Source organism: Cyprinodon tularosa, unplaced genomic scaffold, assembly GCF_016077235.1.
Source record: "Cyprinodon tularosa strain WSP-4 unplaced genomic scaffold, ASM1607723v1 ctg613, whole genome shotgun sequence".
Taxonomy (NCBI): Eukaryota; Metazoa; Chordata; class Actinopteri; order Cyprinodontiformes; family Cyprinodontidae; genus Cyprinodon; species Cyprinodon tularosa.
The window spans coordinates 2148-111643 of NW_024039356.1; the positions used below are offsets into that span (position 1 = coordinate 2148).

Sequence of the window (109496 nt, forward strand, 5' to 3'; positions counted from 1 at the left end):
ATGAAGAGAAGCCAGGATAGGAGAGATATGATCTCTCTTTTTCATTTTCATCAGATCTCTGGCTGCAGCATTTTGGATCAGCTGAAGGCTTTTAACTACAGATTGTGGACTTCCTGATAGTAAAGAGAGAAATTGTTCAGACAGTTTTGTCCACTAGACAACATGTTTCATGAGTGTAGGTTGTAGTTTTTGCGTCACATTTGCAGATGTGTGATTGGTTCTAACCTGATGAAGCTGACGCTGTTAACCCCATCTTTGGAATCGACTTGTAGCAGCTCTTTAACGGCATGTATATGTCCTATCATTCTGGATGGTCAGGCTAACAGCCTCATATAATTAGACATGAACTTTTAGATAAAGAAGAAACTAAGAAACAGCACTTCCACTAATATTAGCACTATTAGCATATTAATTTGCCAAGACAGCTGTTAAATTGAGGTCCATAGAATTTAGTCCCCAGTGGAGCTGCTGAGGAGCAGGACAGGGTTTGAATTCTCATTTTTCTAAGTATGGAGGCAGCATGACTGTCCACGGAACCCTGGATGCTGTCAGTCTATCTGCCTCCTGTGACAGACAGTGCTGCAGTTTGGGTTCTGCCCCCGCCTGTTTTTGTCAGTTACTCCCAAGGTGGACTCACAGCCAGAGCATTGCCGGCTGCTGCTGGTAGGCTAAATGTCAGCGAGTGAACATCCTGCTCCATATTCAGGAGATGTCCTGGAATATTTGCTGATTAGGCAAGTCCTCCACAATTCAGTTAAGAACCACCAGCTTTCAGCGCAGGGGGGATAAAGGATAATCCATGGGCAGGTGTAGATAAATGGATGCTTTCCAAACTGTCTTATAGCATGCACACAATTCAATTCAATTCATTTTATTTATATAGTGCCAATTCACAACACATATCATCTCTAGGCACTTTACAGTTTAACCAGATCAGCAAGTCAAATTGATTAAAAATTTTCTATCTAAGGAAAACCAGTTGATTGCATTGACTCAAATACAATCCCTCACACTAAGCATGCTTGTAGCGACAGTGGAGAGGAAAAACTCCCTTTGAACAGGAAGAAACCTCCAGCAGAACCAGGCTCAGTGTGAGCGGCCATCTGCTGAGGCCGACTGGGGTTCAAGGAGACAGAAGCAGAGATAGAAAAAGCAGCTGCAAAAAGTGGCTCAGGATAACCTGAGCCACTCTAACTATAAGCTTTATCAAAAAGGAAAGTTTTAAGCCTAGCCTTAAAAGTAGACAGGGTGTCTGCCTCACGGACTAAAACTGGTAGTTCACAATCTGACTTCCACTGACTTGATTGGATTGTAAGGATTGGACCATAAGAAAGGCTTCTTATTGGATTAGGAAATACTTAAAAATAACCCTTAAATAAAATAATCTGTAATTTTAGATGTTACAGTATCTCATGCCTGTTAGAATCAATTGCAACAGTAATCTATCACCGTTGTCAAGCAAAAAAAAATATTTTTTATATAGCTATATAGATAGATAGATAGATATATCAATCTGCTCAAAGGAAGGTCAGTTTTGTAGCTTCTATAACGAGCTAAACTGCTTTCAGATTTGTGAACATGATTGCACAAGGGTTTTCTAATCATCAATTAGCCTTCTGAGCCAATGAGCAAACACATTGTACCATTAGAACACTAGAGTGATAGTTGCTGGAAATGGGCCTCTATACACCTATGTAGATATTGCACCAAAAACCAGAAATTTGCAGCTAGAATAGTCATTTACCACATTAGCAATATATAGAGTGTATTTCTTTAAAGATAGATATATATATATATATATATATATATATATATATATATATATATATATATATATATATATATATATATATATATATATATATATATATATATATATATATATATATATATATATATATAGCAGGGAAGCAGGATAAAGCCTTAGCCTCGTTACATGCAGTTAGCCTAGACTTGGAGCTAAACCACACGAGTGAACCGTCTCCACCTGTCTTTGGACTGATGATTAATTTTGATGTTCAGCTGATCAGGTCCAAACTGTTTCACCTCCAGCTTCTCTTAGTTTGCTTCTCTCCTGCGACTCAACCTGTCAATCACCTGCATTACGACTGTGATGTCACTTCCGGTCACCTGAGGGCGTAGCTTTGGTGCGCCCAGAGCTCTCCTATCCTTCTGTAGTGCAGAGTAGCTACTGCACATGGACAAATTTTAACAAGAGACAATGGGCAAAAATTTTTAACACACTAGGGCAAAAATTCGTCACCAGTCTGACAAAAAATGAAATGAAGCTTTACTCGCCATTAATGTTTCAATATTTATCTTGCACATCTAAAATATATATTTCAATATATTTCGATATATATTAACAGTGATGGGAGTAACGCGTTTTGAAAGTGACAGCGTAACTAACGCTGTTATCTTTTAGTAACGAGTAATCCAACTAACTACTTTGACTGTAACTATAACGCAGTTACCATTGCAGACACCCTGTTAATGCACGTTATTCAGTTCGCTCGATTAACCTTTTTTTCATGATGGGACTCGTGCGCGCCTTGTCATCAGAGAGGGGAGGGTGAGATTGGCTGATGTATAGTGAGATTCCATCTGTCAGTTGGGTAGGTGGGTGTTTCTGCTGGTGGGTGTTAACGTACAGCACACACAGAGAGATGGAGAGTGAGGAGGACTCCAGCAGCAAAACAGCGTTTTCCAGATGGAAATACCGGTGTTACGTCGAGCTGCGTTTCCCCATCAGATACGGTTTCCTCTGCATCTCCGTACAGCGCAGGCGGCACGATTCACCGTGCAAGCGACAGGAAACGCGCATGCTCACTAAAGGCGCGTAACAGCCGCCCTGTGCTCGCGCCACAGGGGAACTATGGATCAGATAGCGTTCCCCCCTGATGTAATTTACATTGACTTCCAATAAATGCAAAACTCTCTGCAGGTTCTTGTCTTTGTCATCCACTCTATTCAGCCTCAACTGCCTGCTTCAAAATCAATGAGAGAAAAACTATTTTTCATGTTGAATAAGGGTGAAGGTTCTACCTGTCAATCTAAATAGTTCTATTCCTTTGCTAAATCATAGATATTCCTACATTAGCTGTGTGAGTGAGATAGGAAAATAAAACACATCTATTCTGAGTGAGTCTGATTTCCATTATAAGGCTCTCCTAGAAATCCGTTAGAAGGAATAAAATACCTGGAAGGAATCTGAGGGAAGCTCTCCTCCTGGCTTCCACATAGATAATAATAAATTAGATCCACCATATGCTGAACTGGCTTCAGAGACGCTCTGAGATTTCTATATTTATACATCATTTAGCCCAGTTAAAAATAGAAAAATATGTCTGGATGTCTCAGGATCGTCCACATCCTGAGATGTGGACGATGTCTGGAAGAAATTACATTTCACATTTCAGAGTGACTTTCTGTTCCCATGAAAACATTAATGTTTGCGTGAATGAAATGCATACTGTAGCTTAGCTTAGGGCTATAGCATCAATTTCTCTAACTCTTATGGTAATAATTGTTTTTTAAATATTTGTTTTTTCAAATTTTTTTTCTTTCTTTTTTCAGTTTGAGACTACCCTTTCCTGGGCTGCCACCTTATCATGGTGGAGTGGTTTTAGTGTCCCAGTGACCCTAGGAGCTATGCTGTCAGCAGGTTTATGATCCTAGTAGAGTCACCCAAGGCGGACAGGTCCCAGGGATCAGACAAAGACCAGCCCAGAGACCCTTATGATGAATGCAATAAGTAGACCTAGTGTTCCCTCGCCTGGACGTGGGTCCCCTGGGCCCCACTCTGGAGCCAGGACTGGAGGTGGGGCACGCTGGAGAGTGCCTCGTGGCCGGGCTTTTACATGGGTCCCCCTTCAAATAGGCTCACCACCTGTAGGAGGGGCCAAAGGGTTTGGGTGCATTGTGTGATGGGTGGCAGTCGAGGGCGCGGACCTTGGCCTTCTGATCCTTGGCTGAAGAAGCAGCTGGAAGGAGTATGAGTTAGTGCGCGAGGTTGAAAGCTTCCGGCTAGAGATAGTTGCCTTGATGCATTCAGATTCAGTTCAGATTATCCACCCTCTTTGGAGTTCTTAGGGGGGGTACTGGAGAAGGCCCCTCCAGGGGACTCCCTTGTTCTTCCGGGGGACTTCAACATCCATGTGGGCAATGACAGTGAGACCTGGGGGGTGTGGCTGGGAGGAATGGCCCACTTAACCTGAATTTGTATGGTGTTCTGTTGTTGGACTTCTGTTCCTGTCATGGATTGTCCATAACAAACACCATGTTCAAGCATAAGGGTGTCCATATGTGCTCTGGGCACCAGGACACCCTAGGCCGTAGTTCAATGATCGACTTTGTTGTTGTTTCATCTGACCTGTGGCCGCATGTCTTGGACACTCAGGTGAAGAGAGGGGTGGAGCTCTCGACTGACCACTACCTGGTGGTGAGTTGGCTCCGATGGTGGGGGAGGACGTCGGTCAGACCTGATAGGCCCAAACGTTTTGTGAGGGTTTGCTGGGAACGTCTGGCAGAGTCTGCGATAGATGGAGAATAAACTCCCACCTCCGGATATGAATTCATTTTTTTAAATGAATTTGGGCTCTAAGGCAATGATAGTTTTAATGAGGCACAAGCAGCGACAAAGGCAGGCAGGAAAACACAGACACTCCAATAATGATCATTGAACAGCAGCTTAGAAAATACTTACATCTGATCTTCTATTAATCGGGAAACAGGCCTGACTGTTGGCAGCTAATCAATAAGGATATACTAATAATGCACATTATAAATATAAGGATGGAGCCTATAAAGGAATGTTATTATTTATGAGACTAATTTTTAACACACTGACTGTTGAAAAACAAAGAAAAAAAAAGGTTTTCAACAGATGAGGCTGTTCTTTGCCTGCTTTTGTCTGAATCAGTTATGTTCTACACTCTGCTCCCATCACAGCAAAAAAAACAACCGAGGAGCATCAGGTGCGTCTTCATCTATTAGTATTAGTTAGTGTTAGTTAGGCTGTTTGTGGGATTATTACTTTAAAAGCTGCATATTTTTACTACATTTATGGTTTATTATGATTGCAGGTTTAATTACATCTACAGGTTTTACAAGGAGACTGAAAATTGTTGTCTTGATATTCCTCCATAATACAACAGGAGTGTGGCAAACTCACCTTCTCTGCTGACTGCGCCGTGCCGAAGAAGATGGGGATGAAAGCCAGCCAGATGATGCAGGTGGTGTACATGGTGAATCCAATGGGTTTGGCCTCGTTAAATGTCTCAGGCACACTGCGAGTCTTGATGGCATAAACAGTGCATGTGACCATTAAGAGGATGCTGTATCCCAGTGAGCAGATGAGTGACAGATCAGAGATGTCACACTTTAGGACGCCGCGTGCATTCCCAGGGTCCAACGTGCGCTGCTCTCCATAGTCCACAAAGGTGTGAGGCGGGTCAGCAGCAAACCATACAAGGACACCCAGGAGCTGAAGTGAGATGAGAGAGGAAGTTATGATGAGCTGGGAGGCTGGTGAGATAAAGCGAGGTGCCGTCACAGCTTTCTTTCCCTGCTCGAAGATGCGGTGGATGCGGTTGGTCTTGGTTAGCAGAGCGGCATTGCTGAAACACATGCCGAGGCCCAGGAAGATCCGGCGCAAAGAGCAGACTGCAAGATCAGGGGCGGCGATCATGGGAAAGGTAACGACGTAGCACAAGAATATACCCGTCAACAAAACGTAGCTCATCTCTCTGCCCGAGGCACGAACAATGGGGGTGTCGTTGTAACGGATGAATGTCACAATGACGAAAGTTGTTGCAATAATCCCCAAAACAGCGATGAACACAGGCACGAGGGCCCAGGGCGAGTGCCACTCCAGCTTGATTATAGGTATCGGCTGGCAGCCCGTCCGGTTCTGGTTCGGTCTCATTTCATAGGAGCAGAGTTCACAGGTGAACTCGGTGGCCTGGTAGTGGTACCCCTCGCACGCCTCACAGTGCCAGCAACACAGGACACCCTTCACTACCTTCTTCCTCTCACCCGTCCGACACGGGAAGCTGCACACAGAGGCGGGAATAAAGGAGTCATCGGTCAGCCACTGCAGGGCATCCATCTGATGGGAGACAGAGGAGAAGAAAGCAGCTTGATTAACATTCAACGGTGAAAGAATCAGCTTTCTAGACAGGAAAGAGTCCAGGTCACTGCAGGACGGGAAGTTTCTTTTACCCTGAGGACTGGGAGCATCTCTTGGCCTTCTCTGATTGTTTGGATTATTACCTTTATTCAGCTTCATTAATCGGACGATTTCAAACAGAGTCACAACAGACTAAACTAGAGGTAATGTTATTTGCTTTGGTTTGAATCTTATGGTTTTGTTTCGGATAACTGGAAGAAGTTGATTTATCTTATTTGATTTTTAATCTCGGTAAACATATAAACAGCTGAACAGCACATGTCTAAAACATGATGGTTTCTACCCCCTAAAGGTCAGGTTCATTAACTCTAATAAATTTTAGATAATACTTCTGAATTAACGAGAATAAATATATCTGTAAAATATTTAGTCATGTATTCAAAACTGTAGTAAAGGATCATATCTCACAGGAGCTTATACAAATTTAGTTATTAACTCAGTTGATGACTTTTTTTTTATTATTTTTACAACCAAAAATAAGGTCAGGTTCATCAAATAAATCATATTTCTTCATTTTTTCTCAAAATGATCTAAACTCTTAGTGTCTGAAGCGAAGATTCTCTGCCAGGGAGCCCAGACTTGACACAGCATAAAAGGAGTAAGAGCAAACTATCCTGAAACAACCTTATAAATATTAACAACCTAATTATTTTATTGCATCTCAGAAATTTGACATTTCGATTGAAGTATAGAAAAGATGCGGGATATCTGATGCTGTAAATACTTCTTATATAAAACAGCAAATGTTCATATTTTAAATCCCTTCACATTATTTCACAGAAACACACTGAAACAAAAGCCTCAATATTTTAGGCTGAAACGGAGATCAAAGGGAGTTTTGGAGGGAAATCTTTAGCTGATTGAACGTCTTACTTTATTCAGTGGTCTGATCCTCTCTGTGTTTGGAAAATCTGTGGAAAGGAAAGTCTTTGGAATTCAGCAGGTTGAATTAAATCCATTTGAATCATCTGGTTTCCAGGAGCCGCGGCTCTAAACATCACATCTTTCCTCCCAGTGGAAGAGAAGTTTATTGATGTTTCAGCATCAGGCCCTCCAGACTGGGATAATACTTCCATTTCTTAACCGCAGCTGAACACATGAACTAAAGCACAAAGAAAACCATGAAGAGCCAAGAGCTGCTGCAGGAAAAAGCAAAACCATGTTCTGCATTTTCATCACATTATTATAAGAACAGTACTCTTCTAGACATTAAATCCAAGTTTGCATAAAACTTCAACAGCTTAAATTATTAGCTCTCAGAGTAAATGGTTTAGGTTTCAGAGAAGCTGACATCAGGACTTTTGAATATTTTACAAGTAATAATGTGGAAAAGTTGACCGTTCAGTACCACGGACAGCACCTGACAGAATCACACAGGACGACTGCTTAACAAACGTGACGTTTCCTGACCTCCCCGGCCAGAGATGTTTCAGACAGATAAAAATCTGCTGATGTTGGTGGAGGTGAGAGACGCCAACTGTACAAAGGCCCATTCCTGGTTTTACACATATTATAGTTTGTTTTTTTCTTCTAAAAATAAATGAATCTCATTACTTGGTGGAGTTTTAAAGTAGCTGCTATAAAACTGAAGTAGGGTTCAATCACATTTGATCTTTTGAGAAATACATGACTAAATACAAAAGTTTAATTATAAGAGATTTGTATAATCTCATAGAAAGAAATATCAGTGTATTAATTCTGTGCTCATCTTGAAGTTGACCTTTTAGATAAAACAGTTTAACGTGGCTCTGAGAGCAACATTTTTAGGATTTCTTTCAAACCTCTTTCTTTTTTTAGACCCAGTTTGGACTTAATGTCTAAGACCTGCAGTTAGAGAGAGCCAGATTCAAAGACCAAAATGATTTGTTCTGCCATTATCATTTATATATAAATGATAATGGCAGAACAAATCTAATCTATAATATAATAAAAATAAGCATTTGAACATCCTGCTGTTTTGCAAATTCTCCCACTTACTATATATATAATAATAATAATAATAATAATACATTTTATTTAACAGCGCCTTTCTTGACACTCAAGGTCACTTTACAAATAATACAAAAAAAATAAATAAAAAGAGATGAAAATACAAAATACAGATACAGGAACATAAAAAACAAAAAAAACAAAAAAACAATCATGGATAGGGAAAAGAGCAGTATATCACAAATAAGCGAGCTGGAACAGATGGGTTTTGAGTCTGGCTTTGAATAAGGGGAGAGAGTCAATACTGCGGAGGTCGGGAGGAAGTGAGTTCCAGAGCTGGGGAGCAGAGCGGCTGAAGGCTCTGCTCCCCATGGTGACAAGTCGAGCTGGGGGTACAGTGAGGTGGATGGAGGAGGAGGATCTAAGGGAGCGGGAGGAGGTGGCAATGTGAAGGAGGTCTGACAGATATGGAGGAGCAAGGTTATGGATGGCTTTGAAAGTATAGAGAAGGATTTTAAATTGAATTCTGAATTGAACTGGGAGCCAATGGAGTTGGTGAAAAACAGGGGAAATATGATGGAAGGAGGGGGTTCTGGTGATGACACGAGCAGCAGAGTTCTGAAGAAGTTGAAGTTTATGGAGAGATTTATGAGGGAGGCCAAAAAGAAGAGAATTGCAATAATCAATACGGGAGGTGATGAGGCTGTGGATAAGGACAGAGGCAGTATGAGTGGTGAGGGAGGAACGGAGACGGTTAATGTTACGAAGGTGGAAGTATGCAGACCTGGTAATTTTATTTATGTGAGACTGAAAGGAGAGGGAGGAGTCGAGGATGACACCCAGACTCTTGACCTGAGGGGAGGGGGAGACTAAGGAGTTGTCAATGGGTAGTGAGAAACTTTTGATTTTAGATAGGGTGGATTTAGTGGCAACGAGGAGGAGTTCTGTTTTATCACTGTTTAGTTTAAGGAAGTTTGAGGTGAACCAGTCTTTAATTTCAAGTAGGCAGTTAGTAAGGGACAAGGGGGGGAGTGAGGAAGTGGGTTTACTGGATAAATAAAGCTGGGTGTCATCCGCATAACAGTGAAAGTGAATGTTGAATTTCCGGAAAATACTGCCAAGGGGAAGAAGGTAGGTGATGAAGAGGAGGGGGCCAAGAACTGAGCCTTGAGGAACACCAGAAGTGACAGGGGAAGGGTGCGAAGTGAAAGATTTGAGCTGAATAAACTGAGTGCGGTCGGAGAGATATGAGCGGAACCAGTCAAGAGGGATGTGAGAGATGCCAAGAGAGGATAATCTATTGAGGAGAATGGGATGAGAAATGGTATCAAAGGCTGCACTGAGATCGAGAAGGATGAGGATGGAGAGGAGTCCGGAGTCAGCAGCTATAAGGAGATCGTTTGTGATTTTTATTAGAGCAGTTTCAGTACTATGAGAGGGGCGAAAACCAGACTGGAAAGGCTCGTAAAGACTGTTGAGGGTAAGAAAGGTGTGGAGTTGAGCAGACACAGTTTTTTCAAGTATTTTAGAGATAAAGGGAAGATTAGAAATGGGACGAAGATTATTAAAGTTAGTGGGATCAGAACCAGGTTTTTTCAGAATCGGGGAGACAGATGCAGTTTTGAAAAGTGAAGGTACAATACCAGAAGAGAGTGAGGAATGAATAATGGAAGTAATGAAGGGGAGGAGGGAGGTAAGACAGGTTTTGACCAGAGCTGTTGGGAGGGGGTCAAGAGAACAGGTAGAGGACTTGGATTTTTGAATGAGGTCAGAAATTTCAGAAGAAGTGGGCAGTAGGAAGGAGGAAAATGACTGGCTACGGGGGAGGGGCGGAGGGGAAGTGGGAGGCAAGGTGGTCATATGTAATTGCTGGTGAATGGAGCAGATTTTTTCATTAAAGAAGGTTGACAAAGAATTACAGGTCTGAGTAGAATACATGTAAGAAGGCAGGGTATCAGGGGGGTCAAAGATCTTATGCATTATGGAAAAGAGAGACTTGGAATTTCCATCATTGGAGCAGATAAGGTGAGAATAGTAATTTGATTTAGTAATGGCTATTGAATTTGAATATTGAAGTAGATGAGTTTTATGCATTTCTTTGTGTATGGAGAGACCAGTTTTTTTGTGGAGGCGTTCCAGTTGCCGACCTTTGGCTTTCATGAGGCGGAGCTCAGGAGTAAACCAAGGGGCAGAGCGGGAAAAGGATACAGACCGGGTTTTGAGAGGGGCAAGGGAATTGAGAATATTGGAAAGTCCAGAGTTGTAGTGTGTGACAAGGTGGTCCGGAGAGGAAAGAGCAGGGATTGGGATATTGTCAATGTGGGAGGATAAAATGTCTGTGTTTATGTTCTTAATATTGCGGAAGGAAATCTGACGGACAGGCTTGATTATGGAGAGAGACAGGGAAACGTTGAAGGATAAAAGAAAGTGATCTGAAATATGGACATCATCAGCAGAACAGTTAGATGGGATTAAACCAGAGCAGCAAATCAAGTCCAGCGAATGTCCTTTTATATGGGTGGGAAAATCAACATACTGATGAAATCCAGAACTGTCCAGGTAGGAGGAAAAGTCTCTGGTGAGTGAAAGGTTTACAATGTCCATATGGATATTGAAATCACCGAGGAGAATGACATTAGGAGAGAGAGTAGTCAGGTGGGTAAGTAGTATGGATAATTAATTTAAAAAGTCACAATGTGGTTTGGGGGGACGGTAGACTATGGAAATAAATATTGGAGTAGGACCAGGCAGTTCAAATGCAAAGCATTCCATAGAGCGGAAAACAGGAATAGAAACAGGCAACAACTTCCACTTCTCGCGATGAAGTAACGCGAGACCTCCCCCGCGACCGGAAACACGAGGAAGAGAGTGGTAAACAAACCCAGGTGGAGAGGAGGCGTTGAGCTGGGAGAAGTCTTTAGGTTGTTGCCACGTCTCCATGAGGCAGAGGAAGTCCAACTTACGGTCATTGATGAGATCCTGGATGAGCTGACCCTTGTTTGTGAGAGAGCGGATATTCAGGAGTCAAAAGTTGACGGGAGAGTTGATATGACCGGAGGCGGGGCTTGCTGCCTTAGCCAGGCTAGCAAGCGAACTGAAGTCAGCGGTCCGACCGGGATATCGGCGAGAGCGGCGTGAAGTGGACCAGAATGATGGTATTGGATTGGAGTCATCGATGTGGAAATTCCGACGGGATCCGCGGTGGATGTATCTCCGGCGGGGAAGGAGCATGATCTCCGGGTGTAGCTGGAGAACTGGCGGTGGAGGCGCAGACAGAAGCCCAGGGAGCAGGAGGAGATCAGCAGCCGAATACTGGAACAGCCCCAGGTCGGTGTAGAATGGAGAGGACAGTCCAGAGGAGGATACACCAGATGTAGAACTTGGAGGTTTACATTGTTAACGGCAGCGGGTGGCTAACCAAATATATATATATATATATATATATATATATATATATATATATATATATATATATATATATATATATATATATATATATATATATATATATATATATATAAATCATTTGTATAATCCAGCAGTAAATCAGTATTTGAACATCTGTCTATCAGAAAGAATTCTGACCCTCAAAGACCTGTTAGTCTGCCTTCAAAATGTCCACCTCCATTTATTCTCCTAAATTAGATGCACCTGTTTGAGGTGGTTCGCTGCATAAAGACATACAATCAGTAAGAATCCAACTACTAACATGGCCAAGACCACAGAGCTGTCCAAAGACACTAGAGACTAAACTGTCCACCTCCACCAGGCTGGAAAGGGCTACGGGGAAATAACCAAGCAGTTTGGTGAAAAAAGGTCCACTGTTGGAGCAATCATAAGAAAATGGAAAAAGCTGAACATGACTGTCAATCTCTCTCAGACTGGGGCTCTATGCTAGATCTCCTCTGGTGGGGTCTCAATGATCCTAAGAAAGGTGAGAAATCAGTGGGAGGAGCTGGTCAATGACCTGAAAGTGCTGGGACCACCGTTTCCACGGTTACTGTTGGTAATACACTAAGATGTCATGGTTTGAAATCATGCATGGCAGAGAAGGTTCCCCTGCTTAAACAGCACATGTCAAAGCCCATCTTCAGTTCGCCAATGACCATCTGGATGATCAAGAAGAGTCATGGGAGAAAGTCATGTGGTCAGATGAGACCAAAATAGAACATTTTGGTCATAATTCTACTAACCGTGTTTGGAGGAAGAAGAATGATGAGAACCATCCCAAGAACACCATCCCTACTGTGAAGCATGGGGGTGGGAGCAGGGGCGTCTCTAGGTTTAAGAGACAAGGGTGGCTCAGCCCCTAGAAGATAATGCGCGCGCTGTGCGCGTGCCAAATTTTTTCAGTGCACCTGCTAAGGCGTTGTCTAAGACAAGGGTGTAACTTTGTGTTGAAAGTTGGTGGGGACGGCTCATAAGGAAAGGGAGCTACCTGCGCGACGCCTTTTTTTTTTGTTGGAAAGGATAAAGCCAAAAAAATGCGAATAACATTTATCAATTTAATGCTTACAGTTGAAAACATAACTGTTACAATATTCACTTATATATTTTGTGCAAAAAATATCACATAAATCTAAACAGACAGTACAAATCAAAGAAATCAAATAAATATATCAATTTTGGAGAACATTTATTGACAGTCAATTTTGGGTCACTTTTTAAAATTAATTTACTTTTAAACCAGGATTCGGACAAGATCTTATGGGGCCTTAAGCAGAATATGATTAAGCAACTCCGTCTTTCTGTCAAGAACATCCACCAGCAGGGTATCCAGGGGGGGATTTACCATTAGGCAATACTAGGCAGTTGCCCAGGGCCCCAAGTTCTGGGAGCCCCATAAAACTCTGTTTCCATGTATGGTTAATACAACTAATCCTTATTTGTGCGCATTAATTATGTTTTTGATAAAAATCCTTTGGCTAAAATGCCATCAGAACGCTGATAAATAGAGAGGAAAAAGGGACAAGAAGAGAGGGACAAAACCTAGAACAAATAATGGATGTCTATTCTATTAACATTTCTCTATCTGTAGAATGGGTCTGTTTTATGGGTTTTCTTCTCAGGGGGCCCCCTGCCTGTCTTTGCCTAGGGCCCCAAATTTCCTAAATCCGCCCCTGAGGGTATCAATACTGATTTGATAGAATCTGGGAGAGCGGACTATGTTCAACCATCCATTTTCTTTAACCTTATCCCTCAGTGGGATCAGGAGGTGCTGGTGCATATCTCTCGCAACGTTCTGGGTGAGAGGTGGGATCACCCTGGACAGGTCACCAGTCTGTCGCAGTATGTTCAACCAGCTTAAAAGTAATCGCTAATCAGATTTATTATTTGCACTTTTACTAAGTGAACTTTCTAACTCCCTTAAATCTGAAATTCCAATGCCAAAATTGTTTAAATCTTTTATCTTTGGACCCCCTGCAGAGTGACGTCACACCTGCAAGATCCTATCCTTACCTTCCTGCTAGATTGCAAAAAGCAGCTTGCTCATGAGTTGTCAACTTAACACGCTAAATCTTAAATGTACATATAAAAGAAAAAGGGGCGCAGTGCTTGCAACTGAATGGCAACACTATCAAAGTCAGGAAAAAGTTTTAAGTAAAGCCGGGATTAAAACAGTAGCTACAAGAAGCTTCAAATAAAAGGTGTTCTTTATGTTCAACCTAAACACCAACTCCGATAGACCATCAGTAGAGCAGGTGTTTAAATTAATCAATCACTGCTGCGAAAGCTTATAGCAGTGAAAGCTAATATACCACAGCCATCACTTAATAAACGCAACATAAACAACCCTCTAAAAACGGAAAACTGTAATGGACTGAAAGTCCTGTTTTTTATGTGGGAAATTATTTGCGTGTGTTTTAGTATAATTCTGATATATTGGCGCTGTTGTCTGTTTCTATGGCAACGATACTGAATGTAGTGTAGCTTAGAGCATAGGCGGATCTACTGGGGTGGCATAGGGTGGCAAATGCCACCCTAAATGACAGCCTTGCCACCCCAGCTGCCACCCCAGTTCGCGGTAGGGGTGGCGAGGCTTATAAATTATGGATAATTTGAGAATTACGACCGCTAATTTCTAATGTCGGACAGCAGTGAATGCAGCACGAGATGACGCGAGAGCGACTGAGACTGATTGTTTTGAAAACCGAATGGGGCAAAGCGAGGGAGCCTGGGGTCATGGGGAGAGGAGACACGGGATGAAACAGGTAAAAACTGATGAAATTATGAAATGAAATCATAATGAAAGCACAATGTTGCTAGCATAGCTGCAATGTTGATTTTGAGATGATAAAAATCAGGTTGCAGAACGTTATTTCTCTAACTATGATGTTAGTTAGGCCTGACATCTCAGGCTCATGAAGACATTTTGATGTCAACTATGACAGAAAAGAGACTATCAAGTTTGGTTGTACTCAAATCAAAACGCACAAAGGCATTGGATCTAAATAAATTTGTGAAGCGTTTTGCTGAGCAACGTGGAAATCACTGCATTCAGCTGTTATAGTCATGTTAACTTTATGTTATGCTCTCTGGTGAGCCTTTACAGAGATGTTACATTTTGTTTTGGAACCTCAGAAAATCAGATATTTCCTTTAATAAAACCAAAAGTGTTAAAAGTAAAAAATGTGATACTGGTGTAAATCCTGCTTAATATGAAGCAGTGTTGTTGTTTCTTTTTTGTATATATAGTATGAAATTATCCAGAAATGACCCGTATGAACCTACTCACAAGCAAAATGTATTTTTTATGTTGCTTCTTTTCAGATTTTTGGAGATTTTGATGTAACATACAGAACCCGCCTTTTTGTTGATTTGTTGATACAGCAGTATGGAGGACCAACTCTGCCATATTTAAAAATAAATACAGAAATAAATAAATGCTCAATAAATAAATAAGCATACAATTAATTGCCACCAAAAATACAAACAACAAATAAATGTAAGTAGAAATTAAATTATACAGCTAGTCATACAGGTATATAACTGTTTTGATTTCTTTGCCTTTTTAATATCTACCTTATTTATTTTTTTGTCATTTATTATCTTCAACTTCATTTTTTAATTATATTTTTATGTGCATGTTATAATATTTTTGTCTGTTTTATTCTTCCTTTGTATTTTTTTACCCTAGTTATTTCTTCGCCGCTATTTCTTTCTGCCTGCCCTTTTAACATTTCTGCCTGCCATTATAATATAATTTCTAATTACATTTATTTGTTGATTGTATTTTTGGTGGCAATTAATTGTATGCTTATTTATTTATTGAGCATTTATTTATTTCTGTATTTATTTTTAAATATGGCAGAGTTGGTCCTCCATATACAGCTCTATCTACAGCATATTTACATGCATGAAATGTCCCTTTCATGTTGCCGTAACTGCTCTATGTCAAGTTACTGAGGAACAAATGGGGTAAATGTGTGTTCAGAGTAAACAATACATAGATGTCTGGTACCTTGTTCGGGTGCCTTGACCCATTTATTTCTACTGTGTAGTTATGCTCACTTTAGTACAGCTCAGTCCATAGATCTCTGATGGGTAACTTTTTCTTTCTATCGTTTCTTCTTGTGCAAATGCTGCAAAGCTGCCTCTCTGACAGTAAATCTCACACATCTGCGACTCAGCACCTGTGTCTTACCTTAATACCTTTTCTGTGATAATGCCCCTCTAGAAGTAGTGTAATCATTCTTCTATCTCCTATTAAGTGAGATCACATTGTACGATGTATTATTAATATGAACTGTTTCACATGAAACACTAGTACTGTACATACTATTCTCACCAAACTGTGATAACTGTGATTAAATTCAGTGTAAACAAATGCCATATGTTGCCACCCCTAAAAAATTCCTGCCCCCCTCTTGCCACCCCATAAATATTTTTCTAGATCCGCCCCTGGCTTAGAGACCTGCATGGGTCGAGTTTTACCAACCCGCACCCGCCCGAACCCGTTAGGATGACTACCGAACCCGACCCGTCACCCGCGGATATCAAATGTTATGGGGTGAGGTTGGAGGGGGGTGATGGGGAGAAAGCGAGAGGCAACAGATTCTTTTTTCTGAGTTTTTTGTCGGGGTTTGTGGACGGTGAGCAGCGTGGAGAACTTTTTTTTATTTTCTTTCTGAGGAGCGGCATGAATGGGGTTTTAATCAGATATACACAGCACCGAAAGCAAAATACGTGTACAAAATATTGGTGGGGACATGTCCACACCAGTCCTTAAGGAAGTTACGCCTATGATTGTTCAGATTAACTTGTCTTCTTTATGGCTTTTATTCGGTGCTTTACTGCATTTGTTTTGGGAAAATATGAGGAAAAAATAAATACAGAAAATATTTTTTTTTTTTAAATCGCAAAATAATTATAGGGTGGCTAATGCCAAAGAAAGGGTGACTGAAGCCACCCTTAAATAGGTCTAACGACGCTTATGGGTGGGAGCATCATGCTTTAGGGGTGTTTTTCTGCACATGGGACAGGACGACTGCTCTGTTTTAAGGAAAGGATGACCAGGGCCATCTATTGGGAGATTCTGGGGAACAACTTCTTTCCATCTGTTAGAGCATTGAAGATGGGTGGAGGCTGGGTCTTCCAGCATCCCGATGACCTGAAGCACACAGCCAGGATAACCAAGGAACGGCTGTGGAAGAAGCAGATCAAGGTTCTGGCGTGGCCTAGCCAGTCTCCAGACATAAACCCAATAGACCAGAGGTGACGGATTAGCGGACCGCGGTCTGGATCCAGATCCAACCTGATTTTAAACATTTATAAATTAGCGCATGTTGTCCAACGAAAGTGTCTAATTTCACTTGCGCCGCTTCTCCTGTTAATATGGTAAAGCCATCTGGAGCGTCTGGGACCAGGCTACACATGTTCCAAATTAGCCAATGAGCTGAGTCTGGGTTGCTGCTGCTGCTACTTTTGGACACAGCAGGCAAACCTGTCGCAAGCCGGGCAATGGGAAAGAAGAAGAGAACGATGAGAAAAAGAGAGCAGAGAAAGTGTGGACTGCTGAAAGAACCGTGGTGAACTGGTGAAAGAAAAGTGAAATGGTGTGCTCAAAGATGACCCTGCATATTTAAAGTATGTTTGGCTCAACCTGCTGCTGTGAAGCAGGATTTTCCACCATGAACAGAATCAAAAATAAATATGGCTCAAAATGAGCTCCTTGATATGTGATTTAGAATGGCTTAGTCTCCATTCAAACCCAGGTTTAAAGCCTTGCAGGGCAGCCTAAAGCCCACTGCTCTCATTAAAACAGAAAAAATAAAGTAAAATAACAAACAGTCAGTTCAGGGGTTTTACAAAATATGTGAATCAGGAAAATGTCTATGAACCAAACTGAATGATTGTTGTTCTCTACTTCAAAAGACACTTAAGATTTTAAAATGGAAAAATTTTCTATTTATTTTTTTCTATTTTATTTTTTTATTTAAAAATTATGCATTCATGTTATAACATGGATGCATAAAAACCCCTAATTTTATTTCATTGTTAAATGATGTTTAAAGTAACAGAGTATAATTAAAAATGTCTCTGGTCGATGGTTTTCTTTATTCGGACCCCGTTGAGTTTTAATTGGTTACCCCTCCAATAGAGAAACTTCATGTTTCTCAGCAACAGCCCAGAAACCTGACTAATATAGAGAAGATCTGTGTGGAGGAATGGGCCAAAATCCCTCATACAGTGTGTGCAAACCTGCTGAAAAACTACAGGAAACCTTTGACCTCTGCAAACAAAGGCTACTGGACCAAATAATAACATTAATTTACTCAGGTGTTCAAATACTTATTTGCAGCTGTATCATACTAATAAATAGTTCTAAAATCATATGTTGTGATTTCTAGATTTATGTTTTTAGATTTTGTCTCTCACAGCTGACATGCTCCTAAAATGACAATTTCAGACCCTCTTGGATTTTTAATTGGGAGAACTTGCAAAATACCATGATGTTCAAATACTTATTTCCCTCACTGTATATATATATTAACATTTCAAAACTTGACATATTTTCATTTTTATAGTAATATAGAACATTTCAGTAGCAAGAAAATTAAAAAATGCTTTTAGTAAAACGAAAGTTACGATTGTAACTACGGTTGCTTAAAGCACAAATGATCAATCTTGCGCATGCACAGGTTGAGAATCTTATACCAACATAGTCAAGTGTGTCACCCCCGGTGACACCGGTGAGCTTATATAATCAGACAACGACAACGACTGCTCAATCCCTTAATCTTCTCGTGAAAACAAGATGATTCCGAGGGACCGAGCGCACTGGCATTCATCTGGGATTCATAGAACCATAGTTACAGTCGCAACTTTCGTTTTATTTCATTCTTACTGACCGCCAGAGGCGGTGCTTAAAGCACGGATTACGATTATCAACGAAGTCCTGAGGAAACACATACAGAATATAAGCAACCCGAAAACATGCCCACCTCACTGGGAAGATGGTGCGCACCGGGATAGGATCCCCTCCATTGGTTGAAAGGCGGCCAAGTTAACCCTGTAAAACCTAGGAAAGGTATTCGGGGAAGACCAAGAGGCTGCTGAAAAAATAGCCTCCAGAGTGACACCAGTCATATCAACTCATGACACACTAACGCCCACCTGCTTTGCCAAGGCCATGGTGAGGAGAAAAGCTGTCTTCTCTGACTGACACACACTCAAGGCTTGCCTCCGCGAGCGGTTCAAAAGGAGGACAATGCAGGGCAGCGAGGATGAGAGAGAGGGCCAACGTTGGGCACCTCTCAGAAACAAAGAAACATCCTTGTTGCGACCCACCATTTCCCCACTCACCACCGAATGCCAGCAAGAGATGGCAGCAACATAAATTTTCAGAGTGGATGGAGAGCGACCTTGAGAAAGCAGTGCTTGAAGGAAGGTTAAAATAACAGAAATATGACAGTCTACAGAGTCCTCATGTCTTTTCTGACACCAGCAGCTAAAAGCCTTCCACTTATAGGCGTACACCAGTCGCGTGGAAGGAGCCCTGGCATTAGTCATTGTGTGTCCAACGTTCCCATCATACTCAGAGAAGGAAATGCCGGGCCCTGTAGTGGCCAAACCCAGAGTTGGAGGCGACTGGGATTGGGATGCAGGGTCTGACCCGCCAGCTGTGACAGAAGATCCTCCCTGTGGGGAAGAGGCATTGGAGAGCTGCAACAGAGCCTGTGTACCAGTGGAAACCAAGTCCTCCCTGGCCATCGAAACCATGTCCCCTGGCCGATCTGTTGCTGTCACGGCGCCCCCCAACCCGTTGTGGATATGTCGATAGAGACAAACTCCCGACGGGATGGCAGCGAACCCAGCGGAACCCCCCTTGCCATGAATGCTGCATCTCACCACTGAGCCTGTGACGCAAAGCATTAAGGGGACACCCGCAGTTTTCTGCGACGGTGCGATGCAAAAGAACGGTGCAGCCTCAGGCTGTTGAGCCACATCTGCAGTGGTCGCAGAGACAGTAGTCCCAGGGGTAATACCGTAGCGGCAGCAGTCAGCTTTCCCGACAGATGGAGATAGAGAATAGGGGGACTGCACGACTGGGCAGAAAGGCAGGTAGCATCTGCAGAATGCCCTAGACCAGGGGTGTCAAACTCAATTTCACCAAGGGCCACTTCAGCATATTGGCCACCCTCAACGGGCCACATTGACGGTATATATCAGGAATTATTTATACCGTCCTCCAGACTGCAACAGACTGCAACTTACAGATTCGTCCCTGCTAAAACATACCCCAGACAAAAGGTTGACTTCCCTCAGTAGCAGCAACTCAGTTCTGTAGAGGCCTATGAATGAGTCAAAGATCCAGGTGTGTTAGTTAGAGAAAGAACGCATTTAAAGTTGCAGAGTGATAGGTCTGGAAAACTAGACTAGGTCAACCCTAGCATAAATGTATGGAAATACATTGTTAAAAATAAATTAAACAACGCCTCATATTGTTAAGTAACTGATTTTATGTATTCAAGTTTTAAATATTACATTTGAGTTTGCATGGATGTAAAATTACTGCTCAGTTGAAAAATTACAATACTTAAATCAGTGTTTAAAGATAAGCAGACAAAGAATAAAAACAAGTTATGCTGTTAACTCTCAACTTCATTCACAAAACGTTTCTGTTATTTATTACACAACGAACATGTATTTCACATAAGAACAAAACAATTAGGCGATGTTGCCTGTCCTTGAACACAAAGCTGATCCCTTTTCACTCTGTCACCAACTCACACACATCCTCATTCACCAGTTGTGTTCTGTAAATAAACACAAAACAAAACACAAGCAAAATCAATAAACTATATTCATATTCCAGTATACTGAACTTTGGTTTTACATTAATTCTATTTTAATTCAGTTTGTTTGTGCTTACCAATGTTTTCTGGCCTGATGTCTGGCACCGTTTTCCCCTTGTCAGTTAGTCGATGTCTGGTTTTAGTTCTTGTGCTGTGGCAATCCGCAAAACGGCGTGTAGGTTTTCGTCATTAATGCGTGATCTATGCTTGGTCTTGTTTAAATTCATTATTGAAAACATCTGTTCGCACAGATAGGTGCTTCCAAACATGGACAAAACACGAGCTGCATGGAGTCGAAGCTGTGGCATCAAATCAGGGGGAAGTAGAGGGTAAAAGTCCTCGATTGAAACATCACGGAACTTCGCTCTCAGGCCACTGTCGCTTTGAAGCTCAATTAACTCCATCTGAAGGCGGTGGGGCGCACTGCAGACATCGGCGGTGAAAGGATTGGCAAAGATGTCAAAACTAGAGTGTTGCGATTTAAAGTCATAAAAGCGCCGATCAAACTCGTTTGTTAACAGAGTTAGTTTGGTAGTTAACCGAGCACATGAAAAAGCACCGGGAGATGAGGCTGAGATGATCTGACATGCAGGAAAGTGGACAAGATTGTTTTGTTCCACCTGGTACTTCCATAGATCGAGTTTGCGCTGGAAAGCTGTGATCATGTCGGACATCTGTGTGATGACTTGTTTATGTCCTTGTAGTTTCTGATTTAGCTCAGCAAGATGCTCGGTGACGTCACATAACATAGCAAATTCACACAGCCATTTCGGATCGCACAGTTCAGACAAGGGTTTTCCTTTGTTTTTCATGAAAAGATCGATTTCTTCTCGAAGTTCAAAAAATCGTTTAAGGACTTAAGGTGGCTGACTCCTACTCAGCCACCTTACTTCTGTATGGTACGGCATATCTTCATGCTCTGAACCCACCTCCTGCAAGAACATCTGAAACTGGCGGTGATTCAGGCCGCGCGCCCGAATAAAGTTGACTGTTTTCGTGACAGTGTCATCACATTATCCAGCTCCAGAACCTTTCCACACAGCGCTTCCTGATGGATAAGGCAATGATACGTGATCAGCGGCGTCTGATTGTTGCTTTTTTGCATTTTTTCCTTCATTAGTCCAACCAAGCCTGTTTTTCCTCCACAGATCGCAGGTGCACCGTCTGTAGTTAGTCCCACCAACCTTTCCCACGGCAATTTATTTTTACCGACAGACTTCTCCACTGCATCAAAAATGTCCCGGCCGGTTGTGGTTCCATGCAGCGCCACTATATCCAGGAGCTCCTCGGTTACAGACAGGTCTGGCATCACCCCTCTAATAAAAATGGACAAATGCGCCGTATCCACGTTGTCTGTGCTTTCATCCACAGCTAATGAAAAAGCTAGACAGCAGCCCATTTCTTCAGCCAGCTGTGTCGCTATATTTCCGGCAATGTCCTTAACTCGTTCCGCGATGGTATTTCTTGACAAACTGACATTTTGGAAAGTCTGTACTTTTTCGGGACACACCTGCTCACACACCTTTAGCATACACTGCTTCAAAAATGCACCCTCCGAAAAAGATTTTGAAGCTCGGGCGATTTCTTCAGCTACAATAAAGCTTGCTTTCACCGCTGCATCATTTTTGGCTGTGGCTTTTGTAAACAATTTCTGCTGCATTTGCAATCTGCCTTTTAAATCTGCTGCAATTTTTTGTTTTTCTTGAAGGCTAAATTTCGCGTACTTAGCTCTGTGTTTTGTTTCAAAATGCCGACGTATATTGTATTCTTTCACAACGGACACTGCCCCAGAACACAAAAGACATACTGGTTTTTCACCTTGTAGTACAAAGAGGTATTCGTTTTCCCATCGTTCATGAAACAGTCTTCCTTGTAAATCGATTTTTTTCTTCTTAGACATTTTGATGTTAGCTTGTCGATGTTTCAGTTTTATTCGCTGGGAAAATTAATAATCAACTTGATGTGACTCTGCTGCACTCTAGTGGCGAGAAGCCCTAATGGTGGCTGGTAAATATTGGAAGGCATTATGGGAGATGTAGTTTGTGGTCAATTTGTGCTCAAAGCCTATTTTAAGTCAATCAATAGCCCTGTAAAACGGTGGTGGGGGGGAGAGGGCCACATAAAATCACGTAGCGGGCCACACGTGGCCCGCGGGCCTTGAGTTTGACACATGTGCCCTAGAAACACTCAGGCGATGGGTTAGCAGTAAATGTGATAAAGTCCATCATGATACCAAGAAACGTGACCTGCTGAGACAGAATCAGGTTGCTCTTCTGCAAGTTCACACGAAGACCCAATAGGTCTATGTCATTAGCAAGGTGCGTGTGTCTGCAGCAGCTTGAGTTTGTGTGATGAGCCAGTCGTACAAGTAAGGCAGGATCTTTAATCCCTTGGCCTGCAGAGGACACAAGGCTGCAGCCACACAACCCCTGAACACATGTGGGGACAGAGAAAGGCAGAATGGAAGAACTCGGAACTCAAAATGCTTGCCCTTAAATGCAAAGCAGAGAAACTGCCAATGCTGTGGTGCAATTGGGACATAAAAATATGCGTTCCTCAAGTTGACCAAGGTGAACCAGTCGCCAGGGGAGATTGCGTGAAGCACATCTCTGATGCTCAACATGTGGAATGAGATGGTCTTCAAGAAAAAATTCAGACCTCTCAGGTCCAAAATTGGACAGAGTCCCCCAGTCTTTTTCGGGACTAAAAAATACTTTGAGTAAAAGCCCACTGGATCCCGCAGGGGGTCGACGGGCAATATAGCACCCTTGGCCGGCAAGGTGTCAATCTCTTGACTCAGAGCGTGACCCTTTACCTGGTCATAAATCACTGTCATCCTGACTCGACCAGGAACAGGAGGGCGGCAGAACTGTAGCGCGTAACCCCCGTAAGTGTACACACTGCCCAAGGAGTTAGAGCGGCCCAGCAATTGAGCTGGTCCGGGATAAAGTGTCCCAACGCCAGCCAGTGATGTCATCTCCGAGCCCCCCTGCCCATAGGGGGGTGGGAGGGTTGCCAAGTGGCCATGGGCAGGTCTTGCAGCAGGCCCTGCAGCAAGCCGTGGCTACCCCAAGCAGGGCGTATTATGGGCAGGATAAGTGCACAATAGAGACGCAGAGGCACTCCAAGCAGGATGTTGCAACGCAAAGCCTGAGCCGACCGCTCCAAGGCTGCAAGCGCAGAGGAGCCAAACAATTCTCCAGAAACCGATGAAAGGCCCATCAGGGTCCTTATACACAATTCCGTCAAAGGAGAGTGAGCCAGCCAAACCTGACATGGTGCCTGAACAAGGGTAGAAAGGACAGTTCCAATTTCCCTCGACAGAAGAGCAAACCCATAGAGAAATGCGTCCATCATTCCCTGAGTAGGCGCATCGATCGTGACACCCTCCAAAGAAGCTGAGATACCCAGCAATAAATGTGACAGAGAATTACCAAGTCACCCCAAACGAGACCCAAAGTCATAGGCTCTACAGAGCAGTTCATCAGTGACACGGCCCTGAGGACAAGGACACCTGGCATTAGCTGTAAAAGCTTCATCTGGCACCACAATGAGGGAAGCTATGGCCGGCTCAACAGAAGGCATATGGCCCAAGCCAAATTTGGTCACATCTTCCATGGCTGCCAGTGCCCTGCAATCAGAGGTCGGCCGTGAAAAGGCCTTAGTGTCTGACCAACAGGCATGGACCTCCTTCACGTATTCAGCAGATGGGGGAACCATAAGGGATGACCTAGCAGTAGGACATCGAAAGAATGCACTGGAAGTAGCAGGTTGGTCCTTTGGAGCATCCAGCTGCAACTGGACAAGAGCAGTTCTCAGAGCGCCCACCATCAAACCATCCTCCTCCAACTGAGAGCCAGAAGAGACACGCGAGCTGGCTTCTGAGAGAAGTGAGCCGGGGTCAAAATTATCCCGAAAATCAGTGCCAGATGCTGCCAGAGATATAGCATCGTCATCAAAAGCAGAGAGTCCCGAACCAACTCTCTGCCCTTGGTCAGGGTCTCCAGTCAGGCTAGCGTTACCCCTAAGGGATTCGAGCAGCGCTTTCATCCTCTCCAGCTCAGAAACGAGATGGGCCACTTGCCCAGATAGGCCCTGTGAAACCCTGGAGCTCCTCTTGGTCCTCTTCCATGGAGGCCCCATAGCCTCAGAAGCAAAATTTTTCACAGGCTGGATAGTGCCTAGAACGCCAGCCAAACGAGCATTATATAGGGACAAGGTAGGACAGAACAATTAGGACAGAGTACATCAGTCAATGCCTCTTTCAGGTGATCCGGTCCCAAACAAGCGGGACACAAATCATGCCAGAGGGACCAAACAAGCTCTACAGCACAGCGCGTCCAACATCTCATGCTCACAGGGCTAGGTCAGGTCGAGCTGAAATCGCCACTGTTGAAATTTAAACCAAGCGAACAGGTCGAGCAGAAAATGCCACCAGGGGTTCCCCAGCAGCAAGGCTGCAAGGAGGACTAGCCAAGCACGGCAGTGAAAGTAAAAAGTAAGCCCGAAAATGGCTGCTAAGCAACGAAATACCGGCAAGCTGAACACAGATGCACAGTAGACTTAAAAACAAAGCCGGAAAACGGCTGCTATCAGAAAATATAGGCAAACCTAAAAGCGGCTGCACAGTTAACAAACAAGCCAGAAAAACAGCTGCTATCAGTAGTAGGCAAGCCCAAAACGCCTGTAAGTAAATAAATAAGGCAAGCCCACGGCTGCCAGTTAACAAGCTGGTTGGAATCGGCTAATGCTCAGGCACCAGCAACATGGAGTCGGTGAGAACGCGTTCCCATTCCCATCGATAAGAAGGAAAAACTTACCAGACGAATAAACCAAGAAGTATTATGAAGAGCTTGCGCAGCCTCTGGAGAGCGAGATGATCGTTGCAGCTCTGACCTAAGTCTCATGGCTACCAGCGACAAGCAAAAGCAATGTCTTAACACCTGTTCAATCTGCATGCGAGAAGATGAAAAGGGACAAAGCTGTACTTGTCACGTGATTAGATAGGCTCACTGGTGTCACAGGGGGGTCACACATGACTATGTTGGTAGGCCAGTTTCGGAATCATCTTTCAGGAATCCGATTTGTTTCCCGGGATAGTTTTCCTCATGTGTCTCTGCTGCAGGAAAAAAAGCAAACTCTGAGAAAAACTCTTCCTTTAAAGACGGGGCTTGAGGAGATGTATGATGCTGTAGGAAGGACCCCAATCTAGAAACTTAGAGGTGGGAGGATGATGAATATCCAACTATAGCTAGCCATAGTTTAAAACACAGTTCAGCTTTACTGTCTGAACAGTTTTATCGTGTCATATTTTATATGTTATGATCTTGAAGTCGTATTTAAGGTTTGTTTTTCTTGTCGGCATCATCTGTCAGATCCCCCCTTCATCTCTTCATTCCTGCCACTGAATCATGAAGCTCCATTTACCTGAAACCAGCCTCTTTTTTCTCCTGTCCCTCCCTCTTTTTAGTTCTCAATTTCCTCTCCTTTATCAATGAACACTTGTTTTAATCCAATATTTGAGAGAAGTAATGGATTAAGAGAATATATCATGATCACAGGGACCACGTGAAGGTATTCCTATGTAATTGTTCCCCACAACGTCATAAAATCATGACAAAAAACACACTTTCCTGTATGGCCATAGGTAATGATGACCATACATTGACTCCTACTGACTTTAATATATTTTAAGACATTTTAAACCCTCTCTTTTCAACCCATGCCCAGACCATGACCTGAACCGAACCGTTACCTCACGCTAACCTTCACCTAAATTTAATACACAGCTTACTGAACTGAACAGTCAGCAAAAAGGGAGTGAGGAACAGCTAAATATCCTCACTTTGATGTTGAAATCAGAAAACTTGTCCTCAGTCTGATGTCAAATCAAAGACACACATGTCACTTTCAGATCAAACTTCCTTACATTTAGATGCAGCTGATTGGTCCAGTGTCCAATCACTTTGTACTCCGCTGCAGACATGTTGTTGATCTGATACTGGAAGATGTCGTAGCGTCCAGGAGCATCACCGTTCTCGTTGAAAGTCACTGGAGTCCCTGCACTTCCTGTAAAAATACACACAGCTACTGTAATTTAATTCAGCTTAGTTTATTTGTAAACAATTTAGCGCTTTTCAGATGAAGCGACTGATTAATGAACTTCTTTTTCAAAGACAGTAACTTGTCTTATCAGAAATCTAAAGTCATCCAGGTTTATATGTCCTGCAGACCTACCCATAGTCTATAGAACCCGAAAGTGGCCCCAGGAAGAATCTGCACATTTATGGCAAAATATAGCTGAGTATCATCAGCATAACAGTGGAAATTAATCCCATGCTGTCTAACAATTCTGCAGATTGGGAGCATATATATAGTAAAGAGAATTGGTCCTTGCACTGATCCCTGTGCCATTGGTAACCCTGAGGCTTGAGGAAGATTCATCAATAACATGAACAGAAAATTTTTCAGAAAAATCTGATTTAAACCAATCTAGAGCTGTTCCTTTATTTCCTACGGTCTTTCTAAAAGAATATTATGATCAACTGGATCAAGTGCGGCACTGAGATCTAACAGGCCAAGCACAGATAGGGTTAGGGTTAGGAGGAGATCAAAGAGAATACCTCCTTAAATAACCTGGTTGGAACTGGATCTAACATCCAAGTTGGCTTAGATGAAGACAATAGTTTCACTAACTGTGAAAGTTCAACTGGATCAACGCAGTCTAAACCTGGTTCAGATTCTATGGCTACCTCAGATTCTGCCGTAATATCTGAAGACATGGATAATGGGAAGGATACCATAGGTTTTCTTTTTAACTACTATAAAATCAAGCCTGTTTTTCTGTGTGAGACAGCTGTCATGCCATAAGCCATGACATGTATTTTGTAGACTGGGTGCCAATATCCAGGCTGATTTTCCTTGCAATCCTAAGCTTCACACCCCCAAAGCAAAACACTCCCAGAGACACATTGTCATGTTCTTGCCACTGATGTCTGGTCTGATGACTGATTTTACACACCTGCTTAGCTCCACCCAGTTCTGATTCAGCTAAGTCCAGTCATAAGTCTGGATTTAACCAGTCTTCAACCAATCATCAGTGGCAGATTAATTTGGAGCCTTTGGTGTGACTTATGGTAGCATTCTTGTATTCTGATTACCTGATCCTGACCTGTTTTGCCTCTCATCCTCTGAGCCTGCCTGTTCCCATCCGATCTGTTTACCTGACCTGTCTTCTGACTCCTGCCTGATCTCTGCCTACCTGTATACTGAGCAGAACCATTTCCCGATCACTGACTTTGCCTGCCCTCGTGCAACCTGTTAGCTCCACTGTGTACCCTTAACTGTGACCTGACTCCATCTGGATTCTCCTTTGGCACCTCACCAGGTCTATGACCTCCTGACTACGACAACTCACCATGTCACCAACATTGGCTTTGACTTCGCCCTCTGAATAATCCTGCCTTTGCCCATCTGCCCAGTTCTGATCTGCTACCTGTCCTCCGACACAACAGTGTCTGAGACTCTTTCTGCAGCTATTGCTGTGCAGTGTTCGCAGCCCTTTGGCCGGAACATCCTGGTCTCAAACTGCACTGTAAGACCAGGCTAGTGATTCACTTGTTTGTGATCATCCACTTCCAGAAAGACTAACTGTTAGAAAAATGTATATGTTTTTCATTTTATTTTTAAGTTATAGAGATCTGGCCCGCCAGGAATGTTAAGTGTTGTTCTAAATGGGGAGAACAAATAATTCTCTCAGGGCCTGGTATTATCCAGCTATGCTGCCGTAGGTGACAGATAACTTCTGACCCCTCCTGGTAACTTCTGACCACTCATGTTATTCTTTTGAAGTCCGATAATAAAAGCAGCAGGAAGAGAGGTTCTGGCAGAGTTGACCACAGACTCCTTAGTAACTTGTGTGTTGTGTTGGTCTCATTTCTAGGACAATATGGGGTTATGTTTTTAATCCTATCACTAACCTGCTGTCTCCACCATCCAACCCGGTTCTGTTTTAAAAGAATATTTTGAGAAATCTGTTTTTCCGCTTTGAACACTGGAGCCTTAATTTCTGACCCTGACAGAATAATCGCAGCCGCACGTGGATCCATCGGCAGACAAACATCAACATTCTGGCATGGATAACTCTCAGCCTGAGTCAGGCATGCGGTAGATTCTAGCTTACGCAGTCAGGCTATTCCCGCTCCTACAGTACCGCCTATGTCTGCTACCACTCCTACATCACCTGCTGAAAGACCGGTTTTGTCGGGAGCCGCATCTTTGTGTGGGGTTAAGACCCCTTAACCCCACACTGCTCCCAGGGTGCCGCACAATTGAAGCCCACTGCTCCTCAAGCGCGTGGGTTAAATGCAGAGAGGGAATTTTGCTGCTCTGTACATGTGACAGTGGAATGACAATAAAAAAAGCTGGAAACAAAATCACTCTGAATCCACTGATTCTGCTTTTTGTTGTTTCAGAGGGGGTGAGTTTAAATGTTGGGGTCATAATGTTATTGCTTTTTAATCCTTGTTAGTTTGATCCTTATGAGATGGAAAGATGCTGCCTGACCCACAGAAACACTGTCCATTAAGGATGTGTAATCAAACCTGGACAGAAGCTTAGGAGCAGGTTGGATTAAAGTGGCTGGTCTTTCTTTTGTTTGTTTTTTTGCTTTTTGTTCATTTGTTTCCCATTTGGCAAGTTTGGGATGTTTGTATGTGTGATGCCCACTAAGGTGTTAACACATTTGTGATAGTTTTTTCTGTAACATATGTATATAATGAAAACCCGCTTCATTAAAGATATAAAACATTAAATGCTGCCCTCATGATGCTCATCTATGTTCAAACAGGATTTCACACCAAAGGACTCACGGAAACCATCCTCTGCTAACTCTCCTAAAAATAACTCCATGGACGAGGAGCACTCGGCTGAGTTGGCATCTAACCCAGCGGCTGCTGCCGCCACAAAGTGCCACATTCACTCTAGATTGGCTGCATTATAGAAACAGACTGATGAGATATCCCGCTGTCCATGCTCACAGAGCTGAAGCATAAATAAAGGCGGGAGAAGCTCCACTTTGAATGAAGTCACTCTGTTTAATACATGTGGAGTTTAATGCTGTTTAAACTTCCACACAGGAAAACCCAAACACAGCCCAACATGGATGTGTGCTGGTTTTAATGGGCAGAGCTCAGTCAGGCACACAGATTCCATTAGTGACATGCTGCTGATCCAGAGCCGATGGACGCATTGAGGGGCAGAGGCGGCTCCAGAGATTCCTCTCTGCAGGGGGACAAAACATCCAACTGAGGGTGCACTGAAGCATCCTTTCCTCCTGCACTGTTTTAATGCAAACAGATCCAAACCAGGTCAGAGGTTTGTTCAGTACCCAGACATCTGCTAAGGTCTACAATAAGGTGGATAATGAACAGGATGCTTTCTGCTTTGATATTACAAATATATCAAGTCTAATCCATTCCACGTATTTCCAGATACTGGAAAACATAATGTAGTACATTCATTGTGAATTCACCAGCAACATTTAAAGCTGAAGTCTGTAAGTTTTTAAAAATCACTTTTTTGTCATATTGGCTAAAACTGTCCCTATGCCCAGACAGCAGTACATGTGATATGTAACCTGTGAAAAAAACTGCTTCAATTGGTACCGCCTACTGCCTGTATTTCAATCTGGAAAGAATAATTCGGGACGAGTCAAAACAACCAATCACAGCCAGAGGAGCGTCTGATGGAGTGTCAATCACAGCTCACACACGCTGAATCCCCCCCCTTCTGGTCGCATGCGGTAGCCGCACAGATGCTGTGAGAGGGGTGGAGCTTGGAGGTGGGGAATGAGTGAAGCAGAGAGGGTGGGGGAGTGGCGTGAAACCTGTTTTTCTTCAAATTTTCAGTCGAAGTCTGCTCTCTCCTCAATGTTACAGACTGCAGCTTTAATGAATAAACATGGAATTTGCTTTAAGTAATTTGTTAAATTACATTAACAAAATGACATCAAGACAAATCACATATGAAATACGGCAAAAATAATATTGCCAAAAAAAGCAACTTCCAAAAAAGCTCAAAATTAAAGAAGCAGAGATCCATAAGCAGAAGCCCATATTTGACCATAATAATTATGGAAAGCTCACTAAAATGTTTGCACAGGATGATTATTTGCCCCACCTGATATTTTTATGTTTTTATGTTTAAAAGTTGCGAACTTGATAAAAATAGAAATACTTTGAATTTATGTGAATGCAAATCACATATAAAACAATGGTAGAAAATAATTGTACATTATTACATTTTAAGTAATTGTGACCTTTAGATAACAGTAGTGACGGTGGCTGGACAGAAACACCACAAGATATTTTAACAGTTTAATTATTGAAAATATTAGAAAATAAGTTAGATTTTCTTAAAAATTCATAGTGAGTGCATTCTAGAAAAGGTTCTACCTACATAATATGTTTTTGCGCATTTAAATGTTTTTTAACCTAAAAGGTCTTTTTTTTATGTTGGGCCACAGACCATGGTGATAATCAAGGACTTGGAGGACCAATGTCCATGTGTAATCTTTGTTCACTAGAAGGGGACGTTTTTCCCCACAGTGCTGCCCTTCTTTCCAAGCTTCTGCAACCTTCCATCACCTCACTCTAGAAGACACTCCACAGAGGTGTACCGTGGCCCCCCATGGTGCCTTGAGGACAAAAGCAACTCTTACTTCTTTCCACACCCCACCAGTGAGACAGCTGGTCAGAACGCTCTCCATGGTGCTTCTGTAGAAGGTGGGGAGGATGGGTGGGGGCAGGTGGGCTCTCCTCATCCTCTGCAAGAAGTACATGCACTTCTATGCCCTTTTGACCAGTGTTTCCTGTCCAGGTGAGGGTGTCGGTGTGTGCACCCCCAGGAATTTGGTGCTGTTGACCACCTCTACAGCTGAGCTGTTGATGACCAGTGGAGCGTGGTTACTGAAGTCCACCATGATCTCCTTGGTCTTCTCCACATTCAGGATCAGGCTGTTATCTTTGCACCAGTCCACCAGCTGCTACACGTCCTCTCTGTAGTCATCCAGACGTTCCAGGCTCAGGTGAAGAGCAGAGGAGATGGCATCCTCAATGGAGCGGTTCATGTGTCATCAGGTTGAACAGCAGGGGGCTCAGGACGCAGCCCTGAGGGGTGCCTGTGCTTAGACTGATGACATCAGAGGTGTTCTGTCCGACCCGGACTGACTGAAGTCTGTTGGTGAGGATGTCTAGCAGCCAATAGCAGAGGGGTGTATTGAATCCCAGCTGTTCCAGTTTGCCCATCAGATGCTCTGGGATGATGGTGTTGAAAGCTGAACTGAAGTCCAGGAACAGCATCCGCACGTGGGTGTTCTTCTCCTCCAGGTGGGCCAGGCTCAGGTGGAGAGCAGAGGAGATGGCGTCTTCAGTAGAGCGGTTCTGTCGGTAGGCGAACTGGAACGGGTCGAATGTTGGCGGAGGTGACCTGAGGATTCTTTGGGACTGGAATAATGGTGGCAGACTTGAAGCATGCTGGCACTATGGATTGATCCAGCAAGGTTTTGAAGATGTCTGTGAGGACACCAGCCAGCTGATCTGTACACTCTTTATACACTCGCCCAGGCCCTGGGGCTTTCCTTGGGTAGACTCTCCTCATAGGTGTATCCAGGCGGAGTGCCCCCTCTCCCTGGTGTGGAACAGCTTTCAGTGCTCCAGATATCCAGACTGACCAAGGCTGTTTTGATGGTTGACATTTCAGAACCAAACTGCTGCAAAACAGACTTTTTGCAAAATTTTTCTCTGAGTTCCAGAAGCTTTAGATGAAGACCTGATGTGTGGCGGTAACAAAGGAAACCTCCTGCTGTAAGGCTGCCATGCTAAGCTGCCAATGCTGGAGATATGGTCAGAGAAAGGCTCTGGCACAGCTAGGGACAGATTTTCCAGCTTAACAATATGTCTTCTGATGATTTGGATCATTTCATGGGTTTACTGCTGAGTAAAGACAAAGCTAACAGGATGGACTGCATGGTACGCAATGCTAACAGGTTGAAGAGTTATTCCAAAAAAAAACGAAAGCTAAAAAACAATCCACTGGACTTTGTTTCCAGGTTTGAAGACGTTTTGCTTCCTATCCAGTATAAAGCCTGGAACTCAACGCTATTTATGACATTTTGAATTGACAAATCCTACTGGATGGGAAGAGGAACGTCTTCAAACTTGGAAACAAAGTCCCGTGGATTGTTTTTTTTTTGGAATGACTCTGACCTGGATGACTGAGTATCTTCACCAGAATCTTCTCAGATATGACACAGTTGTTGAAATGAGTTGTAAACACCAAGATTAGAAAGTCTTTCAGTAAAGAGCAGTTTTGCTCAGATTAGGAGGAATTCTCAACTTTCTCCAAAGACAGACAAAACGTTGGAATGAAAACATAATGTTTTTCAACAGCTTCCAAACTTTTTTTTCAAAAACTCACCTCTTATCGGAAGAGTTCTACATACAAACCATCTACAAATGACCATAAGAGGGCAGTATTAATTAAAAGGATGAATGAAGTTGTTTTCAGGCTCTCTTCCTAAAGATAATTAGTAAAACCTAAAGGAAATTATCACTATAAACCCTGAGGAGGAGATGACAGCGCTGCTAAGGAAGTGTGTTAAAGGTCACCTGGTACATGCAGAGCCTAACCCCTGAGCCTGGAGCCACTTTAACTCAGGGAAGTTATAGTTACAGCCTGCAGGGGGCATCACTTGCCCTCCACTAGGAACCACATCTGTTTCTACATTTAGAGTTCCTAACAGTCCTTCAGGTCACCAACCTGCTGGGATGTTAGCATTTCAAAGGCCATCATCCTGGAAACTCCTCATCAGCTTTTTGGTTTCAATAACTGAATATGGATTAGAAGATGGATTAAATGTAGAGTATTAGGCCAGCCCATCAGTCCGTCAGTCAGTCAGTCCGTCAGCCAGTTTGTCAGTCAGTCAATCAGTTAGTCAGTCCGTCAGTCAGTCAATCAGTCCGTCAGTCAGTCCGTCAGCCAGTTTGTCAGTCAGTCAATCAGTTAGTCAGTCCGTCAGTCAGTCAATCAGTCAGTCAATCGGTCCGTCAGACAGTCCGTCAGTCAATCAGTCCATCAGTCAGTCCATCAGCCAGTCTGTCAGTCAATCAATCAGTTAGTCAGTGCGTCAGTCTGTCACACAGTCTGACAGTCAGTCAGTTCATTAGTCAGTCAGTCCGTTAGTCAGTCTGTCAGTCAGTCAGTTAATCAGTTGGTTAGTCAGTCAGTCACACAGTCCGTCATTGACACAGTCCGTCAGTCAGTCCGTCATTGACACAGTCCGTCAGTCAGTCCGTCAGTCAGTCAGTCCGTCATTGACACAGTCCGTCAGTCAGTCCGTCCGTCAGTCAGTCCGTCAGTCATTCCGTCAGTCAGTCCGTTAGTCAATCAGTGCGTCCGTCAGTCAGTCCGTCAGTCAGTCAGTGCGTCAGTCCATCAGTCCATCAGTCAGTCCATCAGTCCATCAGTCCATCAGCCAGTCTGTCAGTCAATCAATCAGTTAGTCAGTGCGTCAGTCTGTCACACAGTCTGACAGTCAGTCAGTTCATTAGTCAGTCAGTCCGTTAGTCAGTCTGTCAGTCAGTCAATCAGTTGGTTAGTCAGTCAGTCACACAGTCCGTCATTGACACAGTCCGTCAGTCAGTCCGTCATTGACACAGTCCGTCAGTCAGTCCGTCAGTCAGTCAGTCAGTCAGTCCGTCATTGACACAGTCCGTCAGTCAGTCCGTCCGTCAGTCAGTCCGTCAGTCATTCCGTCAGTCAGTCCGTTAGTCAATCAGTCCGTCCGTCAGTCAGTCCGTCAGTCAGTCAGTGCGTCAGTCCATCAGTCCATCAGTCAGTCCATCAGTCAGTGCGTCAGTCCATCAGTCAGTCAATCAATCAGTTAGTCACACCGTCCGTCCGTCAGTAACACCGTCCGTCCGTCAGTCACACCGCCCGTCCGTCCGTCCGTCAGCCGTCAGCCGTTTTTTTTTTTTTTTTTTTCAAAAACAACCAATAATAAAAAAGAACTTAAGAAGATCACAGGTGGTCAAAGGAAGCTGAGGAAGCTCTGCAGGACTTCTATGAGACAACAGACAGTGGTCCATTTTCATTTCAGTGCCATGACTGATTATAATAACTGCAGATAAAACCACCAGTGGGTTCCACCTGCAGTAACACCGAGACACCAGTGACCAGAAACAACTGCAGCTTTCAGGGAATTATTGAGGAGAACGCAGAAGTAACTAAGCTCTGGTCAGGCTTGGAGACCATGATGTTCACAGGAAGAAGCTAGATGGCACGCAATAGATTATTATTATTAACAGCGCTGCAATATACTGAAAATATTTAATGTTGACTGGACTGGTGTTGATGTTTTCAGTTAAACATAATTCTCAAATAAACAAATATATAAATAAATAGTTGAAAGCCATTAACCATAATAACAGAGCATCAGAAATCAATTTGTTCTGTAACCTTTAGTTTTTATTAACAGGACTGTTAGTGAAATACTCCCCTACAGCCAGCAGTGGGTCTTACCATTGAAGTTGACCCCGTGGATCTGGGCCAGCAGTTCCTTGCCATCGATGTTAGCCATGCGCGGACACAGCCCGGGGCGCCCGGCACACAGCTCATGGTGCATGTGGTGGAGAGCGTGTGCCATGGCGTAAACAGCATCCATCACAAACTGCACTTTTCCCTCCTGCTCATAAATAGAGTCACGGCCAACCTTCTCCAAGCCTGGAAGAGAAACATCACACATCTGATGAGATGAAGGAGGAGATCTAACCCTTTACCTGGAAACAACTGATGCCCAATCCCTTTAGCAAACAAAGAACAGATTAAACCTGAAAATGTCATGGTCCTGGTCTGATTGTTCCTGTTATCCATTTGTTGTCCTCTGCTGCCCTCTTGTGTCCTCCCTTCCTCTGTTTCTCTGTCCTGCCAAGCACCTGCTGCCAATTTCCTCGTCAGCTCTCTCTCTGTCTCTGTCCCCTTTAAAAGCCCTCCCTGTTCAGTTCCTGTTTGCTGGATCCTCGTCAAACATCCTGTCTAACTTCTGTCTGTGTACCTCATCCCTCCCTGGCTCCTAGTTTGGATTTACCACTGATGTCTCCTTGGTTCAGGTTCGTTTGCTGTTTACTTTTGGACTCTGATTCCTGCTCCTGGATCTGTGAACTTTAATAAAACCACTTTAATTCACCTCTGCCTACTGGTCCCTGCGTTTGGGTCCTCCACACAAACAGTGACTCATGACAGAAGGATCCAGCCACAACATGGACCCAGCAGAGAACCAGGCATGTGAACTCCTCAGCCCTCCCCATATACAGGAGTCTGACCTGTGGAGCTTTTTTTATGGGGAGAGAGAAGATTTTTTTTTGTTCCTGCCACCGCCATCAGCTCCAAGAGCCCCTCGGCGGGGGCTCCAAGCCTCCAAGGCCCCTCAGCGGGCGCTTAAAGCCTCGAAGGCCCCTAAGCGGGCCCCCCAAGCCTTCAAGTCCCCCTCCATGGTGGTTCCTGTGCCGCAGTGGGCGGCCCCTTCGGAGGCTGTTCCTGAGCCGCAGTGGGCGGCCCCGTCCGAGCCTGATCCTGTTCCTGAGCCGCGGTGGGCGGCCCCGTCCGAGCCTGATCCTGTTCCTGAGCCGCGGTGGGCGGCCCCGTCCGAGCCTGATCCTGTTCCTGAGCCGCAGTGGGCGGCCCCGTCCGAGCCTGATCCTGTTCCTGAGCCGCAGTGGGCGGCCCCGTCCGAGCCTGAACCTGTTCCTGAGCCGCAGTGGCCGGCCCCGTCTGAACCTGTTCCTGAGCCGCAGTGGCCGGCCCCGTCTGAACCTGTTCCTGAGCCGCAGTGGGCGGCCCCGTCTGAACCTGTTCCTGAGCCGCAGTGGGCGGCCCCGTCTGAACCTGTTCCTGAGCCGCAGTGGGCGGCCCCGTCTGAACCTGTTCCTGAGCCGCAGTGGGCGGCCCCGTCTGAACCTGTTCCTGAGCCGCAGTGGGCGGCCCCGTCTGAACCTGTTCCTGAGCCGCAGTGGGCGGCCCCGTCTGAACCTGTTCCTGAGCCGCAGTGGGCGGCCCCGTCTGATCCTGTTCCTGAGCCGCAGTGGGCGGCCCCGTCTGATCCTGTTCCTGAGCCGCAGTGGGCGGCCCCGTCTGATCCTGTTCCTGAGCCGCAGTGGGCGGCCCCGTCTGATCCTGTTCCTGAGCCGCAGTGGGCGGCCCCGTCTGATCCTGTTCCTGAGCCGCAGTGGGCGGCCCCGTCTGATCCTGTTCCAGAGCCGCAGTCGACGGCTCCCTCTGAGGCTGTTCCAGAGCCGCAGTCGACGGCTCCCTCTGAGCCTGTTGCAGAGCAACAGAAGCGGAGGCGGCGTCCTCCCCGGCGCATCCTGCTGAAGCGGGGGCGGCGTCCTCCTCGGCGCATCCTGCTGAAGCGGAGGCGGCGTCCTCCTCGGCGCACCCTGCTGAAGCGGAGGCGGCGTCCTCCTCTGCGCATCCTGCGGAGGCGGCGTCCTCCTCCTAGGTTTCTGCTGCATTGGAGACGCCGGCCTCCAGAGCGTCTCTCTCAGCTCCGGCCCCACGGCCGGCCTCCAGAGCGTCTCTCTCAGCTCCGGCCCCACGGCCGGCCTCCAGAGCGTCTCTCTCAGCTCCGGCCCCACGGCCGGCCTCCAGAGACTTTTTGTTGCCCTCGCCCACCCTGGGTGGGTTGTTTTGATTTTCGGACTCTGTTCTGTTTTTGTGCCTGGTTCCCCCTCCGCCCACCCTGGGTGGGTTGTTTTTAGTTTCTGGACATTTTAGGGTGTCTGGGATCCGCCCTTAGGTGGGGGGTACTGTCATGGTCCTGGTCTGATTGTTCCTCTTATCCATTTGTTGTCCTCTGCTGCCCTCTTGTGTCCTCCCTTCCTCTGTTTCTCTGTCCTGCCAAGCACCTGCTGCCAATTTCCTCGTCAGCTCTCTCTCTGTCTCTGTCCCCTTTAAAAGCCCTCCCTGTTCAGTTCCTGTTTGCTGGATCCTCGTCAAACATCCTGTCTAACTTCTGTCTGTGTAACTCATCCCTCCCTGGCTCCTAGTTTGGATTTACCACTGATGTCTCCTTGGTTCAGGTTTGTTTGCTGTTTACTTTTGGACTCTGATTCCTGCTCCTGGATCTGTGAACTTTAATAAAACCACTTTAATTCACCTCTGCCTACTGGTCCCTGCGTTTGGGTCCTCCATACAAACAGTGACTCATGACAGAAAACAACCTTTTTAAAAAGACCAAAATGTTTCTGGTGACATTTAATCTTTTATTTTGTTTTTATTAATTTTGTTAAATACCAGATTAAAAAAAAATATAAAATTTTATTTAAAGGTACACTATGCAACCGGTGTTGATTTTCCAGCGAGGCTCCCCCCAGAGGGCGAAAGTAAAAGTGCACTGTCGTAAATATGCACAGCTGTTCTCCTGGTTTCTCCGTCAAGCCAGGCGCGGTTGTTTTGAGCTTAGAACACAGGCGAACGCAAGGAATGATCTGACGCGCGTGACGCGCTGCAAACGCTCTGCTGCTCGAGATGGAAAAATTGAATTTTTGCTGCTCGACGCGCCGCGTCAACCAATCAGAGAAGCTGATCTGGGAGCTGGCAGGGAGAGAGACACAGCGCTGATGATCAGAGCACTCCTCTTAAACAGTTTATTGACGCCTAAATTAACTTAAAATGCAGAAATCTGCCGGCAGAATATGTTCGCTTTTATTATCCTGCTGCCTGCAGTTTGGATTATTTAGATGAAAAACACCTACCAGCTGCCGCGGTGAACCGCGAGGAGGCCACCCGGCCAGAGGCTGCTGATGAAGGGATTCCAACTGTCGGCGCATCCCTGGTATGTGGGGGTCTGAGCGGCTCCGACAGAAAAAATATTGTAAGGCAGGATGATAATCTGAATGAACTGACTGCACTGATTACGTTTTCAGGTGGATTTTCTCACTTAAAAACATATTAAAACTACTTTATTCCCACTGATCACAGCAAATATAGCTGCAAGGCAGAGAAAGGATAGTGAAGCTCCGCCCAACGCGTCTGAGACACCCTTTTGCAGCGCAGCCAGAGCAGCAAAGCAGCTTCAGCCGTGCGTCAGAACTAACTGGTACAAGCAGTAAAAATGAAGCAGAAGACGCAATTTTGCTGCGTCCGGTGTGAAAGCAGCACTGCACAAAGATCGCCACTGTGCTAGCAACGAGCATGCTTTTAACTGGGGGGTGTAGCAGTTCTCGCCGTAAAGCAAGACCGACTCTCGCGAGACTTCTGAGCCTGTGGGTGCGGGTCGGTGCTCCTGCAATTGCAAGTGCAGTATTTCCCCCACAGACCACCAGGGCGGCCGAGAATACCTTTGTTCAACCTGAAATGACTCATTTAATCATCCAAAACGTTATGGAACACATTAATTAACTGAAAAATGTTGCATAGTGTGCCTTTAATAGAATTTTTTTTTATTGGAATAGAGAAAAAGAAAAACATTTATTCCAATAAACACCTAAACCTAAAAATGTATTTTAGGAACAGATGAGATCCTAAAAATCAGACAACCACCCATTAAAACAGACGATCGGTTGAGGTGGATTTCTACTGAAGGTCGCATTTGCTGAATTAAAAAAAGATGCAACAAAGATGAAGATGACTTCCTGAAGCTCAGAGGAATTAGCAGTGAGCATGTTTGTTAGTCTGATGGGTTAAGTGTCTTCATGGCGTTCTTCTTTATCTTTTATGGAGAGATTCAGAAGAAACCAAATCAACTGTTAACATCTGGGAGACTAAGTGGAGGTAGAGGGGCAGCAGAAGTACGTCACATGGAAAACAAGCTAGACTGGAGGCAAAGCTGAGAAGGCGTCTATGCTCAGTGTGAGGGATTACTGGAAAGTTAGTGAAAGAATAAAATAAACTGTTAAAAAATGTTGATAAATCAATGAACAAATCCTGCAGAGTCCAGGACGGCGTGCAGTTACTGTAGCTGGTCTCCTCACATAAAAAAACCTTGAACTAAATAGTTTGGATGATTTGATTGATAGATTGATAGAGCTTTAAGATGGTTGTAAATGATGCTTAATAAATAAACAGGTTTAGTATTAGTGTTGGGATACGATTAAGGTGTTTAATCGACTTAATTACAGGGTCTGTAATTAATCAATAGCACTTTGATCAAATATATATATCTAAAAATAAACAAACCTTTCTATTCAAAAACTCTTTTTGCACCTTAATTGAATCAATAATGTTATGAGGACAACAACACAAATTCCTTCTATTTAATTGGTTCAACCTGGTTAAAAGTTATAATTCTAGCTTCATTTAGAAGCCCCTAATATTTTCTTCTATTACGTTTATTTCTATAGCACCAATTCACAATACAAGTCATCTCAGGTCACTTGACAAAGACGGTTCAGTCAGATCGGTTTGGAAAACCAGCTGATTGCATCCAGTCAGTGACTGAAAGACCTGCTCCTCCTGGATGAGCCTGCAGAGACGATTTTCACTTGCTCTTGACTCTTCAGCAATCCCTCACACTAAGCATGCTTGTAGCCACAGTGGAGAGGAAAAACTCCTTTTAAACAGGAAGAAACCTCCAGCAGAACCAGGCTCAGTGTGAGCGGCCATCTGCTGAGGCCGACTTGGCTTCAAGGAGACAGAAGCAGACATAGAAAAAGAAGCAAAGATACAAAAGGTAGCTGTCAACCAGCTCCACAGGGGGCCCCATCCAGGAAACACACAGCCAGGCAGATGAGCTCCGAGCCAGCTCCCATGTCAGAGGATGAAGAGAGCACATCCAGTTAGTTACAGTCAGAGAAACAGGACTACACTGAAAAACAGGCCAAGCTCCAACATCTAGAAACAAAGGTATTGATGGCAGCAGCACAGCTGATATTTCTCTCCAGGATGGAGTCAAAGCCAAACAGGAACAGACCAGATGAAGCTACTATGAGAAAAAGCAGAGAGAGCAGAACGTTAGAGAAATAATAGATTCTGCAGAGTGGGAGAATAGAGATAGAATGAAGCAGAATGATGAAATAGGGGTCCCTATGTCCTCCAGCAGTCTAAGCCTATAGCAGCATAACTATAGAGATAGCTCAGGATAACCTGAGCCACTCTAACTAGAAGCTTTATCAAAAAGGAAAGTTTTAAGCCTAGCCTTAAAAGTAGACAGGGTGTCTGCCTCACGGAATAAAACTGGTAGTTGGTTCCACAGGAGAGGAGCCTGATAACTAAAAGATCTGCCTCCCATTCTACTTTTAGAAATTCTAGGAACCACTAGTAAACCTGCAGATTGAGAGCGAAGTGCTCTGTTAGGAACATAAGGAACAATCAGATCTCTGATATCAGATGGAGCTTGGGCATTTAAGGCTTTATATGTGAGAAGGAGGATTTTAAATTCTATTCTTGATTCAGAAAGAACGTACATGACCATGAAATCCTGCAACATTCTTTTTAACTTGTTGAATATAAAGAAGGATTCTACATAATTTTTCCTGAGATTAGAATTCTAATTCAAAGCAATGAATAATTAAACATCATCCTGTAAAGTGAATGAATCAAACATACTAGGGAATAAAAAAGAAAAACATGCATTCAACCTGGTGGCAAAAGGAAAAAATACCTTTATCAATCAAGGGAGAAAAAGCCCAGAAAGGTAGAAAAAACTTGGAATAAAATGCTTCGACTAAAATGGTCATTTCTGGATCATTTAATTACAGGTTCATTAAATAAATGCAGATGCTTAGTTACGTAATACGGACAGAAAACTATTGTTAATGTAAAAAAAAAAAAATAGTAAAAGAAACCAGGAAGAAGATGGGAAATGAGCTGTTGGAAAAAGAATGACCAGAGACAGAGGTTTTAGAGAAAGAGGGAAATGCTGAGCATCGTTGAGCAGAAAACCACCGATTGTTTAGGAAAATGCATCAAACAAAGACGCAGGATGTTTTCAGCAGGCTTTCTAATAAAAGGAGGCACAATTCAGTCTATTCTAAGAGGATGTTTCTCTATTGTGTTTCATTGCTATGACGTCCAGGGGTTATATCATCTTTGCTCTTTTTGAAATACTAATCTCAAGTTCATCTCTTAAATCAGGCATCCTAAATAACGTCCTTTACCTGCAGAAATTCTTTATAGAACGCTAAACCCTTGACAAAAATTTCACGAGCACTGCAAGTCTGACATCATACAGCATTAACAGAAATATGATAAATGTGAGGCGGTCTATACCATTGGTGCCATGAGAAAAAGTTTATGGTGTAAAATCCACAGTAAGCTTAACAATTACTGAAACACAAGCCCAACACTGTAGTCTGCCATTAGTGTTGGATTTATTTGGGCAAGTTTGTTAAGAAGGTAGTGAATTCTAAGGTGGTTCATATGTCAGAGTCTGTAAAATGTGACTGTAGAGCTAGATTCTGTAGAACCTAAATGCTAAGAACTGAATCTATAGAACTGGAGCATAAAGAACTGGACTCTGTAGAGTCTGACTCTGTAGCAGTGTTGTGGTCAAGACCACCTAACCTGAAACCAAGACAAGACCAAGACCAGAGTGTATCGAGACCGAGACAAGACCAAGACTTTTAGGGTCCAAGACCAAGTCAAGACCAAGACCGAGGGAAGTCGAGACCGAGTCAAGACCAAGACCAGCGCCAGTATGTGACAATAAAATGTGAAACATGTTCAAAATGACTAAAATTGATCTAAAGGACCCACATTCACATAAAAACACCTAGATATTTAACACACAGAACTGGAATAAACATAAACATCTTTATTTGGTACTTCTGTGTAGTAATCACAGAATTTCAAACAATTAATCAAAGTCGATCAAAATGGTACTTTCTCTGCCTTTCATGAACAGTACATACATTTATGTTGTTTTTAAATGTGTTAATTCAAAACAATGTGCAAATGTGTAAAACTGACAAAATGCCAATCATTTGTCTTGTTTCTCTCTCATATACGGATTAAAGCTATATTATATAACTTTTCTTAAATAAATCCATATCTGTCACCAAGTTGTGAAAATATGTTATGAGACAGATAATTTGTTGAAAAAAATAAATTGATCTACTTCACTTCCTCCCTGAGCTACTACTGACATCTGCAGAAATATAAACAAACCCCACTGAAATACAAAGTGCACAAAAGCCTGACTGACTTTTTTCAGTTCTAAGACCCTGTTGCTGAATCAGATGGTTTGTTTTTGACCAAGCAGTGTATTTCTCTAGTTAGCACTGGGAACATGGAGAAAAGGCAGAAGTGCTCAATATTTTCACAGCTTGTCGGTCTCATAACATACTGTCACAACATAATGACTTAAATATGTACGTAGCTTACCTTTCTTTGTGCTGTCTTTCAAGGTTTCGATAAAAGTTGGACGTAGTCCCTACCGTTTCTGATAGTGAAGCACTGCAGAACTTACATTGCGCTGTATGCTTTTTTCTCAATGTTGCTTTACAAATATATTCTTTGTGATTTTATATGATTTTTTATATTCTTTGTGATAATATTCTGATCATTAGCGTTATTTCCACAGTTGTGGTCTTGACCAGTCTTGAAATAAAATGCCAAGTCCTCGGCGCCCGAGACCAAGACAAGACCGAGACCATCAAAAAATGGTCTCGAGACCAAGACCAATCTCAAGTACTACAACACTGCTCTGTAGGACTGGACAGCAGGACGGCCTTTCCTCTTTATACGGTGCTTAAGTAAAGGGTCTGATTGTCAGAATAGAAACCCATCACCTGAACCAAATGCTACTCACGTCACTTAAATAAGTTTGCTTGGAGCTTAAACTTTTGGTGGTCCTCAGATGTGATCTTACATAAGACCTCCCATTATGATTCAAAGGACCAATCACGGAGCCCATGCACAACAAAAGGCTCCAACAATCCAGAAGAACAAAGGGTGGCTATTTAATGATTGGATTGTGTGCAGGAGGAAAGACCTCCATGCTGCTGAAGTACATCAGGCCTCCAACTACAGATTGATCTAGTGCAAGTCGACAGAATGACAAAGACTCCTGGAGAGGTGAGGAAAGGTCTTCAAAAAACTGAGCGAAAGTCTGGTTGGGTTCCAATTTAAGCCTGTTTGTGGTTCATTTTTACTGCCTTTGATTTGAAGAATGCAGGTATGTCTGCTGTGTAAGACAGCCATGCTTGTGGTCTGTGAGAGGAGCTTTTGTTCTCAAGTAAGTTTGTTTAGGTGGAAATGTCTGAAAGACATTAGGAAGTCAGAGCACTCCAAACATTAAAATAAGAATCTATTTTTCTTTGACAAGGTGCATCATCCCTCTTTCTGAGCAGGTAAGTAGAACAATTTGCCAACAACATAAGATAATTTATGTTTAAAATAGAAAAAAAACTTCTCTGTTATATTATTTCCATTTGATATGATCTGATTATGATATTTTAAGAGCACTGTGATTATCTCAGTCTTGCCAACATGTGTCCTACCTGTACATTTCTTTGGGCTTCCAAGTCTCTTGCCATGCATCCCCAGCTTACAGGCAAAGTTTTCCTCCCAGAACTCGGCAAACCAGATATTTCTCCGATTGTTGGACAGAGATCGGCTCTTGAAGTAACGGTCAAACGCTACCCAGATACAAAAAACATTTCAGTCACAGCACAGAGGAAAGTTCGTTATGTGGTCATGGTTTTGCTGTCTCACCCTCCACAGACGTCCGCTTTGGGAGGATGGTGATAGCGCCTTTGGCCACCTGCTCCTGCCTGACCACTGGGGAAATCTTAGAGCCCCAGCTGTCAGAGCCCACCCACAGGAAGTGTCCTGTTAAGTTGTTGCGGTTTGCTGCATCCAGGATTCGCCTGTTAGGGTCACAGACAAGAGATAATAGGAAAGTTGTTTTTGAAAATCAAAGACCATATCTGTTTTATTGCAACGATTCCACACAGTCTCCGGTAGGCCTATTCATGGATGCACATTCTAATAGAAGATCTTGCCAATAGTGGAACAGTAATGAAAGAAAAGAGTTGGCGGGTCATAAAAACAAGCCTTAAATTGGGGACCTTAGCTCAAATTTTCTGAAAGTGTTACAGTGTTATAAGAATAAAATTAGGTGGTTAAATGTGTTAAATGAAAAAAAAAAAGAATAGAGGTTAATAATAAGAACAGCTTAAATGAATGACATAAACAAAACCTTCAATCAGAAGCCACAGGGCTGAAAGATGGAGGGACCTAAAGCTGGACACCCTCAGAGAGTTTCCCAGGAAATAGAGACAGATAAGAGGACAGTGAGTTCCGATCATGATCCATCAGCTCATTCACAGCACGTCAGGGAATTATAAACTGGGTCATGGTTATTTCTTTATGGATCTGTTCCCATGACAACATGTCGCCAGTGGATGCAGCAACCATGGAGGCAGAAATAAGAAAGTTAGGAATGTATACAAACCAGCCAAAGGCTGGAAAGATTGGACTAAAATCCGTCCAAAACCAGCAGAGACTGATATTGTTCCACAGAAAGTGCCCTCTTAAGATTTGTGCACTCAAGCTGGTTCTATGTACTGTAGGCCTATGGGATCTATTCCTGGCCTGAGAAAGGAGACGGACCCTGAAGTAGTCTCTGAAGAGGGTTTTGCTCCCCAGAGCATCAGATTAATATAATTCATTCTCAAATGAAGCATAATACTAGACCTCTAAAGGTGAACCAACTGTGAGCACGGATAAGAAGTTGGGAGACCTTTTCATTGCTGATTTTATTCCAGACTCACGGATAAACATGGAGAAGTGTAGTGAAATCAGAAAGCTTTTTCTCCCAACAATACCGTCCAGAGACACACGCTGACAGAGGTTTGAATGTCTCCCTCTGAGTTTGCTGCTTCCCAGCTTATCCCAGTAGAGGGGGATTGCTGAAACACAGTGTTTGCTCTGGGTTGTTTGAAGTTAGATTTTTAGAATACCTAGGTAGCTAAACTTCTTCTTTTGGGGTCTCTTAGGACCCAATTCAGCAGCTTACGCTTAGATGGAGCATAGTGAGATCAGTGTATTATTTTCATCGTGCTTTAAACTAATGAGGAACTAAGAAGAACTTGGCTGCAACATAGTGATTGAACCAATCAGTAAAAATGATTCATGTTTCCTCTTAACTTTGGAAAATGATACACTGCTGCTCAGACTCCAACATGCTTGGGGTCCGTTTCATAAAGCATGTATAACAAACAGATTCAAATCCTCAACTCTAAATTCATCTAGCCTAAAGTCGGGAAGTCTGAGTGTTTGGTTTCACAACGGCTGTTATCGATTCGTTCAATCAGTTTTAATTAGGTCCACTTACAGTTAAACGAGTGTGCAACAAGCCTATAATGCCATCAGTAGAGCACCAATTGGACAAGTCACCATGACAACAGGCAACAGGAAGTCCCCTTTTCACCCTACTGGAACTGAAGATTTTAATGCAGAAATGAAAAAAAAAGAATGGAGAATGTGTTTAAAAGACAGAGAAACAGAGGTACAGCTACAAAGGAGAGGAAGATGGAGAAGGAGGAGATTGTTGCTCCTGTTAATGTGTAAATTAATGAAGTGGGCTATGGCAGGCCGTTTTTACATTTATTAAAAGCCCTCTCCTCTCTGTTGTTCCATTTGTAGATCACTAAAATAGATTCTTCCTGATCAAAATCAGACTCCTAGACTGTTATAATAGATTTTCTAAATTACATTTACAGCTTGCTGGACATTATCATGAATTTATAATCCCCCTCCGGACGCCCCGGAGAGAATGTAAAATGTGATCATGTCCGAGCAAAAGAGGACGTTTGGTCACCCTACTCTACCAGCCCGGTCAGCCAGAGCCCTCCTTACTTCCTCAGGGAGACCTAACACATGTCCAAACAAGCCTGAGGCCAAATAAGTGATTGCCTAAGGTCCAAACTACAAAAGAGGGCGATGCAGCAACCACTCAAATGGACCTATTGTCTAAAGCACTGAAAATGAAAATGGAGCCTACCTGATCCAATGTTAGATGGTAAAATGTCGAATTAAACCAGCCCGAGAATGAATGGTAGCAGATTCCTGTAGCTACAGTTGAGCTCGCTAATGTTATAACCTGTGTTATCTGGAGATCTTACACTTTGTTAAAATAAGACACCCACAGTTCAAAATGACAGTTGGTGAGGATGTGGGATGTTCTCACCGTATGTCGTCCTCATTGGCGAACATTATGACAGCGCGGGCGTTTGGGGTCTCCAGCAGCCGAAGGACTATCTTGTCAAACTCTCCAGGTCTCGGCTCCCGAGGAATCTTCAAGGACTGAGCAATGCACACACCGCCTAATGAGAGGAACAAGAGAAAAACATAAAAAAGTATATTAAATGATCATAATATTCTTTGATAAAAGAGAGAAAGGGGTCTCTGCAGTGCCTGGAAGGGAATTTATCTGGTGTGGGAAGAGTTTTAGAAGGACTGATTGGCTGGACTGATTTACAGTTAAATTAACTACCAGGAAATGCATTTTTTAGAAATATTAATGTTTAGATGGTATTTCTGATTGATTTTTGATCCTTAAAGTTTTAAAGTATATTGTAACTTTTACTAATATGCTTTCAGCTCCTATTTTTAGCATGACTAAAGGCGGGTGTATTTGCTCAAAACATGAGGTCAAATTGTGACAGGCTAGAGGGCTATAAAGTGAAGCCTGCGTGATGCTGAAACGATCCAAGAGGTAACGCTCCAGGCAGGGGCGGATTTACCATTAGGCAAAACTAGCTAGTTGCCTAGGGCCCCGAGTTCCTGGTGGGCCCCCTAAAACTCCTTTTACATGTATGGTTAATAGAGCTATTACTTATTTGTGCACATTAATTATGTTTTTGATAAAAATCCTTTCGCTAAAATGCCATTAGAATGCTTATAATATTAAGTGTGTCTCGGGGCCCCCCCTACAGTGTCCACTACATTGGTTCAGTCCATTTGCTGCGCATGGGCAGAAAGGTCCAAACACATGGCAGCAAACTATTTGAAAACAAACGGCGCAAAGAGACGATACGAGCAGAGCGGGGGAGAAGAGAAAAGAAAAGAAAGGGAAAGAAAGATGAAAAGAAGTTACCCTAGCGGTTCTGAAAAGAGGAGAAAGAAGAATGAAAGTAGGAAGCTGCTTTCAAAGTTACCGAAAATGATTGACTTCGGCTTCTTCACTGCGGCAGCGGCAGCAGTAACCCGCAAACAGCTGAAAACGTCGAAGGGGACATTCCCCCTATATTGATAAGTATTTATTTACCTTATTGAAAATGGGTCATTTTAAATTAAGTTTCTAATTTCATTTGGATTTGCTACAAACGATGAAAAATCTATTATTTAGGTGTTTTTATGTTGAATTTCAGGAAAATATCAGGCTTTTAAATGTTGTAAAATCACCCATAAGTTTTAGGTGTTTTGGTCCTTAAAAATTTAAGTTATACATTCAAAAAACATAAGGAAGTTATTACCAACATCTCACTCTGCTTTACAGCTTTGTATTAACATTGCCTTAATGTGTGTTATTGTGTGCAGCTGGGGATGTTTAGGGTCACGTTAATTATCGATTAAATAATTTACTGTTCTGTAGTTAAAGCAATTGTCAAATTTGAAACATCACTAGTCTTTCCTGTGACATGCACGTTTTATTTTTTGTATATATATATATATATATATGACAGAGAGATTCTTTCCTCTGAGTTACAGTGACATAGACAAACTTGAAGATACATGACATCCTCAAATTTCTACTTTAGCAATTGAGTAAATATACTTATATTTAACCACTGGGTAAAAGGCAAAAGAAAACAGAAGAAAACCACAAGAAAAAGTATAACAAGAGAGGGACAAAAGGTAGAACAAATAATCTAAGTCTATTCTATTAAAATTTCTGTATCTGTATAATGGGTCTGTTCTATATGTTGTCTTCTCAATTTAGAGGACCCCATGCCTGTCTTTGCCTAGGGCCCCAAATTTCCTAAATCCGCCCCTGGCTCCAGGCAATCACACAAAGATGACGTGGTATTGTATCTGCCTTTAGCCTTTAGCCTAGCATGTTAGAAAGGTTAACCTGCCCTCCCCATCCTCACCACCTTCTACAGAAGTAACAGGGAGATCCAGAAAATAGAGAGCTAAGTTCCTCCTGTTACACAGAATGGAAGCTTTGCTGAGACATTATCTCAGAATGCACCTTTATCGTGCAGAGAGAAATTACCAGTGATCAGTATTCAGAAGAGATGTGGCTGAGAAGTAAATACTGCCAGGTCTGAGGAGCATACAGTCTCAGGAAGATGGTTCTGGAACAAGTAGGAGGGTTTTCTAAAGTCCTTCCTGCACGGTATAGCATTTTTGAAGTCAGTGCAAAACAACTAAAACCCCTTTAGGATGTCGCTGAAGTGTTTCAGGTCATGTCCTTTTTAACACCCACCTCCTGGAACCTAGAAAGTGGAGTAATGAGCTTTGTGAATCCGTCAAAACCATCATCAGAAATTTCCTAAACCATAAATCATCAGATGGATTCACCAGTGATCCATCTGCATGGATGAGCTTTTTCTGTGGATCCACGGTTTAAGGCCAAACACATCATGAGTATGTGAATGGACACAGTAGAACATAAAATCCTTGCAGGGGAAGTCTCTCTCAGGGATCAGTTTTCGGTTGGTCCTTGGTGTCCAACTCTGCTACTCAGGGTCACTGTCCTAGAGGTCTTCTCTCTTGAATGCACCTCACACATGGATAAGTTAGAATGATTTGCAGCACACAATGACTTCTTAGGAGTGAGAATCCTCTGAATCAGGTAGGCTGAAAGCAGAAAAATATTTTTCCCATACAAGAAAGGGCCTTAAGGATGAGGGTGGAACCACCGCTGTAGAGAATCAGAGTCTACCAAGTCCTGGCTGTCCTGTAGGATCAGGCCACACAATGCTTTAAAACTAGAACGCACACACATACATGCTGTGTTACGCTATCCCTATGGGGACTTTCTATTGACTTTGATTAATATCTACATTTCTATGGCCTAAACCTGACCCTTACCCTTACACTAACCATTGGCTACAAATACCTAACTCTAACCCTAACCTAAACCCGCTGCAGATGTTCACTGGGATTAATGGCATGTAGGACAAACCAAGTAAATGACAGAAACATCTGACTCTGCAGGTGAACTCAGCCGTAAAATATTTCACAGCAGGAGTCTCTGCAGACAGAGCAAAGCCACAGACATATGGAGCTGTGCTGTCAAAGGGAGTTATTTCCCAATGCCAGATATGATTAAAGCAAGCCTTCAAGTGACCTTTTTAATGAACAGCTTAGTTTGACACCAAGTGTTTCTCTGTGTGCACTACCAGGCCCTGGGTGCCCACTCACCTTTCATTCCTTGTCTCAGAGCCACAGAAGGTTGAGCGCTGAAAGGTTTCCTGGGTAACAGGTGTGCAGTCCTGACTCTAAAGCCAGATTCAAACAAGAGCAGCAATGAGTCTACATGCTGTCAGACCCACTGAAGGTAAAAACCCTCAAACTTCAAAAAGTTTGTTTTTCTATCACACCCAATCTAAAAGCTACAGCTGCAATTGTCTAATCTAATTTTCTCTTTGGGGCCCAGTAGATAGGGTAAGGTTTCTGTCAATGTGGTAAAAAAGGACTGAACATGAACAGGTGAGAGCGGATGTAACCAGAGAGATAGTGGCGGTATATTAAACTGGACCAAACAATGACAGGACCCAAAATAATGACTAAAATACAAGGATTATTCTATTCAGTTTATCTCTATAGCTGCAATTCACATCATGTCTTCTCAGTTCACTTTATAGAGAAACTTCATCCAGATCATCCAGTCAGATTGGCTCAAAGTTTTCTACCTAAGGAAAACAAGTTGATTGCTTCAACTCATTGACTCTTCAGCAATCCCTCACACTAAGCATGCTTGTAGCCACAGTGGAGAGGAAAAACTCCCTTTGAACAGGAAGAAACCTCCAGCAGAACCAGGCTCAATGTGAGCGGCCATCTGCTGAGGCCGACTTGGGTTCAAGGAGACAGAAGCAGCCATAGAAAAAGAAGCATCAATAAAAAGCCAACTGTCATTAAAAAAAAGTTTAAAACAAACTTTTTTTTTTTCAAATTTGAAGGCGTTTCGCATACTATCAAGAAAGCTTTCCCATTTCAAAATGTCTGGAGTAATATTGGGCTCCAGGCTTTATATAATTGCCCCAAAAAAGGCAACTGTCAACCAGCTCTACTCTCCAGAAAACAAACAGTCAGACAGGATTAAAGGACTAATGTCCAAGCAGGATCTAGAAAAACAGTCTAAGCCTACAGCAGCATAACTATAGAGATAGAATGAAGCGGAACGATGAAAACGGGGTCCCTATGTCCTCCAGCAGTCTAAGCCTATAGCAGCATAACTATAGAGATAGCTCAGGATAACCTGAGCCACTCTAACTATAAGCTTAATCAAAAAGGAAAGTTTCAAGCCTAGCCTTAAAGGTAGGTTTCTGCCTAAAACTGGTAGTTGGTTCCACAGGAGAAGAGCCTGATAACTAAAGATCTGCCTCCCATTCTACTTTTAGAAATTCTAGGAAGTCAAATTTAAAAAGCCATTAGTTTAAAGCCACTTTTGACTGTTAGAGATAAGCTTTTAACTGAGGAATCATTAGTTTGAGGTTGTGGTCCTACTGTTTTGCTTTACTACCTGCTTTTATCTTTTTTATCTGTATTTGCTTTTATTTTGCTTTTATTATCTTCTATTTAATTGTTTAAGTAATGTGAAGCACTTTGAATCATCCATGTACTAAATTGTGCTATAAAAATAAAGTTGCCCTGCCTTGCCTTCATTCTATCTCTATTCTCCCACTCTGCAGAATCTGTTAGTTCAATCTCTAACGTTCTGCTCTCTCTGCTTTTTCTCCTAGTAGCTTCATCTGGTCTCTTCCTGTTTGGCTGTGACTCCATCCTGGAGAGAAATATCAGCTGTGCTGCTGCCATCAATACCTTTGTTTCTAGATGTTGCAGATCGGCCTGTTTTTAAGTCTGTTGTCCTTTCTCTCCAAGACATAGCTAAGGGTTCAGCTGAGTTTTTCCTCTCCACTGTTGTTGCATGCATGTTAGGTGTGAGGGATTGCTGTTGAGTCAATAAGTCAAAGCTGTTCTTTCTTAGAAAATCAAACCAAACTGACAGGATGATCTGGTTGACTCGTCTCTGTGAAGTGGCCTGAGATTATGTGTTTAGCCTAGATAAAGAGGTGGATGGCTGTGCTTATTTTCATAACACAGTGGTCTTTTAAAACACCCTTTTTAAAGTAAATCCTTTGAAAATTGAATGGCATTGATGTGATTCTGGCTAATGAAAGCTGGTTATAATAGTTATTATGCAGTGGAAGGCCAATGATCACAGTCCCCTTGTCTGCTTTAAATATGGATTCATTTATTGAAATTGGTTAAGTTTTAGGAATTTTCAATTAATTTTAAATAAAACTCAATAGTTCTAACCAAATAATCATAACTGCAAAGAAGGAACAACTAATATAGAATAAATTAACTAAAATGGCAAAAACTAGGACATGAGTCCTAAAAAAATGTTCTCTTGTATCCAGATGTGGGGCTACATTTTGTTTACAATATCCTGAAAATATGCATGCTTATATTTTTATTTTATTTTTCTAGCTGTCCTCAACACTGACTAAAAATAAAGGAAATTTCTTCTTATTATTATCCTTATTGTTCTACATTATTCAACCAACTAACTTGTTAGATTACTGAATACAAACCGAGATGGAAAAATATCATTTAAAGATGTTAAGTTGCTCTGAAGAAGCTGTCAGATAATTTGCCTCTTCCTTTTGTGGAAGTGGATGATACCTGTCATGCAGCTCTACTGGTTTAAGTGTAATGCAGAAATTAGCGCCAGATAATGTCCCTCCTGAGGATTCTGACACTGCAAAAACTTGTTTATTTATGTCACTTTTGTTTTGATTTTGTCTTGTCTTTACGTTTTGTGTTCACATTAAAAAGAGGACAAATTTGTATTGTTGTTTAAATTTCCATGTCTGATTCCTCAATATAACAGTGAGAAATAAACTATTCTTGTTGCGTGAGGTTTTGGACCTGATAGACTGCAACCTTCTACCAGAAGGAAGTAACTGAAACAGTTTGTAGCTGGGGTGCGAGGGATCAGTGACAATCTTCCCTTCATGCCTCAGAGTCCTGGAGGCGTACAGATCCTGGAGAGATGGAAGATTGGAGCCGATCACCTCTGCAGCCTGGATGACACGCTGCAATCTGCCCGGGTGCTTGGCGTTTGCACCAGCATACCAGATGGTGTTCGAGGAGGATGGACCAATGATGGAGGATTAGAAGTGCACCATCATTGTCCTTGGCAGGTTGAATCCAGGAAGTACATCCTCTGCTGGGCTTTCTTGCTGAAGGAGTTGATGTTCAGCTCCCACTTCAGGTCCTGTGAGATGATATTTCCCAGGAAACTAGCTCTAAAGACTCCACAGCTTCAATAGTGGAGTCTCAGAGGGTGATGGGGATAGCTGGGACTGAGTTCTTCCTGAAGTCCACAATCATCTCCGCTGTTTTTGAAGCGTTTCTGTTATCTTAGCTGGGCCATGCCATTCATGTCTACACCCTAACTGTTAAGCGTTAATACCTAACCCTAACCCCAACCAGAATGCAATTCACAGCTTAGTCCTAACATAACCCCTGACCCCAAAACAGCAATTCCCCTCATGGGGTGCAGACGTAGGGCCCCACAAGTAGCAGCTGGTCTTCACAACATCCTATTTTTCCAGCAAATGGGTCAAACAATGTATAAAATACATGCATACACGCAGACTACGGAGAGGTCAGTCAACTTAAATACACACATTGACAGAAAGCTGCTGTCAAGAAATCATTAAAAAAGTTGAAAATATAAACAGTGGAGATTATTACAGCTGATGACATGAATAAAAAAATTCCCTGGTTAAGATAGCTCTGTCAGCAGAGCTTTACATACCCAGGAAATGGTTGCCCACCTTAAATACCTGCTTCAGACAATCTATCACAGTCCAATATATTATCAAAAGCAGTTCAGCAGTCTTTTTTTCCAGAAGAATCAGCTGTGAAAACATTAACTTTTCTTGTTTGTTGAATTTCTCTGACACTTTGGAGTTTACAGATCTGTGATTTTGATCGTTTTCGTTTCCTTACCTTTTATAACATTATATTTTCAGAGTTCGCCTATTTCCCCAGACATAAGACCTGCTGACACATTTTCCGCTCTCAGCACGGTCACCTGCCTCTTGCTGCTAACCTCGGGTTGCCATTAATGGGTTAGTTGATGTGTGTGAGGAAAGGTGAGCTGCAGACTACAGATGAGTCATTTTGCTCTGAATACTTTTACTCCAGGGAGAAAGAAAACTGGAGAAATCCCTGGCCATGAAATATTCATCAGCTCAAACAGTTGCATGCAGAGCAGGGGATGAATCCAATCCTCTCCTGGAACGAAATAAATGAAGAGACATGATATGACTTATGTGGAATAGAGAAAGGGAGAAAGAATTTGAGGAATAAAGAGCTACACAAGAAAGGTGGAAGGAATGAGGTTCTGACAGGCTAGAAAAAGAAAATCAGATTATCTCCTACAAGATTTCACACATCTGAGAAAAGATAAACAACAGAACTGTTTTTACAAACAAAGTGATCCCACAACATCACAACAACATTTCAAAACCATCAGTGTTTATATTCAGTCTATTGATTAAAAAATCACTTCATGGACATAAAGTTGTGTCAACATTTTAAATGTCAATTACAACAAACCAGCAGTGTGTTTTCCAGTCTGGTGCTTTGAATCTGCTCCTGCTACTCTTTATCATTTCAACGAGTTAGAAAAGCTTCTGAAAATTATCCTCCCACATGCATGAAAGGCTGCTCCTCAAAGGAACACATTCAACACAGTAAAGGGAACTTACTATTGGTGATTGGAACCAAATTAGCAGATTTATCTAGATGATCTGTGTGTTCCTTAAGCACAAATTCACAACGCATGTTATCTCCAGGCATTTTACAGAGATAATTGAACCAGATCATACAGACAGATTTATGAAATCGTATCTGTAAAGTGTCTTAAGATAAAATGCGGTGAAGTGCCACTATATAAATATGTTTTCTGTCTAGGGAAAACCAGCTAAATGCATCGACTCATTGACTCTTCAGCAATCCCTCACACTAAGCATACTTGTAGCGACAGTGGAGAGGAAAAACTCCCTTTTAACAGGAAGAAACCTCCAGCAGAACCAGGCTCAGTGTGAGCGGCCATCTGCTGAGGCTGACTGGGGTTCAAGGAGGCAGAAGCAGACATAGAAAAAGAAGCATAGATACAAAAGGCAACTGTCAACCAGCTCCTCAGGCGGCCCCGTCCAGGAAACACACAGCCAGTCAGAAGAGCTCCGAGCCAGCTCCCATCATAACTTTTACCAGAGCTGATTCAGGGCAATAATAACCCATAAAGACATTCACCGTTAGAGTGAGGAGAGTGGCTGGTGTGAGCATGTAGAAATGATCAGGATCGCCTGTTACTGTCAAGAGTAGCCTAGAAGTGATGATAGCTGCTACTTCTGCCACGAAGGTAACCAAGAACTCATAAGTTAGCTGGTCTTTTAGCTGAAGGAACATAGAGATGAGAATTCTTCCTGCCAAACCAATCGTTCCCTCCAATGAACCACAATGATGTGAAGCATGTGGAGGATTAAAATTCCCAGTGACTCCATGACTCAACTGGTAGATCTTGTTTGCAGAGTCATCAATGTTAGATGGTATCCTCAATCCTTTAAAGGCTCTGACAAATTTAGTACCACAATCTGACCGTATATGCTTGACTAGACCTCACACAGCAAGAAAACTCTGAATGCATTGATGAAATTTTCTGTATCGAGGGACTCAATGGCTATGTTCACACCGTAGCCTGAAGTGACCCAAATCCGAGTTTTTTGCTCACATGCGACCTGGATCTGATTTTTTCATGGCAGTCTGAACAACACCGATCTGATTTTTTCCAATCTGACCCAGGCCACATCTATGTGGTCCTGGATCCGTTACGAAGCTGATCTTTTCAAATGCGACCTGTGTCTGAACGGCCAGGTCGCATTCTTCACTATTCTGCTTCTTGCTACACAGAAGCGGCAAGAAAAACAAACACCATGGTGGACGATGGCGCGGAAAGCAGTATTTTTTTTTAACCATCTTGAAGTTGAGGTTTTAAGGTTTGGAAAGATCGCTAGATGGGCTCCAGCACTACATCCATGTTTATTTCCGTAAACACGAAGCGTAGCCAATGACTTCAATGTGAACAGCTCTTACACTCACACATGTAAAAATTGCAGCCTGCCATTTACTCTACAACAGGTCCCCTCTAGAAGAATGTGACCTGATGTGCTATGCGCAAGATACATCCAGATCCACATTAGAAAATGTGGGATTTGTGGTTAGACAATCTCTGGGTAGATTAGCCATCTTGGGATCTGGAGTTGTTCCACCTTTCCCCAGCAGAGTGCGCCGTGGGTTCTCTGGGCTGGAGCTCACCAGCACACCTGGAGCTCGTCAGCCTATTAGAGGACCCCTCTACTTAAGCAGATGCCAGACCTTTCTTCGACGCCGCAGTGTTAGCTAAGTTTGGCTAGCGAACCTGAGCCTCCTTGTCTTTAAATTTTGTCCCCTAGAGAAAACCGTATTCTAACCAGCCTTTGTCCTGTCGCTCCTAGGAAAACCTGTCTCTCGTGTGAAGCTCTGGGAGAGCCCTCGAGAGCCAAACCTGGCTCACTTTGGAATCCACCTGCTGCTCTCGGAAGGAGAGCTAACCCCTCAATCCAAGGTCTGATCCAACAGTCAGAAGTTAGACGCTGCACCTGCTGAGCACTCTGTCAAACCAACAGTCTCTGGACCCAACCGGTTCCCCCCCTCTGAGAAGAAAGCCAGAAACTCTCCAAGGTATAGTCTGCAAACATCTGAGAACTAAACAATGTTTCCAATCCTCCTGGTTAACCAAACTGTCACCTCTGCAGACGCCTGAGAATCCAGCCCTGGACCTGTTTCCTGAACGCAGTCTTATTTTGCGCAAACATTTAATAAACTCTGTTAAACTTTTCATCTGTCTCCTGGTAGTGTTCTGCATGTGGGTTTGATTCAGAACCAATCATGACAGCAACAGCGTACTGTCCAGGAATGATCAGTAGATTATTTTCAATCTGATTAAGGCTGGAATGAGGGAGACATTCCCCAACTTTCAGGAGCTCACGTTAATTAATAAATGGGTCTAGTCTATGGAGAGGGCTGGTTTTAGGAATCTTTTCTTCCTTCTGAATTAACTCAATTACTTCCATGTAGGTTTCCTCCTGCACTGTCCGTATGTTGATATACGAAACATGATCAAACTCCCCCACAGTTACCTTTGCTTTGCAACAGTGTCAGCCTTTGCAAGACTGGTTTCCCTTCTGTACAGTGTTTAACATGCAAACTGTGTGCAATAGACATGCCATGACCCGAGTGCAAGACTTCCACAAAGAGAACTTATTAAAACTTTGAGAGCCAAGGGTTGTGGAGGAGGCTGTGGTGAATAAGGTGGACACTACGGGTCTTACATCTAGGTCTGAGATTGGATCAATAAGGTCAAAGATGTCCTTACAGTTCCTTGGTACTGGATGGGACAAAAATCTTGGTCTGCTCAACCAGTTCAAATCCTTAAAGTGACTTGCACTGACAGAACTTGTAGAGTGATCTGCAGGATTTTTGTCTGTCGGCACATAGTGCCGCTGGCTTGGGAGAGATGATTTTTGGATGGGTAGTACAAAGAAATCAAAACCTGTGCTCTCATTGTGGATGAGGCCTAGGACCACTTTGCTATCTTAATAGTAGTGCAAGACATTGAAATGGAGATCAATTTCTCCTGAGTGTAACTCTTCTAATGCTACAGCAAGAACTGCACCACAGAGTTCTAATCTTGGCATGGTCATGTCAAGGCAAGGGGCAAGCTTGGCTTTGCCCATTACTAATCCAATGTAGCATTTGCGGATTGGATCAATGACTCTGAGACATGCAACTGCAGCAATAGCCTTTGTTGATGCATCACAGAAGATGGGCAGTTCTTTTCTGGAAGCAGCTGAAGGGGATGTTTCTGTATACAACCTGGAACAGAAAAGTCAGTCTGGATATGGAGACTCTCCATGAAACCCAGATCTGCTCCATGTTTTGAGGTAAAGGTGAATCCCAATCCCCCTTTTTGGCTGTGAGTTTTCTCAGGATAGCCTTTCCTTGGATGGTCACTGGCGTTCATCTTCATGATCAGTAGATGGGAAAGCTTCCATGACTTCTTTTCAGTTTGAGGCAATCTTATGCAGCCTAAAATTTGACCCAGAGAGAATATTTTGAGTCCTTTGCTGCTTCAACTGTAGGCATGGATTTAAGACTATCATCTATGTAGAAATCACATATGACAAAGTTCTTGACATCTGCATCAACCTTGGAACTCTTCGTCTTGTACAGACCGATGGATGCAATCATTAGCCATTGCTGGTGAGGGTATGTTTCCCCAGACATGGGTATTTATACTAGGGCTGGGCGATATAGAAAAAAAGCTTATCGATAAAAAAAAATGCATATTGATATATATCGATAATTATTGAAAACATTTGAAACCATCTTTTATGTGCAGCTCTGCCTGGACTTTTTATAATATTGCTAAATGATTTAATTTTAATAAAAAACACAAACACAGACTTTGAATTAAATCTTTATTTAACCAACTTTTTTAACCATAACAGAATTGTTTTAAAGAAAAATAACTTAAGAGACCTGAGTTATGTTATTAAATACTGACAAAGAATAAACTAAAGTGACCAGAAAAGTGACCAAAATAAATATATCAAATAAATAAATGCCCCCCCCACCGCCGCCGCCGCCCCCGTTTCCTGCTTTAACCTGTGTTATTACTTTGAAGTTTCTGGCCCCTCAGCATTTTTATCTCAATTGTTAGAACTACGTGGGAAACTGCCCAGAACTGAAAATATATATATATTTTCCGAAGATTCCTCGGAGGAGAGCCGCGTCGGGGCCTACACAGCTCGTATTCCTGCGGGTGTGAGCGGCTGAGATGATAAAAAAAAAAAAAAAAGTTGGTTGTGTTATCAGACTTCGTTTTCACTGGTTCCCTACAAGTTTTACAGATGACTGTGGTTTGTTTTTTTTTTCCAACTTGCCATGACCGAAATACTGCCAGACCGCCGAACTACAAAAACCCTTCTTTGAAATAATTTCCTCCGACTCTCCTTGCTGCGGCATCTTCATGTGCTCTGTGTTGTGGTTTGAGAGGGCGGCGCTTGGTGACGGCATGCCTGGGTCCGCGATTGTGATTGGTTGGGAGGAAGCAGTGATTAGCATAAACCTATATGCTAGGCTACAATGAGAAGGAAGGAAAACTGGGTTTCTTTTTTATCGAACTTTTATCGACCCTCTTTTTTTCTATTGCGCCACACGTCTATCGATCGATATATATCGTTATTGAATTATCGCCCAGCCCTAATTTATACGCTAGTCTACAATCTTCTTATAGGGATCATTGTCCTGGAACCACAGAAAATGTAAGAACATTCTGTCTTCTTCCTTCACATAAAAGCAAATGAACATTTGTTCTATATTTGCTGTGAAAGCCACTGCTTCTTTTGGAAAGCACAGTAGCACACCCAAAAGTGAGTTGCTTAGGTCTGGCCCGGTTAGCAACATTTCATTGAGTGCAACACCTTCATACTTAGCACTAGAGTCAAATACAACTCAAATTTGGTTGGGCTTCTTCGGATGGAACACACCAATTTACCACTTCTCTTTATCTGCCGTCACAGGAGGAGCTATTTCCACATGGCATTTCACAAACCTTTTCTCCATGAAACTTACGAAACGTTCTTGCATTTCTGGCTTGAAAAGGTATTTTAATGCTTGGGTGTTGTTATTGGAAAGCCACTGACGTGGATGCTTATAGGGTAACGTGCCACCAGCTATTGTTTGTATGTTTGTATAGACCCCCATTCATTATTTTCATAAAAAGGGCATCCTGACTTGAAGGAGCCAACTGATTGTCCTCTTTAGTCTGCTTAACACAGCAAATCCAAGATGATCAACACCGCACTCTGGGTCCATCTCCGAAAAGAGTGAAGGATGAGTTGGATGTAATTGCTGCTGTATTTCTCTTTGATACAGAACACAATGGGGAAAATTTTAAAGATGGTAAGGTGTGTCATCTCAGTGGTTTTAGTGTAAAAAGTGTTAATTGTTTGGGGCAAGTGGTTGCTGCCCAAGCATAGATTCCCAATGATAACCCTCCCAAGATCAAGTTTCTGAGATCATGTGGGCGATTCAGCTGCTTATGTACCTTATGAACTCTGACCAAGCAGGACAATAATCTAGACTTGTGGGTTAATATTAGGGATAAGATGAACCAGGTAAGATGAAGATAAGATGAACCGGGTGATGGGTGTCGACGACACAAGGATCTCCTGGATTACTGACTACTTGACAGGCAGGCCACAGTTTGTCCGTCTGGGCAGTGTCCTGTCTGATGTGGTGGTCAGTGATACAGGGGCTCCACAGGGAACTGTGCTCTCTCCCTTCCTCTTCACTGTATACACCACTGACTTTCAGTACAATTCTGAGTCATGTCACCTGCAGAAGTTTTCTGATGACTCAGCTGTTGTGGGGTGTATAAGAGAGGGAGAGGAGGGGGAGTACAGGACACTGGTGGACAACTTTGTGGAGTGGTCCGAACAGAACCACCTGAGGCTGAATGTCAACAAGACCAGAGAGATGGTGATTGACTTCAGGAGAGAGAAGAGGTCTTCACAGCCACTACGGATTAGGGGGGAGGTGGTGGAGGAGGTGGAGGACTACAGATACTTGGGAGTGATAATTGACAATAGACTGGACTGGAGGTCTAACTCTGAGGCTGTGTACAAGAAGGGGATGAGCAAACTGTATTTCTTGAGGAAGCTGAGATCCTTCAATGTGTGCAGCAAGATGTTGGAGATCTTTTACCAGTCTGTTGTTGCCAGCACCATTTTCTTTGCTGCTGTTTGTTGGGGCAGCAGCATTAGAGCCAGCGACACCAACAGACTTGATAAAATCATCAGGAGGGCTGGTTCTGTACTTGGACTCAGGCTGGAGTCTTTTGAGACTGTGGTGGAGAGGAGAACGCTGAATAAACTCTTATCCATCATTGACAATGATCAGCACCCTCTCCACCACACAGTGGTCAGACAGCGAAGCACCTTTTCTCACAGGCTGCTTCAGCTCCGCTGTCGAAGGGACAGATACAGGAAATCTTTCCTACCATATGCCATCACATTGTACAATAAAAAATAAACTCTTGTTTCAGCATACAGTAACCAGCACTGCACTGTACTGCACTCCATATTTTAATACTTATTTATAATCTGTTCACTGCACCTCAGGACTGTTCACTGCACCCTTGTAATGTAAATACGTGTGGATGTTATGTTATTTTGTGACTGTCACTATGTGTAAATTCCAGTGTCACTACACTGCAATTTCCCAGCTTGGGATAAATAAAGTACATCTATCTATCTATCTATCTATCTATCTATCTATCTATCTATCTATCTATCTATCTATCTATCTATCTATCTATCTATCTATCTATCTATCTATCTATCTATCTATCTATCTACCAACAATTTCAAGTGTAGATGGTGAAGGGCCACCTCTGGGGTTGGGATTTCATCCCTGTTGTTAGGACTGTCATCACATTCTATAATACTTGGTAATGTGAGGCAGACATTTCGATCTAAAAATTATATTTCATATCCACTAGCTCCTCTTCCAGCTACTTTCCTGACTCAGGCCAGACATGGGCAATGTGGAGTCAACAAGTCATCTCCATGTCATGTATTTAATCTACCCAGCCAATTAACCAGGTGAGTCCAATCTGCACAGGTTAATTCACGGTGAAGATTGGACTCACCTGCTTCAGTGGCTGGGTAGAACAAATACATGACATGGAGATGACTTGTTGACTCCACATTGCCCATGTCTGACTCAAGCACATGTTCTCAGTGTATATGGAGTGCTTGGACTTCGGTCATTGAACACATAAAAAAAAGTTTTAGCACTATTGGGTTTATGCCCCTGGCTGTGTCGAGGAAAGACAGGTCAGGTAAATCTCCCTCAAATTTAGCTTACTGGAGTTCCATTAAAAGATCCCATAACTTTATTAGCTTGGAGTAAGTTAGTTTCAATTGCTTCTGGTGATCCATACTTTTCATAAAGTCTCTTCCAGATTAAATTTAGCCCTGCTTGTGGATGGTTTATAAGTATTGCTCTACTCTGTTCTACATGCTGTAGTGATTCTATCCCGACCCACATCAACAGAAGATCCATTTCTTCACTTGGTGACAGGTCCAAACCCCATGTTGCTGACTTAAAAGAGCGTTTCCAGGCTCTGTCGTTCTGTGGTTTGTGACTGAATTCCAACAAACCTGTTGAACAAGCTCACGGCGAGCTAAATATCGAACAAAGTAATTCAAGTTTGAGCTGGTGTTATTTGTATATGCAAGAGGTCATGTTTGGAGGTCTGTAATATTGGGTATTAAGACCACTATTAAACCCTAGTATAACACCTTCAGGTCCCTCACATTTAACGACTGTAGGTTCTGTGGAGTAACCTGTGGAGACTGTAAAGCAGTTGGAAGAAAAGATGTAACATCTGCCTAAAGCCGGGAAGATGAAATATTGCAATAAGGCTTTGACTATGTGGCTGAATCACCACCAGCCCATGACTGTCTGTGACTCTCCTGAATCTGATTTTGGTTGAGAACATATTGCTCAGTAGGTCCTCGGGTGTCCGATGGATCGGGCATCCGTTTTTGCTGTGGCCTTTGCTGCAGCCTACCCAGTGGACGAGGCCATTACTTGTACTGAAGAGCCTGAGGCATGTGAGCGTGTCTTCCCATACGAGGTTCCTTCTCCCATGTATACTGGCTGTATATATTTGTTTTTTATTATTATCTTGATTTCAGTTAACAGTGTGTTTTCTTGGCACTGCCATTGTATCACTGTGCTGTCATCATCATATTTACTCCATATGACTTGACTGTCAGTTAAACTCCTCCTCAACATCAAACCTCTGAAGACAGATGACTCCTTCTCCATAGGTTTATTAACGTTGTAAGGAAGGGGAAACTGCAACATACAAAATCACAACCAACCCCTTAATATTAAAGCAAAAAAAATCTCTTAGAAGTCAAACAAATCACTTCATTTTAACACCGACACTAGGTGACCTGATTAACTAAATTACTTCTGTTTCATAAACATTATGTGTAAACAATATAAACAACAAATCAAATGAATTATGTATTTATCTATTCACTTATTTATCTATTCACTGTGGTTTGACACAGGAACCAGCCTTGTCACATATATTAACAATGATACTTCAGCAGGAGTAATTTTATCCTAGCAAAATATCATTTCAGTCAAAATAATGACTTGACGTTGCAAATATCACCATAAAATATCAATACATACTAGAGGTGGGCGGATCGATCGTAGGATCGATGCTATCGATACCAATGCTGGTATTGATATTGAATAATACTTTAACAAGATTGATGCTTTTTATTCTCTCCCACACACTCTAACTGCAACAGATTCACCAGTCTCCCCGTCTGTGTCACTGCACTTTGCTAATCCCCTGTCCCCTCTCTAGCTCAGCACACTTTGCCTGGCCCTGGCCTCTCAGCTCTCTTTCCACTCGACAAACAAACAACCGTGCTGCTGCTCCTCAGACTGCTCCAGAGAGAGAGAGAGAGAGAGAGAGAGAGAGAGACCATTAGAGCACAAAATACCATAAATGAAACACCAGCTGTATGGTTTATAAAAAGCTGGTTAAATGCAGTGGAAACACAACAAGTTTATATGAACAAATGAAAAACCAACATGAGCAAGAAAACATGGAGCTACAGAAACAATGAGAGGAGACAAAAATTCACTCATTGACCCGACAGACCCTCAGACAGACGTCACTGATAGAGGCGTTTCAGAGCTGCAGAAAATATCCAGGTATATAAAAATGATCACCTTCAGATTAACTTTTAAAAAAGATATTATATGTCATATGTTAGTGGAGCCCACTCAGAAAGTGGAATTAAGACCTTAAAATGTGAAAACGTGTTATCTAAGTGGGCTAACATTAGCAACCCTTTACTTATTACACGATGGGGACATTTATAGAATTAAAGCAACAGGCAAGTTCACACAGTACAAAGAAAATTACACATGGATTGAAATATATAATATAAGAGGTGGATTAGGAAAAAACACTATGAACAGAACATTATTATTATTATGGCATTGTAATAATAAAAAAAAAAATCATAAAAACACCAAAAGGTCAACAGTCACATGAAACATCAATCTTAAATGTAAAAAGTATTGGTATCGTATGGATATCAGCGATACTGACCCTGTATTTACTTGGTATTGGATCGATTAAAAATTCCTGGTGTCATCCACCTCTAAAAAAAAGTTTGCAGATGTTGTTTGATAAATTTTACAACATTTACCTCTATACTATGGGCATTTTACCTCCTGATTACCTCATTCTAAAATTTCCTCATAACAATACAACAATAGTCCAGCCTTGAAGTAACAAATGCATGGACTAGTTTCTCAGTATCACCCCTGGACAGGAGTGGCTAATTTTTGCAATAAACCAGCAGTTTTGCCCGTTCTGGCCCCCAGCAAACATTTGACTATGGTCCCTGGTGTCTCTAATGCCACATTTCTGACTATGGAGCTGCCAATTACCAGAGTGGGCTTCTCAGTGGGTTCATCACTGAGTGGGGAAAATCGGTTAGAAACAAGAACAGGTTGGTGGTGACCAGTGGGCAGAGATCCACTACTACGCTTTCTGCGTACAGTTATCCAATCGCCTGGCTGCTCAGGCACTGCTGAAGGACAGCTACGTGTGGGGCCTACTTTAACTCCTGGATGTTCAACAGCCTGAAGCCTGGATTCTAACTCTCACACCCTCGCCTCCAAAGCTACAAAAATGCTGCACCTATTACACATCCCATTATCACTAAAGGAGGCAGAGGAATAACTGAACATCTGACACAGAGAGCAGGAGAGAGGAGAGGAAGAAGGAAGAGTTTGAAAAACGTATGTATTTAATGACTTACATCTTTCTGCTGTGGCTGCTGATGTTGTTTGTAAGGATCTTTAACTATGGTTAATTGATTTTGTTCAAACACTAAAAGTTTGGGTCATCTACAAACTCTAATACAATTTTGTGGGTCAGAAAGTGAAGGTGTGGGAATCTCAGCATTAAAGGACTTGCAGTGATGGAGGAAAGCAGCAGCATTGATCCATCCTGTAACATCTAAAAAGGAACCAAAATAAAAAACTCCACCAGCTGCTGACATGGAGTGACTCAGCTCAGCATGCAGGAGGTCAAGGTTCTTTGGAACCTGCAGCTCCTCACTGATCACAGAGAGACTTCAAGGGCTTCAAAGGCAAAGTCCGATGAATACAGATGGATATGAAGTTAACACAATAACCAGGAAGGAAAAGCCATTAGATCTTCTGCTTTTTGCTTTATTCTGAACAATGAAATGTGAATGGGAAGATGCAAAGAATCCAGTTTATTTGTAGTGATATTGTTTAAATAGCCTTTATTCTATGACAGCCTGCCTCTTCCGCTGAGGTTACACACACTGTTGTCTGCAAAGCTCTCTTGTCATCTGCCAGATGGCATGGCTCACCACACTGAAGCAGGCACTGATGGTCTGAGGAGGGTCGATAGCTAAAGGTCTTCCAGCCCAGAGATGGAGGATGTACAGTATCACAGTCATGTTAGAGGTGTTCAATTAAACATCGCGGTCTAAGAAAGGCAGGAACGTCTTATTTTAAGCCATCTCAATAGGTTTATTTTTACCTGTCACTTCATTTGGATGGAGAAAAAAATTGTTGTTGCAACTTTTGTTACAGTAGTTATTAAAATTAATATACTAATAACTAATAATGTTGGAATACAGCTGAGCTAATGGGTAAAGCTGGCTAAAGCTAACTGCTATAGGTAGACTAAGACAAATTTTATTTTCATCTTGTATACACAGAGTGTATACAAAACGAAATTACAATGCATACAGCTTACAACAGTGAAATGAACATTTCCATTTATTAAGTACAGCAGTGATCAGAATAATATGATGCAAAGGCAGCAGAAACAGTGAGAAAACAGTAGAAAGGTGAGTTGAGCTAGCTGGGACTAACTAAAGATATGCCAGTCCAACCTACTGGGCACACTGAGAAATAGGGTGGCCAGACATCCGGCTTTAGGCCCACAGTGCTGATTTTCATTGCACTGTCCGGCGTCCAGCGCAGCATCCAGCCGGATGCCTATTAGTCCTCCTTTATTGGGCACAAGATTTTTTTCCCCCATTTTTGCTGGACTGCAGCACAATATCCAATCATAGAAGTAAAAAAAATACATTGACTATTTGGTCTAACAGATGGCTAAGAGTAGTCCTGTGTCATATAATATGACGTCATATGACTTTTGTTTGTCATTGGTTAAAAAAGTAAACAAGGATCATAGTGCTACTACGTTAGACATTGACAGAAAGTTAGCATCAAGTCAAAAGGCAACACCTGGTTTAACTTTGAACAGACAAAAGAGTGAATTTACAACGAAAAGTAGTGGAGACTCTTTCTATTGCTTCTGCACACTTTGCCGATGTGATTTGGACGTAAGCGGTCGAGGGAAAGCTGCTATTAAAAGGCATGTGAGGATCGATTAACATAAAATTAATAAACTTGCAGCATGGAACTGTATCAATGAAAGCTTTTTTCACAAAGTTTCACCATCCCTGGATGATAAAAGGATGGCGCTTCTGGATTAAAGAAGGATGGTAGAAGCAGTCAAACTGGTTAGATGTCTGTGTTCTGTCATCCCTCCAGTCAAACTGTTGGGTGATAGAAGATCAGACCGCAGTGCCTGAACCCACCCCCAGCTCTCCAGCTTTCCTAGATTTTAACCTGACAACAAACTGAAATACTGTCGATGCAACATTAAATGGTGTAGGCCATGTTTGGAAAGTCTTAATCATTCCCAAAGGAACGTAGGTGATCTCAGGTGATCTCAGTGGGAACTTAGACAAAGGACAAAAGGCAGATGTTTCAGCTTTCCTGAGACTTGACCTCAAACCAGTGGAAGGTTCCGTTATTTGCAGCTAAACAACATCTCTATAGTCTCTAGGAGATTATTGATGGCCTCTAGCATCAGGTTGGAGGTAAAAACTCAGAGAACTGAGATGCAGCTCGATCTTGCTGTAAAAATGTCAGCTGTGGACATTTTTATAGTAATGGATATTTGAAAATAGCAGTAACATCACAGATGTGCAAAATGACAGCAGCATGTTATTAAACATCATTTATTTATCATAATCACCATCATCATCAGCATCATCACCATCATCATCACCATCATCACCATCAACATCAACATCACCACCACCATCATCATCATCATCATTATCAACACCATCATTATCATCATCACCACCATCATCATCATCATCATCATCAAGCTCAGGGATTCATTTCCTCTGATCAAGTTCCTGTCAGAGCTCACCTGAAGGCCATGGTGATAGCAGCTCAGCCCATATGAAGCCAGTTGCTGCTTTATAGTGACCTACTTTATAGCAACATTATATTGAATCTATTCAGAAACATGCGGTAAACATGCCACCCGGGTTGCCGTGTCGAGGACTGAGGCCTCCCGACATAGGTCGTGCTCTCTGACCACTGCACCACCAAAGCATGCCCAAGAAATTCTTTATTAATGCCAAAATAAGTTTAAATGTTGTAGTAACTAATAGGTTAGTTTTTAACCAGTTTTAGGTGTTGATTCTGTAGATGCGAAGGATCTCCTGTAGAGGTCTGTCCTGCACCGAATCTGGATCAGCCTCTGATCTAAGACCCTCTGTTGGGGTCTAACAGTCTGATGAAGAGGATGATCACTGTCGTCCATCATCTTCTTCATCTTCAGAGGTTCTAGAGGAGTTCCTAGAACAGAGCCAGCCTTTGTTATCAGCTGGTTGAGCTTCTTTCAGTCATTAGCTCTCATGATGATGATGATGATGATGGTGGATGAAGAGATCACTCTCCACAGCAGACTGATAGAAGATCTGCAGCATCTGAAGGACCTAAGCTTCTTCTAGAAGTCCAGTCTGCTCTGTCCCTTCTTGGAGACGGTATCAGAAGTCCTTTATCCTTCTAGAAACATTTTATTTCACAGAAATAATGACTTAGCAGCTTCAGCATCGGTTCACCTACCAGACTCTCTGGAAATCTGGACAAAGGCCTCCACGCCACTCTCACCGTAGTTGCCCTCAGATGCCAGAGTGGACACATAGTTCCAGCCAATGGCTGTGACGATGTCCAGCATGGCCTGAGCCTGGTAGGAATCAGGGGGAACCACACGGGAGAAAAAGTCGTAGCGCGTGTTGTCACTGAGCTCCGGTGCTGTGGAGGCATAGCTGATCTGAGGAATCTGTGGAAACAGGAGGGTTTACATCAGCATCAGTTAGAACCATGTAGATCCACAGAGGTCACTGCAGATAACAGAACCCTTCGTGGTTAGCGCCATTTCTAGACGTCCTTCACACAATAAGAAAGGCTGTTTTACAGTGGCTTAAAACAGCAAACAGGTCTGCTGCTAGCTAGCTAGCTCCTCATGTCTACAATTATACTGATGGTCAGTGGATGGAAACATGCAACTGCAGATCCAGCTGTTTAGAGCTTTTTGAAATCCACAAACAGCTGGTATTCCAGTAGATCTTTCTACAGACCAACATGAAGCGGTGTGTTGTCATGACTGGTGAAGTGGAAGATAAAGGAGACATGATATCAAACATCCACAAATGTAAATCTGAACAGTGTTGAGTGTGTTTGTTGTCTTAAGATGTTCCAAAAGTGCAAAAATTGTGTTGATGACTCTATATAGAACATATATGTAGCATGCTCATGCCATGAAACATGGCCAGTTCAATGTGGAAGGTGCATTGCACTTATCCAATATAATGTTCTAGTGTTTATGTTAAATTCATTATCAGCTTCCAGTCAGTTGTTTAATTTTGTCTCTCGTTATGCTGCTCCAGCATGCTGTTAAACCAATCTTTCTCCCTTGCTCGCATATCTTATGCTCTACCATCAGGTTATGTTATTTCCCCTGTCATCACGTCACATCGCCATGCTCTGCCATATACCATGGGCGTAGGTTTGCATAGGGACCAAAGGGACATGTCCCTACAAAAATTTTGAACCGACCTAATTGTCCCTACCAATATTTGGATGTGAGCAACATGTTTCTAATTTACAGCAGTAGTTGTTGCAGCAGTGGCTTCTTTTCCTCTCGCAGCTCCTCTGCCTGGTCTCTCCTGTCCCTTTCACGTAGCAGCGCATGGAACTGTGCTGCGCTGTTTAACTCCACTCTCATTGGTTGTTCTGCCTTAGGTTCCGCCTTCTCTCTCTCTTACTGGCTGTTTTCTAAGTCTGCGTGTGCTTGGAGCACAAAATTGAAAATTTATTCATACTAGAATACCACAGTTACTACAATTAATATTAGGCTGCAAAACTAGTCCCAATTAAAAAAAAAAAAAGGAATATCATGTACACTAAACAAAAACCTTTTTTTTTCTTTTATAAAACGAAATATTCTGAGTCAGCCTGGAGTTCTGAAGACTGCTGGAAAAATGGGCAAATAAAGGCTGTAAGCCATCAACATTTCTGATTCTTAGCCACAGCCAACTAAAAAAGAAAATGTGAGGGTTTCCTTTTTACCGATATTTAGTTGCTGTTACTGTTTTTTACTGTTTGACTCTTTGAGGAAGTTCAGGTATAATTATTAGCAGGTGTTATTTCTCTTATAGAGTATAACAACAAGAAATGGCATCTAAACATCTGCTGTTTTTCGTTTAAAAAGCATAATAAGGGTTCCACATAATAATAGTAATTTAATTGACTATTTATACTTCTAGAAATAGGATAAAGACAAGAACAAACAGAGGAAGAATATTAACATTGATTTTATCTTACATAGATTTCCACACAGTCTATAAGTAAATTAGTACAAACATTAATGTCTGCTAAAAATGCTGGAATCTGGCTGTTTATTTTGGTTATTATTAAATTAGAGATAAGATAGTGTTATATTGTCATAATATTAATAATTGTTAAAAGTGATTTTAAATCTGAATACACTTAGGCCCATGCTCAGTGTTGTGTTTGTAGATGATGCCACTAAAAAAGAAAATAGACATAAGGAGCTGTTTAAACAGTCAGACAGTAGACAATATAGGACGATGAGAAAAGGTTGTGTTTCATTTAATCCTTTACTATTAAAAATGAACTTATACATTATATGATTATAGGAAACACAGATATCCAGTAATAATGATGCAGGGCAGCTTGTAGATGAAGCAGCTGCCCTTCAGTGCTCCAGGTGCTGTCTAAATAAACCAGGTGAAACTAAAATATTTCCTCTTGAGGAGTTCTGGATGGAGAATATTGACAGACAAAAACATTTTTTTAATCTTATATATCAGTGTTTTTCAATCCTGGTCCTCAAGGCACCCTGCCCTGCATGTTTTAGATGTTTCCCAGCTTTCACACACCTGTTATCAATTGATAGCAGATTATCAGGCTTTGCTGAACTGCAATCATCTGAATCAGGGGTGCTGAACCTCAGAAACATCCAAAACATGCAGAGCAGGGTGCCTTGAGGACCAGGATTGAAAAACACTGTTATATATATATATATATATATATATATATATATATATATATATATATATATATATATATATATATATATATATATATATATATATATATATATATATATATATATATATATATATATATATATATATATTGTATTTTTACAATGTTGGTATAATTACTGATCTAAGTGGGTTGCTCTGTCGGGGGAAAGGCACATTTTACATTTATATTACTGTATGTTTTAAAGTCTCTATTCTCCAGTTAACGATGAATAACCTACTAAATTAGTTAACGAATATTGAAATAATCAATTAATACGATTAATTTTTTCAGCCCCAGATAAAATACATGAAATGGGCTACACAGTGTAACTACAGCCCAGATGTTCAACTTTTATAGTAAAGTTAATATTTTAATGAATGTATTATTTTGCTTGATACAGAGAGAGCATAGTAGGTAAAAATATAAGAGTTGGGTTTCACTCTGCACTATTCTGTATCTTCAAAAGAAAATACTGTATTTACCTTCTCTCTTAGTCGTTCAAATGAAACCGTTTTCAAAGTGTAAAACAGTCCTAATTCCACATTCATCAGAGCCGGTGATACTTCAAACATTGATAAACAGCATCTAATGAGTGTAGTGCTTATAACATTTTTATTAATGTAGCAAAATTATGCTTTTCTCTTTTAACAATGAATTCCTCTTATCAGTATGGATGCTCACATCGAGCATAAAAAAGGGCATGCATATTGCATAGCACCAATGACACCCAACCAATAGTGTCCCTACCAAAGTTCAAATCAAACCTACGCCCTTGCCATATACCCTGATGATGCTGTTTGCTCTGTTGTGTTCTTCTGTGTTTTCAACATATCTATTTAGGCTCCGCAGGTCTCCTCTCTCTCCTGTCCTTTAAAAGCTGTTTGGCTCATCTTTATTTTTTGGAGTTTGATGTTTTAACAGTAATAAACCTTTTTTAATTTCACTCGTCATTCCGGTACTTGCTGGTCGCCCACGCAGCAGTGAACAGTAAACCTTCTTCATGCTTCTTCAGACTCACAACACAGTTATCTCAAAGTAAGAGGCCTGAACCAGCAGTGTAGTCCAGGGTATACACGGGTATACGGAGTATACCCACTTCTCCCCCATGATCCGCACTATTAGGCAGAATATACAAGCCAAATTTCCCTTTTTTTCTTTAAGCCATCACCTGTGCTCCTCTGCTTCTAATTGGCTAGTACTACTGATTACATTGGTTAACTGTAGGCATGAGGACCAGTGAGCCAATCGGAGGCAGAGAGGGGCGGGTCCTGCTGAAGTTAATTTTGCTCACATATTAAATAACATAAGTTTACTTTAAACAATATTTTTTTAGACTGCCGCTTTGCGGCAAGAAGGTTTTGGGTTTCATTCCCGGCCCGCGTATTCCCTGAGCATGTGTGAGTTCTCTCCGGGTACTCCAGCTTCCTCCCACAGTCCAAAAACATGACTGTTAGGTTAATTGGCTTCTCTAAATTCTCCTTAGTTTCGAGTGTGTGTGTGAATGGTTGTTTTTCCTGTTTGTCTCTGTGTTGCCCTGCGATGGACTGGCGACCTGTCCAGGGTGGACCCCACCTATCGCCAGTAGACCGCTGGAGATAGGCACCAGCACCCCTTGTCACCCCAGCAGGGAAAAGCGTGAAGGACAATGGATGGATGTTTCTTTAGGATTAGCAAAGAGCTAATATGAACAGAGCTAGTCAAACAACACTTTTATTTCCTAATTACAAACATCCTCGTAAATTAGCATTAGCCAGCTGTTCAGCTAATGTTAGCAATGCTACCTCGTTAGCTTAATGGTGATGCCATCTCTGCTTCCCCATCCCCGCTCGATAAGATGGTGTCAGTGAAGAGGAAGGAGCCTCTTCATCCTTAAAGATGGCGGTACAACTTTGGATAATGACATCACCACGCTAGGCGGGCATGGCCATTTCTATTGTTGGACTTCGTGAATGATGTTAATAACATGTCAGGACTCGACAGCACTGGGTTAGACGGATTTATCAATAATAATAATATTAAAACTTGAACTTTATTGATCCCCTCTCTGGGTTTAACCCGGCGCCCGGGCGCCTGGGGAGCAGTGTGGGTTTAAGAGTCTTCCTCAGGGACTCAGAGTGGAGGCAGTGGGGATCAAGCCGGGTACGACCTTCTCAGAGCACAGTCCACTGCTCTAACCACTAGGCTAACACTCCTTGATGTGATGTAAATGTTTTTTTATGTTAAATAATGTTTTATTAAATAATCTGAATTATGAATTCCTGTATATATATATATATATATATATATATATATATATATATATTAGGGATGGGACGATTTATGAAAACCGTCAGAATTGTTCGGTTCGACTGTCTCGGTTCGATTCGCGTGTGTTTCGTTCGGTTCATGCGCTACTCCTTTTTCTCATAGAGGAAGCGATTACACTCCAGAGCAGAAGATGACGGAACTGCGACCAAAGCCAACCGCCAGTAGTAAACAAGAAGAAGAAGAAGTGTAGCAGCTTAGCCGGGTGTAGCAGAAAAAATCAGTTGTGGAGAATTGTGTCGGACTGGCGAGTGGGAAAGAACAGGAGTTGGAAGACGCGCCAGCAGCACTTTATAGGTCTGCTGTATGGGAGCGCTTTGCATTTAGAGTGACCTACGATGACGGCGGAAAGAAAGTTGTGGATAAAAGTGCAACAGTGTGCAAGCATTGTGCAACACGTTTTATGCTAACAGCAACATGTCATGCTAACCCCGAAATCCCTCATACTCCGTCAGCAACCCCCGCTCCGCCCCGCTGCGCTCCAGACCGGCTGCTCAAAGCAAAGCCTACAGCCCCCACTGTGGCTTCGTCTGCTCCCCTCTGAGTTCCTTGGAGATGGTAGAGAGCATGTAACCTGACAACAGCCAGATGGCATGTTACAGAGCATGCACCAGATGATTAAATTCAAAGCAGCAAAACATACGGAAATGATCCAGGGTTTCCGCGGACCATTTAAAATAATTACAATCCATTATTGTTTGGGGGATTTTTTCATTAATTTCATAATTTTTTATGGGATTTCGGTGTAATCAACATGTATCGAATCGAACCGAAAACCGTGACCAGAAACCGTAAATCGAACCGAACCGTGGATTTTGTGAACCGTTCCACCCCTAATATATATATATATATATATATATATATATATATTTAACAAAAACAGGAAGATAAGGAGGATCTGATTAAAGGAGTTCAAACAGAAGCAATTAGCATAAAGTTAAAATGATTTCAGACATCATTTACCATTTATGGGTATCCTTTGATGTAATGAACACATTCAGTATTTGCTGTTAGGATGGGATTTTCTCTGATCCGAGATTTATTCTTTTAGGATGCTTTCATTTAGATGCATCATACCGGCCTGTAGAGAGGAGTTCATTACAGCCTCTTAAAATAATCAACATGATAATAAAATCGGAGCAAACAGAGCTCTATTATCGGAATCATACCGGGATCATCAGATGTGGTCTGCTGGTGGTTCATTTATTTATTTCTAATCCATTTATTGTGGAGACTAAATCCCTTCTTCACCACCACTGCAGCTGCTTAGCAATGTATGGTGCGTTCACTGCCACTTGGCAAGCTAGTATTAGATTAGCATCAGCAAACATGGCAAGAATTAAAGGAATAAATTAATTTCTTACACTTTATTTAGCTCCTTTTTAACCATTATCTCCAACCTGGGCAAGACGCAGCAGAAACAAGCAAACTAAACAAACATTAAAACATTTTTAAAAGACCTAAGATTTTAAATGAAATATAGAAAAAAAGCCCAGAGAAAGAAAGGAATGATTGAAAGGAAACATTGGGGTGAAGAAGCGAAACCTTACATTCCTCTTTTTAGGGGCTAATGAAGGACTACAGATAGTTAAAGCTACAGTGTGTAACTTTTAGCGACATCTAGCGGTCAGACTGCAGACCGCAGCAACATGAACATCTCCCCCCCCACCGCTTCTCCCCTCCAACAGTACGGCGAGCGTTACGGGACAAAATGTCTTCCACGACGTCCGCATCACCTACCTTCTCAAGTGATGAGGTTTGTTTACATAGATAATTTTACAGATAGTATTTCATTAGTCTGTGTAGGGTATAGATTTCATGTAGACTTAAGATAATAAATATACCCGTTATTTTTTCTACATCGTTGTGACATTTTGGCGATCTCGCAATCACTAGTTTGTTGGCTCTGCGCTGCCGTAGCGCAAAGATGTCTGCCTCCATGGCTGCAAGACCCGCTCCTATGTAATTATAAATAACGAATTCTAAGGCAACGCAAATATTAAGGTTAAGAGGCTGAGCTCGTAGATGATGATAAATAACATAGTTATGTATAATATATGACATTTCTGACTGTATATCCCTGTAATTATTACACACTGTAGCTTTAACTTTGGATTTACACAAGTTATTAGCAATGCTGATCAGACAACGGAGATCAAAACAACTCTAACATTAAACTTTAATATTAAAGGTCAAGAGTAATTCTCCTCATCATTATTAGAAGCTAAATGTGCAATATTCTGGACCAACTAAGGCAGGAACTGCTCAGTGTCCTTTGAAGGAGGCTGATGACCAGGAGAGAAGATTGAAACCGAGCAGAACGAGGAACTGCTGCAGACATGGATCCTGAAAACAAGCAGCAATGACAGGATGTGGGTACCATCAGTTTCTGTGCTCATCACAGTGACAGCGTGTGTTGGTGGACCAATCAGCTGTCAGGAGTGATGAGTTTCTCCCTGATGGGGCTCTGCTGAGAAGAGATCAACAGGGAAACGTCTGTACTGCACATATCAGCTCTGGGTTCTGATACACAAGTGAACACGTCAGGATGACAGTGGACAATAAATGAAGATAAACAGCATAAAACAGAAAAAGACACCTCAGCTCTTCCTATAAGTTAGAATCCTAGCATAAAATCCGTACTTCAAATAAAAAGAAACAAGAATTCAAACAAAATCCAAGCAGAACTAGACTTTTTGGTCATGCTGAGATTAATTTTAACCTTAGAGAGTCGATAAAACCCCAGATAAAAGAGAATGTCTTTTTATCAGATTACAACAATAAAACTTTCTTTAACTCTCTGCTGTCGATCTGCTGCCTTTCCTTTGATTCCCGGCCCAGGGTCTTTCTGCATGGAGTTTACATGTTCTCCCTGAGCATTGATTCTCTCCGGGTACTCCAGCTTCCTCCCACAGTTCAAAAACATGACTGTTAGGTTCATTGTCTTCTCATTGGGTGTCTCTGTGTTCCCCAGCGACAGACCGGCCACCCTTCTCTCACCCATACCGACCCCACCGTGAAGCGGGAGAAGGTGGATGGATTAAATCTACATGACGGTTATGTAAAAATGGTTTCCATAAAATCAGACCATAAAACAGACCAAAAAGCCTTAAGCTAAAGACAGAAGCTAAAATCCAGCCCTTATCATCATAATGGATGGATGGATGGATGGATGGATGGATGGATGGATAGATGGATGGACGGACGGACGGACGGAAGGACGGATGGACGGACGGATGGATGGATGGATGGACGGACGGATGGATGGATGAACGGACGGACGGATGATGGATGGATGGATGGATGGACGGACGGATGATGGATGGATGGATTGATGGATGGACGGACGGACGGATGGACGGATGGACGGACGGACGGACGGACGGATTGATGGATGGATGGATGGATGGACGGACGGATGATGGATGGATGGATGGACGGACGGACGGATGGATGGATGGACGGATGGATGGATGGATGGATGGATGGACGGACGGATGATGGATGGATGGATGGATGGATGAATGGATGGATAGATGGATGGATGGATGGACGGATGGATGGATGGATGGATGGACGGATGGACGGATGGACGGATGGATGGATGGATGGATGGATCCAGTGTTCCCAAAGAGTGTCCCTCATTACAGTGTCTTTTTCTCCCCAGTGGTTGAATGTAAAAAGGCGTCAGGCTGCCCGTTGAAATAACCTGCATGCATTTGTTTCCAGTTCTTTAGAAATCTCTGCTGCATTAAAGGGGCAGGTACCTATTAAACTCTACCAGCAGAACATCACAAACATGCAGGACATCGGGGCTGGAGGACTGGAGCCAACTAAATCTTCATGCTGACTGATTTGCATCTAACCAAAGAAGACTAGTATAGGTCCTCTAGTTAGTCATGCATGAGACTGTCTGAGCTCAGTGTGATGACTGAACGGAGGCTAAGCGTCAGCAGACACTCTTTGGGAAGCATTGTGTCCTGCAGCAAAGAGTGGAGCACCTCTCTCTCACAACTTAACCTTAAAACGTCACATCCTCCATGGTCTGCTGCAGCGGGAGAGACGCTTGATCCTAATCTGGGTGAACAACATTAACAGCGGCATGCTGTGACATCATCATCCTCAGGCTCACAGAGAAAACCAACAAGTTCCTCCTCTGACCCGGCCTCCTGCTCCCAACTGCAGCCCACAGAGAAGAATGAAACGCAGATCCAGGTGGAACCACACCATAGTCGCCAGGATGATGGTGATGATGATGTTGATGATGGTGGTGCGATCTATCAAGGCTATGAAGAATCCAAAACTCTGTCCCAATAGAAACTTGTCATGTCTGCTGTCATTGCAGGTCAGTGAACACATCTGTCTGCAGGCTGCAGACCGGCTGGCAGGAAAGGCAGCAGCTGGTGGGAGCCGGTTGCTGGTTCAATGGCAGAAACCCATTCAGATGGATTTCTGAGAGAAAGAGCTATTTTTAAACCAGGATTAAAAACCACAACAGGAGAAATTAGGATATTTCTCATCTTTCCCTTCAGCTGCAGAGCATGATGTTACCACCACCATGCTTCATGCTGGACAGGGTGTTACTGCAGTGGTAGGTTTATCACTGATTTCAGGTCAGTTAACAAAAACCTTATTAATATTCTGACATTGAGGTTATTATGTCATAAAAACTAACAAAAATAAAAATATTACCACCATTTTCTTTAGGAAAGCAACAAACTGAGAGGGCGACACACCATTAGATTGGTTCTATTAGGTCTTTGTTTTTTGTTTACTTACAGGGTGGCAGGCTTGTTGTCCCCAGTGATTGCTACCTTTATAATGGAGCAGTTTCCTGGAGCAAGCTGCCAGTTGGTTCCGCTCTCAGTGGTAAAACAGGTCAAGCTCTGTTAGCGATCTAAGCTTCCTGAGTTTCCTCTTAACCTCTCCTTGCTTTCGTCCTCCACAGATCCATACCGGACGCTCACCAGGATCATCTCCTTGCTGCTCCGGAACTGTCACCACTCCAGTGACTCCTTACAGGACCTCTCAGCCTGCCTGTCCACCCTCAGTCCAACACCAGACCATCCACCAGAAAAAGATCTAAACACAGACTCTCTCTCACTGTTGCTGTCTAAGGCGACAGAGGACTCCTCCATTAATCCAGGAAATAAAACCCTTAAATCTTCCCCTGTCTCTGCAGTTGTCACTTGCTTAAGAGTCTGGTTAAGCATTATGTCATGTTCTGTTTCTAACAAGTTGTATTAAAAGTTCACATTTCAATTCACTTCAGTTCACATTTGAGACAGCGCTGTGAAACCAACTGAGTTGAATTGGCAGAGTGGATCATCTATCCAAACATCAATTTTTGACCATGGAAATATTCACTTATTAAAGGACAGAAAAGCAATCAGTGGTACAAATGTGATGCACTGAGTGTGTTGAATGAGACAGATTAGTGAGTAAAATCTAATTATACTTCAGCAGCAAACAGGGACGTAGGAGGCAGTTTCACAGACGGCGGCGGTGTTTATCTTATTTACACAAAGTCAAGGCTTGGATGAAACTTGGCAGAGGCAGGTTTGTGTTTTCCCTGCTATCAGAATCAGCTTCATCAGGCAATCATTGTGTCCATAAGCAGCTCACAGACATCAGGCCTATTTTTTCTGGTTCTTTGGGTCTCCTGAGACCATGCCTGGTCTCCTTAGACTGAGCTCTGCAGCGCCTCCCTGAAGGTAAGGGACTAAAGATAATAGCATCCAGCATGTAGGGGGTCTGTAGAGATGTTAGCTACTATCTTCCTGACCCGAGACCAGTGCAGATCCTGAATGGAGGGGAGGTCCTTCCAGGTGAAGCTCTATGCAGACCTTTAAATGTACCACTGTTTAAGTCCGGGTCAGCTCACACAGCCTGTAGGCCAGTATTTGAAACGTCCACCGGGTTGCAGTCATGTCTCCTTAAAGCATATCGTAGTACAATGGTGGTACGCGCCCTGACTCCTGGCTAGTGCTGTTAGGTTTTATTAGCGCCCTCACCTGGATGAGAACAGGAAGACAACTTTTTTCTCCTCTCCATAAGCTTCCGTCGTCTCCTTTGTAGATCCTCTGAGCTCACTTGTCTTCATGGCGATTAACTGATCCATGGTGTTTTAAATGTAGACATGTCTGACAGAGTGATAGAAGTACTGTCATGATCTGGCCCTGATTCCTCCACCTTAACTGTTTATTTCTTTCACCTGCCGTTTTCCCTCCCTGCTGTAATTGTCATGTATTTCTTTCACCTGTTTCCTTTGCTTTATATTCAGTTCAGACTGAGCATTTTGGGCCAGATCATTATTTGTTTTCTGTTGGTCTCTCTGTTGAGAGACCGACAGTTCATGTCCTGCATCCCGGTGACCAGTGGAAAGAGGGTTTTTGTGTCTGTCTCGTCTCCTGATAGTGCACTTTTCCTCCACTGCGGAGTCCTCCGGGTTTTGGCTCGGAAGGCGGGGAGGATCAACTTTTATTCCTGTAAGCCTTGCTTCAAGGAGGAGACCAGTTTAAGTTTTCCGGCATCCAGTTCTGGTTCCACGTCCTGTCTCTGTTACCCTCAACCACTGAGCCTGTCTGTCTGCATTAGAGCCTGTTCTGCTCTTGTGCGTGTCTGTCTGTAGCTTCTGGACTCTGTTGGACGCTGACCTGCCTGGGAGCTCTTGGATTCCTGGATCCTGGTTCAGGTACTGGTTCCAACTTTCAGTGTCCTTAGGCAAGACACTTCATATATATATAGCTGTATAGTATAGTCCAGGGTTCTATAAAAAGGGCAAACAGTGAAGGTGACAGACAGAAACCATATCTGGTTAATCGCTTCAATTATTAGTCATCCTTCCATTTATTGTGATTCTTGTAGTGGGGTGTTTATTATGTTCTTACACATTTTACAGATTTATTACTGGATCCAAATTGTTTTAGTTTTTTTATGTAAAAATTCTCAATTTACCGAATCAAAAGTGTTGGGATCTGGAGAAGTTCCACCTTTCTCCAGCAGAGTCCTGAGCTGAGCCTTCAACACACCTGAGGCGCATCTCATCATCAGAGGATCCACCAGTATATGTGACCCTGCCTATGAAAACCCAGCTAAAGTCATTTTTTGGTGAATCTCAACTTAATGTATAAAACCATTCTACACAATGTTAAGAATGTATTCTGAAAAATTCAGATTGATATCTCTAAAATTCACAGAGTAGGGCCATATCAAAGATTGTGCTGCATACGGGTTCAGAAAAACTGACTTTTGAGAAATTCCAATGTAAAGATTTGGAACTCAAAATTCTAAACTAAAAATACTTTCAACACTGATGCATCTTGGAATCACAATTATCCTGGCAGTGTGTCATACACCAAATTCAAGTTTAGATTCTGCTTTTTCAAGTAATATCCAACAGATGTATATAAAAATGTTCATGTTTAATAAAAAATGATCTATTTAGTATGATGATCATGGCGAAAAAGCATACAAATTACACTAAATGAATGTCTAGGTGGTACCAGATGAAGCTGATTATGTAAGCAGTTGCATAACACAATACCATGATGTTACTATCAGATCATGTAGTCATCTTATTTCATTATTATTATTATTATTATTATTATTATTATTATTATTATATTATTATTATTAGTAGTAGTAGTTGTCAAGTGATTTGATCTTTGCTGTGCTATTCCCACACTTAAAGGGTTGTATTAAGCTGAACATTAAACTTGATTCCACTCAATGACCAAACTGTTGTTTAATTTTTCCCTTTTTTATTCTTCTTCTTGTGTTGTTTACAGGTTTACAGAATCATTTAATTAAGCAGGTGAAAAACCTTTGAAAGAAATGAAACCAAACAAAGCATTTACCATATAGCAAATTGTAATAGTTCTGAGAAATGCAACATTAAATATATTTATGAAAATAGACTATGTTTTTAACTTTAAATTAAGACCATTTAGTTTTTAATTATCATACAAAATGCATCAAAAAACGTATTAACGCATTTTAACCGAAGCAGATTTATTGAGGTTATTTAACTCCATAGATTACATGAATTCTTAAATAGCAATAATAAATAACCAGTGAGTGATTTTTAGTTTGTTTTAAATATGCATAACATAGACTATGAAATTTCATTTTAACTGTTAGAAGTCTATTTTAATCAAACACAGAAGAAAGATGCAAAAATTACCCCGTGCAACAGTTTCACAAACACATTAATTTGGATTGTTCAACCGCAATGTTAAATCACTGAAAAAAAAAGTTACACCAGCATTTTTTCCAACCAAATAAAGCAAGCAAGCAAGACTTACAAGCCAAAATTTTCATGACGTACCGTGTGAGTATTTATAAGCTTAAAACTACAAACAAACATTTCCCGCACGTCTCAACGCCTCATCAGCGCGGCGCATACATTCTTTTCACAACAGAAATGCAAGCTTACCGGCTGTCTGTTCAGTCCTTTGCTTCCTTAATACACATTTTGCACAGCTTCTTCCACTGCCCGAGTAAACGGGGGCTTTTTATTTTCATGCTGCGATCCTCTGCTTGAACTAGGAAGTTTGTCTCACCTTTTGATTGACTGATTGATTGCACACAGGTAAACTGCGCGCTCACGCTTAAACAGCTGATGTAAACAAAAGGGGCGTTCGCCGCAACAGTAGTAGTCGTAGTAGTAGTAGTAGTAGTAGTAGTAATTTAATAGTATCACATAATGTCACTTTGCATTTTGCTCAAGTCATGGAGAGTCATAAGATGGGGTCAGGGGAAACAACGAGCAGAGGAATGGAAGCAGGGAGTAGACAGTGACTGAAACCAAACTAGCGAACTGATTTGACTAACTTGAGGAGTTGATCTCAAAGTTTGTACACTTTTTAATGATAGAAAACACAAGTCTTTCGATAGAAATGCAGTGCCTAAACCAAACCACACCCAATTTAACCGTTGTTTGTACACATAAAATAATCCCAAAGATCATAGAAAAAGCAGCGCGAATGCATCAAACTTCCGGAAATTTTTAGCAAAAACAACACGATGTAAGGTTTATAAAATCACAAAATACGCTATTTATCATGTTAGAAATTGACTTTTAAACAAGCCATCCATAAACCTCAGTACTTAATCTATCATTTACAGCAATAATCTCATATAGCACAATTTTGACATTTTTATCGATATGACAGCTTTGACGACCTTTATTGAATAATTAGACGTTGCGACTTTAGCCGGGTTCTCATGGGCGGGGTCACATATAACCTGCCTTCAGACCTTGCCTCAACGCCGCAGTGTTTATCCAGTTTGGTTAGCACCTGAGCCTAGCTTCTTCTGAGAACCTTTGTTGCTCCTGATTCTTGATTGGATTCTAATCCCGTTTTGTCTCTGTTTTCTGACAATTAGGCTGGATAACAGGATCCGAGCTAGAAACAGCTCCAAACCAAAGAATCAAGGTTCTTTTGTCTCTGCCCCTGCTTCTAATAATGTGACTGTTTTTTCTGCTCCCACAGAGCTCTTTTCCAAGCCGAGGTCTAAAACCCAGTCACTCCCTTTGCCTGTTCAGGCCTCTCATGCAGGAGAGACGGAAGCCGAACCCATGCAGGTTGGACATACAAGGCTAACTCCTGAGGAAAGACTAAGACGTTTAAGGAGCAAGCTATGTATCTACTGTGGTGAGAGGGGCCATTTCATCGCTTCATGCCCAGCTAAATCAAAAACCGGGGCCCGTCAGAGGTTCTGAGGAGTCTGACGGGCCATGTAAACTCTGAGAAATCTCCTCATCTGATGCTCCCTGCCACTTTATTCTTCTCAGATCAGAATCTCACATTGTCTGCTTTCATCGATTCAGGCTGTGAATGGAATTTAATTGACTCCAATCTGGTCCAGCAGCTTCAAATTGAAACAGTCCCTCTAACCCAGCCTCTCTGTGTCTCCGCAATTGATGGAAAGAGACTCCACCAGGTCACCCATCAAACGCAACCCCTCGAGCTGTTAATCTCAGGTAATCATCGTGAAACCTTAACATTTTTTGTTTTTCCCTCTGCATGTTCCCCTCTGGTGCTTGGATTTGAATGGCTGGAACAACATAACCCCCATATAAACTGGACTGATCGTCATGTTGAATCTTGGTCAACCTCATGTCATGAAACGTGCCTTCGTTCGGCAGCTCCCGCTGTGAGGTCTCCTAGAGGTGGGGGGGAGATGGATTCTCCTGACCTTACTTCTGTCCCTTCCGAGTACCATGATCTGGCTCCTGTCTTCAGTAAGGTCAGTGCTACGTCCCTTCCACCTCACAGACCATATGACTGTGCAATCGAGCTATTACCAGGAGCGCCTCTACCCAGCAGTAGACTTTATAATATCTCCAAACCTGAACGAGAAACAATGGAGAAATATATCAATGAGTCATTAGCTGCTGGAATAATTCGTCCTTCTTCTTCTCCGTTGGGTGCTGGGTTCTTTTTTGTCGGCAAGAAGGATGGTTCACTAAGACCCTGTATCGACTACAGAGGCCTGAACCAAATAACATTTAAGAATAAGTACCCACTCCCATTACTTGCATCAGCTTTTGAACCAGTACAAGGGGCTACTGTCTTCACTAAGCTCGATTTAAGGAACGCCTATCACCTTCTCCGGATTCGAGATGGAGATGAGTGGAAGACAGCCTTTAAGACTCCCTTGAGCCAGTTTGAATATTTGGTCATGCCTTTTGGTCTAACTAATGCCCCTGCATGTTTTCAAGCCTTGGTAAACGATGTTCTCAGAGACTTTTTGAATGTGTTCGTTTTCGTCTACATTGATGACATACTCATTTATTCTAAGGATCTTTCTGAGCATAAAAAACATGTCCGCCTGGTCTTACAAAAATTACTGGAAAACAAACTTTTTGTCAAAGCCGAAAAATGCGAGTTTCATCAGTCTTCAGTCACCTTTTTGGGGTTTGTGCTCGAGGGCGGGCAGGTTAAGCCATCTGAAGATAAGATAAAGGCAGTTTTGGAGTGGCCGGTACCTGAAAAGCTGCAGAGATTCCTGGGTTTCGCCAATTTTCTAAGATTTATCAGGAATTACAGTCAGACAGCTCTTCCACTAACTTCTCTTACTTCAGTCAAAAGAACCTTCCAGTGGACCCCCGAGGCACAAGCTGCATTTGATAAACTTAAGACTTTGTTTTCCAGAGCTCCTGTGTTAATCCAGCCCGATCCTTCAAAGCAATTCATCCTCGAAATAGACGCTTCCGACTCTGGTGTGGGAGCAGTCTTATCTCAAAGACTCGACACGGATCAAAGAGTTCACCCATGTGCTTTTTTTTTCTCGTAGACTTTCCCCCGCAGAGCAAAACTATGATGTTGGTGACCGTGAACTCTTGGCCATCAAACTGGCATTGGAGGAATGGAGACACTGGCTTGAGGGAGCTGAGCACCCGGTTCTTGTATGGACTGATCACAAGAACTTAGCTTACATCCAGTCTGCTAAACAAGCCAATCCTCGTCAGTCAAGGTGGTCTCTATTCTTCTCTCGCTTCAATCTCATAATCTCTTACAGACCCGGATCCAAATAACGTCAAACCCGATTCTCTCTCTCGTCTTTATTCCGTTGATCACACGAGATGCCTGAACCTTTGCTTCCCGCTTCCTGCACTGTTGGAGTGGTTACCTGGGAGATCACCGATCTTATTAACTCTGCCCTGGCTTCTGAACCTGACCCAGGTAACGGTCCTCCAAACCGAACTTATGTCCCTTCTTCTGTCAGATCTCGCCTGATACAGTGGATGCATACAGCCAAGTTTTCCGCTCATCCGGGGGTGAGCAGATCCATCGCCTTAATCTCTAGACGTTTCTGGTGGCCTACCCTGCACAAGGATGTCAAGGAATATGTTTTGGCTTGCTCTACCTGCCCCAGAAATAAGACCTCACATCAACCACCCTCAGGTCTGTTGCATCCTCTTCCAGTTCCCACGCGTCCATGGTCTCACATCGCTATTGACTTCGTCACTGGTCTTCCCATCTCCCGAGGTATGTCCACAATCTTTACCATCGTCGACCGATTTTCAAAGTCTTGCCATCTGATCCCCCTCAGGAAACTTCCCACGGCCTTTCAAACCGCCCAGCTCCTGGTTAAACACGTCTTTCGTCTTCATGGAATCCCTCAAGAAATTCTCTCGGACCGTGGACCCCAGTTCATTTCTCAAGTCTGGAAGGCTTTCTGTTCAGCACTCAACTGTAAGTCTTCACTCACCTCAGGTTATCATCCACAGTCTAACGGTCAAACCGAAAGAATGAACCAGCAGCTCGAGTCTACCCTTCGTTGTCTAACTTCCAATAACCTCACCGACTGGAGCCAATACATCACATGGATTGAATACGCCCACAACTCTCTCAAGTCAGCTTCCACCGGCCAGTCACCATTTCAGGTTAGTCTTTTTCCTGCAGACGAGAGAGAGATTTCGGTTCAATCAGTCAACCAACACATGCGTCGATGTCAACGCATCTGGAGAGACATCATCGCTACACTCAATCGCTCCTCGGAAACAACTAAACGCTTCGCTGACTCAAAGAGACGTCCTGCCCCAGAGTACTCTGTTGGACAAGAGGTATGGCTTTCCACTCGGGACATCCCCCTCAAGGGGATGTCTCGCAAGCTTTCGCCTAGATACATTGGTCCATACAAAATTGCCCAGGTTATCAATCCGTCAGCCATACGCCTGCAACTTCCCCCGACTCTTCGCATCCATCCCACGTTCCACGTTTCTCAGGTCAAACTAGTGATCTCTAGTCCTTTGTGCCCTCCATCCGACTCCCCTCCACCCGCCCTGGAAGTCGATGGACATCCGGCCTTCACCGTCCGCCGGATCGTGGACTCCCGTTGGCGAGGTCGCGGTTGGCAGTATATCGTCGATTGGGAGGGCTACGGTCCGGAGGATCGCCAGTGGGTTCCTGGCTCCTACATCCTCGACCCGTCTTTGATCGAGGAGTATGAGCGCTCCCTCCCATCGACGTCTTCTGGACCGCCAAGAAGCGGTCGTTGTCAGGGGGGTACTGTTGGGATCTGGAGAAGTTCCACCTTTCTCCAGCAGAGTCCGCCGTGGATCCTCCTGAGCTGAGCCTTCGACACACCTGAGGCGCATCTCATCATCAGAGGATCCACCAGTATATAACCTGCCTTCAGACCTTGCCTCAACGCCGCAGTGTTTATCCAGTTTGGTTAGCACCTGAGCCTAGCTTCTTCTGAGAAGCTTTGTTGCTCCTGATTCTTGATTGGATTCTAATCCCTTTTTGTCTCTGCTTTCAGGAATCCAGTTTTCCCTTGTAAGCTCTGGATGAGCTTAACCTGCCGAGCCTGCCCTCTGAGCCAAACCTGAAGACTCATCTCTGGATTCCCATGCAGCTCTGAACTAAGAGCTGGAAACCCAAAGCCAAGGTCTGCCCTCACGCTAGAAGTAAGACGCTGAAGCGGTTATTGGACTCTGCTGAACTAAACAGTCTCTGGACCCAACAGTTCCTCTCTCAAAGCCAAACCCGGACTCATCGAGGTATAAACCTGAAACTCTCAAACTCAAACTCATCTGCTTCCAAGCTAACTGAACTGTCATCCTCACAGACTCCAGTGAACCTGCCCCCAGGCCTGAACCAGTTCCTGTGTTTATTCCATGTGCTTGTGCTCAATAAAACTTGTTAAACTTTTCATCTGTTTCCGTGGTGTTCTGCATACTGGGCTTTTCTGAAACCCATCATGACAAAAAGCTTTTTCTTATGTCTATTGGCACTATGTTTATGCATTTGTTTGATGTCCTCTCATAAATCCTGTTTTGTCTTCCTCTTTCATTTCTGTTGAAAATGTATTTAATCTTTACATATTTTTTAAACTGAGATCAGTCAGTTTGCACTCTGTGATTATTATCTGCTTTTCTTTAAAAAAGAGTCAATCGTTCATTCTACACTGTGAGCAGCTGGGTGACGTCTGAAGTTTCCTCTAATGACTGCAGGCTCCTCCAAATATCTATCATTCCCATCTCCTCCAATGAGACATTAATTGATCTAGATAAGTCAATTTTGTTTTTTGTGGCTTGTAACCAACTTATGTTAAAAACTATCTTTAAATCACCTCCACAAATTAGGATTCCTGTATTATTCTCATTATTAGCACAAATAGATGCTTAAAGAAATTGTTGTTGCTTTCTGGGTATGCATAGACTTTTATCAACATAATTGTCTCATACTGCTTCTGTCTCCTTGAACCCCAGTCGGCCTCAGCAGATGGCCGCTCACACCGATGCCTGGTTATGCTGGAGGTTTCTTCCTGTTAAAAGGGAGTTTTTCCTCTCCACTGTTGCTACAAGCATGCTTAGTGTGATGGATTGCTGAAGAGTCAATGAGTCGATGCAATCAGCTGGTTTCCTTAGATAGAAAACTTTGAATCAATCTGACTGTATGATCTGGTCAATCTGGATCTATAGGGACCTGAGATGACATGATGTGAATTGGAGCTAAAGAAATAAACTGAATAGAATTTTCTATTCTTCTTTTTATTACTATATATCTCCCTTCATGGTCTTTGCATTAATCTTTAGAATCCAGTTGTATTTTGTTTGGTAGTGATATTGCCTCTTCTGTGACCTTCTCTAGGTGAATGGTGGGAAACATTCCTGTAACCAGTCCTCGGCTTGAGGGGGGATCAGGGGGGATGAGGGCATCCCCCTTCTTAAATGACCATTAAAATCTCTTCTATATATTAACAGTAATGGCAATAATATTGCCCTTTCATCATTTAGTGGACGGTGGGCTTACGAGTAGCCTGAGCAAAATAAATAAAATGATGCCCCTACCATGACTATGAAGTCATAGTCATGGTAGGGGCAGTGCTAGCCGTGCTAACTATCTAGGGGCAGTGATAGCCATGCCAGTCCAGAGACTGACTGCAGTACTACTGTAAGGTACCTTGGTCAAGGTCAATGACCGGCATGACTGACATGGACCAACCAGTCCATGCATAGAGCTTTAGGTTAACTAGATTCATCCACCATCTCCCCCCCCCCCCTTTTTTTTTACAACTAAACTACTGCTTGTAACCTATTTTTTCCCCTGCTATGATACTATAGTCTCTTGTAAGAGTATAATTTCTACTTTCTCCTTTTTCAGTTTTGCCATCACCCTGTCTTTATTTGTGTGTATATTCAGTCCATTTACAATCAGATCTATTATCTTAATAAAATCAATAATAACGATAAGTTGCCATTCACGGAAAACGAGTTCCTAAGCAACATAACAAATGTTACCCTTTAATGATAGTCTTTCTGCTTCCTGGGAACTATCATCTCACAAGATAACATCAACTCCTTCACCAAGAAAGCCCAGCAGAGGATCTACTTTCTGCATTCAACCTGCCAAGGACAATGATGGTGCACTTCTACTCCTCCATCATTGAGTCCAATATCACCTGCAGACTGCAGCAATGTGTACGCCTCCAGGACTCTGTGGCATACAGGGAAGATTGTTGCTGATAGACCGAAGAAGTGCTGCTACAGGCTGCAGCCACTTGCCAACCACCGTAGCTAAATGGGAGATGTCCCGTGCTACCGTGAGTGACAAAAATAAACCCCTTGCAAATCGCCTCTTACTGTTGCATCGCATTGGTCCAAATCTCTTTGAGCTGGTGTTGGACGAATGGACTGGACTGAAGATGGGCCTGCAGCGAACTGGACCGAGCTGAAGGCCTTCACTCCACTGAACCAAAAACATTAACTACAGGTAGATAGATAGCCGTGTTGGTGTTTTTATTTGAAATAAGCTTTCTGATTCAGCTCCTAATGGTTAAAGGTTTAACTGAATGCTAATGGTCGCTACAGACTGAACAAGTCACGCGTTGAAGCTAACTGCTACATTGTGAGCTTACCCTCTCTGTGTTTCAGTTGGACCCGACCGGAACCAGAACCCCTGGGGCCAGCTAAGCTAACAGGTCTTTCAGCCTCATCATAGTTTAATACATTCCCTAGTCATTACTCATTTTCCACCATAAACTGATTTAAACTTCACTTTTTTGACTGCAACATGTCAGGGTTTATTCACATTTCATCTGCTGCTATTACTAAGGACACTTTTAAATGCCTGCGATGTACTGGCGACCTGTCCAAGATGTACCCCGCCTCTCGCCCGTAGACAGCTGGAGATAGGCACACCAGCAACCCTCGCGACCCCACTTGGGATTAAGCGTGTCTGAAAATGGATGAATGGTTGGATGGACTTTTAAATGCATTAAGCTTAAACTTCAAACATCACTCAGACTTTAAACGGACTCTTAAACCCCTCTTCCCCTTTTCTTTCTTTTCTTTAATTTTGTTTATATTCAGTAGCGTTCAGTTTTGCTTAGTTATTAGATATAATACTGTGTGATTGTAGCTAATAAAGGTACCATTGTATATTCAACCTGTGGTCTTTGTGTTCATTTTACACAGCGAATGATTTATCACTCAGGCTGGATTCACTCTTCTTTCAGTAGCATCCGAATGAACAGAGACACATTTATTTGGTTGGTGACTCATAACGTTGCCAAGAGCCATAGCCTAAATTACTAAATTGGTGAAAGACAACTGGATTTTTAACAGCTGGATACATGAGTCTAACCCTTTTAGGAAAGGGGCTAAAACCCTGGTCAGTAAGCAAATTACAGTTATAATCATTCAGCTGATAATAACTAACTAGCTTTACCCCTAAGTTGAATAACCTATCAATTAAGTAACTTTCAGTTCTAGTTATTTAATACATTTGTAATCTTTTGGTGAACAAATTAAACTACTTTTATTTAGTCATTAAAAATATTTTTTTAAATAATACACGTAAATACACTAACGTTCAAAAGTTTGGGGTCACCCAAAACAATGTTGTGTTTTCCTGAAAAATCACACTTATTTACCACCATACGTTGTGAAATTAATAGAAAATAGAGTCAAGACATTTACAAGGTTAGAAATAATGATTGTATTTGAAATAAGATTTTTTTATTTACATCAAACTTTGTTTTCGTCAAAGAATCCTCCATTTGCAGCAATTAGAGCATTGCAGACCTTTGGCATTCTAGCTGTTAATTTTTTGAGGTAATCTGGAGCAATTCCACCCCACGCTTCCAGAAGCAGCTCCCACAAGTTGGATTGGTTGGATTGGCACTTCTTGGTTACCATACGGTCAAGCTGCTCCCACAACAGCTCAATGGGGTTCAGATCTGGTGACTGCGCTGGCCACTCCATTACCGATAGAATACCAGCTGCCTGCTTCTGCTCTAAATAGTTCTTGCACAATTTGGAGGTGTGTTTAGGCTCATTGTCCTGTTGTAGGATGAAATTGGCTCCAATCAAGCACTGTCCACTGGGTATGGCATGGCGTTGCAAAATGGAGTGATAGGCTTCCTTATTCAGAATCCCTTTTACCCTGTACAAATCTCTCACCTTACCAGCACCAAAGCAACCCCAGACCATCACATTACCTCCACCATGCTTAACAGATGGCGTCAGGCATTCTTCCAGCATCTTTTCATTTGTTCTGCGTCTCACAAACGTTCTTCTTTTTTATCCAAACACCTCAAACATCCGTCCACAACACTTTTTTCCAGTCTTCCTCTGTCCAATGTCTGTGTTCTTTTGCCCATCTTAATCTTTTTCTTTTATTGGCCAGTCTCAGATACGGCTTTTTCTTTGCCACTCTGCCCTGAAGCCCAGAATCCCGCAGCCGCCTCTTCACTATATATGTTGACACTGGTGTTTTGCGGGTACTATTTAATGAAGATGCTAGTTGGGGACCTGTGAGGCGTCTGTTTCTCAAACTAGAGACTCTAATGTACTTATCTTCTTGCTCAGTTGTGCAACGCAGCCTCCCACTTCTTTTCTACTCTGGTCAGAGCCTGTTTGTGCTGTTTTCTGAAGGGAATAATACACACCGTTGTAGGAAATCTTCAATTTCTTAGCAATTTCTCGCATGGATTAGCCTTCATTTCTAAGAACAAGAATAGACTGTCGAGTTTCAGATGAAAGTTCTGTTTTTCTGGCCATTTTGAGCGTTTAATTGACCCCACAAATGTCATGCTCCAGGAACTCAATCTGCTCAAAGGAAGGTCAGTTTTGTAGCTTCTGTAACGCGCTAAACTGTTTTCAGATGTGTGAACATGATTGCACAAGGGTTTTCTAATAATCAATTAGCCTTCTGAGCCAATGAGCAAACACATTGTATCATTAGAACACTGGAGTGATAGTTGCTGGAAATGGGCCTCTATACACCTATGTAGATATTGCATCAAAAACCAGACATTTGCAGCTAGAATAGTCATTTACCACATTAGCAATGTATAGAGTGTATTTCTATAAAATTAAGACTAGTTTAAAGTAATCTTCATTGAAAAGTACAGTGCTTTTCTTTCAAAAATAAGGACATTTCAATGTGACCCCAAACTTTTAAACAGCAGTGTAAATCTTTACCTTATCAAGCTCCTTCCATAGAGCTAACTGACCTTCTGACCTGATCTTTAACCCAATATAACATTTATTATCTGTTTTTTTGGTTCTGCTTTTACAACATCAACATCAATCTTTTCTCATCCACATGTCATTTTTTTTTCCTTTTTTTTTTATTAAAGTCTGTTTTCTGTATGAAGGACCAACTCTGCCATATTTAAAAATAAATACAGAAATAAATAAATGCTCAATAAATGTATAAGCATACAATTAATTGCCAACAAAAAAGTGAGACATAAATGTATATAACTCTTAATTAGCTTCTTTATTTATTTGCCTTTGTAATATTTACCTTATTTATTTTTCTGTCCTTTATAATCTTCAACTTTATTTTTTAATTACTTATATTTTTAAGTATTTATTTATGTGCATGTTATAATATTTTTGTCTGTTTTATTCTTCCTTTGTATTTTTTTACCTTAGTTATTTCTTCGCCGCTGTTTATTTCTCTCTGCCTTTAAACATTTCTCTATGCATTTCTATGTCATTATGCAAATGAGGAGGGGGTGTGTCCTAGAGAGTCAACTTCTGCTCATTGGTTGGCGGTCCATCTCCTTAACTCACAGAGCTCAGAGTACTAAGTTAAATGTTCTCTTTTCTGTTGCTGTTGTTCAATAAAAGTACGTTTTAAGATCATTTGAGGCGAGAACCTTATACTTTTAAGCATCACCATATGGCCCATTCACAGATTTAATGCGTAATTTAAAAGAAAATGTGACGAACTTGAGAGGACCGTGGCAACCAGCGGAGCTCCGAAGCTGACGGCAGCCAGGTCTATAGCCAGGCTATGATGGCGATTTTTTGTTGTATTTGGCAAAGTTTGGCAAAGTCCCTACTCAAGTTCTAATGACTTCAGACTCGACATCAGACTCTCCTCCTGTAGATTCGACCGATGTAGTAAAATGCTAACCAACACGCTTCACACACGGCTATTCCGAGAGAGGGCCGCTGCAGATGGGCTGTGGTTGGACCTGGCTGCCGTCAGCTTCGGAGCTTTGCTGGTTGCCACGGTCCTCTCAAGTTCGTCACATTTTCTTTTAAATTACGCATTATATCTGTGAATGGGCCATATGATGATGCTTAAAAGTATAAGGTTCTCGCCTCAAATGATCTTAAAACGTACTTTTATTGAACAACAGCAACAGAAAAGAGAACATTTAACTTAGTACTCTGAGCTCTGTGAGTTAAGAAGATGGACAGCCAAGCCAACCAATGGGCAGAAGTTGACTCTCTAGGACACACCCCCTCCTCATTTGCATAATGAGATAGAAATGCATAGAGAAATGTAAAAAGGGCAGAGAGAAATGTAAAAAGGGCATAGAGAAATGTAAAAAGGGCATAGAGAAATAAACAGCGGCGAAGAAATAACTAAGGTAAAAAAATACAAAGGAAGAATAAAACAGACAAAAATATTATAACATGCACATAAATAAATACTTAAAAATATAAGTAATTAAAAAATAAAGTTGAAGATTATAAAGGACAGAAAAATAAATAAGGTAAATATTACAAAGGCAAATAAAGAAGCTAATTAAGAGTTATATACATTTATGTCTCACTTTTTTGTTGGCAATTAATTGTATGCTTATACATTTATTGAGCATTTATTTATTTCTGTATTTATTTTTAAATATGGCAGAGTTGGTCCTTCATATTTCTGGACAGTAACTCTGACGTTTAGATAGAAAGTCAGCGTCTTTAACCAGAACATCCATAATCTGCTGACTTGGTGCTTAAATAATTTCCACCTGTTTGATTCTATTGTTCTCAGAAGGAAAAACCACATCAACTGAACCCCACTGTTTGATTTCTGTTATTAATAAACTTTATCAGTTAGTATATAAATCAGTTATCGGTTATATTAGCCTGTCGATTGAAAGTTCAATGCTCCACTACATCTACTAGACATATTCTAGAGTGAAGGGTATTGGCCTGACCTGTTAGGAGAAAATATTTTCATTCTTTGCTATGGATCAGTTCAATGATGATAAAGATGCCAATTAAGGACTTCCTGACCTAAACTTTTCCTATGATAATGATAATATGCTGTTTATCTTAATTCCGTACTCTAACCATTTAATGGTCTTTTAAAACATCATCTTATCTTACACTGATTATTTGTGTCTTAATGACATTTTGCTATTCATATAAACAAAGAAAGAATCTGTCAGGAACAACCTGCAGCTGAATGCTGAACAGGGAGCGTCTCCCACAGCGTTTCAGCTGCTGACACGTTCAGACATGACGGCCGAGCAGCAGAGAGGAAAAGACGAGCGGAGGAGTGCAGAGGAAATACAAATGAAGCATGAACAGTGAGCAGAGAAAAAGACGGCCTCTCCGCTTAGAAGAGCCTCCCCCCACCCCCACCCACCGCCTCCACATCTTCATTCAGGCAAAAAAAAATCCCTCATCAGCCCAATAAATGTCAGGTTAGTGTCTGCTCTCATCAGCATCGCTTCACGCTGTGACTAACACTCATGGCGCATCAACAACGCATTCCTCAGCATGATAGAGAGGAGGGGTGAGGCGGGGGAGAGACCTCCAGGGGATCCTAGTAAACAGTTTTCAGCTGGGATGACAAACAACCAACTAGCATTAAACTCTCTGCCCAGGAGCCTCTTAGAGCCACGCAGCCTAAAGGGAAGAACACATCCAACCATTTGGACCCCACCGCCGCCTTCAGTCCCAATTAACACCACAGATGAATCCAGTTTAACCAACCAGAACTCCACAACTTCTACAACAGCTGCAGAGACTATAAACATCCTTTGGTTCACTTGTTGGAAAATCTGACAACATTTTCCTTTGATGAGGTTTGTTTTCATATCAAGTAAAATCTAAACCTGTAATAAAGCCACAGAGGTGATTATGAATGGAGTCAGGCAGGATTTCAATTTTGGCTCTTTACTTTTGGTGGTTCGTTTCCAAACCAGACCAGAACCTCACCTGAGTCCATTTTATTACCTCAATAAACGCACCTCAGATTTTCTGCAGCAGGATTAGCTGGAGAGTATTCAGAAAATGTTCAGGTCAAAGTTAGAGAAGAACTCTTGTTCTTTTAAAGGGAACTAAACAAATGCATCTGAATCTGCACACAGAACCAAGCTGTGCCCTGAACCTTAAAATAAATCTAGCTGTTCTGGTTCTGGTCTTAGAGAAAACATAGGAGGACAACAGGCATCACAAAGAGCATGGGAGGAGGCTATAGTTCCAGATAGGACCACCAAAATGTATTTGAGACGCTTTGTTGGATTATTACAACTCTGTATGTCATTATGAAAAAACATTTTCAAGTGTAACAGAAAATAAAATCCTTTGTTTATAAAGAACCTGTGGAGATTGAACATCTGCTTTAATTTCCTTCATCTTCATGATATATTACACCCCATGTTTTACTGCTAGAATTTCAGTTTATGCATTTTTATTCTGGATTATTCATATTTTTTGTCATTAGAACATTTATTCTTTGATATTTCTAAGTAGGAACTAATATGCAGAATGTTGGTTCGCCCTGCAAAAGTTCCTGCCTTAGACGTCCTTGCAGTTTCTGCAGACCTGCTTTATTTTTTAGATAAACACTTTCTGAGTAAACTTACTGTCTGTCTGCCTTGAATACTGGGTCCGCTGTTCTGCGCCTGACAACCCTAAAGCTGAGGGTGATACTTTGGGGACAACAGTGCTTAGCTGGTGAGACAAATATCTGGGAACATTCATGATGTGTCCGTTATTTGGTGCAAATGTTTAATATTGACAACGCTATGCAGTTTTGGTTGCAGTGTTTCATTTCTGGGATGTAGGAGGTACTTCACAGTCTGGGTGTTTGGAATTGTGAATTTTGATAAAAATGTTCATCGTACATACACAAAGTTATACATGGTGGTTCACATAGGAAAAACAGAAATTTATTGTACATGTAATAGTAAAAACTAAAACTACCTCTTCCTCTTTTATTCATTCCAATATCGGCCTCCATTGCATGGAAAGAGAAGCTCACCTGGCCTTTCTCTGTTTAAACTGAATGCTAAATTTGCAACAGGCAACCATCTGAAAGCGTTGCAGAAAACCAAGAGCTTCTGTTTCCCTTTACTCCAAGTTTCATGAAATTTATCATTTTAAAAAACTTTCCCTGAAGAATGGGAAAGCTAGTCCAACAATCGGCAGCGAATCCATTTCCCCCCAATTGACAAAAGGCAAATGACGATAGGCTTCCTTACTGAACATTTTTTAGGTTGCCCTTGCTGATAAAGCGTGGTTTGCACAAAATGTCACCATGCTTGGCAGCTAGTTTGAGTGATCACTCTTCTTCTTCAGGTTGAGAATCTTATACCAAAATGGTCACACGTAACTACCGTGCAGCCATGTTCGGCTTGCTGTATTTTTTAATCACAGCCGTTTTCGTGCTTTCCTTTTTCTATTCATTGTGCAGCCATGTACAGCTGCCTCTATTTTGTTACATAGCAGACGTTTTTGGGCTTGCTTTTCTAATTGCCCAGCCATGCTGGCTTGCCTCATTGAGTGTTGCAACCTTGCTTGATTGTACTTATCTGTAGCTACGGTGGTTGTTGTGCTCATAGCAGCTATTCGCTGCTGGGGTTTCCTGGCCTATTTGCTCGTCCGCTAAAGTGTCAAGAGTGGCGATTTCAGCTCTATGTGAACCCGTCTTGTGAGCATGAGATGCTGGACGTGCCAGGCTGCAGAGCTTGTTTGGAACCCTTTCCAGTTGGAGGATGGGCATAACCTGTGTCCCTCTTTTTTGGGACCAGATCACCAGAGGCCTTGACTGATGCGGCCTCCCCTAATTGTTCTGTCCTGCCCTTGTCACTGCGTAAGGCTCGCTTGGCTGACTTTCAAGGCGCTAGTCAGCCTGTGAAGCATATGGCTCCTGAGGCTATAGGGCCTCCACAGAAGAGGACCAAGAAGAGCTCCAGGAATTCAGAGGGCATATCAGGGCAGATGGCCCATCTCAATTCTGAGCTGGAGGAGATGAAATCACTGCTCAAGCCCCTAAGGGACGGCGTGGCACTAGCCTGACTGGAGTTACTGACCCAGGGCAGAGCATCAGTTCAGGACCCTTTGCTTTAAAAGACAATGCTATATCCCTGGCAGCATGTGGCAATGATTTTCAAGATCATTTTGACTCTGGCTCACATCTGTCAACAGCCAGTTTGCAAATCTCTTCCTGCACTCAGTCAGAAGAGGATGGTTCGATAGAGGGCGCTTTGAGAACAGCTCTTGCCCGGTTGCAGATGGATACTCCACGGGACCGGCCTGCAGCTTCCTTTACCATCTTTCGACATCCAACTACTAGGTCATACTTTAACGGTTCCTCTGTTTGCGGAATATGTAAAGGAAGTTCATGCCTGTTGGGCAAACACTAAGGCCTTTTCATGGCCAACCTCTGATGGCAGGGCTCTGGTGGCCATATGAGAGACTCCCAAGTTTGTCTTAGGCCATATGCCTTCTGTTGAACCTGCCATAGCATCCCTCATTGCCGCACCAGACGAGGCTTTGAGAGGTAATGTGAGGTGTCATTGTCCTCGGCGCCGTGTCACTGATGATCTGCTCTGTAGAGCCTATGACTTGGGACCTCATTTTGGGCAACTGTGGCTCTTATTACTGGGTCTTTCAGCCTCTTTGGAGGGTGTTGTGAATGATGCACCTACTCAAGGGTTGACGGACGCAACTCTTCAAGCATTTGCTCTTTGGTCAAGGGAAATTGGATGTGTCCTGTCTACCTTTGTTCAGGCACACCTCCAAGTTTTGGCTGGCTCAGTCTCCTCTAACCAAAGCCTGTAGAAGGACCCTGATTAGCCTTCCAGTGGTTCCTGGGAAGTTTTTTGGCTCTGTTGCGCTTGCAGCCTTCAAGCAGTCATCCCAGGCTTCCCGTACTGGGCAGCAGTTTGCCGGCCTTCATCATAGACGATAGCAGCATCAGAGGCGTAGCCAGAAATTTTTTATAAGGGTGGCCAGGCAATAGCCAATATGTGGTGGCCGAAAGCGGAAAGGTACCAGAACCTCACGGTCAATCTACACTGTTCCAACAGCAAAATTAACGAGCAAATATCCATATTTTCTTAATAAAGACTACTTATACTTTCCTAGAGCCTTTGCTAACAAAAAGATGCATATATTTAAACAATCTGTAATTTCTAGATAAAAGATATAGTGGATAAAACTCAGTTTTGAGTTCAGGGGTGTAAATTAATCATCTCTGTCATTATTTACCTACTTGTATCAATAAACATTATGCATAAAATGGATATTACAAGCACTAATATCTACATAAATTGATTATTTGTGTCAGGACTCCAGTTTGTGTGTTTGTTTTTTGTGTTGTTCTCCCTTCCACCAGCAGGAGGCGCCTGGTTCTGGTCCACCTCCTCACACACCTGATAATGGTTACATTGTAACCTGAGTGCTCTTAAGCTGCTGACTGCCACTACCTCGACGCCAGAGTGTTTGCCAGTTTTGGGTACTCTAGCCAAGCTGAGTTTTGCTGAGTTTGCGAGAAACGCGCATACTCGCTAAAGGGGCGTAACAGGGGAACTATGGAGAGCGTGAAGGATCAAATGCTAGCCTATATGGACAAAGTGAGAATTTTGGATGGATGGATGGATGGATGGATGGATGGATGGATGGATGGATGGATGGATGGATGGATGGATGGATGGATGGATGGATGGATGGATGGATGGATGGATGGATGGATGGATGTTGCAGTATCTATAACAACCCAAACACACAGGATTTCAGATTGCCCTGTTAAAAAACTTCACACCCATGAGTAGAGGTAATGCAGCCTGATGATATTTAAACCGCATCAGATACCGTTCCCCCCATGTTAAGAAGGGGGCCTATAAACCCCGTCAGATAGTGTTCCCCCATGATGTCATTTACGTTGAGTTGCAATAAATGCAAAACTCTCTGCAGGTACTTGTCTTTGTCATCCACTCTATCCAGCTGGCTTTTGAAACACACGGCGAGAAGGTGGGGGCCGGGTGGTGAGGGTTACGGGGGCGAGAAACGCAAAAGTAACACGATAGTTACTTTTACTAGTAACTAGTTACTTTTATTGTGGAGTAACTCAGTGAGTCATTCAGTTACCTTTTGGGAGAAGTAACTAGTAACTATAACTAATTACTTTTTCAAAGTAACGTGCCCAACACTGTTCATGACCACATAAAGGCTCAGACTCTGAGCCAAGAGATAGATGCCTTCGCTGGCCAAGGGTACTATATTGCCTGTCAACCCCCTGCTGGATTCAGGGGGCTTTTACTTAAAGTTTTTTTTTTTTTCCCAAAAAAGACTGACAAAGTCTGCCCAATTTTGGACCTGAAAGTCTTGAAGACTATACCCTCCACATGTTGAGCATCAGGTATGTGCTTCAGACAATCTCCCCAGAGGACGGGTTCACCTTGGTCGACTTGAGGGATGCACACTTTCATGTCCTGATTGGACAACATCATTGGCAATTTCTCCACTTTGCATTTCAGTGCAAGCATTTTCTGTTCAGAGTTCTTCCATTCGGTCTCTCTCTGTACCCATGTGTGTTCACTTAGCTGCGACCCTTTGTCCTCTGCAGGCCAAGGGGTTGAGGATCCTGCACTACTTGGACGATTGGCTCATCTGTGCACCCACAGAAGCTGAAGCCGCCACAGACATACTCACCTTACTCAAACTTTATATACACATTGGGTCTTCCTGTGAACTGGCAGAAGAGCAATTTAGTTCCATCTGTAGAGGTCACCTTTCTAGGAATCAAGATGGATTCCCTCACTATGACTGTTCGCCCATCGCCTCAAAGTATTGAGGGCATTTGGCAAATGCTGCTCGCCTTTCTGCTCGACCGTGCACCCCCCTTTATTGTCTATCATGATATCCTGTCTCAGGGATGCCCATCACTGGGGGAGTGGAGGCTCCACCCAGAGGTAGTGGGGGTAATTTGGGAGAGGTACGAAGAGATGACACATTGCCCCCTTTGCTTCTTCCTGGCAGACAAAGCCAGTCCCCTAGGTCAGGACGCGCTGGCGTATGACTGGCCAAGAGTGCTGCTCTACGAAATCCCACCGCTTCCTCTGATAGGCCTAACGCTCTTGAGCTGATGCCCTTCCTCCTCAGGAGGGTTATCAGCTCCTTCTAGCTGCCCCCATGTGGCCAGGGAGAACCTGGTTTCCACTGCGGCACAGGCTCTGTTGAAGCTCTCCAGTGCCTCTTCCTCACACAAAGGACCTTTTGTCACAGCTGGGGGGTCAGATCCTGGATCCCAATCCAAGTCGCCTCCAACTCTGGATTTGGCTGCTACAGGACCCGGTTTTTCCCATAAGTGCAAGATTTTTAGTAGCTGGTGTCATGCAAGACATGAGGACCCTGTAAACTGTCCTGTTTCTGTTACTTTATCCTTCCTTCAACCCTGCTTTCTCAAGGTTTATTTTGCTGCCATCTCTTGCTGGCATTTGGTAGTGAATGAGGAAACTATAGGCCGTACCAAGGATGTTTCTTTGTTTCTGAGAGGTGCCCAACCTTTGCACCCTCTCATATCCCGGACGACAGCCAGAGTGCTTGGTCCCTCGGATTCATTTACCCCGTTTACACTACCCTTGAAAAACCAATCCATGCTGAGAACGGTCCGAGCTCGGATCAGTTAACCAGGCCAAGCTCGGTTCTGACGACCGTTTACACATCACGCTATCTCGGTTTCTCGACTCCTCACTTCCTAGTGACGATCTGCGGTATTACGGCCAGTATTGAAGGAGGAAGTCAAGCAGTTGGTGGTGGTAATGCACCAAAAGTTGTTTGCCAACCGCCATAAAACACAAGAAGAAGAAGACGAAAAGGAGGGAATCAAGCAAATCAAAATGGCAGCGCCCGTCACATTCAAAAAGTTATGCTCGATTATTATTGCTGTACTTCGGTGTTATCATTTAAAATGCCATTATTTAAAATGTTGCATGGAGAAGATTTCGATTGTTTTTTATAGTTGTTCTTCTTCTGTTTTGTGTTGGTTGGCAAGCAACTTCCGGAGGGGCATTACCGCCAACTACTGGAATGGAGTGTGAATCGGGATGTGCATTCAGACGGAGATGACGCGTTCTGCTCATGCGCTCTTGTTATCAGAGAACCGAGCCAGGGAAAAACTGAGCCGAGCCCACCTCTGGAACTGGTCTGCAGTTAGCTCGGTTCGGTTGTGTCTATCTCGGTTCAGTTCAATTTGCTTTCCATTTACACACGATAAGTTATCTAAGTTACTGAGCTCGGACCGGTCTTGGCATGGTTTTTCAAGGGTAGTGTAAATGGGGTAATTGTGTTGTCCCAGTGACGATGGTGTCTGCCTGGTAATGTTTGAAAGTTTTGTTCCTATATGCTATGTCTCAGGATATGGTGTTTAGAGTTTAGAGCCAAAATTAAGACTATTGCAGGTCCAGTGGTGTCTACTTCCTCAGCGCAGGAGGCTTATATAGCATATTTTCAAGTCAGGAGACTTAACCAAAGTATTCAACCATTCATTCTCGCATTGATGGTGGTGAGCCGCATTGTAGCCACAGCTGCCCTGGGGCTCACTGACAGAGGCCATGCTGCCATGCACTGGCGCACCCAGGCCATCTGTCCACCATCAGGAGGCAATGAAGGAGAAGTGTTTTGCCCAAAGACACAGCAACACTAAAAGCCAAAGCCAGGGCTAGAACCGACAACCCTCAGGTTGCAGGGCAAACTCATGCATCCAACGCCACTGTCACCCTCAAAGGTTTAACAAATCCCAAAGTGTGTTTATTATAATATCGAATGAGTTTAGCATTATATGATCCAGGTGTGAAGAGTTAGAGGACTGTATTTTTAAAGTAAAGCAAATTAAACACATCAATGTAGTGGGAAAGGTGGTGGAGAAGTCCTTTGAGCGTTTCCCGATTCCAAAAGCAATCAATAGGTAGCCAACTTCAGCTTCAGCTTTGTGCATCTATGTGGAAGGCAAGTGGTATCTCAGACTAGAGCAGGGAATATTAGCCCGAACCCGACGGGACCCGAGAGGTCCTGCCGGGTTCGGGCTGTACTTTTTATTATTTCATTCGGGCCGGGCCGGGCCGGGCTCGGGCTTTAATATGCGCGGCAAATAAATGATCATGTGATAACGTTCGATCTATACGCGATGAATGCAAAATGGATGTTACAGAAGTGAAACGGAGATTAGCCCTTAATGCGCACAATTGAAAAATGTCGGGCTGCAAACGGGTCGGGCTCTACGAAGCTGTCAATCATAACGGGCCGGGCCGGGCACGGGCCTGGTTCTTTAGCACTCGGGTCGGTTTCGGGCTGACTTTCAAGGCCCGTTTCATGCTCTATCTCAGACTAATGCCCTCCCATCTCTGCTGATGGATAGCAGAGGCAGTGACCAGAATAGACATGCTAATCACCAGCTTCTCCACAGCTAACAATTCCCCTTCCTTAAGACCGCCTTTCAGAGGCATAGACCAGTATCGAGTATTCCAGGCTAACAAAGATCCAAAAAAGGACTTCCCATTACTAAGGGGTGGACCCGTTCTTCTGGTTCAATTTGCATGTTTTATAAGCCAAAACCAAGTTTTTGGGCTACTATATGAAGCTTCAAACTCAACCCTATTTCTGACATTTTGAATTGAAAAAGCTTCCTGGATGGGAAGAGAAACATCTTCAGACTTTGAAACAAAGTCCAATGGATTGCTTTTTTATTTTTTATTTTTTTTGGGGGGGGGGGGGGGGGGGGGGGGGGATTATCCAAAGTTACAGATGTAGTTACCTAGATCTCAGCTCTAGCATCTCATTGGTCAGCACCAGCCAGTTGTGCCACCCGATCATTGGTCAGATAAGTATGTTTCATTGGAATGGCCTCCTTCCAACTGGACCAACAACCTGGTCTGTGATCTTAGAACAATCATTACTAAAGGATCTAAAATCATCCAAATGCCTCAAAAGTTGACATTTATGGTCAGCAAGGAGCTTTTGGAGCATAAAGCTGAAGTGAAACAAAGAAGCTGAAAGTTTCTAATGATTGTGAATATGCTTCCATGTCAGTGAGATGTGAAGAAATGGTCGGTTATTATACTAATAAAGGTCCTTTCTCCTGGTTTCTTCATGTTTTTCATCTTTTTGTTCCTCCTGGTTCAACATGATTCCAACCTACTGTCAGTGCTGAGCAGCGGTGGTGTCTCAGCGTTACTCTGCCCTCCCTTCAGACAGATGGTGTAGAAGCAAGCAGGATGGTTCCTTGTTTTCATGTCTGCCAGCTTCTCACCTCTTTGGCAGAGTGTGCATCACGCTGGTGTCTCACCCACACAGAGGTAGAAATAGAGCAGCATGAGAGGCTTTAGCAGCAGAGCGCCTCCCAGAGACGGTGCCAGGCCCAGATTGGCTTATTCTGTGTGAAATATGATGCAAATCCATGGAGAGAACATCACAGCTTCAGAGAAAGGATCTCACCTCTGAAGCTTTGGAAGGAGTTTCATTAACAGCACATCTCCATCTAATCAGGAAAAAAACTGAAGATTGCTGCTAAATAAAACTTCCTGACAGCAACACATTTGTCTTCACTCTCTTTTTAAATCTGCCTCTATTTTTTGCTATAAAAATAGAGAAAATATACAGTTGCATGCAATTCGTTCCATTGTCAAAACTGACTGTAGAATTTACATAAAAACTGTGAAATCACAAAATAAAACTATTGAAAACTGAAAAACAAACTTTTTGCTTATTTCAAGGCAAACCCTTGTAAAATTTTAAATCAAATTGTAAATCTCACAACAATAATATGAGATTAATCAAATGTATTTCTTTAAAAAAAATAAGGCAAGGGAAATTTATTTGTATAGAACAATTTAGTACAAAGACAATGCAAAGTGCTTTACATGATTAAAATATAGGAAAATAAAACAAAATCAGAGCAACTAGAAGGAAAAAAATAAATAAATAATAAAAAAGATGCAGAAACAAGAAAGAACATTAAAAGCAGTTGGACTAAAGAAAAAAGTTAGAACACACAGGTCCTTCAACCTGTTAATACGAAACTCAAAAACTGGAAAAATAATAGTTTTTGTCAGTTGATTTGAAAACACAAAATATAAGTGTCACTTTTTAAATACCATATTTTCCTGCTTCAAAGCTGCCACTTTGAACCTTACCGCTTATAAGAAGGGGCGGCTTTTCTGTGGATGTTTCCAAATTGCCAGAGGGGGGGAGTCTTAGACTTATAAAACTTTTATTGTCAATTTTGTACACACAGAGTGTATAAAAAATGAAATTTGGTTTAGCACAGCTTTTCAGAGAGTATATGCACCAATTCAGAGCAGTGCAAATATATATGGTGCAACACCACACAGTGACACACCTGGTCAGAACGCTCTCTATGGTGTTTCTGTAGTAAGTGGTGAAAATGGGGGGGGGGAGAACCTCTGATGTGGTCTGGGGTCCAGGAGAGGCTGAACACAGAAAGTTGTAGCCCACCTCTTGGATCCCTGGTGGACCTTTAAGCTCCACCTCCTGATACAGTTTCTTCAAACCCCTGACTATACTTTCCTGAAGCTCTAAAGTCTAAGGTCATCTTTCCATTCATACTGGAGTCATACGGGAGTCTGTGGACCTCCAGCTGTTCAGCTCAGTTCCTTTGCTCCCCCCAGTTGCTGACTTTTCCTAATGATCCTAACGACCATTTCTGACTGATGTCTTTTCGTTACTCTAATGTGACACCTTATTTTCTGAAAATGGAAAATTTGTTTTCCACCAGCCAAAAACATCAACATGAACAGAAAAACATGTCAGAATAATGAAGCGTAGAACTGATCCATCTTTAGTCGTAGTTAGGTAGAAAAGGGAAAGACGAGCACCTGGTTAAACACCATGCTGGTGGAATTGATACCACAGACTCTTTACAGTAGCTGTGAGGATCCAGTCCACTCTGATATTTTATAAAGCAGATACAAATACCAGTAAATGCACTTAGATTAATAAAAACAATATAGAAAATAAAAGGAAAAAAGAGAAAAGATGAGACTTCAACTTCACGCCTCATTCTAGGTACCGACAGAAGAAACTGATCCTCTGACCTAAGAGAATGAAGCGGTGCATAAATATGTAGATCAGAGATATATGGAGGAACCAGGCCTTTAGAGACTTAAAACAAAATAAAATAGTTTTTAAATGAATCCTAAAATTAACCGGCAGTCCGTGAAGTGAACTTGAAGTGAAACTAGAAAGATATAAAATGATCCTCTAAAACTTTGATTGCATGCATTTCCCTGCTGACATGAAATAATAGTGTTAAAGTAAATAAAGATGTTTAAATAGATCCAAAAGATGCATGCCGCCCCCCCAGCCAAAATTGCATGTGTTTCATCCAGGAAGCTGTGGTGATAAAGTGAGGAGTGACTAGTGAGCGTGTTTTACAGATGAAAGCAGAGCAGAGTGTTCCTACCTTAAACAATCTGAGGATGTTGGCTACCATGATGGACACCGAACTGGACGACGCCCCAATTATACCGACCACTTTATCTGGCTTAGCAAAGATGGCTGACTCTCCGTTGGCACAGCGCACATCTGAGCTGTCCCTCTCAATCAGCGCCTGGACGAAGGTCAGCGACTGCTCCAGGGCGTAGGTGTCACGAGAACAGGTGTCCAGGATGCGTGCTCCTAGCGTCACGTTGGGCAGCAAATCCTGGTCCTTGTTGATGAGGTCTATGGCAAACAGCATTGCCTCCAGGCGATGGATTCCCTTCTCCTTCTTCAGCTCACCACAGGGGGCGCCCCTCTCTCCTCGAGCATGGACAGGAAACAAGCCCCCCAGGATGATGTCCCCATCCAGGCGGATGGAGTGGCCGAACTCCGGCGCCTGCTGCTGGGGGTCTTCCAGGACAGATGTTGAGCCCAGCAGCCAGCAGCTATTCAACAGCTGCAGCAACAAGAAACGACATCCAGAAAAGTTTGGCTTCCAGCCCTTAGCCATCTTGGAGTGGGAGTTTTACTGAAACTCTGCCGCAGCTAACCGGGACCTCCTGCTGGGTAGCTAGGACAGGAGGAGCATGGAACCTGTGCAGAATACGTCCAGAACTTATGTCCTCTGCTTCTGACAGATAGCTTTGACCAACATAACTGGAGCAGAACCTGGAGCTTCACATTCTCCCAGAAACCTACAGTGAGACGGAACAAGGTAAGAATCATCAATAAGTGGCAGATGAGCAGGTCAGCAGCTCTCTGGCGCCAGCGCTCTTTTTCAACATTCAGAAACATCAGATCCAACATCCTGGGAGGAAACAAAACACTTCAAAATGTCTTCTAATGAGGGGAGACTAGGGATGGCCTCGTCTTCAAAACAAAAACATTAACATGGTAACATTAATAATAACTGTTCAAAAGCTGCTCTGATTATTAGTTTAAATCTTTAGCATTGTCCTGATGCTTCTGTTCAGGTTTAGTTTCTGCAGGAAAGACCTGTTGGCTCTTCATTCATCTTTGCTTTAACAGCCTGGCAGCTTCTCACCAGTTTGGAAGCTGAACAGCTCACAGCTCCTTTCAGTCTCTCAGCAACCAGCATAGCTTAATGTAGGTACAGTTTGGAGTCGTGTCAGCTTCTCAGAAAGGAATCTTAATCTAGCAGATTATAAATGCTGTAAGCAAGCAGCATGTGTTGGTGCCAACAGTTTGGACTCATCTACATACATGCAGCTAAATAAAAAACAAGAGCTGCAGCTGGAAATGATATAGATGCATATTCTATAGATACCAACGTAGATAGTCATCCTGCAAAGGTTTTATTCAGTGACATGAATCTCAGTAAAAAACATTTTTTCTCGTAATGTAACAGTATCCGTGTGTAAAAAAACCTCATGGGTGTGAATACTTTTCAAGAGTTTCTAGATAATGAGCCCTGAACGATTCTCCTTTATATTCCTCTCATTCTTCAAATCTGCTACTTAAGTGTTTCCCGGCGGGAAAACAGACAAACGGTGCTGAGAATAAAACCTGTATGTTGCAGAAAGGGGTCTGAGAACTAAACCTGCAGCCCTGATCCCAAAAACTAACTAAACCTCTGACCTCCTATTGGACGCTTTCTCCTCTTCCTCCTGCTGTGATCTTCATCCTACTCTTAGTGAAACTACATTCTCTCATTTCTCCCCTGCTGGATTCCTCCACATACAGGATTTTCTGTTTCTTGTTCTGCTCTCAGGGCTCAGATGAAACAGATGTTTCCAGGTGTGCTGAACCTGTTCCTCTACCTGTAAAACTCAGCAGGTGGTTCCAGATGTCCTCAGCCTCCTCTTCTCGGGTCTGAATGTAATTCTGCTGCAGTGATTCGGTCCAATTCCCAGTCCTTGAAAAGTCCGGTTCTGGATTCTCCTCACTGGCATCTCTGGGCTTCAGCCGGCTCCGGACGTCGGTGCGTCATCATCAGCCATAATGAATGAACCTCCCGCTGGGTCTCTAACAATGACAGCGGGGCGCGCTCTGCCAGTGATCGGCCTCTGAGCAGCAGGGAGGCCCCCAGGCTCCAGCCCGGTCCAGGCTGAGTGCAGAGAAGCGCTCCGGTGTCTGAGCGGAGTGAGCAACTGGGGCCCCTGGGCCGGGTGAGGAGATGGAGCGCGCGACAGCGGCGGGGCGCGTGCCATCAAGCCCGTGCGCTCAATGTGGAATCATCTGATGGAGGTTTGGCGCCATCTGTCGGAGGAATGGCCGCTCACTGACTGGGACAACATTAGTGTCAATTTGTAAACAAAACCACATTTCATTTCTACAGTTTTCAGCAGTGAAATGAACATTAATAAAATAAATGTAGAAGTTCAGAAATAAATACATAGATGCAGTAAAAACATTAGAGTTGCAGCTTGTTGTGAATATATGATTATAATAGTCACACTACCTCACTGTTGTTCCTCATGTAAAAGTCAATCCACCTGTATATAAGCCATCCGGGTTGTACATATGACGCCTCAAATCTCTGTGTTACTCCCTTGTATTTTTTTGTTTCCTATTTTTATTTTGTTTTTCATTGTGTGTGATACATGTACACTTGCACCTTAATCCTTATTTATCTTGATATACTGTGTATATATATATATATTGTTTATTCTTAATGCACCTTTTTCCTCCTTGTTTGCACCTTCTTTATTTACTATGCCAATATGTGACCAGTGGATTTCTCAGCTGTGAGATCAATAAAGCTCATCTAATTTAATCTAATCTTTTTGCTGAGAAAATCCTCCATTTATGGATCAGCGCCTCTAAGATCCACCTGATCTCTGTCAGCACCTGAAGCTGCACTGCTGCTCACCCTATACCTCACAAAACATTTCTAAACAGGCCTCTGAAACCCTTTCTGAGCATCAGCAGGGAAATTATTAAATATCTATTTACCGCAGTGTACAGAGAGGAGTATTTCTATTATTATTAACAGTACAAAATATACAACAAACAAATCTTCATATAAGAAATAACATCAAAACATTCAAACAAAAATCTTTACAGAAATGATAAAACTACCTGGAACACAAGCTTTTTCAACACCGGACACAAATAAACAACAAATAAACATTGATGCAAACTACATTTTTAAACACAGGGATTAAGTCAAATCTTGTCTTTTAAAATGTCCTGTTCCTAGGCAACCATATGTCCATCCTGGCATTGCTTTAATGAACATTTTATTCAAAGTCATTGGAATCACGACACCAAATAAAAAGAGCACTTTCCAATCTATTCATGTTTTTGGGAGCAGCAGGACACAAACACTGCAGACATTAAAAGGAGAATTCCAGGCATCAGTCATTCATACGGTTTATAATATGGTAGAAAATATTTCACTGCAAAAATGTTCGCTGTGAATTTATAGTGAATCATTGGATAAGGTTTGTGTGGCTTTCAGAGTAAGGATGACAGCAATATACTCTAAAACATGCTTGCAGCAATTTGCTGTCATTTCATGCATGATAATACAACAAATTGTTATAAAAGCACAAATATAAACTGGATTATTCACATGATATTCCAGTAGATTACAGGGTGGCGGTGGGGCTGTCTATGGGTGAAAGGCGGGGTACAACCTGAAGGGTCACCATCCACACATAACAGCATTCAAGTCAACTTGTCAACAAGTCGACTTAACTGAGCTGAGCCGCTCACATCTGGACAGCTCTAAAGTTGCCTTCCCCCCACTGGCCAGTGTGGGCTGCATGGCATGTAGAGCTGCTCTTCTCTGAGCTTATATGGGATTAGTAGAGCACACAATGGAGTTACTGTAACAATAAAAGCCAGATTAGAACCACCTGATTTAACCAAGATGGCAGCTATAAGTCATTTTCAGCTGCACCCTAACTTAATTTGATGACGCCATAGAACGAGGCATCGACTCGACTTGGAAGAAATCTTACACATAGGGCCAGATTTATCAAGATCCTCCATTTATGGATCAGCGCCTCTGAGACTCACCTGATCTCTGTCAGCTCCTGAAGCTCCACTGCTGCTAACCCTAAACCTCACAAAACATTTATAAACAGGCCTCTGCAAACACAAGGAGATGAATCCCTTTCTGAGCATCAGCAGAGGCAAACAGGGAAATTATTAAATATCTATTTACCGCAGTGTACAGAAAGGAGTATTTCTATTATTATTAATAGAATGATGTGCACCCCCAGGAATTTGGTGCTGCTGACCACCTCTACAGCTGAGCTGTTGATGAGCAGTGGAGCTGCTTGTGACATTTTGAGTAAAAGAGCAAAAATGTGGCGGCGATTCAGCTCCTCTCATTGATTTTCATAAACATAAATTTCCTGTTAATCATCTACAAATCAAAGATCGTTTATTTTTTCTAAATGGATTTTTCAATCAATAATTCCTTTTTTGAAGATATTTTAATGATATTTTATTGTTAATTAAACTGAATTCTCCTCATAGATTTTCTGGTTTTCCAATGTGTATTTTTATGTCCTCTCCCTCTCTTTGTCATATTTTACTTGTTTATTGCAGTAAAAAGGTGAAATCTGAGCTCCGGTGTTTTGGCTGAAGAAAACATTTGTTTTTAGGTATAATTATCAAAATAACTCAGATTTTAATATATATGTGAATTAAAAGAATTCCTTGTTGCAGCGACATCACACTATCAGGGATGGCGCTATCACTTCCCATGTCTCTGATAGAAACTAAACTTTATCAGAATCAGGTTTATTGCCATTGTTAGTGACGGAGTTCACAAACTAGGAATTATTATTTATGGTACAATCGTGCAACATGAAACATGTAATATGGAATAGGTAAATAAAGTTATAAAAATATCTAAAACACTGTGGGTATTAGGCATGCAATAAAATAGACTAATATATACACATAAGATTAAAATATGGATATAAAATATAAAAAGTAAAATAGCATCTTACAAGGAGTGCAAATAGAGCAGTGTAAATGACATGGG

At 42.6% G+C, this 109496-nt stretch overlaps 1 protein-coding gene across 1 annotated transcript; it reads right to left on the minus strand.

The window, feature by feature from the left end:
- Window positions 1-2097: 2097 nt before the first annotated feature.
- Window positions 2098-106677, minus strand: LOC119798199 (metabotropic glutamate receptor 8-like; the record flags this gene model as incomplete). Its single annotated transcript, XM_038307550.1, has 12 exons — window positions 106312-106677; window positions 104514-105225; window positions 67804-68020; window positions 46607-46742; window positions 44128-44282; window positions 43914-44051; window positions 34999-35199; window positions 26348-26487; window positions 5174-6109; window positions 4075-4144; window positions 3887-3983; window positions 2098-2191 (listed from the first exon to the last, which is right to left on the minus strand). Coding segments are annotated over exons 2-12 (2712 nt in total), but the record flags the coding sequence as incomplete, so codon positions are not given.
- Window positions 106678-109496: the final 2819 nt, after the last annotated feature.